The sequence below is a fragment of the Anolis sagrei genome, chromosome 3, assembly GCF_037176765.1.
Source record: "Anolis sagrei isolate rAnoSag1 chromosome 3, rAnoSag1.mat, whole genome shotgun sequence".
In the NCBI taxonomy this organism is placed as follows: domain Eukaryota; kingdom Metazoa; phylum Chordata; class Lepidosauria; order Squamata; family Dactyloidae; genus Anolis; species Anolis sagrei.
The window spans coordinates 219237188-219381366 of NC_090023.1; the positions used below are offsets into that span (position 1 = coordinate 219237188).

General features: G+C 40.8%; 3 protein-coding genes and 1 pseudogene across 5 annotated transcripts; 1 reads left to right on the forward strand and 3 right to left on the reverse strand.

Moving 5' to 3' along the window:
* Window positions 1-3125: 3125 nt before the first annotated feature.
* YEATS2 (YEATS domain containing 2) lies at window positions 3126-84267 on the reverse strand. Of its 3 annotated transcripts, none has more exons than XM_067465887.1 (32): window positions 84130-84267; window positions 78876-78970; window positions 69789-69902; window positions 67705-67802; window positions 67515-67607; window positions 66539-66778; window positions 64610-64725; window positions 62674-62835; window positions 58568-58679; window positions 55923-55967; window positions 54360-54546; window positions 52750-52983; window positions 51360-51518; window positions 49774-49877; window positions 48787-48891; window positions 47476-47649; window positions 45770-46028; window positions 43866-44027; window positions 43654-43763; window positions 42407-42568; window positions 40887-41060; window positions 39004-39202; window positions 33166-33297; window positions 31980-32078; window positions 30353-30464; window positions 27387-27460; window positions 24329-24408; window positions 17630-17828; window positions 11983-12209; window positions 10256-10330; window positions 9788-9861; window positions 3126-8022 (listed from the first exon to the last, which is right to left on the reverse strand). In XM_067465887.1, exons 3-32 carry the CDS (start codon window positions 69886-69888, stop codon window positions 7914-7916), a joined length of 4176 nt encoding a protein of 1391 aa, XP_067321988.1. In that variant the 5' UTR covers window positions 69889-69902; window positions 78876-78970; window positions 84130-84267; the 3' UTR covers window positions 3126-7913. The 3 variants fall into 3 exon arrangements, with proteins under 3 accessions (XP_067321988.1, XP_067321986.1, XP_060624150.2); XM_067465885.1 differs by having other exon boundaries at window positions 48787-48894; XM_060768167.2 differs by lacking the exon at window positions 78876-78970 and having other exon boundaries at window positions 48787-48894.
* Window positions 84268-97468: 13201 nt separating this feature from the next.
* KLHL24 (kelch like family member 24) lies at window positions 97469-116204 on the reverse strand. The gene is made up of 7 exons (XM_060768166.2): window positions 116057-116204; window positions 103781-104760; window positions 102405-102589; window positions 101770-101888; window positions 101018-101206; window positions 99571-99759; window positions 97469-97880 (listed from the first exon to the last, which is right to left on the reverse strand). The coding sequence occupies exons 2-7, from the start codon at window positions 104698-104700 to the stop codon at window positions 97680-97682; spliced, it is 1803 nt and encodes a 600-aa protein (XP_060624149.1). The 5' UTR covers window positions 104701-104760; window positions 116057-116204; the 3' UTR covers window positions 97469-97679.
* A 5702-nt stretch (window positions 116205-121906) lies between these two features.
* KLHL6 (kelch like family member 6) lies at window positions 121907-142537 on the forward strand. The gene is made up of 7 exons (XM_060768165.2): window positions 121907-122242; window positions 127327-127492; window positions 133274-133723; window positions 135428-135665; window positions 136822-137024; window positions 140251-140464; window positions 141964-142537. The coding sequence occupies exons 1-7, from the start codon at window positions 121980-121982 to the stop codon at window positions 142263-142265; spliced, it is 1836 nt and encodes a 611-aa protein (XP_060624148.2). The 5' UTR covers window positions 121907-121979; the 3' UTR covers window positions 142266-142537.
* LOC132772426 (U6 spliceosomal RNA) lies at window positions 141294-141391 on the reverse strand (annotated as a pseudogene).
* Window positions 142538-144179: the final 1642 nt, after the last annotated feature.

Here is a 144179-nt window from a genome sequence, read left to right on the forward strand (position 1 = left end):
GATATCTGTGAGTTGAAGGCCAATACATCTGGGGACCCACAGGTTGAGAACCACTGCTATAAGGTATACATTTCAGATATACCGGTCATGGGCAAACTTTGGCCCTCCAGGTGTTTTGGACTTCAACTTCCAGAAATTCCAGCCAGCTTGCTGGCAGTTAGGAGTTGAAGTCCAAAACACCCAGAGGGCCGAAGTTTGACCATGCCTGATATATGGGTTATAGTCTCAAGCTAATTTAATACAATATTTTAAGCAATATTGTCCATGAAAGTTTCTCTACAGAAAGCAAAAGTGCAACTGCCTCAGAAACCCTTGTGGCTAATGTTGGGTTTGGAGTGTTTCATAATTATGAATTATGAATCACTCAGCTTGTATGTACTTGGAAAGGTCTGGCCAATTGAACCGATGCATATAAACTGCAGTAAGTTAATGTTGCTAGACCTGCTTCACATTACTTACAATGCAAGAGGTTTCAATCAAAATAACTTTCCTAGAATCCATTTCTTATATCTATGTTGTGGTGGCAATTGTTTGCTCAGGCAACACATTGCACAAGAACTGTGGTTCAGTCCAATTACAACTGTCCTTTTTTGTACTATTGACATTTCATTTAAATCCAAGTTAATTCCCAGTTCAAGAGAGAAAATGGCTGCATTTCTTGTATTCACATAATTGAGAGATAGTAAGGGTATTGAAGGAATTGTGCACAGAGCTGAATAGTTGCATAGAATTTTATTAGAGGCCTACAACATAAAAGTGGACATTTCCTTTGAGATTCTTCCTTGCTTCTGCCAGAATCCAGTGGAGAATTCTTCTGGGAGAGAAAAACTCCCCGCAGATAATTTTGCTTTGGAGGGTGTCCTACAATCTGGATAAGTGATTGTTTATAAAGATACTGTCTTCCCAACTCTGCTATACGCCTGCAAAATGTGGACTGACTACAGATGTCACACTCAACTCCTAGAAGAATTCCATCAGCGTTTCCTCCGGAAAATCCTTCAAATTTCTTGGGAAGACAGGTGGACAAATGTCAGTGTGCTGGAAGAAGCAAAGACCACCAGCACTGAAGCGATGCTCCTATGCCATCAACTCCACTGGACTGGCCACGTTGTTCGAATGCCTGGTCACTGTCTCCCAAAGCAGTTACTCTACTCCCAACTCAAGAATGAGATACGTAACGTTGGTGGACAGGAAAAGAGATTTAAAGATGGTCTTAAAGCCAACCTTAAAAACTGTGGCATAGACACCGAGAACTGGGAAGCTCTGGCCCTTGAGCGCCCTAACTTGAGGTCAGCTGTGACCAGCAGTGCTGCAGAATTCAAAGAGGCATGAATGGAGGGTGAGAGGGAGAAATGTGCCAAGAGGAAGGAGTGTCAAGCCAACCCTGACTGGGACCGCCTTCCACCTGGAAAACGATGTCCTCACTGCAGGAGAACATGCAGGTAAAGAATCGAGATCCACAGCCACCTATGTATCCATTGCTAAGGCACTGAACTTGAAGGACCATTATCCTCGGGCTACAGGGGATCACCTAAGAAGAAGGATAGTAATTCCCATTCTGTGTCTGGATTCTAACGTTGTCACATATTCTCACTACACTTCCAACATTAAACTGTATTTCAGTTTCTAAGCATGCAGGGTTTTGGCTGAGTGGTTAGAATGATACCAATTCAGAGCATTAAAAAGAGGATGCACATCATTTGAGGGGCCATGGTGGTGCAATGGGTTAAGCCAGTGGTTCTCAACCTGGGGTCTGTTGAAGTGTTTTTGCAATGTGTAATGTAATTTCAAAGTATGTATGTATGTTTAAAATGCAATGCTATGTGCTGAGAGTATTTCTGTGTGGAAAGAGTCAACTGTACCATGGAGGGAATGGCATTCCTAGAGAGGCCATAAATCTAAGCGTACAGAGCAATGGACACAGCATAGTGCGTCGTACGTCATACTTCACTCTGGAATGCAGGAGGTGTGGACTAGTACTGATAACAGCATGTTCACAATGTAGCTACCGGACAGAGAGGAAGCAGTTTTACGATGTGCTACTGTTTATAGCTGTGAATAAAGTAGTTTATAGTCTAAAAGTGACTGTGATGATTGTGTTCCTTGCCTTGCTGTGCGGTCGATGCCACTGACAAGAGTACCCAGATGTTTTTGGCCTACAACTCCCAGAAATCCCAGCCAGTTTACCAGCTGTTAGGATTTTTGGGAATTGAAGGCAAAAAACATCTGGGGACCCCAGGTTGAGAACCACAGGGTTAAGCCCTTGTGCTGCTGAACTGCTGATCTGAAGGTTAGCAGTTCGAATCTGCAAGACAGGGTAATCTCCCACAGTTCACTCTAGCTCCTGCAACCTAGCAGTTGAAAACATGCAAATATGAGTAGATCAATAGGTACTGCTTCAGCGGGAAAAGGCAAAAATCACTCCAAGCAGTCATGCCGGCCACACAACCAGGAGGTGTGTACGGATGCAGGCTCCTTGGCTTGGAAATGGAGAATGACCACCTCCCTCAGAGTCGGAGTTGAGCACCGCCTCGAGCCGGAAATGAAAGGAGAAGCCTTTGCCTTTGTCTGTGTGTTTGTGTCTCATTGTATGTCACTGTAATAAGGCATTGAATGTTTGCCTGTGTCTGCTTACATATAGCAGTCCCCTCGGGGAGAAGGGCGGAATATAAATAAAGTATTATTATTATTTGCTGGTAAAGTGAGTGCCAAAAACATCAGTACGTACAGGCAATTAAGAAAAGGATTTCAAACCTTTTTTGGGTTGGCCTTGAGGGTATTCTTCCAAGTTGACGCTTTAAATATTGAAAGATAAAGATAAATATTGAAAAGAGGATAAGAATGATTCAGAAGTAGACCGCATTTCCCTTGGATTGGGTGGTTTCTGATCTTGCTGCATAGGACATCACCACCCCCACACACTTACACAGTGCTTTTGAAGGCAGACATTTGCTTTGGGGTGAGATCTTTTTAGAAGCAGAAGTGACAACAGCATGAAACAGCCTTGCGCCGGCACGACTCCTGCCAATCACCTTCCTGCTTCTGTCAACCCAGCAGATGTATAAGAAAGTAGCTTGACTCAGCAGAGAGAGAGCAGGGAAAAAAAGATACTGAGCCCGACCATGTTTAATAAAGAAAATTTATTATAAATGTATATTACACCATTATACATTATAATACAGTTAACACAGAGAGTTTATGTCAGGGGTGGGAATCATATGGCCTTCCAGGGCACAGTTCCCAGCATTGGCTATTCTGCTCTGGACTGCTGGGACCTCTGGCCAACATCTGAATGGCTGCATGCTTCCTGACCCCAGTTTAAGACCACAACCAATCTGAACAACAAGTACTCTTAAATTTATTTGAAAGGAGCTAATGCAGTGTCAGATTTTTTAAAAACTTTGGCTTCATTGCAAAGACATATTAATAGAAATCATTCCAAAGTATCTGCTGAACAAACACTTTTTATTTGCCAGTGAAGGAAAAGTCTGCCCAAACAAATGCAAATCCAGCATGCTATTATTTTCCCCCTTCTATTACTTGTACAATTTTTAAAAGCTATAATAGCTCATAAAAGACTTCTAGGAATTGTAGGGGTTGTGATTCCAAAAAGGAGCTTTCCCAAGTTGGCTTTCTGTGAGTTTTCCGGGCTGTAAGGCCATGCTCCAGAAGCATTCTTTCCTGATGTTTCGCCTGCATCTATGGAAGGCATCCCCAGAGGTTGTGGGGTCTGTTGGAAACTAGAAAAATGGGATTTATATATCCGTGGAATGTCCAGGGTGGGAGAAAGAACTCCCACCCTGTGTGGCTATTGTAATTGGCCACCTTGATTAGCATTGAATGGCCTTTCAGCTTCAATGTCTGGGTGACCCCTGCCTGGGGGATCCTTTGCTGAGAGATGATTAACTGGATTCTCCCAGACAGGAAGCAGCCAGACCTTGAAACTGTAAGCCCATTAAATGCTAATCAAGGGGGCCAAATGCAACACCCACACCTGCCTCAAACAAACAAGACATCTTTCTCTCATACTGGACATTCCACAGATATATAAACCCCACTTTCCTAGTTTCCAACAAACCTCACAACTTCTGAGAATGCCTGCCATAGATGCAGGTGAAATGTCAGGAGAGAATGCTTCTGGAACCTGGCCATACAGTCCAAAAAACTCACAGCAACCAATTGATTCCAGCCATTAAAGCCTTTGACATTACATTTCCCAAGCTCCTTTCCAACAGACGATGGCCTCCATTGTTACCTCGGGAGAGCAGCCTCTGTTAGACTGATCTGTTCAGATTTCCCTCCTGAATGTCTACTTGAGAATAAGATCAATGAAGTAAAATGTGAAGAGGATCAGTTAAAAGTTAAGGAGTTTGTTAGTGGCGGTCAAACAGCATGTTCCATTAAATATGCAGTATGCACAGGCCTCTTTGTTTTTGCTTTACTCAAAAGAAAGCACAGAGGACCAATTTCTGGGGATGCCCTAGGCGGGTGGTTGAAGTTTTTTTTTTTTTTTTTGGAGGACTGTACAGTGGGAAGAAAGGCCTGCCAAAATCTACTTGCCTTGAGCAACCTATTTCCCCAGTGCTTTACTTTCTTCACAGATGCTGTGCTTACAGTCTTTTTCCTGACTGTCACTGCAGCTGTCCGCATTTGCCTCAGTGAAGGGCACCCTTAATATTCTGGACATGGAAGGAATATTTAATATTATCCTTCCCAACCAATGCCCTCCCAATGCAGCAGAGACTAACATTATTTTTTTAAAGCTCCTGGGTTAGATCCCCTCTCTTCATACTTACATCTAAGTAAAACATGCACAGAAGGGAAACTGTGAAGAGCAGTGGTTCCCAACCTTTGGTCCTCCAGTTGTTTTGGACTTCAACTCCCAGAAATCCCAGCCAGGTTTCTTGCTGCTAAGATTTGTGGGAAGTGAAGTCCAAAACGCCTGGGGGACCAAAGATTGGGAACCACTAGTGTAGAGAAAGGAACCCTACATGGGGAGCAACAGAACATGTGGATTTCCCTCATCAGATATGTGTGTGTGTGTGTGTGTGTGTGTTTGTGTGATGAGGGAAATCACATGTTCTGTTGCTCCCCATGTATGGTTCCTTACTTGAAACCAGTGGTTCCCAATCTATATATGGACTCAAAGAGTTCCTAATCCCTCCAATAATGCTAGGAATCACATGCATGAAAACTGGCAGATCTTGAAGGAAACCCATTTCTTGTGGGGGGAAAAGCTTTGTTCCTTTTTGCCTGCTTTATTAATGCTGTAGGAATACCTATAGTCAGGAACTCGCAGGATTGCATCTACACAATTTGAGATACAGTAGTCTTGCTTATCTGACCTCAATGGGCCGCCAGAACCTTAGGATAAGCGAAAATGTCAGATAATATGGAGGGATTAAGCCTAATAACCCTGAGCAAAGGCAGGAGGGAGGGAGTGAGTGAGTAGGGGCTCTTGACATCACTTCCAGGCTCCTTCTGCATGTGACCCCCCTTTTCTTGTCTCCCGCCTTCAATGCCCACTCCTTTCTTTCTTTCCCTTCCTCTTCCATAAAGCGAACATTTTCGCTGCTGGTGAGAGAGAGAGGGAGGGATGGGGAAAGAGAGGGCTGAGCTGGGGCTGCAGGGTGGGGGACAAGGCGATGATGGGCGCCAAGGTCAAGAGTGTCAGAGAGCAAGGCCAGCGGAGCAGCCACAGGTAAACAGGGCTCCCTGTTTATCTGTGCGGAGGCCGCTTCCTCGAAGCCTTGCCTGAGCTGAATGCAAGGCCCCAGGGAAAAGAGAGACAGCAAGGAGGAAAGTGGAGTCCAGAGCAGAAAACAGAAAAGGAAGAGAGGAAGGAAGGAAGGAAGGAAGGAAGGGGAGACTCATTGCAATTCTCTGAGGAAGAGAAGGGCCTTGTTTTTATTCTTCCAAGCCAGAAGCAGCCAAGGCGAGTTGGATAATATGGGATGTTGGATAAGCGAAGGTTGGATAAGCGAGACTCTACTGTATTAGAATCAGCAAGCAAAAATAATTAAGATTTGAACAGATTTGACTACCTAAAAAAGCTTCCTGTTGTGATTCAATCTTTTTTATTTTTGCTGGCCAAGGATCTCAGTTTTTGGCAGCTCACAGGAAACCAGACTGAAAATTATTTCTTGCAGCAGAAAGCACAAGCCAGGCAAGTGACATGAGGGTGTTCAACCATTTCCCCATAACAGCTGATTTCACATTAGTCATGTTGGATGGCTTCCCAGCCTACAGAAGGCAAGCATCTGAAAGTTTGCCAGGTCTGGCTTGCCATGTTACATCAGAACCATTTTGCTGCTTCTCTATGTACCAGTCTAAAATTCAGACCAGGACAAGTCTTCTTTTCACCAGATCTCTGACTGGACTGGAACTAATCTAACGAACACAATCCTACCATGGCTCCAGTATGACTTGGATATAAGAAGACTGGAAGGTTTGGCTTCCATTTTAGATCCGCCTCCAGTGTTCTACTAAACCAGTGGTTCTCAACCTGTGGGTCCTCAGATGTTTTGGCCTTCAACTCCCAGAAATCCTAACAGCTTGTAAACTGGCTAGGACTTCTGAGAGTTACAGGTCAAAACACTTGGGGACCCACAAGTTGAGAAGCACTACATTAAACCGTGGTTAATCTCAACTATGGTTAATGAAAACTAAATGCATTAACTATAGTGTGGCGCTGGTTTGTTTCCAGCAGTCTTAGGGCCCTTCCACACAGTCCTATATCCCAGAATATCAAAGCAGAAAATCCCATAATATCTGAGTCCACATTGTTATATATTCTGGTTCAAAGCAGGTATTGTGGGATTTTCTGCCTTGATATTCTGGGATACCGGGCTGTGTGGAATGAATTTTCTCTGAGTTCATATAATACACAAACTGCAATTCACTAGAAGAGATTCTAATACCTGGGGAACCTCTTTCTTTGGAGGTTTTTAAACAGAGGCTAGATGGCCATCTGTCAGGGATGCTTTGAATGCAATATTCCTGCTTCTTGGCATGGGGTTGGACTGGATGGCCCATGAGGTCTCTTCCAACTCTATGATTCTATGAATGCAAGCTATTGCGTTGATGTCCTCCTTATGGGCTTTTCATAGGAAACTGGTTGGCTACTATGGGAACAAAATGCCGGACTCAACAGATCCGTGGTTTGATCCAGGTTGGTTTTTATGTGGTGGAAAGTTCTCAAATCCTTGCTACAAGGAGAAAGGGGGTCCAGGTGTGCCCAGAGGATGGTTCGACTCTGTGCATTTTTTCTAATGCTACATATAGTTTAGCTTTATGTCCAAATAATTCCATCATTTATTGCTTTGCTTGTCATCGCAACAACAGAGATGGCAAGTCCCCAGAGATAACTTTTATTTACTGGATTACTTTAATAAAAGGTCGTATAATGAATATTTTCCATGCTAAAACTTAACTCCAGTAATATAGGCCATGATCTAATATTATCGTAACCATCACAATAAGCTGGCTTAGAAGCAACCGTCAATAAAATCAGACAGCTGACTCTTGGGCAGAATGGGAAAAAAGGTTTTCTGAAAAGGGTAATTTACAAATAAAAAAATCAACCATATTTTCAGGTGATTTTACACAGGTTTGTTTTCAAACTAGGACAAGATCAGATTTCTGACTGGTTATTTCCTGTTTTGAAGAAAGGCTCATAAGAGAAGATGCACACTCTAAAAAGCCCACAATAGGCTTAAAAAGGTGAAATAAGGGCAAAATGTTGCCAAATACTCAGTTGTGTGCCATTAAGCTCATCCCTCTTCAACATTTGAGGGAGCTTGGGCTGGATGTGACTCACTTTGCGGACTCCTGATTATAGGAAACCAATCTGCAGCACTTCAAAGACATGTTTAGAAATACCTAGAACAGTATGAATGCCTTTGCCGTCCAAATCACTGTTCATCACTCATGATTCCCATATGCTTGTTTGTGAGAAAGTCCAGATAGGGAATATTGCAGATGGCTTGGTGAATATTCATCACTGTGATCTCTCTTGGACTCCTGGAGGAAAGAGAGAGAGAAACAATATACCAAATGGAATGCAAGCTGTCAAACATATGTATTAACGCTTGGTTAAGCAAACGGAATTAACAACTATAAGATCAACAAATAGCCTTGCTGTACATATCAATATGGACCAAGCTTTCATGAATGCATCAGAAACATGAAGTGTTTCCTCCACTGGCAAACTGATGTTATCTCAACTGGCAAAAGCTAGTTGCTTGTATCATGGTAAGATCAGAGGGAAATAAAATGCATACTATGGACAGAGGCAGTTTCTGCTGATCTTTATTTCGTGTCAAAAGCACTGCATAAAATAGTTTATCTAAAACTGATAAAGGGATCACAAGCTGCTAGATAGTTTTAGACCAAAAATAGGCAACAGCAACTGCATTGTCTGTAGCTTTAAACAATTCTTCCTCTGTGCATAAGGCAGGACACTGTAGGCAAGCATACATATGCTGAGTTGTTCGTTCTGCTCCACAGTTGCACAAGGTGGAAGATTCTTCTAAGTGATGCCATCTTGTCAGGTTGTCTTTTTGATCTGTCAACTCCACTTCTGAGTCTGTTCAGAGACTTCCAAGTTGCCCATTATTGGTTTGCCCCTGGAGGAAGAGCCTCGTGGGAGGCCATCCAGTTGGAATTGCCTGATTTTGCTGCCCACAGGGATATTCTAGGTGTTGCTGGAGGAACATTTAGAGGAGTTTTCCTTGATTTAAGTCTACTGGGAGAAGCTGATAACTATACAGTAGGTGGCTTTCAGTGTTCAACCTTATTTCTCTTGCAATTGGCAGCAACTTCCCATCACACATTGGGTGGAGGTGGGGGGGGGGGGGGGGCAATGCCAGCTAGTTACTGCTGATGAAACTACAGCTGGAAGACGGTAAGGAAACCTTATGCAGATGATTAACAAGCATAGGCTAAGATCCCCAGCCTAGCATCTTGCTGTTTCTTCCCTACTAAGAAATGGAAAGAATACCCTAGCTACACAACCATATTCACAATTTTGAAGGTACTTGATTTTCTATACAAATATTGTGGAATTATTTTTATAAAGTCTGAACTGCGGAAAATTATGCAGCTTTGGAACACTTTTTTTGCAACAGGGAGTAAAAAAAGGTGATGTTGTCTACAAGAATGAACTTTCTTTACCGCGTAGTAAATGTAAAGTTTTCCTCTTGACATTAAGTCTAATTGAGTTCGACTCTGGGAGGTGGTGCTTGTCCCCATGTCTAAGCCAAAGAGCTGGCGTTGTCCGTAGACACCTCCTAGGTCATATGGCCAGCATGACTACATGGAGTGTTGTTACCTTTCCGCTGGACCAGTACTTACTGAGCTACTCACATCTGCATGTTTTTGAACTGCTAAGTTGGCAGAAGCTGAGCTAACAACAAGAGCTCACCCCGTCCCACAAATTTGAATCACCAACCTTTCGGTCAGCAAGTTCAACTGCTCAGCGGTGTCGCCCACTGCACCACTGCGGCCCCTTTTATAGGGATTTAATGCAACTGGGAACTACATTTACAGGGAGAATTATTCCCATAAGCCACCCTCTCTATTCTATTGCTGCACCGCCTTATTTTCACACAAAGCCAAGTAATGTCTTGAAGAGATGTTCCCAATACCAACCAGAATGTCAGCAGGGAGATAACAGTGATTGAAGGCTTCAGCTACATTCACCACCTAAGATGACATGCCTTTTACAAGGGAAAAAATGTAGCCCATTCTCTATTTAAAGAGGAAAAGTGGAAACTGAACAACATACCTGTTGCGTGGAGCTGTTTGGCAGCCAATTGCCAATGCTTTCCTTAGGATGTCACTTGCCAATTGTTCAGTAGCCTAAAGGAAGGAAGAACATAAAAAGGCAAAAGATGCCCTTAATGATCACACACCATTATAAATTATAAAATGCGATTAAAGGCTCATCACAACTTAATTAGTGAAGAAGGGCTATGTTATATTTGATTTGTTTCATATGCCAATAATCTGCACATATTCTATAAGGCCAGGAAAACCTAAATGAAAAGCACAAACAGAAACAAAATAAAATGAGCAGTGAATCAGTTACAGCTCTGTATGTTCAGACACATATAAAGTTTCTGCAATTCATATAACAAGCTGTTTTAGATTATTCTAATGTTGACCTGCTTTTTCATTTCAGAAGTGACATAAGAAACTGCAAGTTGCTTCTGGTGTGACTTGCTGAATGGCAGACATTTTTAAAATGGCTTACCTTTAATATCATATCTTCTATTACTGATGAATATATGTTCTTGTGAAGCTCTACAGGCTGTAAGGAAATTCCTATCTATAAATGGAGAACATAAATAAAAGGTTACATAAATAAAAGGGCTCTTGATGATTAAACCTTACAAACACTTGTTTGTTACAGAAGCTAGTAGAATAATTCCTAGAAGTACAGTTATTATGTCCTTATAAGTTGTTTCTGTCTATAGTGTTCTGGGGCTGAGAGTGTGGGACTTCACCAGTTTCAACCAGTGGGTTTCCATAGTCAAGTGGGAAACTGAACCCTGGTATCCAGAGTCACAGTCCAACATTCAAACCACTACAGCAGTGGTTCTCAATCTGTGGGTCCCCAGATGTTTTGGCCTTCAACACCCAGAAATCATAATAGCTCGTAAGCTGACTGGGATTTCTGGGAGTTGTAGGTCAAAAGATCTGGGGACCTACAGGTTGAGAACCACTGCACTACAACGTGCTGCCTCAGAATGAGCTTAAGTAGGTAATAATTGCTTAGAGTTCAATGGGACTTCTTCCTTAGTGTGTCCGCATAGGACTGTGGCCTTGGAGAGGTCCTAAAACTTCCAAGCTTGCTTTCTGGGGTATACTTACATAGGAGTGAGTCTTGCAGAGCACAAAAAAAAAGTACATAAGTTTTCACTGCACAGAGATTACTTCAAAATAAGCTTGCTGGGCATTTCTGATGTCTGAGCAATTGACATGCTTCAAATTCTATTTCCTAGAATCTGAGATTCTTCTGTATCCAGAGGGCTGGAAATAGAAGCAAATCCTGTGCGGCTATGATAGCACACAAAAATATTTTTCCCCTCAAAGATAAACTGAACTCACATTTTTATAACTCATGATTTTATTTATAGGTAGAACTCATCATTTTATTTATAGGTGCAGCAAGTTAAACCTCTGACCTGCTGAACTTGCTGACAGAAAGATTATCGATTCAAATCCAGGGAGCAAAGTGAGCTCCCACTGTTAGGGCCAGCTTCTGCCAACCTAACAGTTTGAAAACATGCAAATGTGAGTAGATCCATAGGTACTGCTTCTGCGGGAAGGTAACGGTGCTCCATGCAGTCATGCTGGCCACATGAACTTGGAGGTGTCTTCTGACAACGCCGGCTCTTTGGTTCAAAAATGGAGATGAGCAGCCCATGGAGTCGGACACAATTACACTTAATGTCAGGGGAAACCTTTACCTAAATTAACGGACTGGGACCAAGCTAGAACAGATCCTGGCAAGCTGGGGGGGGGGGTAAATAAGCCCCCCACAATCTTAGAGGGCAGCGGTCATCACAACCCCCCCAAAAAATGTCCTCAAATGTCCTCTAGGGTAAATATGGGTATTTTGTCCCATATTTTTATGTCTCCAGGCCGGTTTGGTATTCTGGGCAGGGAAAGGATATGGTAAGCTACAAACTAACTGGATTTCATGAAATCATGAAATTATTGACCTGTTGCCTGCATCTCAAAACTACTCAGAGATCAAATATACATGCTGTCATTTCTAAAATGAATGATCACTTCAAACCGGAAACTCTCATTCTCCTAGCAACCTAGGGGAGAAAGTTTTAAATGGGCTTGTCCACAACACCAACAAACTGCAAAACTTTATAAAGTGGGATATCAGTACTTACAAAACAATACTTTCACCACAAACAATTTAAGATAACATCTTATTTAGATTTTAGAAACAATTTCCTCTACCTGTTGTACTGTTTCACGCACAAACTCCGACGCAGGCTGGGGTTCCACATAGAAATTTTCCTCCTCTTGCTTCTCTTCTTGTTCCTTCTTAATGTTTATTTTCAGAGGCTCGGTGATGTTGAGAATGTCTATTTCCTCATCATTGTCGGGCTCTTCTTTGAGGAACCGCTCCAATTCTTTGAGTTTTTGACACAGTTCTTTCCCAGCGGAGTACGTAGATAAGCACTCTTTCTCACAAAGCAGCCAGGAAGAGAGCAGACAGAACAGAGGATTTCAAATAAATTAAAGTCTAGTGACAGATGTGCACAGTCAGAAGAGGTCCGCAGTTCATATGGACTGACGGCCAGGAGAAAAAGTCCTAACTGCTGCTATCTGATATCTGAATGTGGTCTCAATTGATAAGATAAATGTATCTGATGGCCTCTCCCAGCAGTAATCATCATTATAACTGGAAAATAGGAGAGAGAAGGCTGCCGTTTGTGGACTAATCTTTTCAGAATGCAGTATCTTGTGTTGCAATAGTAGTTGTAGTCCGGGTTAAGTTTTAGGAGCTGTCTAATGATATAATTACAGGCAGTCCCTAAGTTATGAACAAGATAGGTTCTGTAGGTTTGCTCTTGTTGAATTTGCATGTAAGTCAGAACAGGTATATCTTTAAAGTGTAATTCCTATCACACACACACACACATATATCAAAGTTTTGGATAGCATAAGGAAGGGTTAACACCTCTCTGGTGTTTAGTTTGCTGTCTGTTCCTGTTGCATCTCAGCAGGCGTTCACCTTACTCAAGCACTCACCAAGAAGCCAAACATAGTAATAAACAGTTTATTGCTAAAACACACAGTAAAAGAGTAAAAATCAAAATATGTGATGAAAGAAAAAGTCCCAAAAAGCCAGAGATAAATTTCCAATGCAAAGGCTAAAGCATGAATATTAATCCAAGAAACAAGGAACAAAACACAAGCTTGCTTGATCCAAGAAACAAGGAACAAAACATGAGCTGGATTCCATAGGCAAAATCCCCAAGACTGGTAGCAAAACTTGACTAGATCACTTGGTTTGAAGCTATAACATGACCAGGAACAAGGCAGGAGCTTCTCACTCCATTGGCAATGTTGCTTGATCTGAAACCTAACAGCTTCCTTTCCCTAATTAAGGACAGCAATGCATGAAGGAATTCTGTTGGCCTTGAGAATCCCTTTCCCATGACTCGGCTTCTTGCACCTGGATTTCTTCCCCCATAGAAGCAGCCTTGATTCTCTGCCTAACTCCCCTTCATCGGGTGGACTCATGTCCTCCTCCCTTCTCTGCCTGTCAGCTTCCAAAGCAGTTTTATTTTCACTCAGAGAAGCACAATCTACTTCCAAAATCCCCCTCTGTTCTCCCAACCAGGGAAACACCATCCTGTTCCAACATCCCCTCTGTTTGAGCACTTCCAGAAGCACCAGGCCCTACACCTCCAAACCCCTTATCATCATCATGAGCTGGTTGAACTACAACAGTTCCCCTGTTCAGAAGGTTTCACCCCATTTTCTGTCCCTGTAATAATTGGATTTCAAAATTTTTGTTGTGGAAACAAGGATTGGTGACAAAGCTTCAGAGGAGACACCTTTTCCCCATGATAACGCTTTCAGAACTGAATTTCCCTTCCAAGAGATAGATTTCTCTCACTTCTTATTGTCTCACCTTCATTCTTAACTATGAGTCATTTGTAAGTTGAATGTCTGTAACTCAGGGACTGTCTATGGAAAGGAGTAAGTGGGAAGGGGATGTCTTATGCCAGAGCAAAAGTTCTGACCAGACACATAAAAATAAGGTTTCAAGTCAGAGATGGTAGCGTTAGAGCAGGAGACCCATTTTTCTTTTTTCTCTTCAGCCCTGTCCACTAACAGATCAGAGAGAATCTACTTCCTATGTAGGTGACAAAAATAAGAATTTGATCTCTTCTCTTTGGAGTGAATGTTCTGTTCTGGAGCTCTTAAAAATGTTCTGAGAGCATTAACACGGAAACTTTCTATAGACCAACAAGAACACACTCCAGGAATCTGCATCAGAAGGCGTTGTACTTATAGCAAAAGTAGTGGGCCACACAAAAGTCACACTGCCTTTTGTGACAGTTAATACATTTCACATTTGCCCACAGCCTGAGCAGGTGGCGTTTCCTACAAAAACAGCACTGTGAAATGCTCTACCTTTTGTGTATCAGGCAGTTGAGAAGTTGTCCAAGAAACCAAAATTAGACTTTTCCCTTTATTATTTACTGCTTTTTATAAAGCTTTCTAGTCAGACCTGATTATCCTTCCACTTCTACAGCTTCAGGTTGAAGACCGAACCAAATGACACAGTTAGAAATAATTACTTGTTATCTCCCTGGGTGGTTATTCCATGCAACTCCTCTACTTTGTCCATGGAATTTTACTGTGGGATGGTGTGTCAAGAAAACACTGTCTTCCTGTTTTTGACATCTTTTGAATGGTAGTGCTAGGTGGAACCGATCTCAAAGCAGCCCCTATGGCTAGTAAAATCAATTTCGTCTTTCTTCTCTAACCTTGCAGCCATTTAAAATCTATCCCTTCTCAACAAATAAAGCCCTCAACTTAAGTACATATTCACGATTCTGGTAAAATATTGAAAAACAGCAATATTTAGTAAATTAAGCCGCAATAGGGCCACAGTACCACAGCGGTTATAAGCCACTAGCTGAAGGAAAGTCTGTTGACCAGAGGGTCAACAGTTCAAATCCACAAGTCAGGGTGAGCTCTTGACTGTCAGCCCTAGCTTCTGCAAACCTAGCAGTTTGAAAGCATGCAATGCAAGTAGATCAATAGGTACCACCTCAGCGGGAAGGTAAAAGGGTGCCCCATGCAGACATGCCAGCAAAAAGATCAACTAAATCTACAGACAGCAGGCTTCTTCAGAATGGAAAATAGAACAACAGCACCTCCCCATGGCCGGAAGTTGAGCATTGCCTCCAGATGCCGGAAATGGAAAAAAGGGGAAGACCTTTACCTTATATGTCAGTGGTTCTCAACCTGGGGTCCTCAGATGTTTTTGGCCTACAACTCCCAGAAATCCCAGCCAGTTTACCAGCTGTTAAGATTTCTGGGAGTTGAAGGCCAAAAACATCTGGGGACCCCAGGTTGAGAACCACTGTTATATGTGTATTGTATGTTGTCGTTCGTGTTAAAAGGCATTGAATGCTAGCCTTATATGTACTGTAATCTGCTCTGAGTCCCTCCGGGGAGATAAAGCAGAATATAAATAAAGTGTAACAATCCTATATTGCTCTCAACAGACTTTGCCAGTAAAAACCCATAGTGAAGAATGATGGAAATTACAATGGAGGGCAGTATGATTCCCACTGCCATATACACATAAACCCCATTAGAATGAAATTTATTTGGTAGACCTATTTATTTATTTATTTATTTATTTATTTATTTTATTTTATTTATATACCGCTTTTCTCAGGCCTCAGGCGACTCAAAGCGGTGAACAACATCAATACAAAACATCACGAGACAAGTGTAGGACAATTAAAAACAATTGTAACATAAATCATTAAACATCCGTATGACAATCAAGATTTCACTGCATTGGAGGTCTGTGAATTATGTCTGTCTAGTAGGAATTAAAACAGAACAAAGGCAAGTTATGCTGAACTGCAGAGTGTTAGAAAAGAAGGCAGATCTATCTGGTTCGCTAGCATTAGATGGAGTCTTGTAGTTACTGCCTTGGATATGAAAATAACTTGGATTGTCGAAGGCTTTCATGGCTGGAATCACTGGGTTGTTGCAGGTTTTTTTGGGCTATATGGCCATGTTGTAGAGGCATTCTCTCCTGAGGTTTCGCCTGCATCTATGGCAAGCATCCTCACTACCTCTGAGGATGCTTGCCATAGATGCAGGCAAAACGTCAGGAGAGAATGCCTCTAGAACATGGCCATATAGCCCAAAAAAACCTACAACAACCCAAAATAACTTGGCTTTGGGAGGAGAGGCTGCCACTGACTGTTTGCCTTTGAATGTTAAATGTTTTGAGCAGGCTATGAAATAGACCCAGCTATTATATGAATTATAGTGGGGCCTTGGTATCCAACTGAGTTTGGATCCAGTAGCCTCATGGATACCAAAATCTGTGGATGCTCAGGTCTCATTATACGCAGATATATGAAATAGCAAAATCAATTTTCTTTTGGGTATTTTTTTGAGAGGTGGGAGGAGGAAATCTTTTCAAGGCTTGGATAGTTGAATTCATTATGGAGAGTTGACATATTTTACACATTGTACATATTTTATGAAACATTGTTTCCTGGCTCCTAAGCCTGCTGGATGGGGAAGAGCTTCAAAGTGAACAAGTAACAGGGATGTTTTATTTATGCATATACACAAACTATGCAAATTGTTAAGTATAGCTAGACACTGGGTTGAAAGAATTCACATCATGGAAAGTGGCTCATATTGTAATGTGCAATTTGAGCTGTCAACATCAAGTGCTGCATGATTTCTGGACTGCTGTATTACTTCCCTGAGAGAATACCTGTGCCTATAAAAATAGTACAGACCTGGCCTGGAAGAACCCCCCCCCCTCCCAAAAACCCAAACGAATAAATTCACCTGAATCTTGCCAAACCAAGTGAAGAATAAAACAACAGCCTGGACACAACATATTATTTGAGAACACAGAAATGCTGGACCACTCTAACAACTACCATGTCAGACTACACAGAGAATCTGGCTACCAGGATATTTTTTTTTTAAAAAAAACCTTTAAAATCATGACAGTAAATAAAAACAGCACTCAAAAACGGGGGAATCCCAGACAAGAAACAATAAGGGCCAGCTAATCACCTCCCAACAAAGGATTACCCTAGGCAGTAAGAAGCCAGACCTTGAAACTGCTAAGCTATTAAATGCTAATCAAGGTAGCCAATTGAAACATTGACACTTACCTCCAACAGAGAAGAGTTCTTTTTCCCACCCTGGACATTCCACAGATATATAAACCCCACTTGCCTAGTTTCCAACAGACCTAACAACCTCTGAGGATGCCTGCCATAGATGCAGGTGAAACGTCAGGAGAGAATGCTTCTGAAGCATGGCCATACAGCCCGGAAAACTTACAACAACCCAGTGATCTTGATCATGACAGTACAATAAAACAACAACCAGAAACAAACAAACATAACAATGTTTACCCTTGAATACACATGCGATGGGCAGCATATCGTTTAAATACTATGTGGATATCCCAAGGCTGTTTTTCCAAATATCCTCCCCACCACAAACCTTACATGTAGCAGTATATGAGTACTAACCCAAATAAACACCGTTTAGTGTACAAAAATGCCTTTAATCTTAATTTGCTTCATGTTTGCCAATACCTTGTAATGTTTGCTAAAGAAACAGCATTATAAAATATTCTACCCTTGTGCTTGAATGGGGTCTCTTCAGTTTGCTGTCTAAGTTAAGTTGAATCCTTTGCAGCTAGATGTTGAATACAGCCTATGTTTCCCTTGCATCACTTCTCAGGGAGAGAAACATGGGTCCCTGACTTCATCCCATACCATACTAAGGACAAAGAGAGGACGAATCATCCACCACAACACAACAGATCATTTGATGTCCTGGAATTAAGAGTTCATACCTGGCTCGTTGTCTATTTGCGTCAGCACATCCTCAATGGAGTCTTCATTCCTAAGGGCTTCTGGGTCAGGCGGTGTATAGCCATGGAAGCGACACCACTGGACAACTTGCTTGGTTTTTAATGGACTAATACTATGGAATTTAGGATGTTTTTCTATGATTTCATGGAGAATTTTCCTTATTGTCAGTGCACGTTGCCACTGCCATGGGGGATAAAGTCAGAAAGACCAAAAAGTAGTCTTTAGATTCAAAACGTTAGCACAAATGTAATATGAATAACCACGGTAATATATTTATTTATTTATTTATTATGGGTTCTTATACCCCGCCCTTCTCACCCCGGAGGGGACTCAGGGCGGCTTACAAAAGCAAGGCACCATTTGATGCCCGCGTCACAAAACAATCAATACAAAATTATTACAATTTCATAGTTAACAGCAATTCATCCACTATACCAATAAAATCAATAAAATCGATAAAATCCCCATACAAACCCTAATCATCCTCCCACATGGTCAGCGTTCACTAACTCATAGATCTCATTTTCAATTCCACTTCTTCCATCCTGCTGATCGTATTCATCTGATTTAATTGCCAGATTGCCCGAAGGCCTGGTCCCAAAGCCATGTCTTCACCCTCCTCCTGAAGTAGAGGAGGGATGATGATGTCCTGATTTCCCCCGGGAGTGAGTTCCATAGGTGAGGGGCCACCACTGAGAAGGCCCTGCTCCTCGTCCCCACCAGCCTCACTTGTGACAGTGGTGGGGTCGAGAGCAGTGCCTCCCCAGCTGATCTCAAACTCCGGGGTGGGACGTAAAGGGAGATACGTTCGGACAGATACACTGGACCGGAACCGTACAGGGTTTTGTAGGTCAAAACCAGCACCTTGAATTGTGCTCGGAACTGCACCGGCAGCCAGTGGAGCTGGCACAACAGGGGGGTGGTATGCTCCCTGTATGTCGCTCCGGTGAGCAATCTGGCTGCCGCTCGCTGGACTAGTTGAAGTTTCCGAACCGTCTTCAAGGGCAACCCCACGTAGAGCGCGTTGCAGTAGTCTATTCGGGATGTGACAAGAGCGTGGACCACTGTGGCCAGATCAGACTTCCCAAGGTACGGGCGCAACTGGTGCACAAGTTTTAATTGCGCAAAAGCTCTCCCGGCCACCGCTGAGACCTGGGGTTCCAGGCTCAGCGGTGAGTCCAGGATCACTCCCAAGCTGCGAACCTGCGTCTTCAGGGGGAGTGTAACCCCGTCTAACACAGGCTGTAACCCTATACCCTGTTCGGCCTTCCGACTGACCAGTAGGACCTCTGTCTTGTCTGGATTCAGTTTCAATTTGTTAGCTCTCGTCCAGTCCGATACAGCAGCTAGACACCGGTTCAAGGTCTGGACAGCCTCCTTGGTGACAGGTGAGAAGGAGTGACAGATCTGGACATCATCTGCGTAGAGATAACATCTCAATCCGAAACTCCGAATGATCTCTCCCAGCGGTTTCATGTAGATGTTAAACAACATTGGGGACAGAATCGAACCCTGTGGGACTCCACACAACAACGGTTGTGGGGCCGAACAGGTGTCACCCAGTAACACCTTCTGGGACCGTCCCTCAAGAAATGACTGGAGCCACTGCAAGGCAGTACCCCCAAGACCCATGTCCATGAGGCGTCCCAGAAGGATACCGTGATCGACGGTATCGAAAGCCGCTGAGAGGTCCAGCAGAACTAACAGGGACACACTCCCCCTGTCCAGCTCCCTGCGCAGATCATCTACCAAGGCGACCAAGGCTGTTTCCGTCCCATGTCCCGGTCTAAAGCCAGACTGTGCCGGATCAAGATAATCAGTGTCTACCAGGAATCCCTGGAGTTGAGTTGCCACCACACGTTCCAGGACTTTGCCCAAATAGGGGAGATTGGAAACTGGCCGATAGTTGTCTAATTGAGTGGGGTCCAGTGATGGTTTCTTCAACAGCGGTTTGATAATAGCTTGTTTTAAGCTCGCTGGAATTACGCCCTCCTGTAAGGAGGCGTTAACCACCACCTTCACCCACTCTGCCAAACCCCCTCTGGCTTCTTTTATCAGCCAGGATGGACAGGGGTCTAGGATGCATGTGGTGGGTCGCACCTCTCCAAGGATCCTGTCCACATCCTCGAGCTGAACCAATTGAAATGAATCCAACAAAACCTGACAAGCAGATGCTCTCGTCACATTCTCAGAGACTGCAGGTAAAGTGGCGTCGAAATCCGACCGAATCCGCACAATTTTATCCGCGAAGAATCGAGCAAACGCTTCACAGCGAGCTCCAGAGCTGTCAGGGATCTCGCTTTTCGGTGGGTTTAACAGACCCCTGACAACTCGGAAGAGCTCAGCTGGACGATTCTTCGCAGATGCAATGTTGGCAGCAAAGGATGTTTTTTGTGCTGCCGCTATTGCCACATCGTAGGACCTTAGAAAGGCATTCAGATGTGTTTGGGCTGATTTAGTCGGATTCCTGCGCCACACTCGCTCTAGCCACCTTTTCTTTCGCTTCATTGCTGCCAGCTCCTCAGTAAACCAAGAGGCTGGATTAGCTCGGTTACTCGAAAGGGGGCGTTCCGGAGCGATTGTGTCAATTGCCCTAGTCATCTCGGTGTTCCAATGAGAGACCAAGGCATCGACAGAGTCGCCAGTCAAGGAGGTGGGAAATTCCCCAAGAGCCGTCAGGAATCCATTTGGATCCATAAGCCTCCTGGGGCGGACCATTCTAATGGGTCCACCACCCCTGCGGAGGTTAGGAGGTACAGTAAGTCTAAACCTAATCAGGTAGTGATCGGTCCATGACAATGGAGCGATGGTCAGCTCCTCCGCCCCGACACTATCACCCCATCCCTGAGTGAAGACCAAATCCAGTGTGTGTCCGGCCGTATGGGTGGGACCAGATACTAATTGGGACAGGCCCATGGTTGTCATGGCGGCCATAAAGTCCTGAGCCGCTCCTGAAAGAGAGGTCTCGGCATGGACATTGAAATCTCCCAGGACCAAAAGCCGCTGGGAGCTCAACGCCATGTCCGAGACCACTCCTGCTAGCTCAGGTAGGGAGACTGTCGTGCAGCGGGGTGGTCGGTACGCTAACAGAATCCCTATCCTGTCCCGGTCACCTAACCTAAAGCCGGCACACTCGAATGATGAAGATTGTGGGATGGGGCACCTGATCAGGGGAATACAAACCTTATAGACTACTGCCACTCCTCCTCCCCACCCTCCAGGTCTTGGCTGGTGCTGCACAGAGTAACCTGGCGGGCAAAGTTGGGAGAGATTCACCCCTCCCCCCTCGTCCAACCAGGTCTCTGTTATACATGCCAGGTCGGCTTGTTCCTCCTGGATTAGATCTCGAATAATGGAGCTTTTTCCATTTACCGACCTGGCATTGAACAGCACCATCCTTAACCCAGAGGGGCCACCATCCTGACATCTCAGCTGTATCTTGTCGGGAGTATTTTTTGGAGTTGCCAATATATTCCTATTATTTTCAGGCCGAATCGTTTGTATGGATGTAGTATGAGTGATCTTTGGAATTGCCAATGTTCTATTGTGAATTTTGGGCCGAATTTGCTTTCGTGTCGAATCCTTGTTGTATTTTGTATTTGCCAGATTATTATGATAGTTTTTGGGCCGAAATGAATGATTTGTTCTCCCTTTCCCGTATCTCCCTCTACCAGTCACCACCCCTATGGCAGCCCCCGCACCCGTAGAACCCCCCGCCCCGGGGGGATTTCCTCCATACTCCTCGCTTGCAGTATCGGTTGTTAATGCATAGTAACAGACATGATTGTAATTATATATCTCTAGACCCTGAGAATCCCCTCCCTCATTACTTCCTACTCCTTCCAGCATGCTGGGGGTCATAAAGTGCATTTGTGCATTACTAGCGGGGGGAATATCAGCAGTAACAAAGTAACAGGAGTGATGACATCAATAATTACTGGAAGTATACAATCTAGATCTAGGGTTAGACAAGAGACTCAAGTCTGTCCAAAGTGCTGTAGTGCCCACGCCTCAACAGCAAATTTAGTGGTTTGGGACCAGTTGGTAACTTCTGGCAAGACCAGGTGGGCTAAAGTGCAGGATTAAAGTGCTATGTTAAAGTGCTGGATGGTTTCTATGGCTCAAGTTCTAATAATACCATACAGTCTCAATTGCTGGACTAAGGTGCTTGATAGTTCATTGACCCAGAGTCCAAGCCCACAAGAGGTTCCCAATGTCATTCTGCTAGGACGGGCAGTTCGAAACATAGGACCCAGCTTCCGGGGCCCGTGGACAACGAGCCGGCACCCCTTGGCCTGGTCCTCAGTTCTTCATGACCGTTCAAGTGAAGGCTGGTAGAGCTTGGTGGGAATTGCGGCGATGATTCCGAGGAGACTGTTTTTAGCAGCAAAGTGGAATTATGCTATTGCACCTCCTGCCAGAGAGGGCGGTGTTGCAAAGAATAACAGAGTTTATGTTGTTATGAGTTCTAAGTAGCAAGCAGCTGAACGCTGAAACTTCTGTGGGGTAGGCCTTCTGTGGGGTAGGCCAAAATGGCAAACAATATAGGAAACTGTTGCTGCCTTTTGCAGTAAAGACAGAATTTTGCTCAATGGTTTATTTTAAAATAAGAACAATAATTTTGGGGAGTATAACTTTTTGTGGATTAGTATTCACTCCAATAGATGTGTGACAAAAATAGGAATTCTAGAAAACAGGGAGGATTTCCAGTTCAGTTGCCCGATTTTAGTGTTGTGTAACATGCTCAAGTCTTATCCTTTGAGTGCATCAGATGTGATGTGGATCTATCAGTGAATAGTATTTTTTGTCACGAGCATTACAATTACTGTGCTACTTCAATTTATTATTTTCAGTTAACTAAATTTCTACTCAAAAGGCACTGATGATATCAAAGTATAAAGAGCAAGGAATTCCAGAGTTTGGGAGCCACCACTAAGTAGGCCCTCTCTCACATCCCCACCAAATGTAGGGAATTTGGGAGTTCACATTTGGGTTTACAGCCACCGACTAAGAGATGAACACCAGGATTGTACGGCTGACAAAATAATAATAATAATAATAATAATAATGATGATGTATTCGACTTGTGATTTTGTGATACTAATTCCAACATATATATCTCGTTTGCTGTGTCATGCTGTGTTTTTGTGTCAGAATAAATAATAATAATAATAATAATAATAATAATAGTAATAATAGTAATAATAATAAAAGATCCTTACTTGGATCTGCGTGCATCATTCGAAAATACATCACAGTCCTAGACACTTGGGAAGTGTTCGACTTGTGATATTGTGATACAAAATCCAGCAAATAGATCTCGTTTGCTATGACATACTGTGCTTTTGTGTCAATAATAATAATATAATAAAACTTTATTTCTAACTCGCCCTTTCTCCCTGAGGGGACTCAGAGTGGCTTCCAAACACAAAATGGCAAACAAGTGCTGTTTCTGATACATCTGGATACACTGTTAGATAATATAAATGTAGTCTAACTTTAACTGAATCTTATTTTGAACTCTGTAATGGCCTGGGAACTTAGAATTGTATTCAAAGGCCTATTTATTATTTGAGCTTGTGACATCTAGAAACAAGGCAAGTATTGTTTGGATGCTCACTGTATTTTTCTGTTGATAACAGAAGGGCTACTTTGTCAACCAGGATAGAAAAATAGAAAAACAACCAAGAAAAACATGAATGAACAAAAGTCAACATTTCCGTACCATGTTAATGACAACAGTAAAATGTAATGGGAAAATTAAGGTGAACACTGAACTTAATTCCACTGATTTTACTTCTTCAAATCTCCCTTTTATTTTCTTAAAGTTTTTGTTCCCTGTATAGGATCTACTTAAAAGATTAGTCTTTTTCTTACCGCAGCAGTGTTTGATTAATTAATTTAAGTTCTATCTCACCTTTTCTCCAAGAATCATAAGAATCTCCAAGAATCTTAAGAAAACACATGCATATTTGTTTCCCTTATTTTCATAAAAATCCTGAAAGGCAGGTCAAGTTGAAAGCATAATTGATTAAAGTAAGTGTCACTGCTGAATGGCAACTTCAATCTAGTTTTTCTCGATCTTGTTTCAAAACTTTTAACTACACCAAGATGGTTCCAACATTTAAGGTTACTGAGACCGATTTTGGACATCACTATAGGAAACCTTACCATGCCAACTAGATGCGGATGATTGAGATGTTTTTAAACAGTGTATTTTTTATGCTGAGACAAATGTTTTTAATGTTTATGTATGCATATAATTTATTCATGTCCCAGCATTGAATGTTTGCCATTTGTATGTTGTGCTCCACCTTGAGTCCCCTTCGGGGTGGGGAGAAGGGTGGAATATAAATGTTTTAAATAAATAAATAAATCCAAATACCACTAAATTAAAAACAAAAACAAGTGTGTGCTACATTCAAAAAGTAAGTTCATTTCAAAACTTATCAAGCTTGCAAACTTTGTGTTTTGTCTGTCTGTTTGTTTTGTTCTGTTAGAAATGTAATACAATGGTCTGGTTGCCCCTGACATGATAAATAAAAATAAATTTCAAAACTGCCTGAAATATTCCAGAGGAGATTTTAAACATCAAGGTGACCTTTCACAGAGACAGATTTCCAGTCAGACATTTCTCCAAGGTTTAAGCTCTATTTTATAGAATACATTAAGAAGATTACCTCAGAAGCTCTCCGTTTTCCAATATTCCAGCTATAATACTGTTCCACAGAACTGGCACAGAATGAATTGCCATCTTCAGCTAAAAAGCAGAGAAGAATTATAACAAACGTTAGCTTTTTATGGTAATGAAAACAAATGTAGCATGTCACTTGATGATATTGCCAAATATCTCAAAAATAACTTTAAAAAGAAAGATACCTTGCCTGTTAAAGAGAAAGGAAAATGGGATTTTTATGGAGCATGTAAAAAGGCTTTTTAAAAAGCACTAAATCGAGAAGTACACTGAGAGATATATAATAGCTAATAATACTTTAGAAGATAAAAATGTTTTCTGATAGAAGGGAGTTTTAGATATCTGTAGAAGTGGTCTACTATGCGTTTTAAAGTGTCTGGAGAACATGACCCCATGAAAAAAAATACGGCAACAAAAAAAAAACAGGCAAGGCCTGGGAAAGACTTCTAAAATGTCAGAAGCAGGAGACTGCATAAGATGGAGATAGGTTTGTATGTAGGTGGGTAAGTACATTGGTTTGCTGGGCCATAGTATTAAAGGCTATTGTTGTTGTTAAACTGCTCTCTAGTCAACCCTGAGTTATGGCAACCCAATGAATAAGAGGCCTCCAAATCATCCTAATGTCAACAGCCCTACTCAGGTCTTGCAGACTCAGAGAATGGCTTCCTTGGTTGAGTCACTCCATCAGGAATGTGGTCTTTCTCTTCTTCTACTGCCTTCTGTCTTAGAAAGCTCAACTGCCTTTTCCAGTGAATCCTATCTTCTCAAGATATCTCCAAAGAAGGACAGTCTCAGATCAGTCATCATGGAGTCTTATCTTCTCATGATATATCCAAAGAAGGACAGTCTCAGATTAGTCATCTTGGAGTCTCGTCTTCTCATGATATGTCGAAAAAAGAACAGTCTCAGATTAGTCATCTTGGAGTCTTTATCTTCTCATGGTATGTCCAAAGAAGAACAGACTCAGATTAGCCATCTTGGAGTCCTATCTTCTCATGATATGTTCAAAGAAGGGCAGTCTCAGATTAGTCATCTTGAAGTCCGATCTTCTCATAATATGCCCAAAGAGGACAGTCTCGGTCATCTTGGAGTCCTATCTTCTCATGATGTGTCCAAAGAAGGATAGTCTCAGATTAGTGAATAGGACTCCAAGATATGTCCAAAGAAGGACAGTCTCAGATTAGGCTTCAAGGGAGAGTTCAGGCATGATTTGCTCTAGGACCTATTTATTTGGTTTTTTTTTAGCTGTCCACTGTATCTGTAGAACTCTTCTGGTTGTTATTTGTCATCAAGTTGACTCATTTAATTTAAATCAAAGTGCTACAATGGTCCTTGCAGGAAGGTAAGGAACTCTGCTGTTAGAAAGCATTCATACATAAAATAAAGGAAAATCTATGGACAAGACATTGTTAAGAATGTGCTTTAAAAAAATAAAAACAGAAAGCCTACCATGAGGCTCACAACAATCACGTAGTTTTTTTTCCCAATAGGCTTATCATACATAAATTACATTTTCTTAATGCCATTGAGTTGTGAGTATTCCTACTGTTTCCACTTTACCAACTATTCATGCACATCAGTTACCAAGGAAACATTAACAGTGCTAACAATGCAGCAGCTTGCAGGTAGAAAATCAATGTGCATTTTCTCTCTACTGACAGATGGAAGAAATGACTAGTGGTTGCATAAAGATTGTCAACATGAGCAAAATTTATATCCATGGTCTATGAATAGTTGCAAGGATAACTTGCAACTGTTACAGCCGCAGTTGAGATTGCATTTAGTTTATTATAAATTTTGCAATGAGAGGCAGAACAAATTAATGGATAAATAAATAAATGTTATTCATAGTATAAGGTACTGTGATTTTTCAGATTTCTACATATTATGCCAAGTACATAATTCAATGCAATTTGACATAACTTGTCTTCAATTATTAATTACTATGAAAAAGGTTTCGCAAGTGAAAACCGTTGATGCATTTGTAAAAGCTTTACAGTTGTGCAGAAGAGACGATTTCCATAGGCATTTGTTATGCCACCAGGTAACAAGCAAAAACCTGCTGAAAATATTTCTTGGAGTCCTTGTGGACAACAAGTTAAACATGAGCCAACAATGTGATGCGGTGGCAACAAAAGCCATCGGGATTTTGGCCTGCATAAATAGGAGTAGAGGGCCTAGATCTAGGGAAGTCATGCTACCCCTCTATTCTGCCTTGGTTAGACCACACCTGGAATACTGTGTCCAAATCTGGGCACCACAATTGAAGGGAGATGTTGACAAGCTGGAATGTGTTCAGAGGAGGGCGACTACATTGATTAAGGATTTGGAGAACAAGCCCTATGAAGAGTGGCTTAAAAATCTGGGCATGTTTAGCTTGAAGAAGAGAAGGCCGAGAGGAGACATGATACCCACATATAAATATGTAAGAGGAAGTCACAGGGTGGAGGGAGCAAGTTTGTTTTCTGCTGCCCTGGAGACTAGGACACAGAACAATGGCTTCAAAGAACAAGAAAGGAGATTCCATCTGAACATTAGGAAGAACTTCCTGACTGTGAGAGTTGTTCAGCAGTGGAACTCTCTACCCTGGAGTGTGGTGGGGGCTCCTTCTTTGGAGGGTTTTAAACAGAGGCTGGATGATCATCTGTCGGGAGTGCTTTGAATGCGCTTTTCCTGCTTCTTGGCAGGGGGTTGGATGGCCCACAACTTTATGATTCTATGATCTCTTCTACACAAAACTACACAACCAAAGGAGCCATTTTCGGTTTTTACTCTGCCAATCTTACTATGAAACCACAGGTTTAAATAACAGGGAAAATTGATAATGCAGGGACAGATTTCAAGGTTAGTCTGAAATTTCTCCTACTGTAATGAAATGATATGAAATACTTGTGGCAGACACTTTGTAAAACTCATGTCAGGCAGTGTAAATGACGCTTGGCTATATATACTTTAACTCAAATATAGCATAGATTCTATGAATCCATATAATGTGGTGATACCTATAAGATATTAACAAGCAGTATTTTCCTTCAAGAACTTACTTCTTTCAGCAATTAATGGCACTTTCTTAACTATTGCCGTCAAAAGCTCCTGAAGGTTGTCTAAATATTCTGCCCTGTAAAGAAGGAAGAGTAAATGTGATACAAGACAGCAACATATACACACACCACTTTCTGAAGTTCTTTAGAGAAATATCTGAGTTTACAAACATAAAGGGCTAACTTTCTTTTAGAAAATTCAGGAAAACGTAAAATTCAGGTAAGGAAGACAATTTATTTCTATGGTTATTTCCATAAACACATAAATGCAACTTCCAACAGTGCATCGAGTATAGAAGTTGCCAACCTCTTGGTCATGGAACTCTTCAGAAGACTTTTTTCACCCCACAGCACACTAACTCTGTGCTTAAACACTGTTGAACCCACAAAAGTCTTCCTATTTTCATCTACTATTACCTGGGTATTTATATAATACTAGCTTGGGTACCTGGCATTGCCTGGGTTAGTTGAAAAAGTCAGTTTTTAAATTGTACAAAATACATAAGGTTGTCAATTAACTACAACTGACATCATGCCAGTGAACCCCAATTTACTCTAGATGCATCATCGGCGGGGTTTGGTGTGCTCTCTGGCTGTAGGGTAGACTACAACCTCCACTATGGTGAGTCAGTCCTCTCAAACCGCTCCAGTGGGTTAAGTTTGTCATGGAGGTTCTGTGTGCCAAGTTTGGTCCAGGTCCATCATCGGTGGCGGTCACAGTTTCTCTGATTGTGGGTGAACTACAACTCCCAGAAAGGAAGGTCAGTTCTTCCCAAGCCCCTCCAGGAATATTTCGGCATATCAGGTATGTACGCCAAGTTTCATCCAGATTCATCGGTGTTTGGGTTCACAGTGCTCTCTCGATGTAGGTGAACTACAACTCCTCCAAATCAAGGTGAATTTTCCCCAAAGACATTCAATATTTTTTGCTGGTCATGGGGGATCTTTGTACCAAGTGTGGTCCAATTAAATATTTGGTGGAATGCTCATTGATTGCAGGTGAACTATAAATCCCAGGACCTACAACTCCAAAATGTTCAGGCCAATTCCCTTCAAAACCCAACAGTATTCAAATTTGGGCACATCGAGTATGCAAACCAAGTTTGGTCCATATGCATCATTATTTGTGTTCACAGTGCTCTCCGGATGTAGGTGAACCACAACTCTCCCTAATCAAGGTGAATTTTCTCCAAAGACTGCCAGTATTTTTTGGTCATGGGGGTTCGGTGTGCCAAATTAGGACCTCCAGTATTTTTTTTATTTTTGGTCATGGGGGTTCTGTGTGCCAAATTAGTTCCAGGTGCATTGTTAGTGGGGTTCAGAGTGCTCTTCGACTGCAGATGAATTCTACATCCCAGTACCTACAACTCCTATAAATCATGGTGAATTCTCCCCCAAACCTCTCTAGTATGTTCAGTTGCTGATCAATTCCTCTGTTTGGTGTGTGGCATAGAAAATAATAGGAAAGGTTTAAGGGAGAGGCAGTGGGCAGGGCCATGCAAATTTCACATCAATGGAGAGAGTAAGAAACACTGAGATGTCTGTGGTGGAGGAAACACATAAAATTTAGGATGGAATTGTCCCCGTATGAAAGCCTTTACTTGGGTGGTGGGCAGTATGGTATTTCTGGAGGACATTGGCAAGGCTTTTGTACATGTTCATTGCACTCACTATAACTTGCAATGTCATTGGAGGAAGGACCATTGGTGTCTCCTGAGTAGTGGGAGCTATAGCTGTTTGTGGAGGCAGGAGGTTGTCTCTGTAAGTGGACACCCCAGCCACATATTTTCACTTTTATTATGCATATAGATAAGGGGTCCTCAAACTAAGGCCCGAGGGCCGGATGCGGCCCTCCAAGGTCATTTACCCGGCCCTTGCTCAGGGTCAACCTAAGTCTGAAACGACTTGAAAGCACACAACAACAATCCTATCTCATCAGCCAAAAGCAGGCCCACACCTCCCACTGAAATACAAATAAGTTTATATTTGTTAAAATTGTTTTAATTATTGTACTTTTTAAAAGTGCTTTGCACTACAAATAAGATATGTGCAGTGTGCATAGGAATTCATTCATGCTTTTCTCAAATTATAATCCGGCCCTCCAACAGTTTGAAGAGCTGTGACATGGCTCTCTGTTTAACAAGGTTGAGGACCCCTGGTATAGATAGATAGGTGTGGAAATAAAGAGATTCAAATTTCATTTTTAAAGCAGATGCACATTGAATTTCAGTAACATCTTCATTATTTGGCCCAGACTTTTAAAACAGTTTTTTTTAAGGCTTTAAAGTTCTTTTGCCGAACCCCTGGGGTTCCACGTGACACAGTTTGGGAACTGCTGCAGTATACAATGCCTGATACAGCAGAACAAATAAATACACTGTTATTGTACATTTGCAGAGCATGGTTTCTGCCTTGCTAGGCAAAAAAATCTGGGACTGCATATTAATCAAGGTCCCACCCTGAAGGCCATTATGATATGAGCAGCCCAAGACTTTCCAAACTGAGCTTCACTAAGCAGTCAAAAATCTTACTTAGGGAAGTGTTATTTCAGAATCATCAGAACTTGTTGCGTTAGATTTAGAACAACATTCTTTGCCTTCTCCACTCACGAAATTCCAGTGTATCATAAAAGTATAATGCAATATTTATTATGATCCTTCTCCTTTCTACATGAGTTAGATCCTTGTTTTGTTTTTAAACTGAGCAAGAACAGGGTTGCTGTAGGTTTTTTCGGGCTATATGGCCATGTTCTAGAGGCATTCTCTCCTGACGTTTCGCCTGCATCTATGGCAAGCATCCTCAGAGGTAATGAGGCCCTCACTACTTCTGAGGATGCTTCCCATAGATGCAGGCGAAACGTCAGGAGAGAATGCCTCTAGAACATGGCCATATAGCCCGAAAAAACCTACAACAACCCCGTGATTCCGGCCATGAAAGCCTTCGACAATACATTGAGCAAGAATAATTACCCAATGATGTAATTTCCAAGTTCAGAGCTCTCTTCTGCCTTTACTGACACTGCACCATCTTGGGAAACCAGGGAACTGCAGCTCTGCCCCGCAGGATCTGGCTCTAGCTTAACTTCAGAAGACAACAAAACCATTACAAAGAAAGTAAATTAGGACTTTAACAGCAAACATGTAAAAAGGAACATTTAGGTTGCCCAACACTTCAGTTTATCAACAAACAAGGCAATCAAGGCAAGTGCAATTCTATGTGTATTTTTAATAAAAGGACTTAGAGATGATACTGACTCTAATTTCCATTCCAAATCAAAGATATAAAAATACACCAAGAATAAAGAGGAAAGAGGATTTAAAATGAACCAAGTAAGTTTAGAATACTGGGAGAATGTTTTTGTTGGAAGCACCAACCCAAACCTTCATATTTCTGTAATATTAATACTAATTCTAATAATAATAGGATTTAAAAATGGAACTGCAAAGACTCTGGCACAAGTCAGTAAAGGTGGTCCCAGTGGTGAATGGCACACTGGGTGCAGTGCCTAAAAATCTTGGCTTGCACTTAAAAACAATAGGTGCTGACAAAATTACCATCTTGTCAGCTATAAAAGGCCACCCTACTCGGATCTGCACGCATTATTCCATGATACATCAAACAGTCCTAGACACTTGGAAAGTGTCCGATGTGTGATCAATACAAAAGCTAGCATAGTGATCTTGTTTGCTGTGTACTACTCTTGTTGTGTATCTATTAAATAATAATAATAATAATAATAATAATAATAATGACAGCCGCGTTGAGGAAAAACAACAGGAAAAACTCAGCCGCTATCAAGACATCAAAATCGAACTGCAATGGCTCTGGTATAAACCTATACAGGTGGTCATTGGTGCACTGGGTGCCATGCCAAAAGATCTCAACCAGCATTTGGAAACAATAAATATTGACAAAATCACAATCTGTCAACTGCAAGAGGCCACTTTACTTGGATCTGTGCATATCATTTGAAAATACATCACACAGTTCTAGACGCTTGGGAAGTGTTCAACTTGCGATTTTTTGAAACGAAATCCAGCATATAGATCTCGTTTGCTGTGACATACTGTGCTTTTGTGTCAGTAAAATAATATTATTAATAATAATATTAATAATAAATGTACCCAAGTCAATTAGCACCATCTCTGTACATTTAGAGATAGCAATATGATTCTTTTGGGTGGGTCATGTTTAACTGCAGAGCCTACAAAACATCCACATACACAACTCACTGCACATTCCTCGTGGCACATTTACTTTTGCACAGAAGAATCTGATCATGGATGTGCTAACTCTTTTTGTCATATAATCCCACCTCAAGTTTATTTCCTGAACTTATATACTGCTTGGTGTTCTAGGTTTCAGTGGCATATTCCTGCATGTCCGTTTTGACATTATCAGGTTGATGGTCTTTATATTTTCAACCCACATTGGAGATTAAGACACATTTAGTGGCTCCTCAACAGAAATTCCAACATAGATTTGACCCAGATAGTCACAGACAGTATCCTACAATGAGGCCATTACATCTCTATCCAATGGAAGCATGAACATTGCTAAGTAATTATCCTCCATGACATGATTTGAATATTTTACCTTTAGCAACAGACACTGTGGAAGGGTTTGGAACAGATGAATTAGCTGAAGTTACAGGTGTAACCGCAGACACTTTGTTGGAAGAAAGTGACTGTATCACTGAGGGGGAAAAAAGGAGAAATGCTATTAATGTGTGCTGGTTAAATTTGTACATTTCAGTAATAGAACATAACAATTGCATGAATTATTTTAAAACTCTTAGTAGAGAACTATAGGCCATCTGTTTTTGGAACAGATACTACAGGTGGACCTACAATGCAGGATGAATACAGCTTGACACTGCTTAAACTGCTATGGTGCAATTCTATAAAATTATGGGATTTGTAGTTTGGTGAAATACCAGTCTTTTGCAGAAAAGGTGTAAAACTACAGCTCCCACGACACCATAGCATTGAACCATGGCAGTTAAAGTGGTGTCAAACTACATTGGACGAGTCTACATAGTGAACACCAAATGCAGCATCGCCCAAACATGAATCAAGGAACATGAAAGGCACTGCAGACTAAATCAACCAGAAATCAGCCGTAGCAGAGCACCTGATGAACCACTTTAAAAAACTCTAAAATCAGGACAGTAAAGAAAGAACAACACTCAAAACAGGGGAATTCCAGACAAGAAAAAATCAGGGCCAGCTAATCACCTCCCAACAAAATATTTCCCCAGGCAGGAAGGAGCCAAGCTTTGAAGCTGCAAGGTTATTCAGTGCCAATCAAGGTGATCAATTGCAGCATTTACACTTGCCTCAAACAGACAAAAGTTCTTTCTCCCACCCTGGACATTCCACAGATATATAAACCCCACTTGCCTTGTTTCCAACAAACCTCACAAACTCTGAGGATGCCTGCCTTAGATGTGGGCAAAACATCAGGAGAAAACGCTTAAGGAACATGGCCATACAGCCTGGAAAGCTCATAGCAACCCAGTCAAACTACATTAATTCTACAGTGTAGATGCACCTTAAAAATCCTCTTTTCAACATTTTCACTACACCATTCTGCGGTAACATATCACTGCACAAAGAGATTTGGAGGTCTCAAAAACTTGTGTTCACAATTTTGTTCATTTTGGGTTGGCTTTAATAACAATTACAATGGATTTGGAGGACTTAAATTGAGAGTGGTAAGGACTATATAAAATTCATTTAAAATTCTACACTCATTCTTATCCTGACATATTGTACATTACCTTTATTCACAGGCATCAATATAGTCTGAACCCCTCCAGAGGCAGCACTCACACCGAGTTGCTTGAGTTGGCTGGGGACTGTCAAAACAGCCTGTTGTGGGCTATTCTGACCAGAGTGGATCTTTAACACTCCTAAAATGAAAATGGTATATATATTTAAAGCACCATCCTCCATGCCTCACAAGCGAAAGAGACCATGAGGATAGTTTTCCTTTCTGTTCATCAGCACTATGAACTAATTCCCCCACAAGATGGACAGTTGATGAACAAATCAGACCTATCATTGCCACAAAATTGCTACCTGATAAAGGCAGACATTAAATGGCTTCTCTCTCTCACACACACAAACACACATAATTATAATGATAAAAAAGGAATACAGGTGTTTTTGTAATGATTAACAATGGTTTTTACACAGTACTGAAGCAGCAATGTAACCACTGCGACTATTGTCAGCTGAGAACAAAGACCCACTGTTATGATCTTTGCAGGCAAGTTCAAGAAATAGCAGTGGAGTCCAGTATATATTGGTTGCTGACACACTCCTTTCAGCTTGCTTCATTATTGAGAATTTACCTTCTAAGCATGTCACAAGAGTGATAAATTTGTGTAAAAATACAATCAAACTAACAGCAGCCAGTGGAGACCTGAATGATGCATCCCAGGCCAGGAAAAACCTCTGTACTTAACCACCTCACGCCAATCCAGGTTAAATCATATAAAAAGCAATAAATAATAAAAACTTCAAAATCCAAATTTATCAATAATCCATAAGGTTCCAGGCACAAGGATAATTAAGAGTCCCAAGGCAGCAAGACATCCAAAACAGAAATACAAGAAAACCCCAGAAACAATGCAGAAATACAGGAATAATTGCTGGTACTTGATAACATGAGCATGAACAAAGGCATGAAACTAGAAGACTCTAAGCAGGCATGGCTTGACAAGAGCTGTTGTCTCCATTATCAACGTTGAGTAGACTATGTTATCCTAGTCATCCGCAAACCAGATCAACAATTGAGTCACACAGTCTACAGAAAACCTACACACACATGGATAGATACTTACATAAAAACTCCAACCATCACCCAAGTCAAAAAAGAAGCACCATTAAAACCTTGGCAGACCGTGCAAAAAGAATCTGCAAACCCCACCTCCTCCAAGATGAACTGAACCACCTAAACTGGGCTCTCCAGGCCAATGGATACTCCACCTCAGACATCAGAAGAGCTGTAAGACCGAGAACAAGCCACGAGAGTAAAGATGAAGATCCACCCAGAGAAAAAGTGTTCTTGCCATACATCAAGGGAACCACTGACCGCATAGGGAAGCTGATGAGGAAACATAATATACAAACTATCTACAGGCCCACTAAGAAAATCCAACAAATGCTACGTTCAGCAAAGGACAAGAGGGATCCTCTCACTTCTGTAGGAGTCTACCGTATACCATGCAGCTGTGGACAAGTCTACATAGGGACCACCAAACGCTGCATTGCCCAAACACGAATCAAAGAACACGAAAGGCACTGCAGACTAGAGAAGTCAGCCATAGCAGAGCACCTGATGAACCAACCTGGACACAGCATATGATTCGAGAACACAGAAATTCTGGACCACTCTAACAACCACCATGTCAGATTACACAGAGAAGCCATTGAAATCCATAAGCATGTGGACAATTTCAACAGAAAGGGGGAAACAATGAAAATGAACAAAATCTGGCTACCAGTATTAAAAAAACTCTAAAATTATAACAGAAAAACAACACTAACACAGGGAAATTCTAGAGAGGAAACAATCAAGGACAGGTAATCACCTCTCAACAAAAGATTCCCCCAGGCACTAAGAAACCACACCAAAAAACTGCCAGGCCATCAAATGTTAATCAAGGTGGCCAGTTGAAACATTCACACCTAGTTCCAACAGACAAGAGTTCTTTCTCCCACCCTGGACATTCCACAGATATATAAACCCAATTTTCCTAGCTCCAACAGACCTCACAACCTCTGAGGATGCTTGCCATAGATGCAGGCGAAACATCAGGAAATAATGCTTCTAGAACATGGTCATATAGCTCGAAAAACCTACATCAACCCAGTTGACCAAATTGCTGAGCAAAACTCCCAACCTGTCTAATATACCCAAAAAAATCATGTCTTTTCACATGAGATTCAGATATAGGCTGTGATCTGCATATTCTTTGTTGATCAGCCAGAAGTCTGCTAAAGCTAGGTCTCCTATCAACAAGCTCATTAATATTATCTTGAGATTCATTGTTCTCGGCACCTGGAGTTTCAGCCTCTGAACTCCTTTCCCTAGAGATCAGCTCTGCTTCATCCTCTGGAATGTGGCCTTGACTAGCTGGAGGCACAGACTGCTCAGTTTCAGGACTTAAAATCTCAGGCCCAGAATCCCCATTAACAGTAATATCGGACACCACCACAGGCTGAACTTTACAACACTGAATCAAATTGAGAATTGTAGGTGCTATGTTTTCTTTATTGGAAATTTGCAGAAAAATGCCCGATCACCAATCTTGCAACAGGAGCTAACTGCATCTGGAGTACTCATTCATTGCAAGGATAGAGATAAAATGGTCTTCCGTGACAATTCTCTTCCAGCATCATCTCCTGTTTGAAGAAAATCCTGGACAAACTATAAACCTTGGGAAAATGACTTTGTCTTTGTCTTCCCAAATTCTCCAACCAGCTGGCAGTGGGTCCTGGAAGTTGTATACCGATGTATATATTTAGAAATTTGAATGAAAAAAACTGACGCCAAAAGCGTGACTCCACTTATCTATGGGTCAATGTAAATACAATGCATTAACTCTTATTAAAAAAGAAAACGTATTTGGTTAAAGTAGCAAAATGTGGAAGTTTAGTCCATGATGGGAAACTTAGAAGCATATACCATTCTACTCGCTCCATCATGGTGCTGCTCTGTCCTTTATTAATACTTGTGCAGGTGGTGGAGGCCAGAGATAGCTGGCCTCCTGAGGAAGAGCTGGCACTTTCCCCTCTTTGTGAAAGAACCCTTGACTTAACTATGGGTCATATCAACATCCATAATTTTTGCTCCCAAGCTTGCCCCTGACATACGCATGAGTGCTTTGATTGTGTTTTCCTACATGGCAAAGGGTTGGACTGGATGACCCTTGTGGTCTCTTCCAACTCAGTGATTCTGTTTAATGATTCTATTATCTCTTCCAAGTTCTGTGAAGTGTTCTCGGATGGACTCCCTTCTCTGCCAGTAGGTCTAGGGGGCTTAATCTGTGGCAGTGCTTCAAACAGTGGTGGATGGCTCTTGCTTCAAATTCCGACAATGCCCTCCAACAATGTTGCTAGATCCAGAGGTCTGGCACTCTTAATAGGGTTGAAAAAATTAAAAATAAAATGTGCAATATGGGGGAAGCCAAGCAGGTCCTGCCAGGGCATTGGCACCCTGTCAGCTGCCCAAGGCTGCCAGATGCTGCTGCTGGCCTGATTCACTCTCCTTGGATGGAGATGTACCCAAATCCATCTGAGCATTTTCTGGAAGCAAAATTTAAGAATTTTGTGGCCTCTGGGTAGTCGTGCATAAAGCCAATGCAGAATTCAAATCATTTATAAGCTTTTGTTTTAAGATAGTTTTATATATATAGAAAAGTACAGCAACACTGGAAAACAAAGAGATGGCATAACAGAAATAAAAATATCAGATCTCTGAGGGAGAAAGAGCTGAAGCTTGGTGCATATACTGCAATTATGATGAAGCTACTGGGTGGAAAAAGCATGATGTCTGGTACTTCCCATCACTTTCACTAATGATGGCCCAAGGGGCAATGTTTGGAACCTCTCAGGGCTCCGGAAAGTTTACATGGGGACAGGCAGTTTTTAAAATACTTTAAAAGAAGGAGCAAGAAGCTATGGCTCTCCAGATGTCAAGACACTTTGAAAGACTTTTGAACTTGGTATCGTTCCTCTCGTTATAGCAGTTCATGAGCAGGAGTTTTCAGCTATCTGTATTCCTGATGTTCAGATTGTGGCAAAAGTGATTTCTTTTAAAGTGATAGGGGAGGGAGGGCTAATGGACCGAATATAGATTTTTTGTGTGTCAGGAGCAACTAGAGAAACTGCAAGTTGTATCTGTTGTGAGAGAATTGGTCATCTGCAAAGATATTGCCCAGGGGACGCCCAGATATTTTGCTATCCTGTGGGAGGCTTCTCTCATGTACCTGCATGAGAAGCTGGAGCAGACAGACGGGAGCTCACCCCGTTCCCTGAAATCTGAGTGGCAGTCCTGCCGGCAAAAGGGTTCAACCCATTGTGCCACCGGGGGCTCCAATATAGAATTAAAAATGTATTTTACACAGAAATTTCTTTTAGCATTTGTTTTCTTAGCCTGTCCAGCACCAGAAGACACATGAATTCCAAGAAAAATCCCTAAAAATACTACCAAACTTAGCAATAACATGGTAAAAAACATAAAACTGTTGTGAGATTGGAAATCAAAGTTTTAGGACCTTCTAATCTGAATGTTTGTTGTCAGTCCACGATTAAATTGTTTGCCTATTTGAACACCGAGTGTTCAGAGCTGTGACTGGGTGACCATTTGGACACACAACTTTAAAAATGCCTTGACTGTCCCCCTCTACTGATTAGGTTGGATAGAGTTCATGCAGAAATTGAGTCTAACAATATATGTGAAGACACACACACAGAACATGAAAATATTTTTATAGCAATCCTTTCCTATTACCCCACTGTAGGTTTAAAAAACCCACTCCATTGCTCATTCCACAATTAAGTAACATATTGTGTTAAGTTTCTTTCATTAAAAAAATTACAACTTGATAGCACAAAACTGGAAAAAAATATTCTCTAAATAACTTTCAGCATATTCAAAAATTCCCCTTAAAAATGCCAGGCTTTGAAGTTGGTAATCACGGTGAACATTTGCAACATTCACACTTGCCTCAAACAGACAAGAGTTCTTTCTCCCACCCTGGACATTCCATAGATATATAAACCCCACTTGCCTAGTTTCCAACAGACCTCACAACAGAGGTTCTCAACCTGGGCCCCCCAGAAGTTTTTGGCCTACAACTACCAGAAATCTCAGCCAGTTTACCAGCTGTTAGGATTTCTGGGAGTGGAAGGCCAAAAACATCTGGGGACCCCAGGTTGAGAACGACTGCCTCACAACCTTTGAGGATGCCTGCCATAGATGTGGGTGAAACGTCAGGAGAGAATGCTTCTGGAGCATGGCTATACAGCCAGAAAAACTCACAGCAACCCAGTAGTACTGGCCATGAAAGCCTTTGATAACCAGAAATGTTTGTCACCTCAGTAATAAAACCATAAAATTCTCACTTGTTCCTTCTGAAAGGCATCACATCTTAGTTATCAAAGTAACTCATGCCAGACACCCACATTCCTTGCAATTTGATACATCTTAGTTCTGAGCACACGTTGCTCAGCTAACCAGAATACCTCGAGCACTTCTACGATTCTTTTGGTAACCTAAACATTAGGAAGAACTTCCTGATGGTAAGAGCTGTTCAGCAGTGGAAAATGCTGCTTGGGAGTTTGATAAAGTCTCCTTCTCTGGAGGCTTTTAAACAGAAGTTGGATTGCCATCTATTAGGAGTGCATTGATTGAGCGTTGCTGCCTGGCAGTATGGGGCTGGACTGGATAGTCCTTGGTGTCTCTTCCAACTCTATGATTCTATGCTTCTAAGACACATCACAGGAATATAATAGAGAGGTGCTCCAAAACCTCCAATTTCAGCACTAGGAATTAATGTCTTATGCTAAAGTGATAAGAGCAAGAGTCAGGAGCAAGGCCTGATTACCTGATACGGTCGTTTTCCCAGGTGTTGGGGCAGGAGAAGTAACCCAAGAAGCAATGCTTACAACGGCAGATGAGCTTGTCTTGTTAGGCGCTGCTGATGCTGTTTGAGCTTGGCTGACAGGCCCTTGCTGTTGTTGCCCAGATGCCTTCACTACGGGGCCTGCAGCTGGAGATGAGTTAGAACCTGCACTATCTGCAGGCTGGGAGAAAAAGCAGAGGCAAAGAGGTCAACATACTTTTCATATTATCAGACTGAAAAATAAAAAAGCAGAAAAATAACTGCAAAATCACCTAGGGAAACACAAATTCCCTAGGTGTTTTGGGCAAATTCCAGTTCATACATCTACATTTGCAAAGGTATCAGAAGAGAATCAATAAGAGAGAAAGAGGGTAGTTAACTTCTCCAGCCTCTGGTGGCACAATGGGTTAAACCCTTGTGCTGACCGAAGGCCGAAAGGTTGCAGGTTTGAATCCGGGGAGAGCGTGGATGAGCTCCCTCTGTCAGCCCCAGCTCCCCAGGCAGGGACATGAGAGAAGCCTCTCACAAGGATGGTAAAACAGTAAACATTTGGACATCCCTTGGGCAATGTCCTTGCAGACGGCCAATTCTCTCACACCAAAAGCGACTTGCAGTTTCTCAAGTCGCTCCTGACACAAAAAAGCGCTTGCTAATTCTTCCCTGCAACTCTGCTTCTCAGCTAGGTAATACTGCTTTAAAATATCAGTCAAAATATATAGTTATTGAGATCTTCAAAGATTGTCTTTGTCAAATATTATCTGTCAGGGATACTTTGATTGTTGTTTTCCTACATGGCAGGGGGTTGGACTAGATGGCCCATGTGGTCTCTTCCAACTCTGTGATTCTATTTATTTGAGGTCACTGGTAACCTTTGTGTTTTCCTAGTCAAATCATTTGCCAGATAATTTTGTGAAAGAAGGAAACTTGCCTTCATGGTGTCCTTTTGCAGAATTTATATAGATTTTGTGTTGTTGAAGGCTTTCATGGCTGGAATCACTAGGCTGCTGTGAGTTTTCTGGGCTGTATAGCCATGTTCTAGAAGCATTATCTCCTGATGTTCTCTCATAGATGTGGGTGAAACGTCAGGAGAGAATGCTTCTGGAACATGGCCATACAGCCCAAAAACTCACAGCAACCTATATAGATTTTGCTGGACTCTGATTTTATCAACCCCAGTTAGCATGGCATTTGTTAGGGATGATAACACATGGCATCCAACATCATGTAAAAAGCCACAGATTTCCTACTTACTGTATTTTAAAAAGTGGGCTGCTGAACTGGTAGCTATTACCTGTGTATGACAAAATTATTACTCATCAACCCCTGCCAACCTGGCCAACAGTGAGAAATGAGTAGTTCATCAATACTATCTCAGTTTTAATTAGTTGTTTTTAATAAAACATGTAGCCCGCCCATTGTCTCTGTGTCTGTGTCTATTGTAATTCTTATATTGTTATGTATTCATATGTTCTATGTAATTATGATGTTGTTTATTGTTTGCGTTTTCGGTTGTGTTTTGATTCTCTTTATTGTAATTGTTGTTCAGGCCTGGCCCCATGTAAGCCGCTCCGAGTCCCCATAGGGGAGATCGTGGCGGGGTACAAATAAAGTTGTTGTTGTTGTTGTTATTATTATTATTATTATTATTATTATTATTATTATTATCTCAAGCCAAGAAAATATACCCAAAACTCAAAGCAATTTTAAAAAGAACCCTATATTCAAAATCTAAAATACATCTGACCCTATTAAGTTAAAAACAAATTACTCTTAACTTCAGTACATGATCTTGCATCGTCACCTTCTTAATAAGTTTTGCTTGCATCTGAACACTGATGCACATGCTAACTCATTCTGGGCCTTACCTGAGATACTCCATTTGACGGAAGTGTCACAGGAGGAGTTGTTGCAGCAGTGATCACCCCGCCAGATACTCTTAGCACTGTGGTGCCAGGTTTTGAGAGCTGTGACGATGCTGGTAAGGATTTCAATGAGTTATCTGATATTTTCACCAGTGAAGTTTGCCCACCAGAAGCTGCCTTTGAAATGAAACATGTGTTTAAATGGAAACTGCACTTTTACAAAATGGATTGATTCTAAACAGCAGCTTTGACATGGTAATGAAAACAAACATATATTTCTCCCATCGACAATCCCTTTTAAAATTCTTAGGAGTGGTCCTGACAACATGGAATACCAAGAGAGCTTGGGAAGCTTACTTTTTGGGACTACCCTGGCCATTAATTAGGGCCCTGTTCTCCACTTTACCCACTTCCCCGGCCCTAAGTTTCCTCGTTGGCCCAGGCCTTCTATAGTTCCACCCTGACCATCAGGCAGGTCCCATCAGGCAAACAAATCCACACCACGGAAAGACTTTAAAACATACACACTCTCCGACAGTCTAGTTCAGCCCTTAGAATTTTAAAATGCTGCTGTCAAATTGAAATAATGATGCAACACATATTGCATTGGGGAAAAAAATAAAAAATAACTTCTCAAGTATGTTCATCATGTCTGTTTTCTGAATGTTTCTGTTTTGCCCAGCACTAGGACATGAACGATTCTGCACAATTGTCAAAAGGCTCATATAAATATTAATATAGCATTAGCTGTGCAGGGTGTTTTATGGAGTCAAAGCTCCCCTGAGGAGTTTAGAAAAATTAGATGCAGGGAAATTGATAAAGAAAGTGGGAGCACAGAAGGTAGATGAATAAACAACAGGAAAGCAAAATGCAGCGACTTAATTTGCACTTGCTTTGTCTTAGTTACAAGCAGAAAGTGTATTTCCAAGATATAAGGCTTGGAAGCAAAAAACCTTCTAAAAAACAAGACATTAGATTTTTCTTTAGGGCTCAATAGCCCTGTCTCCACATAATAAATCTAAAGGAATAGTGGAAACTTTCTCTGTTCTGTTCCTGAATTTCCATTCTCTCTGATTAAGAGGTTGAGTGCTTTAAAATGCTGTGTTATTCCTGTGATAAATGACTCTGAAATAAAAGCAGGAATCTAGAGAGCTACTAAAACAGGCATGGGCAAACCTAGGCCCTCCATGCTTTTAGCAATTGTGGGAGTTGAAGTCCAAAACACATGGACGGCCAAAGTCTGCCCATGTCTGTATTACAGGCATAACCAAACACTTGGGTCACATTTTTGTTTATGTGAAAACGCCCCCCCCCCCCCCCCGGCCACCATCCTCCATCTGCCCTTCTCATTCAACCGTTTTCAAAAGTTTCTTTTCTTCCCAAAGCAATTCTGTTATGTCAGAAGAGCTGAGGTTCAAGATATATAAACTCAAAACACTTTCATAGGCACATGTAAAGACAACCAGATATGTGGCTCCTTGAACGTCAACACTAACCACAGCCAAACATGACTCTGGAACTACCTGTGCAAATAAAGCAGCTGTTTTGTGTCCAGTTATTACTTTCAGTGCCTGATGTCCTTGTGAAGACGATGCTGCGGCACTCGCACTGCTTTGCACAACCGTTCCTGATGCCGCTTGCTTTGCAGAGCTCTGGTGAGATGGCTGGCCCACTAAAAATGTGCCCTGGAACCAAGTAGGAAACGGTTATAAGTAAATACAGATAATACTATAGCAGAAAACAGTTCCCAATGTCCTGTTTAGCAGCCCAAAATATATTGGTGCTACAGAATCGACAACTGCTTCAACCATTCTCCACATATTATTATTATTATTATTATTATTAATAATAATAATAATAATACCAACAACAACAACTTTATTTGTACCCCGCTACCATCTCCCCAAGGGATTAGGTGCGGCTTACATGAGGCCAAGCCCACAATACAACAATAAAAACAATAGCAACAGTAATACAAACAATAAATAAAACTCATAAACCGAAAATAGCAATAAACATTATCAATAACACAATGACTTTTAAAAACCTATGGCAGGGCCAAATGTACTAATTAAAATTTTAAAAAATAATGCTGGGTGTGACCAGGTGACATATAAACATGATAGAAATTTTGGGGAGGGAAAGAGCATTCAAACAATCCTAGATCACTAATAAAGTGGTTTTAGAGACATATTGCTGGGAGTTTCCTTATTCTGGGAAGGCACACTGGAACAACCACGTTTTCAGGCTCCTCCTAAAGACTGTCAGTGTTGGGGCATGTCTGATATCCCTGGGGAGTGAGTTCCAGAGTTGAGGGGCCACCACCGAGAAGGCCCTGTCCCTCTTCCCCACCAATCGCGCTTGCGATGGAGGCGGGAGCGCGAGCAGGGCCTCTCCAGATGATCGAAGAGATCGCGTGGGTTCGTACACAGTGATGCGGTCACGCAGGTTTAGGGCTTTGGGCAGGTCTACCCCGTTTAGGGCTTTGTAGGTAAGCACCTGCACCTTGAATTGGGACCGGAAAATGAACAGCAGCCAATGGAGCTCCTTAAACAGAAGGGTTGGCCGCTCCCTGTAAGGAGCACCAGTTAACAACCTGGCCGCCGCTCGTTGAACCAATTGAAATTTCTGGGCCGTTTTCAAGGGTAGCCCCACGTAGAGAGCATTACATCTCCTTGTAGTAGTTCCTTCTCTGTTCTCTCAAGGAAAGATAAAACACACTCTGCTCTAAAGTGAGAGTAGAGAACTATATATTGTATTATGAGCTTACCTGTGGTGTTTGTTTGAGGATGTAGGAGGTGTAAGTGAGATGCTGAGATAAACCAGTGCTTGTGCTTTGGGTTCCTCCGCTTGCACTTGTTGAAGAGCCTGACTGTTGATCTGGAAGAAAAATAATAATATATACACATACGAAATGTAGTTTAGCTCCATTATTCAATACTTTAATGATGTTGGTCTGAGCCACAGTAGAATAATACTCACTGGCGTTGTTTGTAGCCCGCAAAATGGCTCCTTGAGGTATGAGCAGCAGTTTCCCTTTCCCAGAAGGATTCTTGCTGTTTGTAGTAAGGTACAGTTTGGTGCCGGGGGGTAGATTTGCCAAGTTGGCTAAGTTAGTGGCTGGCAATTGCAGTGTTGCCATTACTAGAATGAAAAGAAGGAACAGAGGTGGTTACATAGATCTTCAGAGAATACCCTATGCAAAATACTACCCCAACACAACAAATAAAACCAGAAGCTTAACCCAATAGCCACTCTTCTATTACAAGTATTATAATTATTTACATCCCAGAAACTTTTCTGAAGATCATGCATTGATATTTTTCACTGCAACTACAATCTAATTTTTATACTTGGTTTAATGAACAGAGTATTTTGCATAGCAAGGAAAGAGGAAAGCCTCACTCTCCAACCCATTAAGGGAAGGAAAATGCATAATGTTATTATAAATGATTGTATACAAACAGTAAAGGTTTTGGGGAGCAGGATTCTGATGGAAGGAGAGGGCAAAAGTTAAGAAATTAGTAAAAGCGATTGATGGGAGAACCCCTCCATCCTACTAGACATTAATCACAAGAATTCTAATCTAGGGCCCCTTCCACATAGTTGAATAAAATCCCACATTATCTGCTTTAAAGTGTGGACTCAGATAACCCAGTTCAAAGCATATATTGTGGGATTTTCTGACTTAATATTCTGGGTTACATGGGTGTGTGGAAGGGCCCTAGATAAAGACATTACATTTGGTACACCAAACAATATTAGCTGCAACAGCACTATAGCTTCATCATCCCCTATCAAATACTTGGGAACAAAAGTGTTTCGGTTTCTAAAATACCTGCATTTGCATATCATAATAAGATATCTTGGAGATGGATCCAAAGTCTCAGCTCATATATGTTTCATATGTGCTGTACTTTACAGGCATAAGTAAAGGTAAAGGTTTCCCCTTGACATTGTCTAGTTGTGTCCGCAGCAGTTTAATCTGCTGCACCACCAGGGGGCCCTATAGGCATAGCTTGACTATAATACTATCCAATATAAATGATAAATGTTAACAAAATTTGAAACTTTTTCTGTTCCTGGCTTGAAAGTGTTATTTTCTGTTCAGTCGTGCAGTGTGTACTTTGAAAGTAGTTGTTACACTTCAGAAACTTTGTTTTTGTGGCTGCCACGAATTATGTTAAGTTGGTTGAGACTCTATGAGAAATTTATTGAAAACCTATAGCAAAATGTGCTGCAGGATGTCCCGTAAATACACAGTTTTTGCAGTTTAATAAACTTTTCCCATGTTTTTATAATAGAACCAATTAGGCAATGACATCTATAACTCAGGAACAAAAATCATGTTACATGGTGTCATGGACATGAAACCAAGTTTGGATTTCGGAATTCCAGATAAGCACAACTTGTAGTAGGCTTTTCACCCAGTCATACTTAATAAAAATGAGAGTACTACCTCAAGGATAAAAATATTTTCACACCAACTATCATCAGCCCTCATCAGCCCAATCAATGGAAAGGAATGCTGGAAGCTGGAGTCCAACATCTGTGGAGCCACAGTTCCCAGCCTCCAAACTACAGCAAACACAACTGGACTTAAAAGATCACTGTAATATCCCTAAACTAAACTAATCCTTACCAAACAGTTAGAAATATGGCTGCCTACTGTTGAGTCAAAGTATTGTTCCATCCAGCCAATATCAATCTGTCTCCAAAGTTTCAGGCAGAACACTATCCAGCCTTATTTGAGGATCGTGGTATTTTCTAGTGATTTCCCATCCAAGTACTAATCAAGTACCTAACTTAGCTTCTGAAATCAGCTGGGTTCAGAGTACTATTAATATGAGTAACATATCTAATCCTGAAAATAGAAATCACTTTACCTGAACCTTGGGGTCCACTCTTTGGAACTCCTGTTGCTGGAACCTGAGCCTTTGTTAAAGTCTGTACTGGTTGAGCAACGATGGTCCCTCCACCGCTACTCACAATAGCTTTTGCCACTCCTTGAGTTACAACCTGTTTTCCTCCAACCGTCTTTACTGCTGAAGGGTTGGATTTTGCCACTAATATCTGCCCGCCACCAATGGCCACAGCTTGCTTGACTGTTGCTGGTAAAGCTGAGCCGACTGGAACGCTAACCATCTACAGCAAAATAAAACATGCTGCTTACATGACACAGTCACAAGTGGACAGAAACATCTTTCTTAGCTACCAAAATTGGGTCTGCTCTAGTAGCTATCGGACAAGTTCTCCTGGCACATGAAAACTGCTTAAAGAGGAGTTAGAGCAGGCATGAGCAAACTTGGACCCTCCAGGTGGTCCGATAGGCTGTTAGGAATTGTGGGAGTTGAAGTCCAAAACACCTGGAGGGCCCAAGTTTACCTGAGCCTGAGCTAGAGCTTGGAATATTTGGATCATAACCTACTGGGGATTATAACCTGTTAGGATCATAACCTATTGGGTAGCAGAGTTTCGGAAGTGTTCCTTTAGTTTACTGGGTAATGGTTGATCACTGGGCATGTAAATATCTTGTTCTACTCGATGCTCTCAGCAGACAAAGATTCAAGTATACTTCTTTAAAATAACATGTTTGTTTTACTCACAACTTAATGTATTTAAATATACAGGCACATTTTTTGTCAGGTTAAACTTTAAAAACTTTCAGTTTGTATCTTTAACTTAATAGTCTTTATCAGTCTCTTCAAAACTATATTGTTCTGTACAGCTCTTTTTCTTCACAGTCTACTTCCAAGGGATTCAAGCCTCAACAGTTTTCCAACTTTCTACACTGGCTTCTGTACTCAAAACTGACTGAAGCCTCAACTGTCATCCTTATAAACTGCATCCTAAGCTGTCACTGAACCGGTCACATGGTTTGCAGCCCCTCCCACTGCCTCAAGGTCATAGAGCTAAGAAAACAGCAAACCAAAGAAGACATACACTTCAGGAAATAAACAACACATTATAAACAGGCAAAACATTAAATAGAGGAGGCTTGAGAAGGTTGCTACCTCCAACATGGAAAATTTACTTTGGGTAACTACAACTCCTGGCATGCTGTCTGAAAAATGCATCATTTAAAATTTAAAATTAGATGGTTACAGCTTCTAAGAAATAATACCACTATCAGTAGGCACCCAAAGATGTTACCATTGAAGGTAATGTACTGTCTAGATATATCTCATAATACTCCTGTATTTACTTTGTAAATGTAGTTACTTTACATACTTTGCTATAGAAGGCCCTCTGTATCCAAAGATTCTACTTTCACAATTTCACAATGGTTTGAAAATATTTTTTTAATTTCAGAAAGCAAACCTTGGTGTTTTGCCATTTTATAATTGAGTGCCCATGGTATTTTTATCTTTGGGGGAGGGGATTCTGGAACTAAACCCCAGTAGATACCAAGGACAAACTTTATGTGTGTATGAATGCTAAGTAATTTTTTAAAGCTCTGCTAATGTGCATTTGAGGCATTTTTTTGCTTATGTTTAATCTTCATCAGTATATAAATATCAGGGAGCAACTCTAGTGGCCACTGCCAATAGTATAAAGCAGATCCAGCAGAATGGAATTTAAAATGATGTACCTTAGATGATGCTGACCCCTCTCCTGTGCTCACAATCTGCTTCTGGGGTGACAGAGCTATCATATGACCCCCTTTCACAGTGACATATTGCTGCACTGGAGCCTGAGAGGCTGTCCCGGTCGCTGGCACTGGAGACTGCTGGGGAAATTCTCCAGGCTCTTGTTTGATGATGACCTTCAAAAAATCAGGCAAAAGTATTTACATATCTATCCCATACTTCTTAGGTGCCCACTTGAGAGGGATCAGGATGCACTGGAGATCGAACTGGAGAGAGTGTAGGATTTACCCCAAAGTTGCCACTTTATTTATTTATTTTATTTATTTACAGTATTTATATTCCGTCCTTCTCTCCCCGCAGGACTCAGGGCGGATTACAATGCACATATACATAGCAAACATTCAATGCCATAGAAAAACAACATATATAGACAGACACACAGAGGCTATTTAACATTCCAGCTTCATGAGGGTATTCTGGCCACCAGGGGAGTTGCCGTTTCACCGTTCATTTGTGACACTGATGGAGTACTTTTGCTTGCTTGCTGGAGATTTTATGGCGTCGTAAATTAAGCCTACAGAAAGCTGTATTGGCATCAATCTATTCCCAGCAGCACACAGCAGAAGGCTCTGAAATGTGGCATCGTCATCGTGGAGAAACAAAGAACAAAAATGGCCTTGGAACCAGTGGACCAGAGAACTTGGTTTTCAGTGGGGAAGACTCCTTTATTGAGTATCCCTCAATGTCAGCACAGAGTTGGCATAACTAATTTTGACCACCCTCAGAGCCAAGCAAGGAGGAGATCCGCACTTTTGGAGGTAAGGTGGGATATAAACGAAGTGATTCATTGAGAACTTGGGGTGGAGGGCACACAAAACAAGGAAAAGGTGAACTTGATTCTCCATCTCTCTTAGAACTGTGTAGATAAGCTTAAAAAAAGAAATACTTAAGTAAAACCCCAAGAAACAGAGGCCATATAACTAAGCACAACATCATCTAAAGGAATGCTGAACCACTTCTGAGAGTAACTGAAAAAAGGAAGAACATGATAGAGGGGATGCTCGAACTCCCCTTTTGAAAGAAAAGGTACTAACTGGTACATGCACTACCTTTGTAGAAAAAGGACAGGACTGAAAAGGTACTGAACTGGCACATTATAACCTTTTTCACACATGTCCAGAACCTCAAGGAGCAAGCAACAAAGCCCACAAAGTTCAAAGAACACATTTGGGATGTTTTATTGCATGTCTCACTGTGAACTGGGGCAGCTGCAGTTGCTACGCACTTAAAAGAGAACAATAGACTCCCTGTACCTTTGTGAATGTCCCAGGTCCTCCTGTCACTGATTTAGGGTTTTGTACTTTGGAGTGACTCCCAATTGGACAAAGAGGGGGCATGGTTGCAAAGAGCGAGTCCTCCTGCTGAAATAAACAGACAAAAACATGCAGTTAAGTTAGCAAAGCATTTTTTATTTAAAGGTTACAATCTAGTTACAAGGAACAAAAATATCCAAGAAAAGAAATATAGCTTCTTTTAAAGTTTTAAGTTATATGATATGATGGTGGTCCTGGAATGTAACACCGTGATAAGTGGGTTTTAGTTTTTATGGATTAATGCAGGGGTCCTCAAACTTTTTAACAGAGAGCCAGGTCACAGTCCCTCAAACTGTTGGAGGGCCAGATTATAATTTGAAAAAAAACATGAGTGAATTCCTCTGCACACTCCACATATCTTATTTGTAGTGCAAAAAATGCTTAAAAGCAATAGAATAATTAAAATGAAGAACAATTTTAACAAATATAAACTTATTACTATTTCAATGGAAAGTGTGGTTTGAGGACCCCTGGATTAATGGATTGTTTTTATTTTATTTTGATATTTAATTCCTTGTTGTAAATTTTCTGTTGTTACTCTTTATTATTTTGCATTATTTGATATATTTCCACCTATTTTGAGGAATTGAATATTTGCCTTTTTACATGTTATCCGCCTGAGAGTCTAGAAATACATGATTACTACTACTACTACTACTACTACTATTATCTCTAAACTAGCAATGCCAGGATGCCAAAGGAAAGTACCATAACAGTTAAAGTGGGATAATAGCCCAATACTTGTATAGTATGAATAAGGACCCAGAACTCTACTAATGGACATTAAAAATAAATACTGCGCCAACATAGTTGCAGAAATACAAGCCCTGAAATGCTGGACTTAAGAATAATGGACAGAATACATTGCACATCGTTTTATAGCAAATTTTGAAAAGAGGAAAGAGAAATCAGTCAAACGCATGTTACCTTGACAGTGGAGGCTACAAAACTGCTTCCATGGATCTTTGAGACTGGAGACCCCGTCCCATGAGAAGCCTGGGAAACATTTGTAACTTTACTTGCAGAATTTCCTATATATTGGGAAAGATAGTGAACAAATCAGCATAATGCATTATATATATATATTTTGCCAGACATCCGGTGTTAACAAGACAACACCTGTCTGACCACAGTAATGGTAAAACTGTGGGAGCTCAGAGATTGTAGGACACTTACTTCCAACTCATGCAAAAGTACTTATTCAACAATCAGCTTCGCTACTGGGAAAGAAGAGGTGAACGCGTATTAACATGCACTGACAAATTTGAGAGAGTAGGGGCCCTTCAACACAGCCATATAACACAGAATATCAAGGAAGATATATCAAGGCCCCTTCCACACAGCTGAATAAAATCCCACAATATCTGCTTTGAACTGGGTTATCTGAGTCCACACTGCCAAATATTCCAGTTCAAAGCAGATAATGTGGGATTTTATTCAGCTGTGTGGAAGGGGCCTTGATATATCTTCTATACTGACTCTACCAGGACCATAAACACATACGGTGAGAAAAGGGCTACTGTTCCTTACACATTTTAGCAAAAGTTCTAATCAAGGTCTAAACAAACAAACAAACAGCAAGGTTTCTCTCTTGGGCTCCTTTCTGTCGTAAGTAGGTAAGGATATGTGGACTTTTGCAACTCACTGCTCCTTCCTGTGTGGCACTCCTACCCCTTGTACCAAAATATCTTAGGTTTTCCTCCAAAATGATTACTAGAAGTGAATTAATTTCACCTTCTTTTGTTATTTTGGAGTCACAATAGAGGGTGGGATGAAAAAAATCGAAGGGCTGAGGTTCTAGGAAGGGTCTTTTGCATGCTTACACAAATATGGGGAGCTTCTGAGGCTGGGAAAAAATCAGACCCAAAATCACATGATTTGTTTTAAAAATGGAAGGCTTCAAAAGTCAGATGTGGCCCATGGGCCATGCTTTCTTCACACCTGCTGCACATGCTATGCTATTAAGTGGGAGACAGTAGGGAAGGAACATGTTCACAAGTTAACAGAATTGCCAATATTAAGCCTTCAATTATACTTCAGCTGACAGAAAAGTGCTATCTGTAGTTATTCACACACAGTAGCTTATGTCATCATTACTGATCACTGGCCATGATGTCTGGTGCAGATGCGATTTTGAGTCATAGGGAGTAGTGCTGGATGAGCACTTGAGAAGTCAAGATTCATCAATCACTCTTGTTTAGCATATCTATCTCTCATGTTTCTTGTCTGGTGAAGAGGTCTTAGAAAAGCTATTTCTGTTTAAAAAGTGAAGTCGTTCAGGCTTTCAACAATAAGTGTTAAGACAAGAGTGAATCTCTGTTGTTAAACTTGGGAGAAAACAGTGAAATAAAACTCAAATCCGGGTCGGCCATGAAATCTACTGGGTGACTTTGGGAAAGTTATGCTCTCAGTCTTATATTGGAAATGACTTTAAGGTACAATAACAACAGCAATAATAACAACGTTATGCCTCTTAGAAAAGCAAGGGACACTGTTCCTTGTATAATACACACCTGTGCTTGTGGCCACTACTCCAACTGCCTGGGTAGGTTTGTCCACAATAACATAAGGGTTATTGACCACTGGGGTGGTAGTCCCTTGCTTCATATGCACTGGAGTGGAGGTTGGGGTCCGAGGGAGTGGAGACGGACTTGGGGTTGATATTGGAGAACCTAAAGGAACATAGAGAAGATCTCAATGATGGCAGGCAGATTCCCAAAAGAATGGTAAGCAACAAAAATAGCAATTTGCAGAACAGCATTTCTTTAAGAGACAAAATTGTATCAACTCTATTGCAAAGAAATAGTTTCATGAAAACCAAACAGCTACAATTTTGTCTTATGTTCTTGTAGTAGTGGCTCCCAACCTTTGGTCCATGGACCACCAGTGGTCAACAAGAACTAAAATATGGTCTGCAACCTCACTGTTACTCACTGCTGCAACAAGAGCGACTAGTCTTGCAAAAACCCTCTTATAGTGCCGAGGCTTATTAACTATGGTTTTCTGTGGGTAAGCAGATGGTGACAACTGGATGGCATATGTTTTGTATCAGAAATGAGAGTTGATGTGGTCTCTCCAAAGCAATTTTCTGGATCAGTACCCCAAATAACCAAACTGAATCTCAAGTTGCCCAAAAACTGATTTGTAACCCTTCTGGTACTAATGTTGGGGAGTGCTCCCTGGTCAAGTGGTCCCTGGTTAATAAAAGGTTGGGAACCATTGTTGTAGTCGAAAAAAAAAGAAGATAAACAAAGATTTAGTATTTGGCATCATCAAGTCCTACAAAAGACCACACAATACAGTTATTTCACTGTCTCTTTGAAATATTTTTTTAACACTTTAATCCTTTCAGGCTACAAGTGTGTTCACCACCTGATTAGTCAAAATTGAGGCCACCATCTATATCAATGGTTCCTAATCTGTGGTCTGTGGACCACCAGTGGTCCCCAAGAACGAAACATGGTCTGTGACCTCACCATTGCTTTGAAGCTACACAGCAACTAGAGTGACTGGTCTTGTGAATCGGGGATGTCAGGAGGGAAGAGGCTGACTACCCACAAAAGATTACTACTACCACATCAGCTCTAGATTATTAAATACGGTTTTCTGTGGGCGAGCAGATGCTGACTACCAGATGGCATATGTTTTGTATCAGAAACTAGAGATGATGTGGTCCTTCCAATGCAATTTTCTGAATCAGCACCCCAAATAACCAAACCGAATCTAAAGTTGACAAAAAACTGATTCAGTACTAATGTTGGAGAGTGGTCCCTGGTCAAAAAAAGGTTGGGAACCACTGATCTATACTAAGTTTTGCCAGCAGTAAACACAATAGGAAGAAAATAACATATTGCATTCTTGTCTTGGTACACAACATAATTAGATATGCAAATTATGCCATACCTGATACAATCTTGCAGCTCATGGTGATGGGCTGGAAAGACTTGCCTGGAGATTCAGCAGGGCTTGGTATTCGGCCTTGAGGTATGATTTTGCAACTAGCTGCAATGGGCTGAAAAGCTGAGTTGCCATGAGAGCCAAAAGTAACTTTCTGAGCTGTGAGCTTAGTGGGAGTCCGTTCTAAAGATGATGTCAGGGAATAAAAAGCTGTATGCCTTTCAGCCTCAGTATTAAAACCTGATGGATAAATACAGAAGAGGGAAAGTGGTGGAAAATGTCTTTAAGTAGAAAATTCAAAAGATCAAACAGAGATGCTACAAATCACACCCTCCTCCCTTTCTTATCCCTTCTGTTTCGAAAACCATTCTGATTATTCAGTAGGCCACCCACTCCAAAACAGCAGGCGCTTCCCTATTCAGATTGGAAGGATGAATATTATGTCTCAAAATGCCTCTCTCCTTGAATAGCTGCCAACATAAAATATCTAGGATTATGTACCCCACTCAGAATAAGATCGACTGGCCTTCCTTGGAGGTTTTTAAATAGAGTCGGATGCCCATCTCTCAGGAGTGGTTTAGTTGTGTACTCTTGCATTGCAGGAGGTTAGATTAGATGACTCTTGAGGTCTTCTACTCAATGTTTCTATAAACTACAAAATGAGAGCCACTTTGATTCTCCTTTGTGGAGAGAAAAAGTGAGGTATAAACAAACATCATAATAATAATAATAGTAATAATAATAATAATAATTATTATTATTATTATTTTGGCACACTGGGTGCCATGCCAAAAGATCTCAGCCAGCATTTGGAAACAAATGGAAACAAATAATTGAGTTGTTGTAGGTTTTTCCGGGCTATATGGCCATGTTCTAGAGGCATTTTCTCCTGACGTTTTGCCTGCATCTATGGCAAGCATCCTCAGACCTCACTACCTCTGAGGATGCTTGCCATAGATGCAGGCAAAACGTCAGGAGAAAATGCCTCTAGAACATGGTCATATAGCCCGGAAAAACCTACAACAACCCAGTGATTCTGGCCATGAAAGCCTTCGACAATACAATAATAATTGACAAAATCATGATCTGTCAACTGCAAAAGGCCACCTTACTTGGATCTGCGTGCATCATTCGAAAATACATCACACAGTCCTAGACACTTGGGAAGTGTGTGACTTGTGATTTTGTGATACAAAATCCAGCATATAGACCTCATTTGCTATGACCTACTGTACTTTTGTGTCAATAATAATAATAATAATAATAATAATAATAATGGTCCCAGTGGTGATCGGCACACTGGGTTCAGTGCCGAAAGACCTTGGCCTGAACTTAAAAACAATCGGCACCGACAAAATTACCATCTGTCAGCTGCTAAAGGCCACCCTACTTGGATCTGTACCCATTATTCACCGATAAATCACACAGTCCTAGACACTTGGGAGGTGTCCAATGTGTGATCAAATACAAAAGCCAGTTTAGTTATTAGGTTTGCTGTATAGTAATCTTATAATGATAATAATCTGTAATCTGTTATAAAAAAAACAATGTGTTAAAATGCATGAAAATTCCTACATCTCTCATGCTTTCTCTCCCATGCTCTCTCTTTCACCCACCTTTTTCAGCAGAAACATCTGCAATGGATTCATGCATTTGTTTTATTGGTGAAGATGACTTCACAGGAGCTGGCATGTTTAAAGGCAAATGTAGTGAGTTGGAAGCATCGGAAAGATCTGAATCTGATGAGTGGGAGAAGAGGTATTCCTCTCTCAGGGAATGACGATGTAACTCAACATCCACAACCTTTGAAGAGCAAAAGGAAAAGCAATATAAGGCAACTATGCACATTTGTAAAAAAGATGTGCGGAGAGGGACTTTGAAACATACTATGGTGCCCCCTGCATCAAGCCACAGAAGTGCTTCTTTGGATTTCAATTCCCGGAATCTTCCACCAACATAGGCCCCGCCTACACTGCCATATAAAATCCAGATAATCTGTTTGAACTGGATTATATAGCAGTGTAGACTCATATAATCCAGTTCAAAGCAGATAATGTGGATTATCTGATCTGTTAATCTGGATTATGTGGCAGTGTAGTAGGGATCATAACCAATGACCAGCATTTCTTGGAATGGAAATTCAAAACATCTGGAAAAACAATATTGGGCATCATTGGTCTAATAATATCTAATATCGTCTTTTTTCTCTTCTGATCTAATTTTAGTCTATTGAGTCTGACCATCTGGGAATGATGTCAGAATTATTCGAACACAAATAAATAATAAGATGGGAATGCACATGCTCTCTACTCATAATGGGATAAACCGAATACTATCCTACCTAGCAGGTTAAACCGCTGAGCTGCTGAACTTGCTGACTGAAAGGTCAGTGGTTCAAATCTGGGGAGCGGAGTGCGCTCCCGCTGTTAGGCCCAGCTTCTCCCAACCTAGCAGCTCGAAAACATGCAAATGCGAGTAAATCAATAGGTACTGCTTCGGCGGGAAAGTACGGCACTCCATGCAGTCATGCCGGCCACATGACCTTGGAGATTTCTACAGACAACGCCGGCTCTTCAGCTTAGAAATAGAGATGGGCACCACCCCCCAGAGTTGGACATGACTGGACTTAATGTCAAGGGGAAACCTTTACCTTGTATCCTACATAGAGTATGCCTACTGAAATCAACTGGCAACTTTCACCAGTATTAGCCAGCACAGTCAATTGAGAAACATGATAAGAACCACAGTCTAGAGCAGTGTTTCTCAAACTGTGCTCCTCCAGGTGTTTTGGACTTCAGCTTCCAGAAATCCCAGCCATCTTACCAGTTGATAGGAATTGAAGGAGTTGAAGTCCAAAATATTTGAAGAAGCACAGTTTGAGAAACACTGATCTAGAGATTCATACATTCCCTAACTATGCTTTAGCTCAATGAAAAAAATGTCTTCAGCCAACAGGGATGAATGCAAGTATATCAATGTTGGGACTAGTCACACTGATTGGGGGCCAATTCAATTACTTTCCAGTAAATGACAATATACAATCATATTGCTTTTCAACATGTGAACTAGTTGAGTGTCATTAACCACTCACATTTCTTCACTTTTTACTTTTTCCTTCTTTGCACAGAAAGTTCCATAACTTTACAAGTGAAGTCTAAGAACTTTTTAAAAAATCATACCGTTTCAGCTCCAAGTGTTTGTAGACCGGTGTATGTTCTATCCAACTGTGTGAAAACAACCAGGCAAAGCAAAATATGACTGTTTTGAATACAAAAAGTAGCAAATATAGACAGATGATTTCACAGAAACACGGAACTGAAACTTTCCCTCCCGCATATTTGGTTCTATTTTTCTGCAAACCTGTGATGTAGGATGTTCAAGAGATAAGCACGCACAAGTAATCCAAAACTGAAATGATCCTTCCTCATACTATCATATTATCTACTTTGCATTTCCTGATTGTGTGTGTGTGTGTGTGTGTGTGTGTCAGGAGCGACTTGAGAAACTACAAGTTGCTTCTGGTGTGAGAGAATTGGCCATCTGTAAAGACATTGATGTGGGGACACCCGGATGTTTTTGATGTTTTATCATCCTTATGGGAGGCTTCTCATATTCCTGCACAGGGAGCTGGAGCTGACAGAGGGAGCTCATCCGCACTCTCCCTGATTCGAACCTGCGAACTGTCGGTCTTCAGTTCTGCCGGCACAAGGGTTTAACCCACTGTGCTACTGAGGGCTCCATTTCCTGATAAGATCACATGAAGAATTAAGCTATTGCTGATTCTGAGGGCGTTTGCCATTACCTTTCCCTTAGGCTGAGAAAGTGACTTGCTCAAACTCAGCCAGTAGGTTGCCATGCCTGAGCAGCAATGCGAGCCCTGGCTTTCGGTTTCAGAACTCAAACTACTCTACCACACAGGCTAAGTACTTTTGGAAAGCAGGATAAAAAATACAAAACGATCTTCATAATAATTTGAAGCTGTGTGTATGTTCAGAGACAAATCTTTAAGTTGTTAGTCAACTTCTAGTGACCCCATGGACTTGGCTGCAAAAACTAACATTCAGCAAAAAGTTTGGTGGAGTCCAGCCACAAGAGAGAACTCTAGAGAAAGAAAAGGGAAGGCAGGGTTCTTTCAAGGAAAATCTCATCAAGATAAATCAATGATGGAATTTTCAAGAGGAGAAATGTCCTGGAGCTAAAAAAGAATGCTGGCTTTCTTTTGCTCTCTTTGGACAGCAAAAAACATCAGAGTGCACTGTGCAAGCTGGTTTAGCTTCAAGATCTAAAATATTCACAGTCCAAAAACCATGTTTGCTTCACCCAAATTCGATTTTACATTTGTGATGAATACCATCACAACTTTTTAGGAAGAATTTTTTTACTTCAACTAAATTTATTTGTTTATTTATTTATTTACACCATTTCTACCCCACTCTTCTCACCCCCCCGGAGGGGGGGGCGGGGCCTCAGAGCAGCTAACACAGGCAGCAATTCGATGCCACAATATCAGCAACACAATGTAAAATCATTATAGCAAATAAAAAACAGTAACACTAATTATAATCACATAATCACATAGCCATATAATCACATAGTCAGCCGTTTCCAATTGTCGTAACAGTCCTGTAGTCCAGGTTCAGTGTCTAAAGTGCTGCTGTGCCCACTAGCCAAAGGCCTGCCTCCACAACCACGATTTTAGGGGGTTTTTTTCTAAAAGAAAGGAGGGAGGACGCCGATCTGATCTCGCTGAAGAGCGAATTCCACAAGCGGGAAGCCACCACTGAGAAGGCCCTGTCCCTCGTCCCCACCAGACGCATTTGCGAAGCCAGTGGGACCGAGAGCAGGGCCTCCTCAGTAGATCTTAAATTACGAGGTGGAACGTAGAGGGGTTGGTAATGCAACACTGATCATGCTTCCTTGAGGCATATGATGTGGATACATTCAAAGATTACCATTTTTTTGTTTACATGCATTATAATGTGTTAATTTTGTGATTTCTGAAACAAAGAATTTAATTGAGGGTCAATGTTATTGGACCTGTGGATACTTTCATTGTTGCAAAAGGTTGGAAAGATAAACATTTCACCATCTATTGTTCAATGCTCAGACAATCTTGCTATTTAGCTTCTTGTGAGTGTCTATTTTTAGCTAGCAACTTATTGAAAATACAATTTTGGGTTATATGGTCAGTTTAAATCAGTGGTTCCCAACCTGGGGTCCATGGACCACCAGTGGTCTGCAAGAACTAAAATATGGTCCGCAGCCCCTCTTATTCTGCTGAGGTTGATTAAATATTGTTTTCTGTGGGTAAGCAGATGGCAACTACTGGATGGCATATGTGCTGTATCAGAAACTAGAGCTGATGCGGTCTATCCTATGCAAATTTTCTGAATTGGCACCACCAAAAAAACAAACCAAATCTAAAGTTGACCAAAAACTGATTCATAACACTTTTGGTACTAATGTTGGAGAATGCTCGCTGCTCCAAGTGATCCCTGGTCAAGTGGTTGAGAACCACTAGTTTAAATCAATGTATATACCTCTCTCGTGTTCATATTATAAGCATTTATCCTTCACCTTTTTCCTTCTTTTAAAAAAACTATTCGTTTCTGTTCTTTAAAATCCCTTTTGTTTAAAAAAATGCTAAATTCCTGGTGTTCTCATATACTACACACTACCTGTGTCTGTGCATTTGACATTACAGACTACATAAGTTCCCTGAACAAAGATTACCACTTTAATTTTTATGACAGTACATGTGCACCAACACACTCCTACAAAATCAGCCTCAGCCCTGGAAGCATTATGACTGAAACAAAACTACCTTCAGATGATGTATGATGTCGATCCTTTTGTTCCGGCTATCCTTAAAGTGAATCTGAACCCGCACAGGAAACTCTCCCCAGCCTCGCCTGGTCAAGTGGAAAGGAGGCTCCCTAGAAATGGGGACATGGCAGAAAATTTTGTTACTTGAGAAACAAATCTGCAGAAGCCAAATACTTTTTGAAACAAATCCTCATCCTCAGAGAATATAAATGTGAAAGGATCATGTCTTTTCACAATTATGCTGAATCCCTTTAGAGATTGGAGGTAAAGGTGAAGAAAAAGCAGCAAAACCTTTGTCAGGTAGGGGGACAGTGAAGAGTCACTTTGGCAATTCACACAGCGTTCACAAAGTTTTGAAGTATTCGCAAAGAATGTGAATTTACTAGAGAATCTGAAGGACCCTCTAATATATTAAACATAATACCCAAATATAACAACCCCCTTGGTCTTTTCTGTATGATTACTTGACTACAGAAAGATTTAGTAAACACATTATCATATGTTCTTGGTACTGGGCACCCCCAATTTCCTGAAGTATATAGCCAAACAAATATTCAATGATAATAATAATAATAATCATCATCATCATCTTTATTTATACCCCGCCACCATCTCCCCGATGGGGATTCGGAGCGGCTTACATGACAACAAATTATAACAGAGTAAAACCGAAAACACAAATCGAAAACACGAATAAACAACAACATCATAATTACATAAAACATGTGAATATGTAACAATATAAAATTACAATAAGCACAATCACAATGACAATGGGCGGGCTACATGTAATGATTAAAAGAATACTAATTAAAAACTAATTAAAAACCTGGGCGAGATAAAAGAGAAGCAGGTTATTTGCAGAGGAGGGCTCATTATAGCGGGAATCAAGCTTTCCCATGGGGGGGGGGAGACGGGGGATGTATACTCCAATGACAGAACGTTGAGGCTAAGCAATAGTGTGAGATTGCATACCTACTTACCAAAGGCGCAGCGGAAGAACCAGGTTTTAAGGTTCTTTTTAAAGGTTTTTAGAGTAGGGTAGTTTCAAGCACTAAAAGGGAATGGTTTCCCTTGACATTAAGTCTAGTCGTGTCTGACTCTGGCGAGTGGTGCTCATCTCCATTTCTAAGCCAAAGAGCTGCCACTGACCATAGACACCTCTAAGGTCATGTGGCCAACATGACTGCATGGAGCGCTGCTACCTTCCCGTAGAAGGGGTACCTATTGATCTACTCACATTTGCATGTTTTTGAACTGCAAGGCTGGCAGAAGCTGGGGCTAAAAGTGTGAGCTCACTCTGCTCCCCAGATTTGAACTGCCAACATTTCGGTCAGCAAATTCAGCAGCTCAGTGGTTTAACCCGCTGCGCCACCAAGGGACCCTATTCAAGCACTACACATAAAAAATCGTCGCCCTATCCATTCATTCCACCTAGTGCTTTTTGTCCTGCTTGGTGAACATTCACATCTGAAGGTTGGGGTGATATGATTTTGACTGGAAAAAACAACTTGTAAAGAACAAGGCCTTGCAGCCTCTCCTGGGTTTATCTTCTGGATGACACAAGGAATGGATCAGAAGGAAATGGAACCCACTTTAAAAAGTATGGGGATTTAAGAAGACATTTTTCAGGAATGCAGACCATTTCCAGACAGTTTAGTTGGATATCCCTAATCCCTCTTTCCTCCAGCCTCGGCAGTTCCAGATGTGCTTAGATTCTGAAGAGGAAATGCATGGCTTTCTGGCATCCTTCAATAACAGGGTTGGGTAGATTGACTTGAAAAAATATCTACACATTGGATAACGGATGATTGAATTTCAGCTATCTCTATTCATCCTCTCCTTTGATACACATTCCTAAACTGAATTTAAATGCTTTAATCATATTCTCTCTGGCCACGACTGCAGCAAGGACTGTGACAAGAAAGCTATCTGGCTCAACAGGCATTTTCCACCTGGTGCCTTGAAGGTCTGCTGTAACATACAAAACAGTACATCAGGAATTGGAATCTGCATCCAATGATGTGGGAGTTGTGCTATTTATTTATTAAGCATAGAATTTCTGCTTAATGCACATGGAATAGGATCTCCAGATGTCCTAACTATGCAGCTGGAAGAAAACAATTTGAGCAAATGGAAAGGAAGAAATCTCTCATGTCAGATCAAAAGGATTTTTCCCCCATGGCCAAATGCCAGGAGTCAGCTGCCTGATGCAACATGATATGCCTTTTGAATATTATCAAGACAATGTGGAAGCCACTGGACATAATGGAGAGGCATGCATCATCTATATAAATAAAAATGTAATATTTGTTTGTGGGATTAACATAACTCAAAAGCCACTGGACAGATTGACACCAAATTTGGACACAAGACACCTATCAGGCCAACAAGTGACCATCATTCATAAAAACACTGGAAAACACAATAGAAGTGACTTAAAAAGCCAAAAAAAATAGAAAATACATTGCAATGCATGTGCATAACCACATATATACACATATACACAAATATATACATACACTTATATAAACACACAAAACACATATACACAAACTGGGCCAAAGCAACGCGTGGCAGGAGATGGCTAGTACAGAATAAATATGTAACAATAGACAGCTATTCTATAAATCTGAGGAGAAAAAAAACAGTAGTAGTGTTGTAGTAGAGTCTGTTGGCAATGCTGCAACTAGTAGTAGGAGTGGTAGAGGAGGGAAAAGAGGCGCCCAGGTGTTAGACAAGGAACAGCAAAGGAAGAGAATCTGGGAGATACTTATGTCACCCACTGATGAAGAGTCCTTTGAGGGTTTCTCCGAGAGTGAAATGAGTGAGGAGGAAGGAGATACAGATAGGAATAGAGGGACTAAGAGGATTACTCAAGAGCAGGAATCAGATGAGGAGCATCAGTGAAAGAAGATCCGGGACATACTTACTGCTCCCACGAAGGAAGTGGATTTCATGGGGTTTTCTGGGAATTATGGGTCTGGGAGTGATGGGGATGAGGAGCCACTCGATTGGACCAAGGTACAGGAGGTTCAGAATGTGTGTACTCAACCAACGTCTAGTGACACTTTTGCGGGGTTTTCTGGTGGCGGGGATTGGCAATCAGGTGATACTATGGAATCATGGGGAGACCGAAGTCTTGACAAGAGGTGGAAGAGTTGGAGGGATGGGAGTTGGCATTCAGCTGTGGAAGCTAAGCCAGCTGATAGTGATGAGGATGGGGTGGAGGGAAGCTCATCATCTGATGATGAGCTGTAAGATAAATGTAGGCACTGGAATGATAGAACTTTGCAGTAGGCAAAGTGTTGGTTTCGTGCCTTGGGTCTTCTCGCTGCCGCTTTCCTGTTGGGCTTGGGTCCTGGATCTGCAGGTTGCTGTTTTGCTTCGTGTACTGACCAGCTTGGATTCTCATAATTGCGGATTTCCCCTCTCCTTGACTTCGGACTGCTTTTGACGACGACGCTGCCTTGTGGACTTTGGAACTTTCAATTGGGATTTCTTAGACTTTGGACTGCAATTGGATGATGGCTTCTCTTCACGGCTCTTTGTTTGTTTGTTTGTTTTCATTGAACTGTGTGATTTTGGTGTGGTTTGGAAGAACTCTTATTTAATCCGGGTTTTTTGCCAGTTTAATCCGGATTATTGACTGAGTTTGTTTTACAAGCTAGAAATTTCTACAATCTTTGAGTTTTGACCAGAAGCACTGAAGCAAGTGTCTCTGAGTCCTGTTTACTTTGCTTTAATAAACTATTGTTTTGGACATACTCCTGTGGCTGGCTCTTTAAGGCATCTGGGTTTCGACAAGTAGTTTGTAGTTTATCAGTGTGGAAGCAAATCTCTTTCGGGTATTGGTTATTGAAATTGCTGAATATATTTTTTGGGGCAGGATTAATTACTGTACCTTTAATAGCTATTCTAAAATCTGAATGAAAAAATTAAAGTAGTCATTGTCCCTCTTGACATGGAAGCCAGCACATGAAAAATGACATAGATACAAGAGATTAGAATGGAATCACAGAACAGTCCCTGACATTTTGAAAACGCATCACTTAACAAGTGATAAGGAGCACAACCTAGAAGTCTCAGTAAGAGCTGCATTACCTGACTTCGACAAGGTCGTTGGGTTTGTAGCTGGGGTGAAGGAAGAACCAGACTTTCTTAACAAAATGATTGATACTGGGCTCTCTCCGGGACCCTCGTACATACACCATCCATTTATGGGTGGACTGATCATTCTCTTCTCTTTTATCAGGAGGAATATATCTGCAGAAAGGGAGACACAACTAACATTAATTCTGCTCCATCTTTGAAAAGGCAATCAAGGATAAAATCCTGGAGAAATTAGCTAAGGGACCACTTGATGTGATGGCCTTCCATCTCTGACAGTGTAAATAGAGGACCATCACCAGAGCTTCCTTGCTGTTGTGGCAGAAAGCCACCTCCACAATTACTCTTCCGGTGGCGATGGAGGTTGAAGAGGAGAAATACTGGAGAAGCCTTTGGATAACTGTGTTTGAAAGCCCTTTCATTTTTTCCAATATGTTGCTGTCAAGAATAAAAATATATAATGCCAGCTATGTAAATGGTGGCTATAAGAGACTGCTTAGACTTTAACATCTTTTTCTCAGTCCCTCCACATCTCAGGTCTTTATGGTGGGAATGCAGAAAAGGTGGCCATTTTGAATTTTATTTATTTATTTATTTGCTGTATTTATACCCCGCCCTTCCCACCCCGAAGGGAACTCAGAGCAGCCTTACAATAGGCAACAATTTGATGCCATGTAATAGACATATAATAAAATAACAGACATATAATAAAATAAGCATATACAATTAAAAACATAAAATTAAAAAGCATATAAACATTAAAACCAATTATTAAAAAATACACAATCCAAAATCATAGTCAAGGAGCCATTCCAGTTGTGATTGCACATATTCCATCTTCATTTATTGAACGGCATTACTGTCCAAAGGCTTGGTCCCACAGCCATGTTTTTAATTTCTTTCTGAAAGTCAGTAGGGAGGGAGCTGAGCTGATTTCGCTGGAGCCAAGGGGCCACCACTGAGAAGGCCCTGTTCCTCGTCCCCCACCAACTGCACCTGCGAAAGAGGTGGGACCGAGAGGAGGGCCTTCACAGAAGATCTTAACCTCCGAGATGGCTCATAGAGAAAGATAAGTTTGGACAGATAAGCAGGGTCAGAACCGTTTAGGGCTTTACAGGATAAAGCCAGCCCTTTGAATTGTACTCAGTGGCAGACTGGTAGCCAGTGGAGCTGACATAATTTTTGGAACTTTTTCCCTATGGAAGCTTGGACAGATCCCATCATGTTATCATTTTGATAGCAAGTAACACTTATCTGTTCTGACAGTCTTCCTAATCACTGATTGTACGGTATTTTAATAAAGTGCTAGTTATAATGTGTCCCGCATATTTATTTATTTATTTGTTTTTAATGAATCTGTTTTAAAGGGATTTAATTCTAGGTAATATTTAACTGTATTTCAATAATAATTTGTATATATTTTAGCTTTTATTTTTGTAACTATATTTAATTATATTTGTGTTAACTTGTTTAAACCACCCTCTGAGCCAATAATGGGAAAAGGACAAGATATTAAAAATAAATAAGAATAAGAACAATCCTTGTATTTTCTGTCACTGAAATCAAAATAAAACTGGGCAGCTATATATGAAAGACATCTGGGAGGAGTAAAAAAGACAAAAAGACACCCTTCCGCCTTTGGTGGCCCTAGTCCAACAGGAGTTAAGAAGTAGAGGGACAAAAGTTTGCTTGTTCTAGCAGCATTTTCTCCTGAGATTTCACCAGCATCTGTGGCTGGCATCTTAAGAAACACCAGGAGAAAATGCTGCTAGAATATAGCCATACAGCCCGGAAACAACACAAAATCCCAGTGATTTTGGCTGTGAAAGCCTTCGACAATACACTAGTCTTACTATTTTAACATTCATACTATCCTGAGATCCCCTGATATAGGATGGGATAGAAATATTTTAAACTAACAGATACTGACTTGGAAACATTGCCAACCACAATAGTTTTCTTCACAAACAGCCGTGAATTCTCCTCATGTGAGAGATTTGCCTTCCTCTGCCCCACTTTGTGATCTCTTGAAACGCCAGAAGTGCCCTGAGAATGAAAGGTACAGGAATGTATTTTAGTACACATTTACTCTAACCATTTCCCCTCATGGTAGAAAGAATAGGTACTTTTAAAAAGCTGGAAAATGTAGCATAATCCTGAAAAAGATAGAAGTGACCACACTTTTTTTAAAAAAAGTACATATTTTAAAAATAGTATGAAGTAGTGTATATTTTAGGGAACTGTTTATATAACTAGAGCTTAAGGACCATATTTTCAACACTAGACAATCTACAACGCTTAGCTAAACTACCCTAAGTTGCCACTGATTGGAAGTTAAAAATGTAGCAGAGACATGCAAATATAAATTGTGATAGTTTGCAAAAGAAATTATATCAATATGCTGGCAATTTGCAAGTGAAAAAGGATCTAACTGGCAAGACTGCAAAAGTAAACAGAGTAAGGCAGCCAGTCTACAATATTTATATTTTACAGAGTTGAAAGATTTTAAAGCCAGAGTTGGAGTAGTGGTGCACAGAGAGTAACCTCGCAAGGCTGTATCTCTTAAATGTTTGGTTATAATGGGGTGAGCAAAATGCAACCCTCTAGATATAGTTGGACTGCAACTTCCAGAATCCCTCAACACTGACTATGCTGAATAGAGTAAATGGAAGTTGCAATACAATGACATCTAGAAGAACACACTTTGCTCATCCTTGATATACAACAGGGATGGGCAAGCCTCGGCCCTCCAGGTGTTTTGGACTGCAACTCCCACCTTAAGTGGCTGAGGGGGGAAAGGAAGGGGCCTGGGGCTGTTAGGAATGGTGGGAGTTGCAGTCCAAAACACCTGGAGGGCCAAAGTTTGCCCATACCTGGTATACACTGATAATGCAATTCAAAGTTCAACTTGTCATGTATTCTTAAAGGCACGGACATGCAAAGCTTCTGAAGAACCAAAGTGTCAACTTCAGCTGACACTTGGATTTTCTACCTTATTGAATTAGGTGAAATGCAAAAAATAGGGTACTATATGAATTTTTATTCCATTAGGGAAATAAGGAAACTGGGTTGCTGTGAGTTTTCCAGGCTGTATGGCCATGTTCCAAAAGCATTCTCTCCTGGTGTCTTGCCCACATCTATGGCAGGCATCCTCAGAGGTTGTGAGGTTTATTGGGAACCATGCAAGTGAGGTTTATATATTTGTGGAATGTCCAGGGTGGGAGAAAGAACTCTTGTCTGTTGGAGGAAAGTGTGAATGTTGCAATTGGCCACCTTGATTAGCACTGAATGGCCTTGCAGCTTCAAAGCTTGGCTGCTTCCTGCTTGGAGGCATCCTTTATTGGGAGGTGTTAGCTGGCCCTGATTGTTTCTTTGTCAGGAAAGCATGCTTCTGGAATATAGCCATATAGCCCGTAAAGCTCACAGCAGCCCAGTGATTCTGGACATGAAAGCTTTGACAACACATTGAAATAAGGAAAACTACAGACAAAAACAGGGTATGATAAGGAAACTGTTTCCCAACCTTCTCTCTATTCAGAATGTGTCGAGAAAGACAAATAATGTGCCAACTTGAAGCAACAAAATGATATGAACAATGAAGCCAAAACCAAAACACAGCAAATATGAAATTACACAATGCTACATCAGCAGGAAACAAATAGCTAAGAGAAATGGAACATTTTCTTGCTATAGTGCTAACAGAGCTTTTTTTAAAGACCCAAATCATGGAAACAATCTCTGTGGGATCTAAAAATGCTCTCAGAAGCAAATAATGGCTGATTGCCATCAGTGGTCTGAAAACAAAACAAAAAAAATCTATTTGTTCTCATCTGGTATAAACACATTTCTCTTATTTTACCTGACCAGAATTCTTGCTCAATCTTTGGCTGAGCTTGTTTGGCAATCTCTCTTCTGCATCCAGGTTGACACTGTCCTTTCCCGTCAAAATGTCTGTGTGCTGAGATGACTCACTCTCTGAATGGATAACGGAGAGAGTTTCTGACCCTTGATTGGCAGGAGAAGATGATCGGGAGGGAGATTCCAAAAACTTCTTGATGGAAGGATGGTTAAACACCATGGGATCACATGCCTTGGTCCCCTGAAATAAGACATCAGGTAGGCCATTTAAATACTGCTCAATGATAGACTCTAATAAAAACATGGGAGAAATATAAAGTAAGACTATACAATAAAACTCCAATGTGGATCTCCCCAGTAGAGGCCAGACACAAGAGGGAACTGGCTGAAGGGAATTGGTTAACTTATCAACAAATATTAAAAAACAACAACAAAAAATAATAAACTACTGTTGAAAACATTCGAAGAGATTAAACAAATAAATGAAAAATTAACATGGTTCCAATACTTCCAAATCCACCAAGGGTATAAGGAGGATGAAAAGATTGGTTTCAGTCAAGATCCCGGTCTTTGGGACACAATTATGCAAAGGGAAAAATAATAATCAGCCTACTATATCAACAACTTTTAAAATGGACAACTGAAGAAGAACAGATAAAGAATGTCAAATAAAATGCGCAAAGGACATCGGACATAACGTACTCATGACACAATGGGAAGAAATTTGGATGGGCATAAAGTACTGCAAACCACAAGAAAACCAAACAAATCTAAAATATAATTGACAAATACTTTAGTACAGGGGTGATTAACACCTGGAGGGAGGTATATTCCCCAGGCCTTGTGCCCTCTCTCCACAAAGTCTGCATTTCAAAAATTATACAAAGTGTTCAGAAATCAGTCAAGAGAATCTTTTTTTTGACAAGCCATCCACTACCTTTTAGGAAGGAAAAAAGCTCTGTTAGAATAAAGCTTACTTCTCCAACTTTAAGAAGACCAGTAGAGGCATAGTAGTTTGCAACAATGCAGGCGCGCAGTTTATCCATCATTCTCCTTGCCTCGACAAGGCGCTGTAAGAAAGAGAGCGAACACTCATTTTGAAAAACAGTCACTGCAACAGGCCCCTGCTTCCCATCACAATGAATCACAAGAATGAGGTCAGTATACCTGATCTATAACTTCAATCTCATGTTCTTTATTCTTCATTTCGACTGAAAATTGCTCTTTAATAATAGCCTCAATCTTTTGCACGGCAGCATCTCGAGCTGTGCACACAAAAAAAGTCAAGAAAGAGGATGATGATTCCTATATAGAAGACATTTTAGGGCACTTCTAACATTATATTTGCACTCCTGTTCCAGGTTTGTGAAAGAAATAAGGCAAAAATGTACATCACTGTAATGTTAAATGTTCCATGAAGGAACAAAAACAAAAAAGGGCCTTACAAAACATAAATAGTTCTAAAACTAATCTATGTATTTCAACAAGATAGTAACAGATTGAGGTTTCCAAGACTGTACAAATATAAAGCAGGAGTTAGAAAACTGCTAGTCACTTTATCCAGTGGTGGGCAAGTTGGCACACTTATTCTGGACTACACACTCAGAAGACACTAATCCACATTTGGGGATTATGGATGTCATTGGCCAAATACTGTATATACTCAAGTATAAGCCTAGTTTTTCAGACCTTTTTTTTGGGCTAAAAAAGTCCCTCTTAGCTTATACTCGAGTCAAGGTTATTTATTATTTTACTCTGTTATAAATACGTAATAAATGTATTATTATTATCATTATTATTACATTTATTATTTTACTTTATTATTGTTGTTATTATTACATTTATTTTACTCTATTTATTATTTTTTATTATTACATTTATTATTTTACTCTATTTATTTTTATTGGAAGGGTATGCGAGTTTTATGTAAAAATTGCAGTTTTATGTAAATATTAAAAAACATTTAATCTCATGATGCCTCGATTTTTATTTTGAAATTTATCAGTATCTGTTGCATTTCCCATCCTGGGCTTATACTCGAGTCAATCTGTTTTCCCAGTTTTTTGTGGCAAAATTAAGTGCCTCGGCTTATATTCGGGTTGGCTTATACTCGAGTATATACGGTAATTCAAAAGACATCCAGTTGCCAAGTCTGTTTTGCCCCTGAAATCTCTATCAAGAATCTCTTTGGACACAAAGTCTGCGAAATCCACACAAGAACCATTATGCTGAGCTATATCTACATTGACTCTAGATAGTTTTTTGAAATGCATGAATGAGCATTTGTGTATGTCCAGGCAGTCCCCGAGTTACAAACATCTACCTTATAAACAACTCATCATTAAGGATAAGTGAGAGACAACAGGAAGTGAGAGGAAATCCACCCTTGGGAAGGGAAAATCACTCCTGGAAGAGTTATCATGGGGCAAAGGTATCTCCACTGAAGCTTTATCTTCAATCCTTGTTTCCACAACAAGCCAATTTTTTCAAAAACCCAATTTATTTATTTATTTATTTACTTTATTTGTATACCGCTGTTCTCAGCCCTTAGGCAACTCACAGCGATCACAGGGAGGTGAAATCTTTTGAACAGGGACACAGACAGCAAAACAAACACCACAGGTGTGTTAACCCTTCCGTATGCGATCCAAAGCACATGTGTGTGTGTGTGTGTACACACACACATTGGATCATATATATATATATATATATAGAGAGAGAGAGAGAGAGAGAGTTACACTTTTAAAATGCACCTGTTCCAACTTTCATACAAATTCAACTTAAGCACAAACCTACAGAACCTATCTTGTTCATAACCTGGAGACTGCCTATATATATTTTGAAAATGATAAATAGCATCTCTGTATGTAATCAGGAATATGACTCTAGGATGATTTTTTTAGAACACTTAACCTCCCACATTGTCAATGTAATGAAAATACCTTCCACCTTCAAAGTTGCTTATTCACCACAACTCCTTACTGTTGCCATTATTTGCACTTATAGTAAGCAGTATGGATACGATACCTCTATAAATACAACCCAATGTTATTGCAGCTCAAGTGCAAATAAAATATGCGGATGTGTTTCTTGAGCCATCGAATTCTTCAACTCCACACTAATAAAAAACAAATGTAATCTGAGTTGGTGGGAGACATAAAACAACTCTTTGCATGTTTGGCCAATCCATTACACTCAGACAGACGTCTCTTCTCTGAATTCCATGTCTTAATTTGGAAGTGAATCTCTACCTGATTGTTCAGCTGCTTTGTGATGTTTATTTGAATGCACAACTGAAATCTCTTCATAATCTGGGTCCATCTCTTCTATAGTCCTCTTGACTCCTGACATGTTTGGTTTCTTCACTGGAGGAAAAGGGGAGAAGTGAACACACCATATATTACATTCAAAACATCTTTAAATCTTTTTTGTCTCTTTTTTGTCCCTTTCCACACAGCTGAATAAAATCCCATATTATCCGCTTTGAACTGGGATATATGGCAATGTGGACTCAGTTATTCCAGTTCAAAGCAGATATTGTGGTATTTTCTGCCTTGATATTCTGGGTTATATGGCTGTGTGGAAGGGCCCTAAGACACAGCTTTTCAAACTCTGTATCATAATGTTAATGTATCGGCTGCAATGTGTAGGTGTGTATCAATAAACCTCTGCATATGTGAAACAAGCAATAAGTCATATATTATAAAATATATATAAATGAGATAGGTTGTGTCTCCATACATTTTGTTATTACAATTTATGTATGTACTAGCCGTCCCCTGCCATGCATTGCGGAGGCCCAGTCTGTATATATGTGTTTTGTGTGTGTATATATAAAGGTTGCTTACCTGTAACCGTATTTCTTCGAGTGTCCATCCGTGAAATTCACACTTATGGGGTTATCCCTCCGCGCATGCGCAGCAATCCGGAACTTTCTAGAGATTTTAATGATTTAAAAATGATTATTTGAGTACAACACAAGCCCCGCCCATCCCCCGCCCCCCCGGTATATAGGCCGTGGCGTGCGTCTGAGAGGTAGTTCCCAAGCGCCAAATAGTGACATAATACATATAGGCATGACAGAGGGGAGGACGGGCGGGTCGTGTGAATTTCACGGATGGACACTCGAAGAAATACGGTTACAGGTAAGCAACCTTTATTTATTCTTCGTGTCCTCCGTGAAATGCACACTTATGGGTGAATAGCAAGCTACTGACCTGGAGGTGGGTCATGCCACGCAGGAAAACAGTACAGCTCTGCCGAATGCGGCATCCTTCTTGGCCAGTATATCCAACTTGTAGTGGGATGCAAACGTGGACGGCGTGGACCACGTAGCAGCTCTACAGATTTGATCCAGCGGAACTCCACGCAAAAAGGCTTGAGAGGTGGAGACCGACCTGGTTGAATGGGCCACCAAGTGAGATGGTGGTTGTTTCCCTGCCAATTGGTAGGCTAGACGGATCGTAGAGACGATCCATGAGGCTAATCCCTGAGAAGATACAGGGTGCCCCATCGTGTCTTTCCTGTATTTTAAAAAGAGTCTGGGAGACTTTCTGTGAGTAGATGTTCTATGCAGGTAGAATGATAGGGCTCTTTTGACATCCAATGAGTGAAGTGCCACCTCGAGAGGAGAGGATGGATTTGGGAAGAAGGCCGGTAGTATGATGTCCTGAGACATGTGGAAATGGGAGACTACCTTCGGTAGGAAAGTGACGTCAGTTCGTAGTATAACCTTGTCATCATGGAATCGTATATATGGAGGGTCTGATCGGAGGGCCGCGAGTTCACTGGTCCTCCTGGCCGAGGTGATGGCCACTAGGAATGCCACCTTCCATGAGAGATGGGAGATATCATTAGAGGACATGGGCTCAAAAGGAGGTTTTGACAGTTGAGACAGTACTAGCTCCAGGCTCCATTGTGGTGGAGGGAGGGAGACAGGAGGGTGAACATTCTTATATCCCTTTAGAAACAATTGGACCAGATTGTCTTGAAAAAGGGACGGCAAGCCACGTTTCTTTCTAAAGGAAGAGATAGCTGCCAGGTAACATTTTACAGAGGAGAGAGAAAAACCTTTCTTGGAAAGGTGAACTAAAAAATCCAGTACCACCTTTGTGGGTGCAGAGATGGGCTCGTAGCCCACTGATTTTGTGAATTTTGAAAATGATGACCACTTGTAAGTATATGATTTTGTAGTGGATGGTTTATGAGCAGCTAGGAGTATACGCGATACTTCGTCTGATAAGTTTACTGTGGTTTGATCCTCCATGCCGTCAGGCGGAGGGAGTGGAGGTCTGGGTGGAGAACGAGCCCGTTCTCCACTGTGAGGAGGTCCGGAATGGGGGTAAGGTGGAAGTAGTCCCCGTTGGAGATTTGGAGGAGGGTGGCAAACCAATGTTGGCGTGGCCACCAAGGGGAGATCAGGATGCAGTTGGCGTTGTCCTGGATTATCTTGGCTATGACATGTGACAGGAGGGGGAGGGGGGGAAAAAGGTAGATGAGGTCTGGTGTCCAGCGGAAGAGAAAAGCGTCTCCTAGACAGCCTGGGGATACGTGAGGGCGGAGTCTTGCGCAGTACATTGGGCAGTGAGTGTTCACTGGGGATGCGAACAGGTCTATTGTCGGTGTTCCCCATTTGTGTGTAATGGCTTGGAACTGAGACTTGTGGAGATGCCACTCGTGATTGTTTTTCCCTGTTCTGCTCAGTGAGTCTGCCAGAGTGTTGTCTTGGCCCGGTAGATGAATGGCTGTGAGGAGGATGTTTCTCTGAATGCACCATTCCCAGATGCGTGTTGATATTGACGTCAGTGTCTGAGACCGTGTTCCCCCTTGTTTGTTGATATAGAATTTTACTGCAGTGTTGTCTGTCACTACCTGGATTATGCGGTTGGAGACGATGCGGGTGAAGGCCCGAAGGGCTTTCTCTACCGCCATCATCTCCAGGGCGTTTATATGGAAATGTTTTTCCTGAGGGAGCCAGTGGCCACTGATTCTGAACCCTTTGAGATGTGCTCCCCAGCCTGAGTTGGAGGCATCTGTTGTCAGGGACATGGATGGGTGTGGCTGTATGAAGGGCATGCCTAGGCGAACATTGTGTGCTTTTGTCCACCATTTGAGGGACTGGAGTACCTTTTGTGGTGGGTGGAGGAGTCGGGACTGTGGATCGTGGAGGGGGTCGAACACCCTGATGAACCAGTTTTGCAGAGGCCTCATCCGAAGCCGAGCAAAGGGGGTTACGGCTGTAGTGGAAGACATGTGGCCAAGTATAGACTGGATGGCCCAAGCCGAGGCTTGTCGGGAGTGGAGGAGGGAGAAAATAGCCTGTTGAAGTCTTAAGAAACGATCCTCTGGGAGGAAGGCTCTTTGAATTGTGGAGTCTATGATGGCTCCTATGAATTGAATACGCTGAGTTGGTTGGAGTTGCGATTTTTCGTGGTTCACCACTAGGCCGAGATCCTGCAAAAGAGATAAGGTATAATGAATATCTGTGCATAATTGAGCTTTAGAGGATGAGGCCAACATCCAGTCATCCAGGTAAGGAAAAACCGTTATGCCTTGTTGGCGGAGGTGTGCGGCTATGACCGCCATGCACTTTGTGAACACCCTGGGGGCGGTGGACAAACCAAACGGGAGAGAATTGAACGAGAAGTGGTAGTGGTGAACTGCGAAGGTGAGAAACCTCCGGTGTGAATGCCTAATTGAAATGTGGAAGTATGCTTCTCGTAGGTCTATAGTTGCTAGCCAAGAGCCTTTAGGAATAAAGGGGAGGATGTTGGAGAGAGTGACCATACGAAATTTGCGTGGGGTAATGAAAGTGTTGAGTTTGCGAAGGTCAAGGATAGGCCTTAATCCTCCATCCTTTTTGTCTATGAGAAAGTAGCGGGAGTAGAAACATGTGTTGGATGTATGTGGAGGTATGGGAGATATGGCTCCTTTGAGGAGTAATGATTGGACCTCTTCCCATATAGTCTGGGAGGGTTGTGTAAGGATGACTTTTCCCACTGGTGGATATTCGTTAAATTCAATCGCATATCCTCTGTCAACTATATCCAGGACCCAAGTGTCAGATGTGATGAACTGCCACTGTGGGAGAAAAGAGCGTAATCTGTCAAGGTAGGTGATTGGTTGTGTGGGGGAAGGGGGGGGAAGGGGAGAGGTTATGCTAAAAGCGACGTTTGTTGTTGTTAGAGGGCCTGGTACCACGGTACTGACCTCTAGACGGAAGTGAGGGGCGTCTTGTGGATGCTGCCGGCATATATGGCCTCTGTCGTCCTCTGTAGAAAGAGTTGTTGTATGGTCTGTTGTAAAATTGGGGGCGATAGTAATAGGAGCCCCAACGTTGTCTTTGATAAGTGTACGGTTGTTGGTCATATTTGTACACTGTTTGTTTCATCTTATGAGAGTGCTCCAATTGTGAGTCAGTCTCAGGATTAAACAGGCCTGCTTCATCCATTGGGAGGTTCTCAATGAGAGAGCGTTGAGCCTGGGTAAGAATTGCTGCCCTAAGCCATGCATGGCGGCGAAGGGCTACTGATCCTGCAATAAGTTTTCCAGAAGTATCAGCTGTATTTTTTGCTAGGTCTTTTTGTAATTTTGCCAATAGAAGGGCTTCCCCATGGAAGGCTTTAGCCAATGGTTGTTCTGCTGGTGGTAGCAGGTCTAGGTATGGGGATATTTTGTTCCAGAGGTAAGTTTGGTATACACTCATATAAACCCCATAATGGGCCATGCGTGCGAAAAGGCATGCTGAGGAATAGAATTTTTTGGCCATAGAGTCTAGTTTTCTCCCTTCCTTGTCAGAAGGGGATGCTTGGTTTATTTGTACTGGCTTTGGTTGAGCATCAGTTACCACAGAGTTTGCCTTGGGCATCTTAGAGAGCCATGAGGCTGTGGATAAATCAATACGGTATAAGTTTTCTGCTCTTTTAGGAGTTGCTGGAACCAGGGCTGGTGCAACTCCTGTATTCTTTAGGATTTTCAACAAATATGGAAGAGTGGGCAACACAGTGGATGCAGGTGTTTGTTGTTCAGTGGAGGTGAAGCATGGATCTGTCACAGTGTCTGTGGGCTCAGGTGTGGTGAGGTTTAAGGATCTAGCAAGCCTTATCAGTAGTGCTGAGAATTTTTTAAAATCCTCTAAATGTTGAGGGGAAGGATCAGGATCTGGTTGAGGGTCTTGGATGACTGGTGTGTCATCTGTAGCATCCAGTTCAATGGTTTCTGGGTCTAGTTGGGGGGGCATGATTGGATCCAGAGGGAAGGTTTGGGATTCCAAGTCTGTTTGGGGATCCGGAGGGCGAGAGAGTGTAGCTGAGGGAGGGTCACGTGGGGGTTGGGGAAAATTTGGATCCAAGGGGAGAGGAGAGTGGGGTCCTCTGAAGGTATCAGGAGGATGGGGGTAGTAATAGGGATAAAAGGGGAAAGGAGGAGGAGGAGGAGGGTAAAGGTGGTAAGGGTAGCCATGAGGAGGATAAGGCTGTTGGTGTTCTAAAGGCACAGAGCGTGCCTTCTTGGGAGGGGGAAGAGAGGAAGCTTCGGAACGGCGCGGAGCCGGGGAGGGAGAGCGGCGGCGGCGTCCGGCCGCGTGCGCCGAGGTGTTGGGCTGTGCGGGCGAAGGGGATTCGCCCGGATCCGGGGATTGAGGAGGGCTGGGGGAGGGGGGAGGAGAGGCTTGAGAAGGAGGAAGGGGAGGAGGTGAGGTGGAGAGATCCTCCGGAGGCTGCGTCTCAAGCTCCAAGTGTGGAGCTAAAAGCTCCAAAGGAGGGAGGTGGGAGGGGTTTTCCATTTGTAGCATGCTGGGGAGCGGTTCCTGCAGATGCAGAGCGGAACCGGGAAGGAAAGGCACAGTTTGCAACATAGGAGGACTCAAGGGCTGTGTGCCAGTGAGTTGCCGTCCCTTTTTTTGTTTGTTAGCTTTTTCCTTTGTTTTGGAAGACCTCGTGGTCTGTTTTGTTGTTTTAGATTTTTTTCTCGGCGGCTCCTCAATGGGAGCGTCTGCCTGATCTTTGCTCCGCCTATCCCCAGCGTGTGGGGAGGAAGGCTGGGAGGTCTCCTGTATCGGGGAAGATTGGGAAGGAGTGGGAGCCGTTTGCGGGGCCAGGGCCCGCTCATAAAGCAGCGCTTTGAGCCTCGCATCCCTGCTCTTGCGCGCTCTGGAGGTGAAGGTTTGGCAAATCTCGCATGTTTGGAGATTGTGGGTTTCTCCTAGGCAAAGGAGACATTTAGAGTGCCTGTCTGCCTCGGGGAGATTAGCCCCGCAGGCAGAGCAATTTTTAAAAGACAGGGAAGACATGCTAGCCTGAGAGAGTCGTCAGCCGGTCCGAGTCAGGTAAGGAGAGTTTGGAAGGTCGATAAACAGTCCTGGTAAGAAGCCAAAGAAGTCCGATCGCAGAGAGAAAGTCCTAAGATGCTGCCTGTTTGGCGCGGAAAAAGGAACTACCTCTCAGACGCACGCCACGGCCTATATACCGGGGGGGCGGGGGATGGGCGGGGCTTGTGTTGTACTCAAATAATCATTTTTAAATCATTAAAATCTCTAGAAAGTTCCGGATTGCTGCGCATGCGCGGAGGGATAACCCCATAAGTGTGCATTTCACGGAGGACACGAAGAATAAATGTATATATATGTGTGTGTATATATTTGTAGTTATGTGGTTATGCATAAATACACATGTGGTTATGTCGAAGCCCCCAGTGTGGCAGTGGGTTCAACCGCTGAGCTGTTAAAACTTGCTAACTGAAAGGTCGCAGGTTCGAATCCGGGGAGCAGCATGAGCTCCCGCTGTTAGCCCCAGCTTCTGCCAATTTAGCAATTCGAAAATATGCAAATGTGAGTAGATCAATAGGTACCTCTCTGGCAGGAAGGTAACGGTGCTCCATGCAGTCATGCCGGCCACATGACTTTGGAGGTGACTATGGACAACACGAGCTCTTGGGCTTAGAAATGGAGGTGAACACCACAACCCCACCCCCCCCACCCCCCGAGTCGGACATGACTGGAGTTAATGTCAGGGGAACAATATGGTTTTGTGCATGCATTATAGTGTATTATTTATTTATTTATTGGCTTTTAATGTCTCTTCCCTTATTTATTTATTTATTTAGAACTTTTATATACCGGTCTTCTCAACCTCCGCAAAGGGACTCAGTCCGGTTCACAACAAAAGATTCATAAACAATAGTTTAAAACATCACATCCCATAATTCACTAAAACATTAAAATACGATCATATAATTACATAATGCAAAGTCGTCAAAATGAAGTCACAATTGCGTTTTTCACTGTTTTTATGAGTGATGGTCACTCTTTGGCCTGATAGGTGTATTGTGTCCAAATTTGGTGTCAATTCGCCTAGTGGTTTTTGAGTTATGTTAATCCCACAAACGAACATTACATTTTTTATTTATATAGATCGGTATCTCTTATAAGGGGTTGATTTATCCTCAATTCTACTAGTAAAACTGAATTACTGTGTCGCAAGATGAGGCATGTCTAAAAACGTGTGCCACCAACATTAAATGTTTGGAAAGCTCTCCTCTTAAGTTCATTTCATTAGAGAAAGCCAATTCTCTAACTAGGAACAAAAGAAGAGTCTCAACTATTTTACTACTGCAAATCAAAATTAGGTTTGAATGAGCATAACCACTTCGTAATTTTGAATTGCAATGCATTTGTGTTAGCCGACAAGTGTCTAAAAAAAATTCTAACAAAACAAAAGCTTTAACACAGTTCCTAAAACGCCATGTGCACATGGGGGTGAAAATGTGTTGTCACTCAACATAAGCATCAGCAAACCATCACAAGCAACTCATGAAAACCCACCCACTCATCTACCGTTGCAATGTTACTGGTTTTCTTGGTATGTGCTTCTCTCCCCTTCTCCAAGGGACAGCTGCGAGTATTTTTAAAAGTCCTATAAAATCTATTTTGGCTAGAGACTCTGATAGGATCAATGAGGTTAAAGAAAAGCAAGAAAGGTCCAATGCCAAGGCCCTTCATGATTTAGGCAAATACAGAAAAGGCGAGGAAGTATTTGATTAAAAGTAAAGGTAAATGTTTCCCCTTGATGTTAAGTCTAGACATGTCCAACTCGGGGGGGGGGGGGGGGGTGCTCATCTCCATTCCTAAGTCAAAGAGCCGGTTGTCCATAGACATCTCCAAGGTCATGTGGCAGGCATGGCTGCATTAAGCCATTACCTTCCCGCAGCAGCAGTACCTACTGATCTTCTTACATTTGCATGCTTTAGAACTCCTAGGTTGGCAGAAGCTGGGCCTAACAGCGAGAGCTCACCCTGCTCCCCAGATCTGAACCACTACCTTTCATTTAGAAATTTCAGCAGCTCAGCGGTTTAACCCACTACACCACCCATCTTTACTTTGTTACTGTGTTACTTTGTTTGAATTCTTCTCCTAACTTCTTAAAATATATGCATATACAGAGGGACAGAGAGAAATTATTTCAGATTGATGTCAGCGGCTGGCACTGAGGGAAATATTAATCTACACCAGCTCCAAGGTGAGGACAGATCTGCTATACGTAGGTTTGGAATATGTCAAAGGGCCAGGAAGACTGGAGACAGCATCTCTTTTAATAACTCCTTTCAAATTAATTTCATACTGGAGAATCAGCTTTAAAGGTTCCCACCACAGCTGGAAGGCCAACAAAAATAGATGTATTCCTTTTATTGCTTCTTTAAATTAGGTAAAATTAAGTGTTGGTGATGTGCATAGTGAGGATATGCACCAGAGCTTTCCAAACGATGTGCTGAGACATGTTGGTTTATCAGCTGCAGTATGTATGTGTGTCACACAAATGTAACAAGCAACCTGTGAGTCTACGTAAAATAAGCAATAAATCATATATTTTCATAATATAAATAAAAGGTTTTCACAAGATATGTTGTGTCCCCATACTTCCCGCTGTTATAATTTATGTATGTGTCCCTATCTATTGTAAGGGGTCGGTATAACCTTTGATTTGCTAGAAAACTGAATTACCGTGTTGCAAAATGATGCATGTCTAAAAATGTGCAACCAATATGAAATGTTCGGAAAGTTGTGATGTGAAATGAAATGAAATAAAACTTTATTTATAATCCACACTATCTCCCTGAAGGGACTTGGCATACAACAAAATACACAATGGCAAGCATTCAATGCTGACAGTAATATGTAAACAAATCAATAAACAAATCAAGAGCAACTCAATAAATTATAAAGCAACATCAATGACCAAGACATAACATAATCCACATAATTACTAACGTATTAAATCCTTTACATGTACACATATATCCTTGCTAAACTATTACACACACTAATGAATGAACTAATATTTTACCTCAAATTTATCAAGAGATGGAATTTCTGATTTCCTTCTAATGCCCCTGGACCCTGGTTGAAGGCTTCACAGTATCTTCAGCCTTTTCACTTACTCTGTTGAATAAAACAGCTTCAGACAGTGATAACTAGCATTTTATTCCAGCTCAGCTAATGATGATGATGATGATGATGACGTATAACCTGCGCTCTGTTCCTAAAGGGTCTCGGACTTTCCAGGAAGTTGTCTTACACAAGGTTACTTTAATATCAGTTCATCATTAGCATAACATGATTTAGTTCAACTTACTCTTCCATATTTTAAAATCTTCACAATCGAATAACACCCGAGGGGCAAAATAAGGCACCAGATTGACAGGTGACCTGCTATAAGACCTTCTGAAAGGCTGCAGCTTGAGCTGGAGGTCAGCTGTGATCAGCAGTGCTGCAGAATTTGAAGAGGCACGAATGGAGGGTGAAAGAGAGAAACGTGCCAAGAGGAAGGCGCATCAAGCCAACCCCGACCGAGACCGCCTTCCACCTGAAAACCAATGCCCTCACTGTGGGAGAAGATGCAGGTCAAGAATAGGGCTCCACAGTCACCTACGGACCCACAAGAATACTGATCCTGGAAGACTATCCTACTTGGCCAACGAGGGATCGCCTAAGTAAGTAAGTAAGAAATTGCAACCTCAAAATCATGGATACAAAAGTTTGTGAGGCTCATTATGATGGAGTTACAGAAAGGCTGGCACAGAGGAATAGAAACCAGTGCAACATGCTAGTTTGCAAACTGTCAGAAAAAGAGAGTCAAGCTGGATCAGAAAGGTCAATTTGGTCCAAAATCCAATGCAATAGGTTTGTCAATGGGAAACCCACATCCAGAACCTGGGTGCAAATGCAACCTCTGATCGCACATTCCACAGAAAGAGATATACTGATTTATTCCTTCTGATTAGTAGAAGTAATATATAGCTATCCTGACTGAGGGCCCTACCAGACAGGCCCTATATCCCAGGATCTGATCCCAGGTGTCCTGATTTAAAATGGATTATATTAATCCACACTGCCATATTATCTGGGATAAACAGAAAACCTGGGATCAGATCCTGGGATATAGGGCCTGTCTGGAAGGACCCTGAGTTATCATTGATGGCCCCATCCTTCAAAGGCTTACCCAACCCTCTTTAAAAATTATCCATGTCTACACCCATAACTGTGTCTTATAGTGGTAAATTCCATATTTGCAGTCAGTCTTCCATACTTGCAGATATGATTCAATTGTTCTCTCTAGGCATCTTTAGGTACTCGTTGGGCAACTTCTGCCAGACACTGAACAAAGGGAACCACTGGAGGACTTAGAGATTCTTAGAGAGAATGTTTTAAATCCAACCTGTGAATAATAATAGAATCATAGAGCTGGAAGACACCACAAGGGTCATTTAGTACAACCCACTGCCATGCAGGAAAATACAATCAAATCTGTAAAAGTTGACCAGCTCCACTTTCCACTCTTCTGTGGGGGGTCCTGTATCCTTAGCCCTAGTGAATATGGAGGGTTAAATGTATATGACTTGAATCTCTTGCCATTTGGCCCCTCTGCCTCCCTGGTCTCATGCCATGGATGTCAACTTCATGGCCATCAGATACCCACTTTATGAGGATGTTTGGGACAAGTTTGGCTCCAGGAAAAGAAGCATCATGGCACGGCATGATCACAGTATCTATAGTTTCTTAAAATCCAACTAAATAGCAGCCCACCAACTACAGCAACATTCACAACTTAGCAGGGTACTCTCTAGGTGTGCATCTAAGCTGTTCAGGCCCAGATTATTTGAGGAATCTCAACTCCACTTATAAACCTATATGGACATTGCAATTTTCGGAAGGGGCCCTCCTCTTGATCCTACCTCTGTCTCAAGCATGGCTAGTCGGGACGAGAGAAAGGGCCTTCTCTGTGGAACTCCCTCCCCAATGAGGTTAGAACTGCCCCTTCACTCCTCCCCTTGAGAAAGCTATTAAAATAATGCTTGTGTACATTAGCTTCATAACCCTGCTAACATCCATCTATTTATGATGCCACTTGTCATTTTATATTGTAGTGCCATTTGTCATTTTATTTTATTAGAGTTCATGCTCCTATTTTAAGCAGAACTTAACTGCTCAATGCATTCAATGAGGCCATAGTCCATTTGCTTGTTGATGATTGTTTTTGCCTCTTTTTAATTTTATTTAAATGTCAATTTAAGATGTTCTTTTATACTAGCTGTACCCGCCATGCATTGCTGTGGTCAACCTTCCCTCCCTCTTTCTCTCCTGCTTTCTTTCTTTCTTTCCTTCCTTCCCTCTTTCCTTCCTTCCTTTCCTTTTTTTTCTTTCCTTCTCTCCTTCCTTCTCTTCCTCTTTCCTTCCTTCCCCCCCTTTTCTTCCCCTTCCTCTTTCTCCCCTTTCTCCCTTCTCTACCTATTCTTGGACTGCAACTCTCAGCAATCCTCCTGATCTATCTATCTAATCTATCTATCTATCTTATTTGGATGATTGCTGGAAGTTACAGTCCAAGAATAGGAAAGTGGAAATATGCAAGGATTGGGATGCTTTCAAAGAAATCCAAGAAGAAGAAAGCTTGCATCTTGAAAGTAAAGTGCATTTGGATCATCCTCCTCTCCAAAAAGGCCTGGTCTAGGGGATGCTGGGAGCTGTAGTCTGGAAGAGAGAGTGGATATGCTATTGTGCGTTTTGTTTGCCAGGGTGAGTTGTTTTTGCACATGCGCTGTAGTGTCTTTTTGCTTTTTTGGCCTTTTATGTCCCATCTGTTGTGTTTTTCAGTGTTTTTATGAATGATGGTCACTTGTCGGCCTGATAGGTGTATTGTGTCCAAATTTGGTGTCAATTCATCCAATGCTTTTTGAGTTATGCTAATCTCACAAACCAACATTACATTTTTATTTAAATAGATTGTATGGGACATTGAATGTCTGCCTTGTTTTGGAAGTGTTAGGGATTCCTCATCTTCGGAGGAGGAAGGGGAGCAGGGAAGTGCTCAGAAATTGGAGGGAGAAGAAGAATCAGATGATGAGGGTTTGAAAGCGTCCACATTTCTATAGAGACGAAAAGAGAGAGCACAGACAGCATTCAGCTAGGACAGCTGCTAAAAACGCTGAGCTAATTGGGAGACGCCCTAGCACCTCCTGCATGGAGAATTCAGGGCTACAAATCAGGAGGAGTCAGCTTTTGCTGGTAACAACAACCCTGTTACTGCTGTTTTCACTCCAATGGAATCTGCTTTGTGTCTGCTGCTAAGAATTTAGTTCATCGTCCGTTGTCTGATGGAAGACTGGTGTTTCTTTTGGGACTTTAATTTGTGTCTGGATTAAGACTTTCTTGTTTTCCTTTGCACTTTTCAATTGCATTTGCTTATCCTTTGTGTTTACTGAAGTAAAGCATTTTTCTTTTACTTTCAACATTGTCTAAAGGCTATTTTGAAGGGCAACTCAGGACAGGAAGCCGCCCTGAATCTGCTTGGGGAGAGAGGTGGGTTAGGAATATTGTTATTATTATCTCTACACTGTAGAATTAATGCAGTTTGACAACACTTCAACTGCCTCAGTTCCATCAGGGGAATTGTAGTTTCACAAGTTCTTTTTAGCCTTCTCTGCCATAGAGTGCTGGTGCCTCACCAAACTATGAACCTCAGAACTCCATTGCATTAAGCCATGGCAGATAAGGCAGTGTCAAAATGCATTAATTCTACAGTGTAGATGCACTCAAATGCTACCTTAAGGGATGGGGTGTGTGTGTGAATTTGGAGTCCTATGTGTACTTGGGGAAAACCTTCCTGAGGGACTCTTTGTGAATCCTGGAATATCACAACATCACAATATTGCATTGTTGTGATCTTGAGGATTGGATCCAATGTGGATTTATTTATTTGCGACATTTACATGCCGCCCTTCTCACCCCGAAGGGGACTCAGAGCGGATTACAAGATATATATACATACAATATATTTTATTATTAGCATAGTACAATATAAGTATTAAATATTACTATATTGTATTATACCATTATATTGTAATATTATTAGTAATATTACATGTAATCTATATAAATAAAAATGTAATGTTCGTTTGTGGGATTAACAGAACTCAGAAACCACTAGACAAATTGACAACAAATTTTGACTCAATACACCTAACAGTCCAACAAGTGTTCATCACCCCTAAAAATATAAATACAGAACGGACTTTAAAACCCCCAAAATACACCATATATATATATATACACACACACACACTCATATACATATGCACATGCACACATACATACACATACGTATATATATACCCAAGCACACACAAATACACACACATACATTTACATACACACATATATACATATACACATGCACACATATATAAACACAAATATGTATATAGGCAAGCACACATAGACACAATATACATATACACATGTAAACACACAAATATATACACACGTATATACACATCTACACACACATATATACACCCACATATATATATATATATATATACAGAAACACACATATACACAGATACACAAATATATAAACACATATGTATACACACAAAACACATATATACAGAATGGGCCACAGCAACGCGTGGCAGGGGACGGCTAGTATAAATATATAATTATAATATCATATTATTAGTAGTACTATTATATTGCATTACATTATAACATTATAAATATTATATGTATATACAATATATAATATAATGCATTATATATATTGTTTAGACACCATCAAAATGTAAAGGAAGAGACAGGTGCAACTTTCCAGCCTTGCACGTGGGACTCCAAAGCGAAATCAACGCTAAAGACAAGGTTGCAATGCAGATTTTTTTTTTTAAAAAACCCTCTGATTTCTTTAAGCATGTCCATCTGTCGGGAGTGTTTTGATTGTGTATTGCTGCATGGCAGGACGAGGTTGGAAACTTGGAACTGGGTAGTTTTTTGGGGGAGGGGGAAAGATATTTCCCATCTTCTATGATTCTATGAACTTTCCTGCAAAGTGTATGGGAGAGTTTACCAATACAATTCGGAAAGTTCTCCTCCTTTCAAAGAGCAAAACTTGCCTCTTTTTTGCAAAAAGGTTCCCCTCCCCAACAACTAACTCACCCGGGAGCACTGGGCAGAGGCGACCCCGCGCATGCGCCGCAGCGCGCGCTTTCTCACCCCCCCCCCCTTCCCAGCCCGGTAAACCTCCCGCCGGATCTGCAGCGCCGACTCACCGGTGGCTCGGCTGAGAAGTTCTCCCCGGAAGGCCGCTGCGAGTGGGCGAGCCTCGCGCGTCAGCCAGCCAGCCAACCAAGGCACCCGCTTGAGGCTCCGCGAGGCCGACGCTTGCAACGCGCAGCCGCCATCCAGCGCCGGGGCCACCCAGGAGGCGCGGCTGCGCAGGCGGAGAGAGGCCGAGGGGCGGGCAGAGCCGGCAGAAGAAGGACCCCTCTCTCCCCCAGCCTGGTCTGCCCCGCGGCGCCCAGGATTGCCTCTCCCTAGACTCCCCCCGCGAAGGAGGGCTCCTTCTAGCTCAGAATCCTAGACAGAGACATCCCTGTTCTGTCATGCAGGGATACACAATCAAAGCACTCTCGACAGATGGCCATCCAGCCTCTGCTTTCAAACCTCCTGAGAGAGATACTCTTCCACATTAGTCATCCCCATCCTTTTACTTGTTAGAGACCATATTGTGTCATGCAGGGATACACAATCAAAGCACTCCCGGCAGATGGCCATCCAGCCTCTGCTTTCAAACCTCCAGAGAAGGAGACTCTTCCACATTAGTCATCCCCATCCTTTTGCCAGTTAGACACCCTATTCTGTTATGCAGGGATACACAATCAAAGCACTCCCGGCTGATGGCCGCGCAGGCTCTGCTTCCAAACCTCCAGAGAAGGAGACTCTTCCGCTTTAGTCATCTTCATCCTTTTACCAGTTGGAGGCCCTATTCTGTCATGCGAGGATACACAATCAAAGCAATCCCAGCAGATGGCCATCCAGTCTCTGCTTTCAAACCTCCAGAGAAGGAGACTCTACCACACAGGCCTGTAGCGAGGGGGTGGTTTTAGGGGTTCAACCCCCCCCCCGAAATGTTTCAGATTTTTTTTAAAAAACCTGGTTTACTCATGAATTTTAACTGGTTAACCAAATCCCCATGCTAAGTCTATGAGATGCAAAAAATTAAGAGTATCTCCAGAACTGCAAGCACTATCTCAAGCAAATATTGACAATTTATTCACACTGTCATTACTTGCAGCAATAGCCGATGTAGTGAAGCAACCAAGTTGGGTGTGTGTGTGCTGAATGCGGAGGCCAGACTTGGTGGAGGTGGTTGGCAGGGGTGGAGCTGCAGGCTACTGAAGGTTGCTCTGCCCCCTGCTGTGCTCTTTGCTTTAGCGTGCACTAGGAGGCAGGTTTCAACCCCGCCCCCTGAAATTTTCAACCCTCCCCAAAAATTTCAACACCCCCCCCCCCCGAAATTGTCAACCCTCCCCAAAAAAAATTTCTGGCTACGGCCCTGCTACCACATCTTGTTACCAGTTAGTGACCCTATTCTGTCATGCGAGGATACACAATCAAAGAACTCCCGGCAGATGGCCATCCAGTCTCTGCTTCCAAACCTCCAGAGGAGACTCTACCACATTAGTCATCTCTATCCTTTTACCAGTTAGCTCAGGCTGCAAGTGGTTAGTATAAAGCAGGCATGGGCAAATCTGGGCCCTCCAAGTGTTCTGGACTTCAACTCTCACCATTCCTAATAGCCTGCAAACAATCCCACCAGCACAACCAATCTGTAAAGCAAACAGTGTCAGATTTTGTGATATTGTCATGTTTTGATGGCATAGTAGTTTATCATCATCATCATCATCATCATTTAATAACTTATTAATTGCCCTCCATCCGAGAATGCTCTAGGCGATTTACAGCTAAATTATAAAAGATAAAATACATACATACAAAAATTAAAAATCAACAGAGATCGAATGCTCTAGTAAAAAGCCAGGTCTTAAGTGCGAGAGTAAAAGGCCCTAAGTCACGCATGGCTCTCATGTAGGGCGGCAAGGAATTCCACAAGGCAGGGGCAGAAATAGAAAAAGCCCTGCGTCTGGTCCTTTCCAAGTGCACTTCTCTAGGACCTGGTATATGGAGTAAGTCACGTTGGGCTGGTCGTTGCGACCTCCGATGATGGGAAAAGGAGAGGCGGTCCCTAAGGTACGATGGACCCTGGCCGTAAAGAGTTTTAAAGGTCAGAGCTAGCATCTTATACAGGCCAGGGTACTCAGTTGGAAGCCAATGTAAATGTTGCAGCACTGGTGTTATATGGCATTTCATGGGCGTTCTTGTGAGTAGCCTGGCTGCCGCATTCTGAACAATACGAAGCTTTCGGGTCGTAGACATCGGAAGGCCCTCATACAGGGCATTGCAATAGTCCAGCCTAGATGTGATCGTGGCATGGATGACAGTTGCCAGAGCCTCGTCAGATAGGTAGGGTGCCAGTGGCTTCACTTGTCGTAGATGGAAAAAGGCCTGTTTGCTGGCAGCAGCAATCTGAGCTTCCATTGTCAGCTGTGAATCCAGGATGACACCTAAGCTCTTAACAGTGGTTGATGGAGATAGGGCGGCACCATCGAAGGTGGGTAATGGAGGAGTCAGACCTGCCAGGTGGCCATACCAGAGAATCTGGCATGTGATGGGCTAGGGCAGGCATGGGCAAACGGGCCCTCCAGGTGTTTTGGACTGCACACAGACTACATTCTCATCAGCATATTGGTATATTATATGTATTATAGTATAATAATATAGTACAATATAGTCATATATAAGGTCCCCCTGGTGGTGGAGGCATTTAAACCGCTGAGCTGCTGAACAGCGGTTCAGATACGGGGAGTGGAGTTAGCTCCCGCTGTTAGTCACCGCTTCTGCCAACCTAGCAGTTCGAAAACATGCAAATGTGAGTAGATAAATAGGTACTGCTTTTGCGGTCCATGCAGTCATGCTGGCCACATGACCTTGGAGACATCTGCGGACACCGCCGACTCTTCGGCTTAGAAATGAAGATGAGCACCAACCCCAGAGTTGAACACGACTGGACTTGATGTCAAGGGGAAACTTTTTGAAAATATGACAATGTAGACTCATATTATCCAGTTCAAAGCAGATAATCTGTATTCAGAAACTGGATCATATGACCATGTAGATGGGTCCTCCATTCTCCCTGAGCCAGAGGCGTCACAACTCAGGAAACCCTCAGGTGTTGTTCAAGCAAAATAATGTGTGGAAACTGTAGGTGGCTCCTATACTTTTAATGGCTGTGCAGAAGAGAGAATTCCATCAGGTATGCAGCCAGGTCACAAACAACACCTGTTGAAAAATCCTCTTCCACACAATTATTAGAGATGCCAGTGCCCTCTCCAGTTTTCCCTCTGACAACTCTAACAATGAAATTGGATCTTGTAACATCATTGAGACTAAGAGAAAGAAGCTGGTAGCATAAGTTTTCATTGACTGAAGGGTATTTCAACAAAGGAATCCTAGCAGTTTAGCAAGCTCTATTGCAAAGAGCCGAAGAACTCTTTGCAATGTGTCTACAACATTACAGAACTGGTGCTAATCTGGTGTAAAAGTGGGGATTTTTTAATGTCCCTTTTCTTCTTTTTTAATTGTTTTTTTAAATCTGAAACTGCCTTTAATGTCTTACATTCTATAATATCTTTAAATTTTCAGTTGATGTCTTACATTCTATAATATCTTTAAACACAGGTTGCACAACCTTTTCCTGGGGTCCTTTAGCACTAGCTTTACCTTAGGTTGGCCATAAGTTGGAAACAACTTGAAGACACACAACAACAACAACAACAAAAAACACCCAATTGTTGTGTTTCTTCCAGTGGTTTCCAACTTATGGCCAACCTAAGGTAAAGCTATCACAGCTTTAGCAGACAAGAGTCCTTTGTCCCACCCTGGTCATTCCACAGATATATAAACCCTTTTTCCTGGTTCCAACAGACCTCACTACCTCTGAGGATGCTTGCCATAGATGCAGGCGAAACGTCAGGAGAGAATGCCTCTACAACATGGCCATATAGCCTGAAAAGCCTACAACAACCCAACTATCACAGCTGTTTCATGGCAAGATTTGTTCAGAAAAGGTTTTACATTTCCTTCCTCTGAGGCTGAGGAAATGTGACTTGCCCAAGGCGACACACTGGGTTTCATGGCTAAGTGGGGATTCGAACCCTGTTCACCAGCATCATAGTCCAGTGCTCAAACCATTATATCACATTGTCTCCCTAGGGTGGAATAGATGCCTCTTAAAGTTCCTCTGATTCTTTAGTTATTTACTATCATGAGAGTATTACTGTATATGATGAAGATCGGCTTGTGGAATATAAGCAACTTGATAAGGGATTTTCTGTGTTAGTAGGCATTGCAGAGACTTCACTAATGGAGTCTTTTTGGCTGCAAATTCAACACAGCTGTGTTTAAGCATGTAAAATCAGTTGGTGTGTGTGTTAACTGAAAAATGCAATGCATTAAGCTGATTGGTTGGGTTATTCCCGGGGTGTTAGCTGAGCCTGGGAGTTCTGGCAACAGTTACATGTTTAGGTTTTCTGTGCAGGAGCTTGCCAAGACAAGTAGTATAATTTTCTGCTTTTGAGCTGCTGGAAGAAGATCCTTCACATGGACATTCAAGGACCATTTGAATCTCTCTCAAAGGACATTTTGCGAGTCAATGCAACTGTTCGCATGACTATATATGTTGCTCTGCATAACAAAGAGTACACAGCTTATTCTTTACTGAACATTTGCATGGCATATCTTTTCTCTAGCAAGGCAGTGTGTGGATTGGCGAAGATGTGAACTATGTGTGATTTTCATTCTGCCACAAGCTGCATGTCTCCCCAAACAGTGTGTCTACCTACTGTCAATAATGGACTGGATGAGGACAAACCAACTGAATATTCAGAAAAGACAGAAATTAAGAAAAGCTTCTTTCATTGGATTCTGTTGGAAATTTCTAATTGCTATTTGATAGAATCTCATCACAATGAACTAGCATTTGATTCACGGGTGCTCAGATACTGAACTATGGTTAGCAGAACTGTATTTTTTTAATTGGCTTGTTATCATAAAAAATAAAACAAAAATCTTGCTATTTTAGATTGTTTTATTTGTTGTTTATTTGTTCAGTCACTTCCGACTCTTTATGACCCCGTGGACCAACCCACTCCAGAGCTCTCTGTCAGCCGTCTCCACTTCCAGCTCCTTCAGAGTCAAGCCAGTCACTTTAAGGATATCATCCATCCATCTTGCCCTTGGTCGGGCCCTCTTCCTTTTTCCTTCCATTTTTCCCAGAATCATTGTCTTCTCTAAGCTTTCTTTTCTTCTCATAATGTGGCCAAATACTTCATCTTTTCCTCTAATATCCTTCCCTCCAATGAGCAGTTGGGCTTTATTTCCTGAAGTATGGACTGGTTGGATCTTCTCGGGGTCCAAGGCACTCTCAGACCTTTCTTCCAACACCACAGTTCAAAAGCATATATCTTCCTTCACTCAGTCTTCCTTATGGTCCAGCTCTCACATCCATAGATTACTACGGGGAATATCATTGCTTTAACTATGCGGATCTTCATTGCCAGTGTGATGTCTCTACGCTTCACTATTTTATCGAGATTGGTCATTGCTCTCCTCTCAAGAAGTAAACATCTTCTGATTTTCTGGCTGCAGTCTGCGTCTGTAGTAATCTTTGCACCTAGAAATACAAAGTCTGTCATTCCCTCTATTTGCCAGTTGACAATCAGTCCGGTTGCCAGAATCTTGTTTTTTTTTTATGTTTAGCTGCAACCCAGCTTTTGCACTTTCTTGTTTCACCTTGGATAGAAGGCTCCTCAGCTTCTCCTCTCTCTCGGCCATCGAAGTGGTATCTTCTTCATATCTAATGTTAATGTTTCTTCCAGCAATTTTAACCCAAACTCAAGCTCCAGCAGCACGACAAGGCAGCGATCCTTTGCTGGAGAGATTGCTTTATAGTTTTGCATTTAAATGTAGCCAAACTGTGGACATGCTCACCAAGTACAACAGCAGAAAGATTTGGCATCATTTGTAGGATGGAGAACAATGTTAGATAAAGTCCTGAGAAAATAAATTGGACACATCCCAGAGTATTTTCCCATAAGGGCCCATTCTTGCTAGCTTAGTGAGAAACATTGAAGAAAATAATGGTTAACAAATTCAATGGAAAATGTTGCTCTTAAGCCAATTACTATGTGAACTTTTCAGTTAGCACTACTCGACTTCCTCCAGTTACAGGGCACTCTCAAGCTGTTTCCCAGTATCATGCTATTTCTAGCCTAGTTGCACAGTAGATACAGTATCAGGAATTGGCACAACTAGTCCTTGTTGTCCTTATTAAATATAGGTGACCTCTTCTGCTCTTGTATTGAAAACCCCATGGGGCACAATGAAGTAAACACCATGGAAACCTCCAGGTAAACCATTTCTTCCAGACAGTGAGCCCTTTTTCCTTACAAATAACTTTTGCAATCTTGTGTCCTGGTTTTCATTTGTGTCCTGGTTTTCATTTGTGAAATACTGGAGAGTATGTCACACTACATTAGCATTGTGTTATTATTTTGCCTGAACTGCCATGGTTTCAACCCATGGATTCCTGGAGTGTGTTTAGTGAGGCACTAGAGCAATCTAAATACCTCACCTCTGCACTGCAAATCCTATGATTCTATGGAATGTTGCCTTGGCAGTTTCTAAAAGATCTTTCTAAAAATATCAATTAAGGTATGAGATCTGCCTTGTGTGCTTTGCCATAAAAGCAGGTGACCAGAATTCTTAGCCGTCTCCTTATTTTACTTTAGTATTCTGTTGTTATCTGATAAACCAACTGCTTCTCTATCTTTATAGTTATTAAAGATGGGGGCTTTTCCCATCTTCTGTTTGAGTTTCTTTTGTGCTTCTCTCCACCCTTGTGCAATAGTTTCCCTCACACTGCATGTAAACCATGAACAAGGGTAACTTCTTGAATTTTGTGCCTGATCAGCAGCAAATTTCTAGATGAGCTTTTGCAATTGTAGTTTAATATTGGAGCATTTGGAGAGATTGCTTATGTCAAATGGAAGTAAATGCAGTATCATAAATGTATAGGCTTAGTACTTTGCCCCGTGTATTGATAACATTAACTGACAGACAAACCTATCACAGTGTTTCATTGGCAAGATTTATTAAGAGTAGTCTGCCTTATCTGCCCATGAGGCTGAGTGGATTTCCATGGTTAAATGGGTTTGGTTTTCTTTCGTGTCAGGAGCGACTTGAGAAATTGCAAGTCACTTCTGGTGTGAGAGAATTGGCAGTCTGCAAGGACATTGCCCAGGAGACGCCCATATATATATATATATATATATATATATATATATATATATAATCGTGTCAGGAGCGACTTGAGAAACTGCAAGTCGCTTCTGGTGTGAGAGAATTGGCCGTCTGCAAGGACGTTGCCCAGGGGATGCCAGGATGATTTTGATGTTTTTATCATCCTTGTTGGAGGCTTCTCTCATGTCCCCGCATGAGGAGCTGGAGCTGATGGAGCTCATTCGCCTCTCCCCGGATTCGAACCTGCAACCTGTCGGTCTTTAGTCCTGCCGGCACAGGGGTTTAACCCACTGCGCCATGGGGGGCTCCATTCCAGATGCCCAGATGTTTTACCATCCTTGTGGGAGGCTTCTCTTATGTCCCTACATGGGGAGCTGGAGCTGACAGAGGGAGTTCAACCCACTCTCCCCAGATTCGAACCGGACCTGGCAGTCATGTCTGCCACAACAACTTTGGGTCTGTCCCAAGCACACTCTAGACCTTGTTTTCTGTACAAGGTCTGATGCTGATCTGGCACTGCTGTATTGCCATGGACTCACATCTTGGCCAGGTTTAGATTGACTGAGACTCAGAGCTTCTATAGGGGAAGGAGCATTAAAATGGCAATCACAGGAGCCTTATGGATTTGGATTGATCCATGGTGGCTCTTGGGAAATTCCCATGTGCCTTAGCAAGTGATTCTTCCAAAGCCCCAGCTGATCTCTGGAATGGGAAAAGGACCAGGGAGATGAACACAATTGCCCATAACCCCTTCTTCTCACAGAATGCTGCTAAACCAGTCCACTGGTTTTCTAAGGAGCTGGAAGCAATGAAATATGAGATATGAGATGAAGGACAGAGTGACAGTGGCAGAAAACAGAGTGAATCCAACCATGTCTTGTTGCAACAACTCCACTGGCTGCTGGTCCATTTCCAGTCAGCATGTAAAGTGCTTGTTTTGATTTATAAAGCCCTATGGTTTCTGCCCAGATAATCTGAAGGAAAATGCCTCCCTTTATGGGCCCATTAGAGCTCCAAATGATCTGGAGAGGTCCTTGTCCATTCCACCACTTCTCTGATTGATTGGTGGGCATAAGACCCTTATTCATTTCTGTGAGGTTTATATGGGAAATGTTTTGGTCAGCTGAACTTCTCCATGAGCACAAAATTCACGCAGCAGTCTGTGAAATGTAATCTTAATAAATGTATAATTACTTCTAATGCTTTCAGGAATGTACTAAAGAGAGGGAAGACCACTTAGGCCAGCTTTCCAAAAGGAATATACATTGAATTCACATCGTTAGGAATATTGCTTAATCTGATTTTAAATAATGGAGATTTTAGTGCCGTTATAAACTTTTCAGCAAATAGTCTAGAATTCACAATAGCACAGAATTTAGTTGAAAATTTCTCATGTCTGTTACTTTCCTTGTGACTTTCCATAATTGCCTAGTTGTAGGTGGAAACAGAAGGCTAGATTACAAAAGCAACTGTATCCTTCTCCTGGGTCAAACTGTTCTCACAGCACTCACAGTGGCATAACATGCTCTGGAAAATGGCATTTTCCCTGCAGAAGCTATCATTTTAAGCATTTGGAAAGTAAATGTTCCTTTCTGCAAACACAGAAAGGTTTTCTTGTGGAATCTCAATCTGAATGGCCTAAACTTAAATTCTCAAGAAGTAAAAAGAATGCAAATCAAAATGATACAAATTAGCAACATTTATTCTGAAGTAGGATTTTTTTTGGCAGAGATTACAGTAAGAATAGATTTGTTTAAAAACATACAAGTTCTATTCTTTGGATGAGTTACATTCACATGCTTTTCACCCTCACTTAAATACTGCTACATACCATACACAGTAGCTTTAAGCGAATCACTGATAAATTGTCATGAAAACAAATCACACATACTTATAAATACATACATTAGAATGTCAACTCATGCACTTGAGTATAAGAAAGGAAAAAAATGATCTTAAAATTAAGTAGGTCAATATGTTCGTAATGGACATCAATAAAAATAATATAATTTGACTAATATTATCTCACTAGTTCAAACCTTTGAAGTATAACTGGAAGATCTTACCTGGTGGGCTTCATATGAGGTTAGCTGCCATTTTTCTTGTAGTACTGACAAATATTCAGAAATTTGTTTAACTGAATGGGGAAGCAATGTTGGCCTATTTGAATGCTTCTAATCTGTATGTAATTTAAAACTTATCACACCAATGTCTTGTATGCCCCAGTTAAACCCCTAAATCGAATTTACGGCCTTGCAAAAATATTTTCATGGTGCTTAAAAGTCAGCATAGATGACACACTGTAAAATAGAATGCACTATATTTTTCAAGAAGGCACTTTTCTCAAAATTTGGGTGGAGTCTTTTAAAGAACGAAGTTACAATTATTTCCCAGAGCAACTGTTTAGATGAATGGAAAACTTGACAGAAATCTGGCATCTTTGACTTAGAATCCATGTCATGTCTATGTCTAAAGCAGGCACACCTATTTCTTTACCACTTTTCCATGGAGCTGGCAGTATGAATTTACAGTCTTGGGGAAGAATGTTAAAACTGCAGCCAATGTAACTCACAGTGACCAAGTATGACTGAGCTATTCTTTAAAACCAGTGTGAAGTATTTCTTCTGCTAAAATCCAGTAACCATCTTCAAACTGTGTATAGATAACATATACTTTTTGCATTATGGCAAGTATTTCAAAATATTCCCAAATTAAACAGTATTGTTAATGGGGATTATGAAATGTTGCTTCATACTTTGTGAGAGGTGTCACTCTAAAGCTTAATGCTGAGCAAATACTTTCTCACAATGGGAAACGGTAGAAAAATCTTACAACTAAACCCACTGAAAATAAACAGTATGTATTTCTGAGCTAAAATGTATAGCATTGCATTACAAAAATATTTTGTCAAGTATATATGCACCAAACTTGTTGAAAATTTAACCACACACTAAAGTATTTGGCCTAAATCAAATTATTAGTCCCAACTAAAGTGGACTCACTGGACCAACAGGAATGTAGTAAATCACACTTTTGTCAGTTCCATTGATTTGATGAGTCTACTGAATTTGGAATTAATAGCTGAATGATGATTTCACTATCAATCTTTTTTCAGACTTAATATAACAACCCTCCTCTCAAATGTTCTGTTAAAAAAATCACAACCACAACTAGAATACAATTTCACGACTATGAAAACTGAGTGTATTTACAAAATAGGAACAATTTTATACATGAATGTCAATAATAACTGTAACATATAAAGACAACACAAAATGCAGAGCTCACTTAGGTGATCGTTAATTTCTATTTCTTTCAACAATGCTTATACTAATTATTGCCTCAACACAAAGGCAACATACGGTATATATTTGTCAGTGACAACGGTCCTCATTCACGGCTTTTTGTTTGACAGATAGAGGGAAACTAGTGAAAGACATCCATTTAAAGATTGTGAAAGCAAGCCTTTTAAATTACTTGTCTTAGACTATAGGTCACATTAACCTTGGTAACACCGTATAACAAATGATTTCAGCTTGAAAAATATGTGATTCCTGAGTGAATTATTTCACAATGGTATAGTATTCTTTCATTATTCAACTGCTGATTTTGTCGCTGGTTTTAGAATTTTCCTTCTTTATGAGTATTAGTGCAACTGTGTTGAGCAAGAAAAAACATATGAAATCCATGATTTCCCCAGGAATGGGTTGTTCCCAGGATCCCTGATTGAGGAGGTAGAACCTACAGTCTTAAGGCTAAAAGTATATATTGGCGCTTAGGTATTTGAATTCCACATATGAATAAACTTTACTATCAGACTGTGGAACATCTTGCTGTTTGTCCACAGCTGGATGACAATCAGGATGAAGGTTAAGGCATATTCAGTTTTGGATACAGATTAAGGCTGTATCTCAGAATCAGATCCCAAATTATCTACCTATCTCAGATTATCTGGCAGCGGAGACTGATATAATCCAGTTCAAAGCAGATAATCTGGGATCAGATCCTGGGATATAGGACAATGTAGATCCAGCCAAAGGCAGGCACTATTACACAAAATCTGTGTTTCTATATATATACACATGCGTGAGAGGTCAAACTCTGCTCCTTGGGACTTCTATCTGAACAGATATGTATATTTTATATTGTCACAAACTAACTTATGTTGTAGCAATGTAGAACTAGAAAAACAAATACATAAACCCAGTAGTACCTTTGAGGACTGGGACGAAAGATATAGCACAAGCTTTTTTACTCAGTCCACTTCATCAGATGCTGTTGGAATCCTTTATATCTTTTAGACTATAACATGCTAACACAGCTCACTATGAACAATATAAAAAAGAAATAATATAGCAAAGAAGGGTAAACACACTTGAATTCAGATTAAATAATATACAGTATAACAATTTCTGTTGAAGGACGCAGGTTACTGCAGAATGAATAGCTGTTTCCCCTTTCTTAGTGTGATGGCCCATGCAAATTCCACTTCAGTGGTCCAAAGGAGGAAGTGACAACACAAGGAAGTACAAAATAAGCTAGATAGAAGGTAAGTACATTTCCTACAGATAGCAATCACTCCTTATTCTGGCATAAATGTCTAACTACAAACAACTGTTTGATTGATATATACTGATAACAATTTGAACAATACCCAGGTATGTACAGAAACTGTTTTTTCTTAACTGGCTTTGTGAAAGTGTTTAAAATATGGATGTTGCGAAGATGATTTAAAGAAGCTGATGGATCAAAGCAATGTGCAGCATGGCTGGAATATAATGCCAATTTCATGTAGAACTACTGTTTCTATGAGAGAAATAACTGATACATTTTATGCCTTATAACTCAAGCATGGGCCAACTTTGACCCTCCTGGTATTTGGACTTTAACTTCCACACTTCGTAACTGCCAGCAGACTGTTAGGAATTGTGGGAGTTGAAGTCCAAAACACCTAGAGGGCTGAAGTTGGCCTATGCCTGTTATGACTGCTCATGTTCTGCTGTGACTTCAACATTGGCTCCATCAGTATATTTGAGGGTGGAATGAAACCTACAAGAGCTCATGCTAAAATGAATAATTCTTAAAGATGAATCAAGATTACTTCTCTTACTCCTTTCCTTTTCATACTTTATACGTGAAGTATAGCAATTAATCATATCACATAGACCCACAACTTCTTGCTAAAGGTTAAGAGACATATGCATACTAAGTATTTCCTTTCTTTGATGGAATAGGCAACAGTAAAATTGATAGTAGTCAATTTCTTGATATATTCGTCCAAATGGTTATTTTTCATTATATTCATGGATCAAAAACTCAACTGACAATGTTTTCATTTAACTGAAGTTATCTGAGTGTGAAAGGTAGCAATAGAAATCTAGAGAAATGTGTGACAAAAAAATCTTATATCAAAATGCATGCGCTACACAGATTTATAGTAGGCAATTGTGACCTGCTATCTTCTAGCCCCAGATGCCCTTCAGATATGATTTCTAAGCAATTGAGGAATGGCCAAGATATTTTAGTTTAGAAAACATTCAGAGCAGTCCTGTTGCCACTTCAAAGTAACACTAAAGCTCACCGAATATACTTAGGGTACGTAATAATTGAAAATATTGTTTACTAGCAAGGTGTCTATCATGTCATTGTTCTATATTTAATTAACAGAAAATCTGTTTTGCTGCACTAGGCAGTTAATATGCAGTGGTGTACTTCTGTATCCAGTATTGACAGCACTAGGGTTTTCTTTCCCTTTTAGTCCTGCTGCAATTCTCTCTGGCATCAAAAACGGTTCCAGAGAGGTTTCCAGCCCTTTGGAGCAGGCTTTTGGGGTGCAAGATGAAGGCGGAATCACAAATTCTGGTGGAAGCTGCAGTGGGAGTACAAAAGCTAATCCTAGTGTAGAACCCCCCCCCCTTTTTTTAAAGTGTAGAACCCTTATATTAATATTAATTCATTCAATGAAAGAAATAAGAAAAGTTAATTTGGCAATTGAAGCCATGTCATTTTAGACAATTTAAACATAGTTTGTGTATATGAATTATCTTAAAAAGCAAAGTTAACACTACTTACCACAAAAAGATATGAAAACATGAAGACATCAGTAAAAACAGGCATGAATACTCCACTGCTCCACACCACAAACTAAGGTTTCAATTAATAATACAAAACTGAACATGATTCAATCAGTAATATAAACAATTGTTATTTTCAGGAAAAAAACATTTCACGCAGCACTGAATAACAGTTATTAGATATATTTACATTGTTTTTGAATGTATTTTACACTTAATGTTTTTCTTTGCAGATGCCACTATGGAAAATGTGCTTTCCTTTTCTCAAAAATCTCTGCAGTCCAGGTTGTAACATGCCACTCATCTCTTTGAATCTCCCCTCCTTTTTAGAGTTTGAAGGATTTTTCATTGTATCTGTGAATAGTCACACAGCCATGATATGAGACAGGTCTGGGCATAGCTGCGACTCCAGTGATGATGCTGGTTGCAGGGTCATAGCAAAGAATAGTATCTGTGGCATCTCCATTTTCTCGTCTCCCACCAAGGATATAGATTTTGCCATTACACACGGACATCCCACAATTTTCCTGTTCAAAATATGGAAGAAATAATTGGTAATGACGACATAAAACTCTGAATGCCATTGCTGGAAGTGATGCATATTGTTAACATCCCTAAAATAGATATACTATGCTAAATAAAATCTAATACAGATGTCTATTCAGTGTGAGTTTAGTTCAGGTTTCCTTGCTGATATATGGTTACACATTTTGTGTAGCTTTGATTACTGAAAACATTTTTACCTCTCGGCAGTCTGAATGTGTGAGTTCTACTGTATATTCATTATTTCTGGTAGATATCATCAAATACTAGCTTCAAAGCTAGGAGCATAACTTGCAAACTCCAGAAGGAGCAGCAGTATAATTATTTTGTGCCATTTCGTTATTACTGTTCCAAGCTACAGTTGATATGGTCGACTATGACCTTTGTAATCTGGGGAAAAGGCTACATAAATACTAATCATGGGATACATTTATTAGAGCAGAAACACCATACTACTTCTAGGACAAGAACTGAGGCACAAAATTATCAGGTGACAGTAAATCAGAAAAGATACTGGAACACCGAAAATTGAATCAATTCTCAGTAGATGACAATAGGAATGGGAACTCTGGCCCTCAAAATTTTAAGGAATCACAATTTCTAGTACTCCTCATCATTTGGTATGTTGCCCATGGCTTCTGGCAATTGCAATATCTGGAGAGTTTTGCTGTTCCCGCTCCTGGACTATGGTTTAAAAACAGAAAGGCTACAAAAGCAAGGGTGGAAAGCCATACATTACAAAATGTGTAAAAAAGAAAATAAACTAAGACATGCGTTTTTTGGAGAACTTAGCATAGGTTTTGGAAATGTGGTAGCAAAAGATCAATACTTACAGTGGAAACAAAGAACCTAAATATATCTCTGATATAACTATACTGCAGTGGATTCCACTATTGGTTCAGGCATTATGGTCTCTATAAGGCATTTTCCCTGTACATTATACACTCTATTAGTCCAGGGATTCAGGGATAGTAGCATTGAACTGTTTCACTCTTTTTTTTTAGAAGTATAGGTAATGTCTGACAAGTAATACCAAGGAATATTTTCTAGAATGCCAGAGGCAGTTACATTATGGATTAATTTAAACGATAATCTGCAACTAGATATTAAGATGACTTTTGACCCTTAAAAGCTGTAAAACCAGCTACAAATAATTTCCAGGCCACCCCCAGTTACAGAATTCTGTACGCTTTCATGATTATGTCCAACGATTTTAAGATTCTAGGAATAAAGTCCTAGTTTTATTTGGTTTGGCTTTTCTTTAATTTTAATAATATAAAATAAAATACCTTCATATATAAGTAAATCAATATTGTAGAAACAAAGTGAATGCTAAAATAAAATTTTAAAAATGGCTGATCAGCTTTAAGGTGTTGGATCCCTGGGACTCAAGGAGGCATCTCCCACCCTAAACACTCTGATCCATTCGCAATTCTTAGATTTGTTATAATTATCATAATTTTCTTATTCAGCCAAAAACGGTGGCATTTCGTGAATTGAAAATGTAATAGAATATCAATTATAATAAATAAACGTTTGAAGAACTTGGCTTTTTTTTTTTCATAGACCAGCTCTCACAGGAGCAAATTTACAGTTATTGAATCACTTTGCTTTAATTTCTAATCAAAATATCATTTTTAAAGAAATCACATTGTGCAAGTAGTTCTTTATTACCTGTCTGCTGAATGTATTCTGTACATGCATCCAATAATCTTCAACTGGATCATAGCAATATATTGCCTTTGTGAGTCCTCCGGCAACATAAATGAGATTGTTTAGTGATACAGCTGTTATACACCTCTTGGCAATTGGAATTGTTGCACGGAGAAGCCAAGAATTACTTTCAGGATCATATGATTGAACCTGAAAAAGAGGGAAAACATTCCATTCGAACAGCTATTTTAGTGTAATTAATACAACGGCTATAGATTCATCTATTTACACTATTCTACAAATAGCTGGACAAATAAAAGATTATCAATTCTGGAATTTGCCCTTTTCTTCAGGCCAATTCAATTAGAAAGTGTGATAATTAAGGAAAAGAGCACTTGAGTCTCATGAGAAACAGCCCTAGATTATTCCTGGTTTACATAGTCCTATGCTCGCATGACATGATGGGACCACATTGAAAACAAACAAATAGGGAACTCCCCTTTGAAGGAGCATTTGTTTAAAATTAAACTTCTTAAAAATACCCAGTTTCTATATAAAAGAACTAAATCTGTTTTATATAATATTGTCCTAGCAGTGCAAGTAATAAGAGCAATCTATTTGAGGACACACACCTTTGCTGTAGGAAAAAGAGCAAATTGAATGCATAAAGCTCTTGATGTAACCACTGACTAATTGGATTTGGTGAGCCTCTATTTGGTAAGTTGTATTTGCCTCTAGCTAACAGCATCAGGTTCAGTATAGTTTTTCCCATCTGCCTGTCTGAACTTGGAGGAAAAAGCTAAGAAACAGGAACCCAGACTCCTCTGGCTCTGCAAAAATTTATTTCAGGTCTTTACATGTTCCTTCTAATAATACATTTGGTGGTCCTGAGGTATTAATCTAACTGAAAAAAGGACCACACACAATGTTCTGCATACTTGAAGGATAGGTATATGCTAAAACAAATTTAATACAAGAAAACTAAAAGAAAACCCAATGTAGGCAGCCAGGAGGAACAAGCATACTCAGTGAGCTCTGGGGGCACCATAAGAGGCTAGAAAAATCATGTGGGGGCAGAAGAATGGATTTCTCAAATTCCTAACAGCTTATATGATTCTAGAGGTGGGAATTCGTATTGGTAAAATGCAGTTTCATGGGTGTGTGATTTCCCTCTTTCCTATACTCCAGGACTGCCCAGCAGTCAAATTCCCTTGTTACAGAAATCTAGCCTTTCACCTCAGTCTTTTAGAATTGCTTGGGGAGGGTGAAAATGAACAAACAAACTTTAGATGGGTTCTCCAAAAACCATTCTGCTCCCAAGCTTTGAACAAGAATAAGACTTCTGTTTTAAGCTGCCTGCAGTAATGAACAAGGGCAACTCTGAAGGATTTTACTGGCAGTTCCCACATGTTTTTAACAAACACAGATTTTAAATATGCATAAAATTACATTACTATGAATATCCCACCTTGTCAGAGCATGTGTTATCATCGGGACCTCCGCCAATCACAAACAGTTTGCCTACGCAGCTGGTAACAGCTGGAGAACTCACTGCTTCTTTTAGAGATGCTACCTCTGTCCATCGATTGGAAAAGGAGTCATAACATTCTACACTGCTCAGTCGACTTTGCCCATCATATCCTCCAACTACATAAACCTATAAAAGTAAAGGAAAAATGTTACAAATACTTCCTTATCCCTTGCTTTTTAAGCAAACCTTATTGTGAAGCTATTCAAAGCCTCAGCAGTTTCATTTTTGTGACCTAGGACTAAACACTTCTCAATTTAAGAAAAGATAATTATGATATTTACAAATTCCCCTACATCTAAAAATATAGAAATTGCATTGATTAGGCTTCTTTCCTAAATTCCACAGTTTGCAAAATAAATGCTATATATAAGAGAGAGAGAGAGTCAACTTTGCTTATAAAAGAGGGCCCATACCCTGACTGACTTGTGATTGGTTGAAACTGAAAAATTAATTTGGTTTTTTTCTTATTTTTCATTTTTTTTGACTACAAATGTAATTTTAATGCCATTTCAACTAATAACCCATAATGTGCAATGTGGTGTCCAAATTCAAAATCACAAACGAGACAACACTGATTACAGAAACAAGAAAATATCCTTAAAAATGAGAATGCTATTCAGTTTCCAAATTTTATTTCATTTTAGTCATGTTTGGGAGAAGAAGTATTATTAATAACAAAGCTCTCTTACTTTACCAAGAAGAACAGCCATCTTATGACGCCATCTCCCTTTATTTAGAGAGGCAACTCTGATCCAAATGTTTAGTTGAGAATTATAAATCCACACATCACGGCTATTGATTCTTCCACCTTATTAAAAAAAAAAAAAGACATCCATTTGTCCATAATTAAACAAGGGATATATTCCATTGCACCCAACCATGGGAAAATGTCATATTCAGATGCATGAAAACTTCAAGTTGTAAAATACGCAGTAATTATACGTACTCATGAACACATACATACTTCTAAGAATTGTTGGACATGGGACATCCAATCCTATCCATTCCCCAAAAAACCTACACAGTTGAAACAGTTTACACTGGCTAATATAGGATGTTACAGCCAATTACTCAGCAGCAATTGGGGAAACGTGTATATTTTTTCTGTAAAAAGGTACTTTTATCAGAATTCCAAATGTTCATATATAATGATGTGGAAACTGCAAGTTAACTAAATGTTTTGCATATGATCCAAAATCAGATTAGCTACTTATGTGCTTATTTTTCAGTGTAAAATGCACATTTCTCCATTTCACACAAGATACAAATGTCTATGTCAAAATCATGTCCTAACAATGCTTGTGTGTTAATTAATTTTGTTTACCTGAAACAAGAATATCATTCCTCAAAGCACAAACAGCATATTCAGATTTTGTAAATTCTGGCAATTTAGCCAATGATTTCCATTCCCCTGTCATGGGGTCATAACATTCTGTATATGGTAAATTAAAACCACCAACACGTTCACAGCCTCCGACAACAACTATCACTTCAGAATAGCCAGTTGATCTGCAAACAGAAAAACAAATATGTTATTTGTTGAAAGACATACATAAGTATCTAAAAGTTGTAATATATAAAAGTTGGCTAAAATAGATTAAAAAAACATGAAAGTAATAAAGAAAAAAGAATTCTAGAATATATATCTCATCTCAGATTTTAATGTTTTAATGCTTTGCATTCCTTGTCTGTGACCGTTACAATAAAATTAATTAATTCATTTATTTGTAGAGGAAGTAACCATGCTAGTCTATTTCACAAAGAATATTGAGTAACATTCAAGACTAACATGAAATCAAAAGGACTTAATTGTGCTTAAGCTTCCTTGGATATACAATATACAGGAATCTCAGTAATTAAAATAAGCTACTTTTGTACAGAGATAATACAAAATTTAAATTGGTTATGTGACAATGAAATTAGTAGCAGACTAAAGGCATGTTGTTTTGTGCCTTCAAGTAATTTCTGACATATGGCAAGGTGAACCTCGCCGCATCTACACTGTCATATAATGCAATTTGGAATTGCATTATAAAGTCACTGAACAGCATTATATGACAGTGAAGATCAGGTCCCTATCACAGGCAGTGGTGAGGTGGTGCTGTTCTTGTCAGAATCTGTTCAGGAGTTTACCCTTGCTATCCTTTGAACCTAAGAAATGTGATTGCCTAAGGTCACCCAGTGGATTTCCATGATTGAATGGAGATTCAAACCTGATTTCCCAGTGTTTAAGGTAAATACTCAAACCACCACACCATATTGGCTCTCTAAAGGGTACAGTCAGCCCTCCACACTCACTGGGGTTGGGACACAAGATCCCTGTGAAAGTGAATAAATAACTATTTTTGTACCTGAGAGAATACCTTTGAAGGAATTTCTGTGTCTTCCAGCATTACTCTATGGCCAACTTCTGCTAGAAATTGACCATAGAATCACATTGGAGAACCTACGAATTTCTAGAAAGATATTCTCTCTAGAAATCTGTATGTCCTCTAGCATTACTGGAGGGTGTTGACCATAGAGTCACAGTGATGGACCTACAGATTCCTAGAGAACATTACTGTACAATCAAATCTGTAAATAATCAAAATTCGCAAAAGTCTAAACGACAAAAGTGGAGGGATGACAGTATGTTTTATTCAAATAATGAACTACTACTTCCAATATATAACAAAAAAATAATCAGCTAAGCTCACTCACCTTCTTGGCCGAGTTCTTGGTGACATCATTTCATTTCCAAGTACATGGTACCTTCTTGCTTCATGCAAAAGTTGATAACACTCGGAAGAGTTTTGGATCAACTGGTCAACTTCTACTGTCTGAACAAAGTAGTTTGGGTGTAATAGAGGCAGTCTAACATGTGTGAGAAGTTCCTGTAGCATTGAACGTCTGAGATCAACAGCCCGGTATACCCAGCGCATGACTGCTTCAAAAACCATCTCCTCCTTACTGATTACCAGTTCATCACTGCATATATAATCAATAAGTTCATCTTTTCCAAGTTCAAGAAATTCTTCATGCTGAGACACATCTTCAAAATTTTGCAGTGCAAAATTTCTGCATTTGGTAAACAGGGTTTTCAAAGAATGTGTATCAGCAAAACGCTGGATTCCTAAGCAGTTGCAAGGATCCAGCTGCTCTTCCAGAAACTTAGCACAAGCGTCACGCAAAACGCTTATCTGAAAGAGACTTGATGTTTCAAACAGATATTGCACATTCTCTGTTGTGATTTTTACTTTGCCTGTATACACATATTGTAAAAAGCAATCCATGGCTTCTGCAAAAATTCCATTGATTTCTACCAGCATTTCCCGGCTTTCTCTGTGATCATTGCAAAACATAGCTCTGAAGTAGCTACTGCAGGCAGAAAGAACAGCTCGATGACAGGGAAATTCTCTACCTTCGACACAGATTATTACATCTGTGAACAAGCGACTGTCACGAAATTCATTGAAGATCTGGAGTATGCTTTCAGCATGGGATGATCCAGAAGAAAAATCGAAGAACTCATGACCTGATAAGGATTTTGGGTCCATTTCAAAAACTTTACGCTTTGTCACTGGGGATTCCTGAGCCCTGCTGTCCCCTCTGTTCAATCTGCGACCCAATATTAGTACCATTGTTGCACCAGCTGTTTATAATATCATGGAGAAACACTGAAGAATGCCTTCTTCTAGACACTAAATGTAAAAGCAAGATTAAAAAATTAGTTGACTATAAACAACATCATTCTACTCAATCAGTAGCCAGGCTTGTGCTCTAAACATCAGGATCCAAGGTGTCAAATAACAGCATTGAGCAATATATATCACATGGAAACACAATGATGATCAAAGGCTCATTTCTACAACCAACACTCACACTTTAGAATAAATTTTAATACATTTAAATGCAATGCTAAGTACATTTAAATTAATGTAAAGTCAAACACTTTCTTTACTGTTTCTTCCCTTCATATATTCTGGACCATTTCTGCTAGTAAGCTTTGAAAGCTAATGTAGTATGTCTTGTGGCTTTTGGTTGGCCAATCAAATTTGGATTTGGTTTAATGGTAAACACAGCCCCCCCCCCCCCCCCCGGTTGCATTTTTAACTGTTGGGTGTAAAATAGCTTCTGTGTTATTTAGTGCTAACATTTTATGCATGTAAGAGAGCAACGTAAAATCTTAAATTCACTAACTGGAAGAGGTTATGATGGGGCAGAAATATATCTCTTCCATTGGAGAAGCATTTATCACCCATTTGCCCTGGCAGTCACTGAAATGATCATATGGGATTTCATTGATATAGAACTGGTAGCCTTGGATCCCCTGTTTCCAAAAGTGCTATGTTTCTCTAAGGGCTCAGGATCAAGTTATTAGCTGTGCTAGTCTAGTAATTTCCCCTCCATAAAAACCAATGAACACGGCAGGATCATGTGAAGCATTTTTTACTGATAAGCTTTTACATATGGAGGTGAGCCTTAGCCATGAGACCAGCTATTAAAGCATCTACAGTTTTAATTTTAAACCCCATAAACTTCAGAGATCAAATAGTCAAAATAACAGCAGTCAACAAACCCAGGAAGTTGAGATTTCCTGGCTTAAGAAGCTTGGGAGGGCTTATCTGATGGAGGGCAACAAAGTCAAGGATAACATATTTCCCAACTCTGTCCTGTGTACCGTCAACAGTGCAAACTACCATAGACCTCCACTTATGTCCATATTCTTGTGCCTTCTAAACGTATCTAGGTATTAAAATGGAAGTTCCCTTCTCTGTTCAAAACAGTTCAAGCATAACAACAACGGTATCTGAAATGGAAGCAATATGCATATATTAGTTCTACATGTGTTACTATCTCTCAGATCAACACATTCAACTGACTGAACTTGCCAGGTGTGTTTGCAACAAGAGCGCCTGGGGACTCTTAACCACAGCACCTGAAAGCTCATAGAGATAAGAGAACAAATTGCCATTATTTGATTTCAAACTTATCAGAATACAAATATGATTGAAATAAGTGCCTTCAACTTACTTGAGTAATATTTAGCTTTGACTAGATTAAACCCACATTTAATACCAGAAGTGCAAACTATGCTCAAAGCTACTTGATTGCTATTCTCCCATAAAAGAATGTGATTTTGAATACTTATCAGTAGTTCAATTCTAATACTGTAATATGAATACTTTACACCTATATAATATTTGAAAATAAAGTGTTTTGCATGCACTATCTCAGCACTGTAATCCTGAAATACTCTGAAGGAAGTGTACAGCCAGTTTGGGATCTGGAGGTTGGAGCCAGTCTGGAATCCCATCTGCTCTGAAAATGCAAATTTGCAGTTTGGAAAGTACAGCTGTTGTTCCACATTTGCATTTTTGACTTTTGTAGATTATTCAATGATTTGATTAAAACATTTGCCTCTACGCATCTCTAGATCCTCCACTGTGACTCTGTGGTCAACTTCCTCCATCACGCTGGAGGACCCAGACATTTGTTTCAATAGGCTTTTTTTGAACAGGGACACCTTTAAATGTGCTTTTTGCCTCCTGCTGGTGTGGTGTAACTTATAATGCATGTTCTCTTATATTCTACTTCATGAATATGTTTTTATTATGTTTGTAACTATGACAGCTATACTTCATTGCAGCTGGAAGGCAGTGGTAGGAAGTGCCTTTCCTAAAGCCACCTGAGTTCATAGCTGAGGTTAGATATTCTTCCCAATTCACTTTGTTTATGACTACTGCAGTTCTCTATAAAAATGTTTTAGGTAATCTGACCTTACTGAACAACCTTAATGTAGACGACAATATTATAGCCTCTGTCAGAAGAACTTTCTTGTTATGATTAACTTGAGATAAGATTTAAAAGCAGAAGAAAAATAAGACATAGATTTGCTTCCTTGTGGTCAATGCATGCCTAACTATATTTCCTCACATTCACCTCATACTGCCTTTCCGTAATGTATTCTGCTGCATGCATCCTTGAGCCTCATTATTTCTTGCTAAGTCCCAGATCTGCTGACTATGGTATATTTCATAAAGTTTCCAAAAAACAGCTAGGTTTTTTCCCCAACTATTTTTTTTAAATACCCCGTGCAGATTTATGTTGGTGGTGCTAAATTCTGTATTTAAGTTTTTACAGAAAGATGTAGAATGGCAAACATTACCACTAGGAAAAATGATTTTCCAAGTCTTTGAAAATTTTAGATTAAGTTGTAACCATCAGTTCAAGTATCAATTGCTTTGCTTGCTGGAATAGACTTTGAAAACAGAATATTTTCTAAAGAGAACAGAGCCAGGATTCAGACATATGGCAAAGAATTGCTCGAGAATGGTTTCCTGTTGTTGCTGTGTGCCTTCCAAGTTAAGGCAAAGCTATCACAGGGTTTTCTTGGCAAGATTCCTTCAAAAGGGGTTTGCCTTGCTCTCAGACTGTGATGTGCTCAAGGCCATCCAATAGGTTTCCATGGCCAAGCTGGATTTTGAAGTTTGTTCTCTTGATATTCCAGTGTTCAAAACACATTATACTGGCCCTCAATCTTTCCTCCATTCCTTACAAATCATGTTTTTGTTGTTTAATGGTGTTAACAAACATTTCATACTGGATGCATCTTTACTATAGAACTAATGCTATTTGACATCACTTTAACTGTCATAGCTCAATGCTATGGAATTAAGGGAGCTGCAATTTTATAGAAGTCTTTCAGATTGCCATTGAGTGCTCACCTCACCATAGCATTTGAGCCATGGCTCAAATTCATAGATTGTTAGAAAAACAGTATACTAGGAAAATTTGTAAATATGGAGAAAATAATAAATAGCATTAAAGAAAAAGAAATAATGTTTAAGGAATGGAAGAGGAGAGAGGAAACAGAATGTATGGAATTGTTTAAAGGAACAATAAGAGTGTGGAGAAAACAAAGGAAAAATTAAGTCCTGACAATGAGAATAAGTTGGCAATAATATGGCAAATTAATCACAACAATCAACGTAAATATAGGCAGAACATTGAGATTAATCAAAAGTAGAGGGAAAAGACTAGTTGAGGACTTGTATACAGAAGATGGAAATCCTGCAGAGCAAAAGGAAATTCAGAACTGGATAGGAGCAGGAAATTGGATCCAAAGTTGGGCTATAAGACAAAATATTTATAGACGGAAGGATAGAATTAGGGAACAGGACAGTCCATTTGAATAGGTGATTACGAAATGTTTGAGATATGTGAAAAAAGTGGCAGGAGACTCCTACGAAAAAATTATAACAATAAAAGAAGAAATAATAGAAGGTATTTATTTATTTACAACATTTATATCCCACCCTTCTCACCCCGAGGGGGACTTAGGGTAGCTTACATAATTGGCATTAATCCATGCCCAAACGACAACAATTAAATGCAATTAAACAATTTAAAGCAACATTAAGACAACATATGTAAACATTAGATAACTATTGTGCATAGATCCAAAGTCAGATAGTCAAATAATCATATTTATCAATCCAGGGTCAATTCCAACTGTATTGCACAGATAATTATGCTGGGCCAAATGCTTGCTCCCAAAGCCAAGTTTTCACTTGTTTGTGAAATGACAGGAGGGAAGGGGCTGATCAAATCCCACTAGGGAGGAAGTTCTACAACTGAGGAACCACCACTGAGAAGGCTCTGTCTCTCGTCCCCAGCAGTCACGCCTGTGAAGGTAGTGGGACTGAGAGCAGGGCCTCCCCAGAAGATCTTAACCTCTGTGATGGATCACTGAGGGAGATGCGTTTGGACAGGTAAGTTGGCCCAGGGCTATTCAGGACTTTATAGGCCAAAGCCAGCACTTTGAATTGTGCTTGGTAGCAAACCGGCAGCCCGTGGAGCTTGGTAGGGATACCAAGGTGCTTGTTTATAAAGCTATTGTCCTCCCAAACCTGCTATATGCCTGTGAAATGTGGACTATCTACAGATGTCACAGGCAACTCCTGGAACGATTCCATCAGCGTTGCCTCCGAAAAATCTTGGGAAGACAGGTGGACAAATGTCAGTGTGCTGGAAGAAGCAAAGACCACCTGAAGCGATGGTTCTCTGCCATCAACTCTGCTGAACCGGCCATATTGTCCAAATGCCTGATCACCGTCTTCCAAAGCAGTTGCTCTACTCCGAACTCAAGAATGGAAAACGGAATGTTGGAGGACAGGAAAAGATACTTAAAGATGGGCTCAAAGCCAACCTTAAAAACTGTGGCATAGACACTGAGAACTGAGAAGTCCTGGCCCTTGAGCGCTCTAACTGAAGGTCAGCTGTGACCAGCAGTGCTGTAGAATTTGAAGAGGTGTGAATGGAGGGCAAAAGAGAGAAACGTGCCAAGAGGAAGGCGCATCAAGCCAACCTGACCGAGACCGCCTTCCACCTGGAAACCGATGCCCTCACTGCAAGAGAACATGCAGGTCAAGAATAGGGCCCCACAGTCACATATGTATCCACCGCCAGGACACCGAACTTGGAGGACAATCTTACTCGGACAACGAGGGATCAACTAAGTAAGCAAAAGTAATCTGGATCCCCAACTTTGCCATGCTTGCTAGGCCACTACATTATAATAATTAAGAACACGCATGATCCAATTAGGAATTCTTTGGAGAATATATTAAGATGTGGAGTGGAAAAATCGAGATTAAGTCTGATATTTCAAGTGTAATTTCTGTAGTTTGTTGTCCAAAGTGGGAGGGTGGGAGTGGGGTAAAACAATAACATAAATTAAGTTGTCGTTCATTTATTCAGTCATTTCCGACTCTTCGTGACCTCATGGACCAGCACATGCCAGAGCTCCGTTGGCAGTCACCACCTCCAGCTCCTTCAAGGTCAATCCAGTCATTTCAAGGATTCCATCCATCCATCCATCCATCCATCCATCTTGCCCTTGGTCAGCCCCTCTTCCTTTTTCCTTCCATTTTCCCCAGCATAATTGTCTTCTCTAAGCTTTCCTTTGTTCTCATGATGTGGTCGAAGTACTTCATCTTTGCCTCTAATATCCTTCCCTCCAATGAGTAATTGGGCTTTATTTCCTGAAGTATGAAGTCCATACTTCAGGAAATAAATTTAGTGTAGGGGCAAAGAAACCAAAATATTTCCCCCCAAAAAGACAAAAGTCCCCTTTCTAATAGGGAGGGCAAGGATGGACACCACTAAAGTTGAATCTTTTAAACTGCAAAAAAACTATTTATTGCATGGCCATAGCAATGACAAACAAGCATATGGGGATGCAATCAAAGGGTTTGTCGCAACCCCCAATGGGGCTGCGGATCTTTTATAGTAGATGGAATATACATTTTCATTGGTTCTCAAAGATAAATCATTTAATTGGTCTAAGCTAGCTATACAATTGTTCATTAGCTGTGTATGGTTTTGATTGACATTATAGCACACATGGGATCCTAACAATGGCAGAACTATAGCATAACTATAGTCCATTGTTTTCTGACCATGACTGTATCTTATCTGTTAGTCTGTTGCAAACATGGCTTCAGAGCGACTGGGAAACTTGGGGGGTTCTAACTAGCCATCAGCTAGCTGGTTTTGTCCGGATGTACAGTTATATTGTTTTATATGCTTTGATGTTTTATATTTTAATGTTATGTTGTTTACTTTATTGCAATTTGCATTGTTATATTGTAATTCTTGTTTGGGCTTGGCTCCATGTAAGCCACTCCGAGTCCCCATTGGGGAGATGGTGGCGGGGTATAAATAAAGTTTATTATTATTATTATTTATTTTTTATTATCCTTGAATAGTAACTTCTTCTTTGGAGCACTGATTTCTCAAACAATCAGCATTTTGGGTTGTTGTAGGTTTTTTCGGGCTATATGGCCATGATGGCCGAAAGCGAGGAGCTGAGGAGCCTTCTAATCAAGGTGAAAGAAGAAAGCGCAAAAGCTGGGTTGCAGCTAAACATCAACAAAACCAAGATTATGGCAACAAGAATGATTGACAACTGGAAAATAGAGGGAGAAAACGTGGAGGCCGTGACAGACTTTGTATTTCTAGGTGCAAAGATTACTGCAGATACAGACTGTGGCCAGGAAATCAGAAGACGCTTACTTCTTGGGAGGAGAGCAATGTCCAGTCTCGATAAAATAGTAAAGAGTAGAGACATCAGACTGGCAACAAAGATCCGCCTAGTCAAAGCCATGGTATTCCCTGTAGTAACCTACGGATGTGAGAGCTGGACCTTAGGGAAGGCTGAGCGAAGGAAGATAGATGCTTTTGAACTGTGGTGTTGGAGGAAAGTTCTGAGAGTGCCTTGGACTGCGAGAAGATCCAACCAGTCCACCCTCCAGGAAATAAAGCCCGACTGCTCACTGGAGGGAAGGATACTAGAGACAAAGTTGAAGTACTTTGGCCACATCAGGAGGAGACAGCAAAGCCTAGAGAAGACAATTATGCTGGGAAAAGTGGAAGGTAAAAGGAAGAGGGGCCGACTAAGGGCAAGATGGATGGATGGCATCCTTGAAGTGAGTGGACTGACCTTGAAGGAGCTGGGGGTGGTTACGGCCGACAGGGAGCTCTGGCGTGGGCTGGTCCATGAGGTCACGAAGAGTCGGAGACGACTGAACAAATGAACAACAAACATGGCCATGTTCTAGAGGCATTTCTCCTGATGTTTCGCCTGCATCTATTATTATTATTATTATTATTATTATTATTATTATTATAACTTTATTTGTACCCCGCTAGCATCTCCCAAGGGATTCGATGCAGCTTACAACAGGCCGGAGCCCAACACAATACAACAATACAATACATAGCAAATAAAAACAGTTAAAGCAGAAAACAATAGCAATACAACAGGACATTATTAAAAACTATGGCAAGCATCCTCAGAGGTAGTGAGGTCTGTTGGAACTAGGAAAAAGGGTTTATATATCTGTGGAATGACCAGGGTGAGACAAAGGACTCTTGTCTGCTGGAGCTAGGTGTGAATGTGCCCAGAGCAATCTGTTGTTGTTCTGTTCTAATTTTAGAGGTTTTTTTTAATGCTGGTAGCCAGATTTTGTTCATTTTCATGGTTTTCTCCTTTCTGTTGAAATTGTCCACAATTGTGGATTTCAATGGCTTCTCTGTGTAGTCAGCATCTTCTGTAAACATAGGCCTGCTGCAGAAATAGGCCAATATGGCAGTAAATCAGGACATATGGGCATTGGGAATATCTCTGAAAATTCTCTTTTTAAAACCATGTTTCCTCTAGTAGTAAATCTAAAAAGAAAAGGAGCCATGGCAATTAAAGGTAGTTTCAAGCTGCATTCATTCTAGATCAGTGTTTCTCAACCTGGGGGTCGGGACCCCTGAGGGGGTCGCGAGGGGGTGTCAGAGGGGTCACCAAAGACCATAAGAAAACACAGTATTTTCTGATGGTCATGGGGATTCCATGTGGGAAGTTTGAGCCAATTCTATCATTGGTGGAGTTCAGAATGTTCTTTGATTGTAATGAACTATAAATCCCAGCAAATACAACTCCCAAATGTCAAGATCTATTTTCCCCAGACTCCACCAGTGTTCACATTTGGGCATATTGAGTATTCGTGCCAAGTTTGGTCCAGATCTGCCATTGCATGAGTCCACAGTGCTCTCTGGATATAGGTGAACTGAGCCCCTGGTGGCGCAGTGGGTTAAAGCACTGAGCTGCTGAGCTTGTTGATCGAAAGGTTGCAGGTTCGATTCCGAGGAGCGGCGTGAGCTTCCGCTGTCAGCCCTAGCTTCTGCCAACCTAGCAGTTCGAAAACATGCAAATGTGAGTAGATCAATAGGTACCGCTCCAGCGGAAAGGTAACGGCGCTCCATGCAGTCATGCCGGCCACATGACCTTGGAGGTGTCTACGGACAACCCCGGCTCTTCGGCTTAGAAATGGAGATGAGCACCACAGCCCGGAGTCAGACATGACTGGACTTAATGTCAGGGGACTACCTTACAACTCCCAAACTCAAGGTCAATGCCCATCAAACCCTTCTGGTGTTTTCCATTGGTCATGGGAGCCAAGTTTGGTTCAAATCCATCGCTGGTGGAGTTCAGAATGCTCTTTGATTATAAGTGAACTATAAATCCCAGCAACTACAACTCCCAAATTACAAAATCAATCCTCCCCCAACCCCACTAGCATTCACATTTGGGTGATATTGGGTATTTGTGCCCAGTTTGGTCCAGTGAATGAAAATGCAGATATTTACATTATGATTTATAACAGTAGTAAAATGACTGTTAAGTAGCAATGAAAACAGTATTATGGTTGGGGGTCACCACAACATGAGGGACTGTATTAAGGGGTCATGGCATTAGGAAGGTCCCTCACAAAACCAGATTTGTGAGGGAGAACAATGCACCCCTTCCCCTGGCGAGGCGTTTTGTGAGGTGAATTTAGAGTGTCGCGTGAGACAAAGGCGCTGTCCCTGGGTGAACGCTGATGCGCGCGCCCGACAAGCCACAGCACAGGGCCCAGCAGGCGTTACGTGGCTCTGAGGCGCCAAAGGCTATACATGACCGCCTTCAAACTCCCTAAGGAGCGTTAAGAGTCGACCGTTACGCAACTGGCCTCCGTTCGAACCTGAGCTGGAAGCGCGCGCGCGCGAGACTATCTAGCGCGAGCACGAGCGCGCCCGGCACTGCGCACGAGCGCACCCTCCACTTCACCTTCACCCCGACTGAAATAAAGAGCCTTCGGGACAAGCCCCGCCCCCTTTCGAATTTTTATGTCCAATTAGAGAACTCAACGCCTCAAGCCTTCTCCCTCTCTTGCCCCCGCCTCCCCGTGTCTGAGGCGTGAATCCAATCAGCATCAGCCTTGTTTCCATCTAGTTGTCAAGAGGGAAAAGGGAAGAAACTAAAAAAAGAGCCGGGGGGAGGGGGGGAGAGGGTGAAAAGAGAGCCTGTCTAGAGATACGTATCTCTCCCCACACGTCTTCATGGTTCATGCCAGTCCTAACTACGCTTCACAAAAGGACTCAATGTTTTTAATGATTGCCCCCCCCCAAGAAAAAAAATGATCTGGTCCAATATGAAGCACCAAGCTTGGAGGTTCAGCTGGACCAGACCATTTTTTCTGGATTGGGGGGGAGGAAAGGGAGAGAGTGACAGCTGCTGAATTTTAACAAAGCTGCTCGTTCCCGTCGTAAATTTGAGAGCACTGGAAACCTGAGTACACCATGATTCAATCTATGGGTTTCAGTTCGATCCCAAACCCAATAGTCTGAAAAGCATTAAGTATAATTTAATGTATCCACACGACAGAATTATACCGCTATTGTTCCGCTTTAACTGCCAGGATTCCATCCTGCCGAATACTGGGGTTTGTAGTTTGGTCAAAGGCTAGGAATTCTAAAAACTGCACATCCCAGGATGCCATAGGAGGGAACCATGGAAGTTAACCTGGAATAATAACGCCATAAATATGTAGTGTGACTTGGGTGAGCAGCCTTTGTTGATGCAAGAGAAGAGAGGCATCGTCTTCTTAATTTTCCCCCGGTATGGAGAAAGTAAACATTTCTTAAGAGGATGCATCTACACTACAGAATTAACGCGGTTTGGAACTACTTGAGCTGACATGGCTGAATGCGATTGAATCTTGTGGTTTCACAAGCTCTTTTAGAGCCAAAATAGGGCGAGTGCTTCACCAAACTATTGCACTGAGCCGTGGAAGTTGATGCGGTATCAAACTGCATTAATTCTACAGTGTGGACAAAATCTATAAAGTCGAGTCCTTGAAATCTGCAGTCGCTTTGTCGCGCCGGATTCCCCTCTTTTCTTCACATCCGGGACTTACGGACTCATCTACACTGTAGATTTGTTTATTTATTTACATTTATATGCCGTATTAATATATTAATAACGTATTAATCTTGAAATCTTTGAAAAAGACATCATGAGCATTGTGTGTTCATGAGAAACTGTAACATGAATAATTCTCATTTTGTAGTATATAGAATAAATAATAGCATATTTATTATAATATATTATTTATAATAATAATAATAATAATAGTATATTTATTATAATATACTATGTATTATAGAATAACAGAGTTGGAAGAGACCACATATAGGCAATCTAGTCCAACCCCCTGGCATGCAGGAAAGGCACAATCAAAGCACCCCCGACAGATGGCCATCCAGCCACTGTTTAAAATCTACAAAGAAAGGGGCTTCCACCACACTCTAAGGCAGAGAGTTCCAGTGCTGAACAGCTCTTACAGTCAGGAAGTTGTTCCTAATGTTCAGATAAAATCTCCTTTTCTGTAATTTAAACCTATTGCTCCGAGTCCTAGTCTCGAGGGAAGCACTTTCATACTGCTTTAACTGCCCTATGATGGAAGTATGGCAATTTTACAAGTCTTTAGTCTTCTCTTCCCAACAGCACTGGTATCTCAACAAACTACAGATCCCAGGGGCAGTGGCAAGTTAAAGTGGTGCCAAACTGCGTTAACTCTACAGTGTAAACGCACCCAGAAAAGAACCCTCCTCCCCCCGCCACGCACATTGTTTTCCATCTCGAGATGAACTCCACTTCCTTCCTTTCTCTCTGCAGCACCAACACTAACGGAGTTGTGTGCCTGTGTGTGTGTGTGTTTTCTAATATTAGCCGAGAGGAGGAAATTGCGCCACGAAACAAAAGACTCATCTTTGCCTTTCCCATGCATGCAAACACAGCCCGGCGTTGCAATACTTCAAGCAGTTGCAGATTTTCACAAGAGGTGTCATTAGAAAAGCCATTTTTTAAAAAACTTTTGCAAAAATTTAATTTCTTGCTACGTTGGAAGGCCCCATATTTGCAAAAAATAAAATAAAATCAATCATCATTGCAAATGCATTTGCAAGAAACCCCAAATTCGAACTCAGTACATCCAGGATTGTTTTGCACTTCTTTATGCCCGGTTCACAGTGAAATAAGCCTCTCCACCCCAAATATATGTAACTAAATATATATTTATGGCCTCCGCAAGCAGCTGCGTTTGAACAGATGCTCATTACCTGTGAGTCGCTTTTCAGATCGGAAATAGAAAAAAGATCCCGGCGATTCCTCCTCCTCCGTCTTTCGATCACTCTCTTCTTTTTCTTTCCAAGTTCCAGCTCAACTCAAAACAAAGGAGACCCTGAAACATGTGACCTCCCAGAGCCAAAACACATGACGTCACCACGAGGTCGGCCAATCAGAGAAGGGCCGGCTGCAAAGAGCTCTGGGAGATGGAGTTCTTTTGAGCCAACGCTGTGTGCCTTCGAGGCCACTTTAGGCAGAGGGAGCAAATGGTACAAAGGAAGCAATAGTCCAAATGTGAAAGTGTTTAAAATCCAGAAAAACTTAAACCGATGCAATCATTGAAAGGAAAATAATGCTGAGGAAGTTTGGGAGAAGGATTTTGGGAAGATGGTCGGTTTAAAATGTAATTGTATTTTAATTGTATGTATTTTATTTTAACTTTCTATCCACACACAAATATTTAATTGTTTTGTTTAATTTTTGTATTTGTATTGCTTTAAATTGTTATTAGATTGTTTTTTGAGTCTCCACGAGAAAAAGGTGGGATAATAATAATAGAAAAAATCAGCAGTCTCAAGCTAAATACCAACGACAAACTGATCAGCTTCTATGTGGTGTCTCTATTTACCATGCACCAATCAGCCAGATGTTCCCAGAAGACATCACAGCTCTGTTTAAAATCTGGCTACCAGTATTTAAAAAACTCTAAAATTAAAACAGCAGAGGGAAAACAATCATGGACATCTAATCACCTCTCAACAAAAGATTGCTCCAGGCACTTCCAGGCTATCAAATGCTAATCAAGGTGGTCAGTTGAAACATTCACACCTATCTCCAGCAGACAAGAGTCCTTTGTCCCACCCTGGTCTTTCCACAGATATATAAATCCATTTTCCTAGTTTCAACAGACCTCACTACCTCTGAGGATGCTTGCCATAGATGCAGGCAAAACGTCAGGAGAGAATGCCTCTAGAACATGGCCATATAGCCCGAAAAAACCTACAACAACCCAGTGACTCTGGCCATGAAAGCCTTCGACAATACAATAATAATAATAATAATCCAATTATTATTATTGCCGATACATCACATAGTCCTAGACACTTGGGAAGTGCCTGTGATCAAATACAAAAGCCAGTATAGTAATTTTATTACAATTATTATTATTGCCGATACATCACATAGTCCTAGACTCTTGGGAAGTGCCTGTGATCAAATACAAAAGCCAGCATAGTAATTTCGTTTGCTGTGTACTAATCTTGTTATGTATCTAATAATAATAATAATAATAATAAGAATGACAATGATACCGTAATAATAAAGTTATATAGTGACAGCCATTGGTCATCAACTTACCCCATTTTTGGAAGGAACTATTCCAATTTGAATTTGCTGCCCTTTAGTGCCATTGAATATCCTTATGGCAAAAAATGCACCCTATTTTTCCCCTAGTAAGTATCCATAAAAATAAAATAAATCTGAAAGTTGCTCAAATATTAAGGATATTATTATTATTCTGTGAAATGAAGGCAATGCAGAAAAATCTGTGTTCGGAGCAATTGCAACTGTCCAGAGGGTCCTTCCAGTCTTATGGAAAGTTTGTGCCCAAGCACAAGGTGTTTTGTGGAGACAGCAAGCCCAGGTATGGAAACTCTCCATTCAGTTCTGAGGCTCTGTGTGGCAACCTGCCTCCGACTTTATTGCTTAGGAGAACTACGTCACAGAAGCTTTTGACCCCAAGACATCATAAAAATGACTCAGCCATTGAAATGACCGCAACATAGAGCATAACAGGTCTTTTTTTTTTCTTGCTGGTGTTAATCAAGGATGCATAGCATTCATTGTGCTATATTTACTCTTACCTGGCTGGCAAATAGGGCTTGGAAACCAAAGCTTTCAGAATCCCAAAGCAAGCATGGGCCATGGCTATCTAAGGAATGGTGTGTGTGTGGGGGGGGGGGGGGGGGAGGTGTTATAATTCCAAAAGTAAGTTTTCCAAACTCTGCTGTCAATTGTCTCAGGGTACATCTACACTATAGAATTAATTCAAACTGACACCACTTTTAACTTCCACAGCTCAAGCCTATGGAATCATGTAGTTTTACACGGGCTTTAACATTCTCTGCCAAAGACTGCTGGTGCCTCGCCAAACTACAACTCTCAGGATTCCATAGGATTGAGCCATGGAAGTTAAAAGTAGGGTCAAACTGCATTCATTCTAGTGTAGATGCACCCCACATTCCATCTGGATAGACATCAGCCCTAGCCAAGACTTTCTGACTCCCAGTCTCACCAAACGATTAACTCCTATGATTCCACAATATTGTCAGACTTTTCCCCAACGTGCTAGAACTCCCAATTGATCCAATGAGACACACACAGGTTGAAGGCGGGAACAGAAATCCATATATTCAGCAATGGTCAGAACGGACATTGGGGGATAGCAATTCCCAAATCTAGCACATTTTCCAACTGTAAATGTGGGCATTATAAAGAGAATTATACACATTTGGTAATGTGACAAACAAAGACGATAGGCGCAGTTCCAGGATCCACAGTTTTATTAGGTGAAATGTCCATTATTGGCCACTGATTGGCTGAGTCTGTGAATCTTAGCTGCTGATTGGGCGAGGAATTTTAATAAACTGTCATTGAATGTATTTTAAACTGCTGTCCGTTTGTGTCCACCTGAAGTTGGGAAGGAATATGGGCTGGGTTCAGGGAACAAGAGGTAGCTGATGGGCTTCTCCTAGTGATATAGGTTCCAGGAGATTTCCAGATGTTTGTCAGTAGCCATTTTAGTGTTCTGATGGGTCATGAGATCAACCTTTTGTCCTAAAGGGTGATGTGTACAACTTAATGGACTGATTGTTTAAGTCATACTTGGGTCTTTGGTGAGCTGGGGAAGCCAGGCTGGGTGCCACTCCTTGCCTGTTGTGTAGGTGTGAGTCGGAAGACGTGTGATGCTTGTGTACCCTTAACTTATGGATGGAAAAGCAGGTTTAGTATGATTTTCCAAAAATTTCCAGAGATGCAACCAGGAAACCGCTCCAGGTGATTTATCCAGGCAACTAGGGCTCCTCCTATTTTGAGGGGCTTTTTTCAGTAACAACAGCATTGAGCCATTGAAGTTAATTTGATGGCAAACTGCATTCATTCTACAACAGGGGTCCTCAAACTAAGGCCTGGGGGCCGGATGCGGCCCTCCAAGGTCATTTACCCGGCCCTCGCTCAGGGTCAACCTAAGTCTGAAATGACTTGAAAGCACACAACAACAACAACAATCCTATCCCATCAGCCAGAAGCAGGCCCACATTTCCCATTGAAATACGAATAAGTTTATATTTGTTAACATTTTAATTATTGAATTGTTTTAAAGTGTTTTTTTCACTACAAATAAGATATGTGCAGCGTGCATAGGAATTCATTCATTTTTTTTTCAAATAATAATCCGGCCCTCCAACAGTTTGTGGGCCTGTGACTTGGCCCTCTGTTTAAAAAGTTTGTGGACCCCTGTTCTACAACATAGATGCACTATTTGGCCTTTTTAGAAAAGCATGACCTTTTAGAAATCATAACCTTTTAGAGAAGTGCCAAAAACCCATTTGAGTAGAATCTTCTCAAGTGATATACAACCAAATATAAATATGCAAGGCAATTGGCTTCAGTTGTTAGACTGAATAACCTATTGTCTCTGATATGTGGAAACACAGAATATGCCAGTGCAGAAAAATTGTAGTTCTTCAGAAGTATTTTTCAGTGCCCAAAATATATATGTACTCTCCCATAAAACAACTTGTTTTATATTATGCACTCATGAGACAAAATAAAGTTGACTTTGGTAAAAAAAATAATAATGGTTTTACTCACAACCTTCATGTGTTCAGCATACACAGGTACACAACCTATTAATTAGCTACAGATATGTTTGAGATAGTTTCTGTGCCATCTGGTCAGAAAATCTTTTATAATAAACAGCAGACAAGTGTTTGCAAGTCTGCAATCTGAGCAGTCCCAAAGTCTAAAGAAGTCTATACTCTGTGCTTGTCCCAGAGAGGATCATGTGGTCTGCAGCCCCTCCCATAACTTCTCATGAAAACATAGAGCAAGGAAAGAAAGCTGCATACCAAAACATACAATAAGTAAGCAACAGGATTGTAGATAAACAAATTACTAGAGGAGGCTTGAAGAAGGTTGTAATTTCCAACATTACAGAAAATTAGGGCAACAACAACAATAATATCTTGGATCCATCCACACATAGGGTGCTTCTTCCAAATGATAGTTCTGTTGTGTTGCGGTCCTACCTCACAGACATGAAAAGGGGTCCTGATGATGACATTGTTTTGTAACATTACTATATTTTCCCATAGCATCTTCTCTCTTTTTTTCATAGTGGAGAAAATCATTTAAGGAGAAGGTGAAATCGACGTGGAATATCTTTTGACTGGTAGCAGAGCCACCTAAGAGGAGATATGAGACTATTCTGCTGTGCCTGCTGACCGCTTATACTTTACATGGAGAACACTGTCATTTTACAATGAGAAGTCTGAAGTAAATCCAGTTGTTAAAGCTTTATAACACCACTCCTTTAGGCTACATTATTCTGTTTGAAATCCACTCCAGTCAGTCTAATGAGGGTAGCTGATGGTTGGTCCTTTCAAACACACCCTGTCCACATTTGCACATTTATTCATCCTTATTATTGACTTGAATATAAATTCCTATACCCAATCCTTATTCTTAACCATCCTGTATTCTGTATATTTTTCCATTTTTAATTAAACCTAGCTGCCATTCCACAGTTGTGGGTTTGACTTTATTTATGGGTTTGATTAAAACATTATCTCTAGGAATCTCTAGGTCTTCTAGTGAAATTATATGATCAGGTTCCAGTGGAAATTTATCATAGTGTCATGCTGGAGGACCTAGAAATTCCTAGGGTCACTTGGGCAGCAGCATTTTTTTAATTCATGATTTTCACTTTTGCGAGGTTATTGTGCCTCTAACCCCAGCAAATGTGGAGGGCTGACTATGGGTAGAATTGGCTGTTTGCAAGGACGTTGCCCAGGGGAGGCCTGGATGTTTGATGTTTTTACAATCCTTGTGAGAGGCTTCTCTCATGTCACCGTATGGAGCTGGAACTGACATAAGGAGCTCAACCTGCTCTCCCCAGATTTAAAATGCTGACCTATTGGTCAGCAATCCTGCCGATACAAAGGTTAACCCATTGCGCCACTGTAGGTATCAGTCAAAACAATATGACTGATACCTACAGACTGATGGATGGTAAAGAACAATCCCCCTCACCGTGCTAAGACAATACCTATCAGCAATTAAGACAATCAAATACACAATTAAATTTTATTCTGTTCCTTCCATAGAAATGTGCCCAGGATGGTTGTTGAAAGGTCTTAATATGACCAATGAACAGCTTTATCGTGCTGGTCAAGTACCGTATTTCTTCAGTTCTAAGCCACACTTTTTATCTATATAAACATGGGGTGTGTCTTGGAATTGCAGGCACATCTTAAGTATTTTTGTTGGTGGTGTTACTGATATTAGTGTGTATCTTAGAATTGAAGAAATACAGTATATCTGGATAAACTTAAGACCTTGTAGAAACTGAACAATTTTAACACTGCTCTCAGATATGAACTGAAATCTTCCGATATTCAAGGATGTCTTAAAAGCTTGCAGGTTTAAAACAACAACAACAACCCAACGGCCTTTCTTTGTACGGACAGGATGAGAAAGTGCAAGGCTTCCTGTTATGTGTGTGTGACAGCTGTAGATAAGTGGGGAGGCCCAAACAGGAAATCTGCCTTACTTCTGCAGCGTGACTTGTCTGAAGCTCAGGAACCATCTTAGATCGAAGCATCAATGGCGTGATGTGCTGTTGTTGCTGATCCAAACATGGGAGACATGGTAAAGGAGAACCTCGAGGAGGAACCTCCGTTGCCTTTGGAAAATGAGGGCTCCAAGACCAGGGGAGAGCTTGTGGAAGTCTCCATCAATGAAAGGGTTAAATTCGATGACACAGGCTTGTCCATGGTCCTGCAGAACGGCTTGGAGAACCTCCGACTAGAAAACTCTCTCACCGATGTCACCTTGTGTGTGGGCAGCATGAGCTTTTCATGTCACCGTGTGGTCCTTGCAGCAGCAAGCAATTACTTTAGGTAAGAGATGCTGAAAATTAACTACGTTTGTGTATTGGGATGTAAAAAGGCAAGTGATGAGACAGGTAAGCATTTTTTTCAACACTTGCTTATATCCTACCTGTACTCTATCCGTTTTCTGAAAAGGTATCCATGCTTTGGTAGTGTGTTAGAAGAAGATGGTAACCAAATGTTATGACTGTTTAAACTTCCGTTTTTAGGGATACAGGAAAACAAATAGTAAGAATACTAGGTTGCTTTTCTTTTTGTCAGTGGACGCTCATTGGTATTTCTTCTTTCTAACTGTAGAAGTCAGTCAAATAAGAAAGCAGTTGGAAAGTAAGGGAAAAAGTGTTTAGTCTCCCATCTTGTGCGGATCCAAGGAGAAAAAGGATCAGATAATTAAAAAATAATAATCCCTTCTGATTATAGTAATAATTGGGCTAATGCTGTAGGGTCTATGAAGTTGAAGACGGAAACATTGTTTATATATTTGGATGTGAAAATGAAATATGCTAAACTGTTCTAGGTATCACTGTGAACTTTTATAGGTAAGTTGTTTCTATGCTCCGCAGCAAACATCTCTATGAACGTTTGTGCAGTTATATACCTGATTATGAAAATTAGCACTATACTAAACAGACATTGATCGTTCCATACTATCCTCTCTTCCTTTCTAGTTAAGTGCCTTATAACATCTTACATCCTCCCACTGTTGAGCAGCCAAGTGTTGCAAGAATCCTGCACTGAAGAAGAGGTTAGATTAGATAATCTCCAAATTAGTTTCAGCAATAACCTATGATTTTAACATATCAGAAGTCAGAGAGATAGCCTTTTGTATGGTATCTTAAACAGTCAATCTTCATAAGTATAGATGAGGATCAGCCATACAGTGGCCAAATGCTGGATGGGACTGATTCATGGTAACATGGGGCAAAGCCATTTTAACACAGTCTTGTCCCATGCTACCCAAAATTATCCTCAATTTAGGCTTAACGCGGTTTAGGGCTAGTGAGGACAGTTGGCCCGTTCTCAAACAGAACCAGCCAAAACTGCCCCCACTGCTATCCTGTGTTTTCGAAGCTCAGGCAGCTATGGGAATCCTTTGGGGACACTTATTGGAGCTGATACAGCATGCCAACCCCAGAATACATGTCAGTGTAGATGTGCTCCAAGTCTACCCAAGGAACAGGCATGTAGCCAGGGGGGGGGGGCCTCGGGGGGCTTCAGCCCCCCCCCCCCCAAATTCTCATGGTGGTTCGCGAAAAGGCCTTACTGGTGCATTATTTAAACTGTTATGTTTATTTATATCATGATCTGATTACCATACTCAATATATCCCATATGCATGGGGGTATTGGGGTAATAATACAAAAGGTTTGCTAGGCTAGACCCTCTTTCACTCAGACTCAGCCCCCACCGAAACTCAGCCCCCCCAACCCCCCCTGAAAAAAATTCAGCCCCCCCCCCCCCGAAACAAAATCCTGGCTACGGGCCTGCCAAGGAAGTCCAAATTAATTAAGATTTTGACTGCTGCTGCTAGCATATGATTTTGCTACTGCACTGTAAAGGCAAAGGTAAAGGTTTCCCCTTCACATTAAGTCTAGTCGAGTCTGACACTGGGGGGTGGTGCTCATCTCCATTTCTAAGCCGAAGAGCCAGCATTGTCCTTAGACACCTCCAAGGTCATGTGGCTGGCATGACTGCATGGAGTGCCGTTATCTTCCCACCAGAACAATACCTATTGATCAACTCACATATGCATGTTTTTGAACTGCTAGTTTGACAGAAGCTGGGCTTAACAGCGGGAGCTCACTCTGCTCCCTGGATTCAAACTGCCAACCTTTTGGTCAGCAAGTTCAGCAGCTCAGCAGTTTAGTCCACTGCTCCACCAGTATGCATATCTCTGTATTTTTTAAATTTTAATGGTAATATCCCAATGCTTGTTTCTCATATATGACATTCAGATATTCATTTACTGAATGCTGATAGGTTTCATGACCTATTGGTCAAAGGATGACATCAATGACAACACCATTCTAGCTGGGTAACTTCTAACTTGGTTTTATTATTCTTCCTATTTTCCTTTGAAGATAAGTTTTTAAAGAGGTATTTGTTAAGGGTAAACATTACTCTCTTTCCCTCCCCTGTAATTTTTCCTTTTCTTGTGTCTTCCTGATATATCATTTACCCAAGGAAAGGCACAACATCATGCTTAGCTAAATTTCTTGGGCTAAATCCACTATTTATTATGTATTTATTGCAGTTATATACCGTTTTCTTTTACCCCTGGGGGGACTCAAAGTGGTTCCCAATATAATCAATGGCAAAATTCAATACCTTACATGTATAAAATATCACGTATCAAATCAACAGCATATTATAATAGATTAAAACCATTGAAACCATAAAACTATAAACAACAATCACAGACACAATGTAAAACATCTGTTCCAATTAGGGTAGATCAGTTAAAACCTATTGGACTTGATGGACTTGAAGCGCGCTTGGTGGGGACTCGAGACAGGGCCTTTTCTGTGGTGGCCCTCCCGACTCTGGAACACCCTCCCAAAAGATCTTAGACAGGCCCCTTCGCTGGCAGTCTTCAGAAAGAACTTGAAGACCTGGCTGTTCCGATGTGCCTTTTCAGATTAGGGACCCCCAATACCAAGTCCTAGAAGCACTTTAGTAGAACCAAGATCACTGCACACTGCACTTACTTTATAATCCTACATACCTCCTGCCACATCAGCACTTTTAATCTTGTACCCATTTCTCTGGCCTGGCCCAGTCTTATAGTGTCTTGATGTCTCGATGTATTGTTATTGCTGTTGTTTATTCTGCTTAACTGTTTTTAATTTGCTTTAGGTATTGTATTGTTGTATTGTGTTTTGAGGCCTTGGCCTATGTAAGCCGCATTGAGTCCTTCGGGAGATGCTAGCGGGGTACAAATAAAGTTATAATAATAATAATGATGATCTGTGACATAAAATTTCCAGTCTTTCCAGTAAGTTTAGTCATATTTTTTAGTCCATTGTAGCTGTACTAGGTACAAAGGAGAAAAGTTTGAAAGTTGTTGCTGATTATTTATTTTCATGAGTGCACATATGGGTTTATGTGAACAGGTGCTATTTAATATTACTCTCGTTGTAAATATATTAACTGATCACTTTTCGTATTTAGTCCAACAGGAAGGAGTATTGTTTACCAATTGAATTTTCACAGTGCTCCCCTTGAGCCAGTGCCATGTAAGGATCTTGTCTTCACTTAACCTTAAATAACTTCTACCACTTGATGAATGAGTGTGCCCTTATGATGTGCTCATAAGGGGGCTTCTTGCATTCTGGTTCTAATTTTGTTCCTACCAATTCATAATTTTAGGACTCTGCAGGTCTCTTACGTATGTCATGAGTACAAAATCACATACAGTTACTCTGGCAGAATGATAGGCTTAATATCCAATTAACCACTTCTACAATAATGTAAGACTCTTTGATTTTCTTTAACATGAAAATTTAACATGAAATATATTTAGGGGAGAACTACTGAGATGGCAAAAGGTCTGTAAACCAAGCTGTATGGCTTAGGATAAATGGTGTGCCTTTATGGTTGGGGAAGATTCTTTTTGAATTAACCTTTGCAATTCAGTTCTACCACTGATGGGCTTAATCTCATCTTTTCTTTCAATTCCCACTTATTCCTGGCAACTTGTATATTATTCATTCATCCTTCGAAGACAATCAGTTTTTTTTTTAGTAAATGGCATAAAGCACACTTCAAAGGACTTTAAAAATGTATTGTCGAAGGCTTTCATGGCTGGAATCACTAGGTTCTTGTGGGTTTTTTTCGGGCTATAGAGCCATGTTCTAGAGGCATTTCTCCTGACGTTTCGCCTGCATCTATGGCAAGCATCCTCAGAGGTAGTGAGGTCTGTTGGACTTTAAAAATGTCTTTTAAAATGTTTTTAAAATGTCTTTTAAAAGAACTGGAATATGTTTTTTAATCTTACACCAATACAGCAAATACTCTAAGGTCCCTTCCACATAGCTATATAACCCAGAATATCAATGCAGAAAATCCCACAATATTTGCTTTGAACTGGGTTATCCGAGTCCACACTGCCATATATTCAAATTCAAAGCTGAAAATGTGGGATTTTATATGGCTGTGTGGAAGGACCCAAAGCTTACTTGTGAAATCTAGCTGCAGTATACTTTTGAGAGTCATAGTGGTCTGAGTATTGGGCTACAACTCTGGAGACCAGGGGTCAACTTCTCTCTCAGCACTAGAAAAACCCATGAGACGGTCACCTTAGGGCAGTGGTTCTTAACCTGTGGGCTGCGGGCCACCAGTGGGCTGCAAGGATGAAAATCTGGTCCATGAGCCTCCCTCCTCTTTATTTATTTATTTATTCTATTTTATTTATTTCATTTCACTCCTTTCGCGCAGCCTGCCACTCCTTCCCTGTTGCTGACCATGCCATGTGTTCTGTATCAGAAACTAGAGCTGATTTGGTCTATCCAATGCAATTTTCTGAATCAGTACCCCAAACCAAATCTGTAGTTGACCAAAACCTGATTTTTGTAATCCTTTTGGTAGTAATTTTGGAGAGTGATCCCTGGTCAAAGTGGTCCCAGGTCAAGTAGTCCCTGGTCAAAAAAGGGTTGGGAACCACTGTCTTAGGGTCACCAACAACTCTTTTGATATATTTCCACCTGAGGAACATGTTTGACATACAGTAATATTAATTTAATTGATTTTCTTTCTTGTACTTTTGCTAGAAATCACATTCCTTTGTAATGCATTACCATATTTACTTGAGTCTAATGTTCTCTTTTTTTTTTTGGTGAAATTACACCTCTAGAATTGAGGTGCGCATTAGATTTGATTGGCACATTATAGTAATGTGCCCAAAACCATCTGTGCTCTTGAGCATTTTACTTTAAAATGGAAAATCAAGATGAAAGTTCTTTAAGATAAACAAACAGTATGCAGGTCAAAGTTAGCTGACTAATATGGGTATTTTTGTTTCCAGAGCCTATTTCAAGTTGACTCGTCTCTCTAGATTTACCATAATAATAAATCATCTCTCTTTTTACCTTCAGGGCAATGTTTTGCAATGATTTAAAAGAAAAGTATGAAGAAAAGATAGTAATTAAAGGAGTTGATGCAGAGACAATGCAAATTCTGCTGGATTACACATATACAAGCAAAGTGCTGATCACTAAGGAAAATGTACAGAAAATCCTGGAAGCTGCCAGCCTTTTTCAGGTTAGTGAATGCTTCTGACACATGGAAAAACACACAGACTTGGTTGACATGTAACATTAAGCCATTGACCAGCTTGGAAAATTACTTTAGAAACACATCTAGTTACTATTATAGTTCCAAGTTCCTCCTCTGCTTAGTAAATTAACGTTGCTGTGGAAACATTTAATAAGTAATGGTTTACTTTCCTGCTTCTTAAAGGTAAATAATGTAAATATGTCCAGTTGTTTTAAAATATCTGAATGCCACACACAATCTGCTTGATTGTGTTTCAATACAGAGTCTCCTCATTTCCATTTTATTTTTGTTGTCTTTGACACCTAAAACAGAGCTAATTGATATTCTTTCCCACCATTTATTGAAGCCATGGCTTCATAAATACAGGTGTAACTTTACAAAAGACAGAACAGTTAAAAATGACAGCACAAAGGGATATATAATGATAATGTGATATAGTCATATTTTGTTAAGGGACATTTGTTAATATATTAGGTGTCAATACAATTCAAGGTTCATCAGACTATCTGTACAGACTGGAATAGATCCAAAAGATATATTCCCCATTCCTTTTAATTCCCCATGAATTTCTGGGACCAGGTTTTGAAACACATTGAAGGATTTTTTTAAAAATCCCTGGAGATTCCAATATCAGTAAGGTAATTTCCCATTTCAGTGTGCATGCACCGGGATTGTGGCGCAGCTGGCTGAGTGTCAGCTGCATTAAGATCACTCTGACCAAAAGGTCATGAGTTCGAAGCCAGCCCAGGTTGGAGTGGGTTTCCAAACAATTGTGTAGCCTGTTGTTGACCTTTGCAACCCGAAAGACAGTTGCATCTGTCAAATAGGAAAATTAGGTACCACCTTAAAGTGTGGGGAGGCTAAATTAACTAATTTATGAGGCCATAAAAAAAGACTCCAGCAAGCACTCCAGCAAAAAGCATGCAGAGAATGCGGAAGTACTTCATCAGTGTCGCAGATGGACGATGAAAGCGATAGCTCCCCTGGCAGCCAGAAAAAAGTTAAATAGCCTCTGTCCATGTCTGTATATGTTGTATGTCAAAATTGGCATTGAATGTTTGCCATATATGTGTACACTGTAATCCGCCCTGAGTCCCCTGTGGGGTGAGAAGGGTGGAATATAAAAAGCTGTAAATAAATAAATAAATAAATACATTTTCCTAATTCCTCAATATATCATGGTAGGAACTGCATTGGCACAATGGGTTTAGCCCTTGTGCTGGCTGATCTGCTGACTTGAAGGTCAGCAGTTTGAATCTGCAAGATGGGGTGAGCTCTGTCTGTCAGCTCCAGCTTCCCATGCGGAGACATGAGAGAAGCCTCACACAGACGTCCCCCGGGCAACATCTCTCCAGACGGCCAATTCTCTCACACCAGAAATCACTTGCAGTTTCTCAAGTAACACACACACACACACACACACATATTCTACATTTATATCCTGCCCTTCTCACTCCAAAGGGGACTCAGGGCAGCTCACAACAGAGGCATAATTTGATGCCTTGATAAATATAAAAATAAAACAACAGAAACTTTAAAATCACATAATTAAAACATTTCACTTAAAATAATTACTTAAAATCACACAGTCCTACAGCATATTCCAGGAGCCATTCCAATTGTCATTGTTCATTATTGCACCGAGAAATTGTTATTGCACTGGCAATCATCTATCTGTCTGTCTGTCTATAATAGTTGATATATTGAATGGGGAATGATGGCTAGACAAGGAAACTCAATTCACACTGCCATTCACCACACTTTTTGCCGGACAAAGAACCTCACCATTACATTTATGGCATGCGGGGGCAGAAACAACTGCTAAGAGTGTGCGACCCAGGAACATAATAGCCCCATATTTACTGAGATTATTGGCCATCTGGAAGTGTGACCCAGGAGCATAATAGCCTGATATTTTGCTGGGATTATTAGCCATCTGGAGTAGTTTTTAGAGGCCAAACCAAAGTTTCTTAAATGGAGCTTTAATTTATTGTGCAGGCTGGGATAATCCACATTTGTAGGTGGAAAATACTTCAATTTAAAAAAGACGCTTCCCTAGAAATGATATTTAAAAAGGCTCTTCCTGGGCCTAAAACTTAAGGGGACTTCAACTTGTCTCCAGATTTACAAATGTGCCTTCTGGAATCCTTGGTAGGAGAGAAACTGGTCAATTTTGGCAAGACATTTTTAAAGATCTAACCCTCTTTTTGGTCCCTTCTCCCAAAACTATTTACAAATTTGTGTGCTCCCGATGGGGTGTGGGTTGAATCACTTTTTTTCCCAGCCCACGGGCCACATTTTCTCTAGCTTTGGCATAGCATATTTTAAACCTTTATTCTGGTTTACGTTTTAGTCTAGTAACGTAAAAGAAATGTAAACACTAATTTAAAATTCACTGAAGTGTTAAGGAAGTCTGTCTCTCTATGCAAATGCAGTTGAGTCAGAATCGTTAACCTATTTGCAATTGTTATTGATCTCTTCAACCTTTCCTACCAATTTCCCCAGTTCTTTTCATAGTATATGCTTCTAAAAAGGAAGTAGTCTACACAATGTAGCCTCCACAGTAATGTTACAGCTATGCATAGGTTCTTGATTTGTGAGTGTCGTTCCTGTAAAGATTGGCCATGGTACTTTAAGAAACAGGAACTGAGTGGCTTAAAGGCATAGTCTGTTATCTTTCAGTTTTCGTAAGTAGTCGAAATGTGTCAACAGGACATGGCTCAGAGCACAAGACTTCTCTGTAAATACTTTAGGAATCTACATACCCCCTTAAAAATGTGTTTCTGCTTTTTCACTTCTCTCTTTTTTCTTTTATTTATTTTTAAAACCATGCTCCTAAATATATTTGGCCCACTTTGAGGGCAGGTGTAGTGAAATGAAACAGCTTCAGAACTGCCATGGGGTTTTCTTTACAGAAATTCACAGATCCGTAACCTTTGCGTCAACATTTAAAAAGGAACCTTTCCAACTAGTGCTGTTTCCCATCTCCCTTGCTATATGAGTTCCCCCCAGTGTGTTGGGTCATTGGGCATGTGGAATATGATTGGAGTTATAGTCCAATATTGCTTGTAAAAAGATGTCATATGTTATTGTAGATGTCTTAGTGCAATGTTTCTCAACCTGGAGGTTGGGACCCCTGGGAGGTCGCGAGGGGGGTGTCAGAGACGTCGCCAAAGACCATAAGAAAACACAGTATTTTCTGTTGGTCATGGGGGTTCTGTGTGGGAAGTTTGGCCCAATTCTATCATTGGTGGGGTTCAGAATGCCCTTTGATTATAGGTGAACTATAAATCCCAGCAACTACAAACTCCCAAATGACAAAATCAATCCCCTCAACCCCACCAGTATTCAGATTTGGGCGTATGGGGTATTTGTGCCAAATTTGGTCTAGTGAATGAAAATACATCCTGCATATCATGTATTTACATTATGATTCATAACAGTAGCAAAATTACAGTAATGAATTAGCAACTAAAATAATTTTATGGTTGGGGGTCACCACAACATGAGGAACTGTATTAAGGAGTTGCAGCATTAGGAAGGTTGAGAACCACTGCCTTAGCAGGATATAAATAAAGATCATCATCATCATAATCAGTTCTATGGTCAACCTCTGGTGGAACCTCACAATAAGAGTTGCACTGGAGGGCTTCAGAGATTCCTACTAGAGACAATATTTATCAAATCCACAAATAATTAAATCTGCAAAAATTAAACCCACTAATCTGGAGGGTCAAGGGAACCCAATTATTTTCCATTGTAACTGCAGTTTTTTTTAAAAAAAACTTCCAAAATTGTGAAAATTGTTATCTTAAGATTCACAAGAGAGCAGCAAAATAAGGTACAGAATGAACTACTATTTAAAGTGTGTTCCTGTCTATCCTATAACATCCTATGTTGCCACCTTTATTTATATTCTACTTTCTTTTCTCAAGCTAAATGTCTTTAAGGGTTGCCATTATAAGGACTGGTGTTAACTCTTGCCAAATGTTATCACTATGTATTTAATTATTTTTAGTAAATGGGAAAGCAAGATTAGTTATAATTACATGGCTTCAGGACTAGTTGCTTCTAAGCTCTGGCTCAGCATGGCCACTCATTTCCCCATTCCTGAGATCTTGTTTGTATGGGGATCCTTATCATCTTGCATGATGGTGAGGATTTTTTTCCTTTTTGCCTGGTACTTCCTTTTCTCCTGTCACCATTGGCCTTTTCACTTGCCTTTGCCCCTATTTTCCCCCCTTGAGTAACAGGAACTTGTTAATCATGAGCAGTTCTGAAAAAAAGAAAATGTTGATGACCATGTATTGCTTCCACATAAGCCGTAATTGTTGTTGGGTGTCTTGAAGTTGTTTCTGACTTGAAGTTGACCTATTGCAAGGTTTTTTGTTTTTTGTTTGCAATACTTGTTCAAATTAGATTCAGGCCTTCCAGGTGAGTCTAAAAACGTGGCTCTACAGACAGGGCTTTGATCCGGAGTAATCCATGGCCAATGTGATGAATCTTTGATAGTACTGGCTCACATGTTGATTTATTGTTATGACAGATAGATGGCAGGGACAAGAGACATAGTATGGCTGGCGGGGACAAGAGACAGGGTCTTCTCAGTGGTGGCCCCTCGGTTGTGGAACTCCCTACCTAGCAACATCAGATCAGCTCCCTCCCTACTAGCCTTCAGGAAGAGAGTAAAAACCTGGCTCTGGGAGCAGGCTTTTAAAAATTAGGGCAATGCAGTATGCTGAATATGGAATTACTGTATGTGCAATTTGACCTTGGAATGGCCTTAGACCTTGGATGGTGTGTTTTTAACTTTGAATGTATTTTAACTATTTTAAATATGTTGTAATTTTAAACTATTTTAAGGTGAATTTGTTGTTTTGAGGCACTGTGGTTGTGCCATTGTAAGCCGGCTTGAATCCCTCTGCTCGGGTAGAGAAAGGCAGGGTATAAATATGGCAAATAAATAAATATGGCAAATAAATAGATGGCCGGTAAGTACTATTGCATTTTGGGAATTTTATAATTTTCATTTTTTTATAATTTTATTAATGAGATTTTTATGCACTGTTGATTATACTTATGTCATTGTATTTATACTTATGTATTGTTGTCCGTGTGTGGAACTTGGAGTGCTGCTGTGAGCCGCCCCGAGTCCCTTTGGGGAGATGGTGGCGGGGTACAAATAAAGATTATTATTATTATTATTATTATTATTATTATTATTATTATTATTATTCAGAGGAAGTTTGTCATTGTCTTCCTCTGAGGTTGAGAAATTACAGCTTGCCCAAGGCCAACCAGTGAGTTTAATGGCTGAGAGAGGATTTAAACAGTGGTCTCCCTAGCCTAGGCATAGGAAAACTTTGGTCGGCTGTTAGGAATTCTGGGAGCTGAAGTCCAAAACACCTGGAGGGCCAAAGATTGCCCATACCTGCCCTAGCCTGTCACATAAACCCCTATGCCATCAAACACTGCAGTATCACAAAATCTGACACTGTGTTTGCTTTGCAGATCGGTTATGCTAGTGGAAATGTTTAGGTTGATTTTGCAATGCTGGATTTAAGCATAGCAAAGAACAAGCTCTTTTTCGTGTGCAAGCAGACAGCAGTAAGCCTACTCAGATAAAATGATGCCTGCATATTTTGCACCAGCCAGCACCATTGTTCCTTTTACTTCCTTAAGGGTTTTTAAAAGCAGCAGATTCAACAAGACAAACCCAGAGCTTATGTGCACAGTAACTTGATGTGCTTTCTCTTATGTCTGTAGTTTTTGCGGATGGTAGAAGCTTGTTCCAATTTCCTCAATGAAGCGCTTCACCCAGAAAACTGTGTTGGGATTCTGAGATTGGCTGACACTCATTCACTTGAGACATTGAAGCAGCATGTCAAAAACTACATTATCCAGAATTTTACTCAAGTACTGAATTATGACGAATTCTTGGAGTTGCCGTTGGATGTCCTGTATTGCATGCTAAAGAGTGATGACCTCTGTGTTACTGAAGAAGCACAAGTGTTTGAGACGGTTATCAGCTGGGTGCGTTACAAGTTGGCGGAGCGGCTCCCCCTCTTGCCTCACCTTCTTGAGAGTGTCCGGCTGCCCCTTCTGGATCCCTGGTACTTTGTAGAGACTGTGGAAGCTGACCCACTCATCAGGCAGTGCCCTGATGTCTTTCCTTTGCTTCAGGAAGCTAGAATGTACCATTTGTCAGGGAATGAGGTGAGTAAAAGCAAAGCAAAGCAAAGCAAAAGAAAACAAACATTACCCCAACTCCATAAAATTGTAAAAGAGAAGGATTCTATGAGATGCATGAGTTATCCAGAGCTTTCTGTTCTGCAGTCAAATCTCTGAAACCTTCCAATTTTCCTATATATATAGTCCAGATGCAAGATGCTGGTTGCATCTACTACTGTGGTAATAGCATTGGGAGAGAAAATTATATTAGGCTACTGCAGCAAAACCAAGAGAGAAACTATAAATTTGTCTTTCCTTTCCCAATAACTATCACATCCCTATATGAATGCATACTAAATAAATAAAGGATGGGTGATATCTGACTTGACAACTACCTGTGAAAAGGCTCTAGGAGTATTAGGAGATATGAGCCAACAGTGTGATGTAGCAGTTGAAAGAGGCAATGCAATTCTAGGCTGCACCAACAGGAATATAGTGTCTAGATTGAGGGAATTAATAGTAAAACTCTATTCTAGCCAGGCCTTACCTGGAATTATGTCTCCTGTTCTGGGCCTTGCAATTCAAGAAGAATATTGAGAAGCTGGATGGTGTCCAGTGAAGAGTGACCAGAATGGTAAAATGTCTGGAAGCCAAGCCCTATGAGGAGCAGCTTAGGAAGCTATGTTCTGCTTGGAGAAGAGAAGGTTCAGTGGGGACGTGATAGCCATGGTTAAATATTTGAAAGGATGTCACAGTGAGGAGGGAGCAAGTTGTTTCTGTCTGTTTCTGTCTCCTCTTCCATCCTTCCCCCTTTGTTGTCAGCTTAATTCAATTGCTGCAAACTGAGGTCAAAGGTAGGACAGCTTAACTCAGCAAGGAAGAGAAGAAGACAGAATCTTGACTCTTCCTAAATTCAATACATTAATTCCACTGTTCCTCTGCTTAAAATGTGTGTGTTCTCACTCATTAGAATATTAGAATATTTACTTTCTCCTGCATTAGCTGGCCACAAGTATCCCAGTTTCCATCTGTGAAATTTTGGAGAGTATGCTATCTGAGAATTGATAATTGGCATGATTTATAGGATTGAAGATGAGTGACTATGTTACCATATACTACTACCATATGAAATAAGCCATTCCGACTACCTTCGGGGAAAGGGAGTGAGATATAAATAAATTATTATTATTATTATTATTATTATTATTATTATTAGAAACACAACAAGATGAGTCCACATCAGACTAATCTGTTGTAGTGGATCACACGTCAGACACTTCCCAAGTGTCTAGGACTGTGTGATGTATCGGTGAATAAAGCATGCAGATCCCAGTAAGGTGGCCTTCTGTAGCTGGCAGATGGTAATTTTATCAGTTCCGATTGTGTTTAAGTGCAGGCCAAGGTCATTAGGTACTGTACCCAGTGTGCCGATCACCACTGGGACCACCTTTACTGGCTTGTGCCAGAGACTTTGCTATTATTATTATTATTATTATTATTATTATTATTATTATTATTAATTATTTAGCTATATTATCCTTCCTGGATACTAGGCTGTTTTTTCTTTCTTGAGGTTTTACAAAGTTAAGTGTGATAGTTTTATGGAGCATCCACATTTTTATATAAGTACATATTCTGACATCCATGCATTCAATTGAAAAATCTGGGATAATCCCTTACAGGGAGGGTGATGGACTTCTAAAATAATGTCAGAAGTTACAGTTCTGTTTAACTCTTGTTTTCATCCAGATAATTTCCGAAAGAACAAAACCCAGGATGCATGAATTCCAGTCAGAGGTCTTTATGATCATTGGGGGATGCACAAAAGATGAAAGATTTGTATCAGAAGTAACGTGCCTTGATCCTCTGCGACGCAGTCGTTTGGAAGTAGCAAAACTGCCCAATACTGAACAAGAAATAGAGAGTGAAAATAAGAAATGGGTGGAGTTTGCATGTGTTACATTAAAAAATGAAGTCTACATATCTGGTAAGAAACACAACAGTGTTCATGGGAATGAATTAAGATGGAATTGCAGCATATTGTAAGGCAGGGGTGGGAAAGTTTCCAGGAATCAGGTGGCTGCAATGGGCCCTCATCAGAGGAAGGATCACTTTTGGTTTTGGGAAAAAAGGCTCTTGATGCCTATAAAAAACACAGGGCTACCTGAAGATGGTCATAAATAACTGTTGATCAGGGAGGGAGAGAAGGATGAAAGGAAGGAAAGGGCTCCAAGGGACTTAATTTCCTTCCCCCTTTATTTTCCTCCTTCTTTGCCCTTTTTCCTTCCTTCCTCCCTCCCTCCCTCCCTCCCCCGAAGCCCTCACATTCTCCCTAACAGTAAATCACCCCAATAAGTAAATTTCCACTCACTTCAGTAGTCCCTCTTCTCAAAATGGGACAGCAGCATGGAAATGAAAAGTAAAATTTGGATAATTTTCAGGCAGTGCTGCCCTATGTCGGAATTTCTAATTCCTTTACAGTTGGCAGCTTCTGTCGTAGAGATTATTCAATATCTTAGCACTTTTGGGGGCAAAGGAACTTTTTAGCATCTTTTGTGTCTGTGCCACAGGTATAGCTATGAGGGCTTGGGATGGAAAGGATAAAATGAGTATGTTTACTTCCCAAATAAGAATTCTGCCTCTGTTGAAATTTTCTGTCAGTCTGCAGTAACTTAATACCTCAGATGGACATTTCAGTTTGCAACCTAAGTATTCAAAGAAAAAGTGCAATTCAAAAGAGAATGTGAGCACTTTCAATATAAGAGTTTTGGATAGCAACTGTTCTCCATGATGCATTTTGTGTATTGCTAGAAATGTGAGGAAGAAAGGCAAATTTCATTTGGTGGGACTGAATTGCTTTTGAGGGGACGATGTTGTCATTTTGACCCCTTCCCTCATAGCTACAGCCCTGAGTGCTTTTTTAGGGTAACATTTTTTCCTGTGTAGCCCTAAGGATGAAAGATGTTTGTAAAGAGCAACAGTTAAGCGAATTCTTAGCATTGTGGTGAGGGTTCATCGTAGTGAGGGTTCATAAGCCAAACATAATTGCTGTAGGGGGATGTAAACTTGGTAATGTTTTTTGGCCTGAGCGTGTAAAATCCTAGGAAACATTCTGGAAGCTGGTTGTATTCCATTTATTGCAGGAGGAAAAGAGACACAGCATGAAGTCTGGAAATACAATTCATCCATCAACAAATGGATCCAAATTGAATATTTGAATGTTGGGCGATGGAGACACAAAATGGCTGTGTTGGGTGGCAAAGTCTATGTGCTTGGCGGTTTTGATGGTATACAGAGAATCAGCAGTGTGGAGACTTATGACTCTTTTCACAATTGTTGGTCAGAGGTAAAGTTCAGATGTGCTTTGAGTTGTAGTGAAACTGGAAACAAGCCTCAAATAAAGATGCTATACTAACAGGTGTCAGCTAATAGGCAAATGGTGTTTTGAAATAACACCAGAATTCATACCCTCCAGATGGCCGGATTTGGCAAGAAGAGCTCCAATTAATCTTCTCTCCTTTTTTCAGCTGCCTTTAAAATGGCTCAGTTTTTCTCTCTTCTTCTTCCACTTTCGCTCCTGGTCATTGATTTACTTTAGTTTGCACACAGTTAACTTAGCAAAGGATGAGAGGACAAACTGGGACAGAATTGTGACCTTTCCTATAGGTTCAGGCAAAAGCAACTTGCTGTAGCCCCTATTAGCATGTATACTTTTCCTCATTCATAACTTTTGCCAGCTTACCAAACTCTGATTTTGCTTGGCCACATGTATCCTGGTTTTTATATGTGAAATGTTGGAGGTTATGAGAATTTTTAAAATAACACATTTAACCAAAATATCTGCATCTGAAGGCACATTAAGAGCCCTTCTACACAGGCCCAAAACCTGCAACCCATCACGGATTAACATGAGAGGCCCAGACAATGCCTCAGGTTAACCCGGATGAATCAAGAGTGAACTGGGATTTCCCAGTTTTCCTTGTTTACTCCAGATTAATTTGACACCTGCAAAGTTCTGGACCTTAAGGTAAGGTCTGGATCTTTGCAGGTGCTTAGGCCTGTAGGGATTGATTCTAGGGGCTGCTTCTGCAATCCTGGGGATCAATCCCCACAGCTATCCCAGTTCTTCAGCCTCCTGGAGCCCAAAGGAGTGGGATGGTGCCCCCTCACCCTGGCCCCCCATTTCCCCTCCAAAATTACTGAAGGGGCCTGCGCTGCTGACAGGTTCCTCAGGTAAGTTTCCAAGATGAAAATGTGGGGCTGGAGGCGATCTGGATGCCATCACCCAAGGAAAAGCCTGGGGTTTGGTTGGGGCTGGGGACAGAAACCTGGGAAGAACTGTATTAAAATAACCCAGTTCATCTCAAGTTATTGGGCACTGTAGAAGGGCCCTCAGTTAGTCTCTGGGGTGCTGCTTGATTCCCTGCAATATATATTTTCATCAAAATAGGGAAAAATAATCTATAGTTTCTCAAAGTAAAGTTATACAATTCTGTATGTGTGTGTGTACTCAAAGTTGCTTTCACCTCTGAAGGTTAATAGCCAGTGGTGCAAATTCGGAGGGTGGTTTTGAATCAAAACTGAATGAAATGTATATTATATTCAAGAAGATACTCATCTTTCATTTAAACAATCTTCTTTTCTCCTCACAGAAAAGGTTACCCCCTCCCCCCTTAAGAAATCTTCTCTCGGATTCTATTTTAGGTCTTTTCCTCTTCGCTTGTTTACATTCCCCTTTACTTTTTGTGTTGTGCAGAGTAACTTATTCCCATGGCCTCAACCACCATTTGTATGCTGACAAAATTCAGTTCCATGTTTCTTTAACAGTTCCTTTTGTTTTTGTCTGTGCACTCTTCATATTATGTTTATCTGCTAAATTGTGTGCAAAAATCTATTCAGGATTAACTATGTTGGTCGTGTAACAAAATACAAGAAACTACAGAATCGGCAAGCATTCTATGGGCAAACTCCACAGCATAAAATAAGTACATTGTGAAATCTTCGCTGGTTTCTTCATCAAGCAAATATGTTAAATATAATAAAGGAGAAAAGGAATTATGATTGTCATTTAAGATAGTACTGAGAGAGTCCAATGTAGGTAGAGGCCCATCTCTTTATATTAAGATGGGAGGAGAGGTAACGTTTAAAAAGAGATACTATACTGCATGTGATGTATTAACGTTTCAGAAAAACATCTATTTCTGTTTTATTGACTATTCTAAAGCCTTTGACTGTGTGGCTCATAATAAATTGTGGCAAGTTCTTGGTGGTATGGGTATACCAAGCCACGTCTGTCTCCTGAGGAATCTGTATAAGGACCAAGTAGCAACAGTAAGAACTGACCATGGAACAACAGACTGGTTCAAGATTGGGAAAGGCATACGGCAGGGTTGTATCCTCTCAACCAACGTATTCAACTTGTATGCAGAACACATCATGTGATGTGCAGGGCTTGATGAATGCAAGGCTGGGGTTAAAGTTGCTGGAAGAAACATTAACAACCTTAGATATGCAGATGATACCACTTTGATGACCGAAAGCGAGGAGGAGCTAAGAAGCCTTCTAATCAAGGTGAAAGAAGAAAGCGCAAAAGTTGGGTTGCAGCTAAACATAAAAAAACACACAAGATTATGGCAACAAGAATGATTGATAACTGGGAAATGGAGGGAGAAAACATGGAGGCAGTGACAGACTTTGTATTTTTAGGTGCAAAGATTACTGCAGATGCAGACTGCAGCCAGGAAATCAGAAGATGCTTACTTCTTGGGAGGAGAGCAACGAACAATCGCAATAAAATATTGAAGAGTAGAGACATCACTAGAGCAACAAAGATCCGCATAGTTAAAGCAATGGTATTCTCCATAGTCACATACGGATGTGAGAGCTGGACCTTAGGGAAAACTGAGCGAAGGAAGATAGATGTTTTTGAACTGTGGTGTTGGAGGGAAGTTCTGAGAGTGCCTTGGACCGTGAGAAGATCCAATCAGTCTATACTTCAGGAAATAAAGCCCGACTGCTCATTGGAGGGAAAGATATTAGAGGCTAAGATGAAGTACTTTGGCCACATCATGAGAAGAAAGGAAAGGTTAGAGAAGACAATTATGCTGGGGAAAATGGAAGGAAAAAGGAAGAGTGGCCGACCAAGGGCAAGATGGATGGATGGCCTTGAAGTGACTGGATTGACCTTGAAGGAGCTGGGGGTGGTGTCGGCGAACAGGGAGCTCTGCGTGGACTGGTCCATGAAGTGATTAAGAGTCGGAAACGGCTGAACGAATGAACAACAAACACAGTAAGAATCTGGTCTGACTTCTCATCATTTCTATCTTACACATCAGCTATTATAATCTTGCTAGTCAATCATTTCTCTATCTTACCTCAGTCATAAATTTAGTTGGCATCTCGTTGTCTTCACTTCTCCCTTGATTATTTCTTTCCAATAACTCTTTGTGTGTGTTCATTCAGAGTGAGATACATAAGGCTGGTGCACAGACATTAATGCATACAGAGTGTAGGAAATCAAGATTAATCCTGAGCCATGTTCCATGATTGTGTTTTCCTTGGAATTAATATAGGCGGCTCCTCTCATGATCAATGTGAGCTCCTTTGGAGCAGCCAGTTATAAGAGGAAACTCTATGTGATTGGAGGAGGACCCAATGGGAAGCTGGCCACGAACAAAACACAGTGTTATGACCCAACAACGAACAAATGGAGCCTAAAAGCACCCATGCCTGTTGAAGCAAAATGTGTCAATGCTACGAGTTTCCATGACCATATCTATGTTGTTGGTAAGTATATCATTCATTCCTCTGTACAAAATAGATTTTCTCTGCCTTAAATTGGAACACTCCAGAATTCTCCTTGGAGGACTAGGAAGTGATTTACTAAAATGATACTTCCTGTACAATATGGCTGGAGAATCTGTTCTCCCTCAGTGTTGATACTCTACTGCTCTTCTCACTACTAATAGGCAGGCTGGTGGAAGCTGATGGGAACTGAAGTCTGGCAACATCTGGAGAGCCCCGGTTCCACACTTCTGCTGTATACAATTATACTAAATGTTGTGGCAAGGGAAGAACACTGGGGATACTATTTCAAAATGGGTCATGAACACATTCCTAGTGTGTGTCCATGAAAGCAATTATAACAGCATCTTGCTGGCAAAATGCCACTGCCTATCATTATGGGTACTAGTTGTACATGGGTTTGCTTACAAAAGTGTGAATATGATGTTACTGTATATTAACAATTATTACAGTGTTTGACTGTGGTTTGTCCTACTACGAAAAGGACTGAATCCTTTTAAAAGGGACCGATTACATTTTAGGAGGGTGGTAGATTGGTAGGGGCCAAGAAAAAAGAGTGACTTAGAAATGTCAGCAGTTTTAGCTTGAATGTCTCATCATCATTAACATTGCCTAGGAAAGAATTACAACCTTTTAGCTTAGGTAAAAATTTGTACAAAAATGGAAAGAGCAGGAAGTGGTGGTGTAGTAGAAAGATATTATGGCCATTTGGAGAAGCCTACAGTTCTGACGTGGGATCCTCATAGGACCAGATTGGAAGGGAGTTAAATGGTCTTCCCTGTATTCAGACAGTCTTCCTGTTGGACTCTGGATAAAGACACCATATTTGCATGTCATCCTTGTGCAGGGGCCAAGCTAATCTTCTCTGTATCTTTCTAACTTTAGTATACGTGCTGCTGAAGTGCGCACAAAGCACCATATTTATACTAGGAATTGCATCTTGAACTTCTTGTCTCAGGGATCCTTGCTGGAATCCATACTGGAATCAATAAGATTTAAAAGGATGAGAGCAAGTGGATGAAATTATAAGGGACAGAGACAAGGAAAGCAAGAAAAGAGGCAATGGTGGGATGGATGATAAATGAGGTTGTCAAAATTCATGTAGCTGCTCCTTCTTTCTCAAACTCTAGACATAGATGGGAATGAAGAAAGAGAGAATAAACTTGTTTTCGAGGTTTATTTTGCAGTGATTTTAGTGACAATTTAACAGAAATTTAGTAGTTAAAAATTCTCTTTTCAGTCCAATTAGAATTGGATTTTTAAACCGTTAACAATTAAACAGGATTACTGTTTTCTACTAACTTTCCTATCTCTGCACATTTTCCTTTGGCTGTCTACTGTTTCAGAGTAATGGCCTCACCTTTCTTTGCAATGTGGGTAAAGGAAACCCAGTACTAACCTATGGGGTGAATACCTAATTTGTTTGATTGAGAGACACCATATTAATGAGAAGAGTCATTTGCTTTTCCTTCCCATTCCAGGTGGGGCGATGAGGGCAGTCTACTCTTACAGTCCACTCACAGACACATGGTGCCTGATAACCCAGTTAAGTAATGAAAGAGCAAGTTGTGGAATCGCCCCTTGCAACAACAAACTGTTCATCACTGGAGGCCGGGATGAGAAAAATGAAGTCATTGCCACAGTGCTGTGTTGGGATGCAGAGAACCAGAAACTGACTGAGGAATGTGTCCTTCCTCGTGGAGTCTCCCATCATGGAAGTGTTACTCTCAGGAAATCCTATACATACATTCGCAAAATAGTGCCTGGGGCAGTCTCTGTCTAACTGTGGAGAAAACTCAGGAGATGGGAAGAAGAGGAAGAAGAAGTGATCACACAATACCTCATTTTCTTCAAGGATTTATATAAGCTAAACTGGGATGAAACCACAAAGCTGTCATAGTCCTTGAGTGAAAAGTTTCATATAGTTGTTCAGTTTCCTATGGAATGGCATATGCCTTAAATTATGTTCATATCTGAACTATGCTATTTATTGACCAGAAATATCAACCAGTGAGAAATTTACCCAGTAGTTAGTTGTGAGTTGCAGTGTGTGCGTGTGTGTGTACTTATGCACACACACCATGTTGGATTTTTTAAAATACTGTCTTAGAAGTTTTTTAAAATCAAAAATTTGGATAGATACATTTTAATTAATAAAGTTAATATTTGTCATTTTGAAAGTATTCTTTTCATTTTGTATCTACCTAAAAATGTAATAGCCTTTTGAGCTCAATAGCAAATGATACCAAATTTTAAATAGATATGTTTTCTTCTTCAGAAAAAATAATATTAAAAGATGAGAGGTCAAGGAAAATGGAAAATAGCAACTGTGCTGTTGCACACAAGATGCTTTAAATGTCTTTAATACTAACATGTTTTAACTTTCTATCAGCTTGGGTGATGCTGGTCTGCCAAGAGTTGGGCACGTGCCTTCTTTGGAGGCAGTGAATCATGATATTTCCATTGTATTGACTGGACTTTAGTCTCAGGATCATAGTGATAGACGCAACTTTCATCCTGTGTGATCAATCTGCTGAAAAAGTCCTCCTGGTTTTCATGGCACATTGTCAATAGAGCCTGAGAGCATTTGACTTGTTCCTGCTTTTGGAAAGGTGTGAGCAGCCGAGGGACCCAGCAGGCGAATACCTTATGCAAGTGAAGATGGTCTTGGATTATTTCTTCCATGGATCCCACACTAATCTTGACATTTTGGGCTAGGTGGCAAATGGTTACACGCCAATTTTCCAAAACTCCACTTGTTGGATGGTGTGTTCATCATTAGCAGAGTGGGGTCACCATGGAATTGGAGTTTTCACTGAAATCCAACTACATTTGAATTGACGAGGCCAGTTCATGACTGCATTATGTGATGGGGAATCATCACCGTAAACCTCTTTTATCTCATTGAACATCTCTTGGTGTGCAGCCTTTTAAGTAAAGGAACTTGATGACTGCTCTGCATTCCATTGGTTCCATTATCAAGCCTCACACCACTTCAGCACCTGTAAAATCAACACCGTTATCAGTTTTGAGTTCTAAATTGGCACGTAATCTATAGAGTTATGTCATTACACATGTGCAGTTTCAGCATCCTGTGTTAACTAGAAGTGGGTTAGAGGAAATCTTTAATGAACACACCTCGTATTAATTGCTTTCGGGCCTATCTCCACCCAGGAACTATATTGATTTCCCCACAACAAAGTCAATACTTAAAGTTTGAAGGTAACTGATTGTTCTTGAAGTCACCTCTAGTGGATGAATCTGTAGACAAAGGACAGATTAAAATTTCCCTTGTTCACTTTCTTTGGTAAAGGGGCCTCTTGGGCACCCAATGCCCAAGCTGATCAGGCCGGAGGCTGAGAGAGCACGTCTCTTCTATTGAGGTCTGACACCTTACTGAAGGCACGGGAAACTCCACAGGCTGTCACTGACCAGTGGTAGAGCAGTATAGTCGAATGAGTTCCCAGAATAGTAGTGGTCATTGGCTTGAAAGGGCCTGTCCAAGCCTTGATCTTGGCCAACTATAGACATGCTTTGCTTCCAAGATTCCCTGGCGGTAACAACTCTAATCTAAAATGGTTCCCTTTCCTCAGGCCAAGGGGCAGGCAAACTTACTGATACAAATCAGGAAGAGTTTTCTTAAGCTCCACTCTCATAAAGCTAACAGGAAAATGGCTACTCTCAAGCTGGGATCTAT

Bases quoted from the DNA above. Each gene is read 5' to 3' on its own strand.
- YEATS2 (XM_060768167.2), bottom strand. From the start codon at position 69,888: ATGTCAGGAGTCAAGAGGACTATAGAAGAGATGGACCCAGATTATGAA. The intron at 43,764-43,865 runs GTGAGTATTATT...TTTTTCTTCCAG, and splicing joins GCGGGCTACAAACAACGCCA to ATCAACAGTCAGGCTCTTCA. The intron at 30,465-31,979 runs GTAAAATATTCA...TGTCTTCTGAAG, and splicing joins CACAGTGTCTGTTGCTAAAG to TTAAGCTAGAGCCAGATCCT.
- KLHL24 (XM_060768166.2), bottom strand. From the start codon at position 104,700: ATGGTACTAATATTGGGTCGCAGATTGAACAGAGGGGACAGCAGGGCT. The intron at 99,760-101,017 runs GTGGGATATTCA...CCTCTTTTTCAG, and splicing joins ATAACACATGCTCTGACAAG to GTTCAATCATATGATCCTGA. The intron at 97,881-99,570 runs GTAATAAAGAAC...TATTTTGAACAG, and splicing joins AGAATACATTCAGCAGACAG to GAAAATTGTGGGATGTCCGT.
- KLHL6 (XM_060768165.2), top strand. From the start codon at position 121,980: ATGGGAGACATGGTAAAGGAGAACCTCGAGGAGGAACCTCCGTTGCCT. The intron at 122,243-127,326 runs GTAAGAGATGCT...TTTTACCTTCAG, and splicing joins GCAGCAAGCAATTACTTTAG to GGCAATGTTTTGCAATGATT. The intron at 133,724-135,427 runs GTGAGTAAAAGC...GTTTTCATCCAG, and splicing joins ACCATTTGTCAGGGAATGAG to ATAATTTCCGAAAGAACAAA.